Source organism: Macaca mulatta, chromosome 13 (assembly GCF_049350105.2).
Source record: "Macaca mulatta isolate MMU2019108-1 chromosome 13, T2T-MMU8v2.0, whole genome shotgun sequence".
NCBI lineage: Eukaryota > Metazoa > Chordata > Mammalia > Primates > Cercopithecidae > Macaca > Macaca mulatta.
The window spans coordinates 38,740,110-38,880,200 of NC_133418.1; the positions used below are offsets into that span (position 1 = coordinate 38,740,110).

The 140,091-nt window shown below is 47.7% G+C and overlaps 8 protein-coding genes across 24 annotated transcripts; 3 read left to right on the forward strand and 5 right to left on the reverse strand.

Moving 5' to 3' along the window:
- Positions 1–3,814: 3,814 nt before the first annotated feature.
- On the reverse strand, positions 3,815–52,147 carry USP39 (ubiquitin specific peptidase 39). 2 transcript variants are annotated; one of them, XM_015112745.3, is made up of 13 exons: positions 51,922–52,147; positions 35,745–35,814; positions 32,927–33,021; positions 30,371–30,507; positions 28,484–28,636; positions 22,944–23,169; positions 17,674–17,751; positions 16,356–16,423; positions 14,408–14,596; positions 12,224–12,366; positions 8,305–8,440; positions 5,068–5,154; positions 3,815–4,342 (listed from the first exon to the last, which is right to left on the reverse strand). In XM_015112745.3, exons 6-13 carry the CDS (start codon positions 23,083–23,085, stop codon positions 4,295–4,297), a joined length of 891 nt encoding a protein of 296 aa, XP_014968231.1. In that variant the 5' UTR covers positions 23,086–23,169; positions 28,484–28,636; positions 30,371–30,507; positions 32,927–33,021; positions 35,745–35,814; positions 51,922–52,147; the 3' UTR covers positions 3,815–4,294.
- C13H2orf68 (chromosome 13 C2orf68 homolog) lies at positions 42,986–48,707 on the forward strand. Of its 2 annotated transcripts, XR_013402373.1 has the most exons (5): positions 43,034–43,172; positions 43,261–43,379; positions 43,474–44,070; positions 45,771–45,922; positions 46,290–47,063. XR_013402373.1 is itself a non-coding variant. In NM_001193859.3 (4 exon segments), coding segments are annotated over 4 exon segments (501 nt in total). In that variant the 5' UTR covers positions 42,986–43,065; the 3' UTR covers positions 46,413–48,707.
- On the forward strand, positions 51,615–56,453 carry TMEM150A (transmembrane protein 150A). 5 transcript variants are annotated; one of them, XM_015112765.3, is made up of 8 exons: positions 51,615–52,000; positions 52,933–53,113; positions 53,518–53,565; positions 53,890–53,976; positions 54,580–54,647; positions 54,964–55,091; positions 55,296–55,473; positions 55,681–56,453. In XM_015112765.3, the coding sequence occupies exons 2-8, from the start codon at positions 53,049–53,051 to the stop codon at positions 55,920–55,922; spliced, it is 816 nt and encodes a 271-aa protein (XP_014968251.2). In that variant the 5' UTR covers positions 51,615–52,000; positions 52,933–53,048; the 3' UTR covers positions 55,923–56,453. The 5 variants fall into 5 exon arrangements, with proteins under 5 accessions (XP_014968251.2, XP_001088263.2, XP_001087786.2 ...); XM_001088263.5 differs by lacking the exon at positions 51,615–52,000 and adding an exon at positions 52,370–52,701; XM_001087786.5 differs by lacking the exon at positions 51,615–52,000 and adding an exon at positions 52,370–52,396.
- An 874-nt stretch (positions 56,454–57,327) lies between these two features.
- RNF181 (ring finger protein 181) lies at positions 57,328–59,213 on the reverse strand. 3 transcript variants are annotated; one of them, NM_001265914.1, is given in 5 exon segments: positions 57,328–57,555; positions 57,816–57,890; positions 58,063–58,172; positions 58,346–58,476; positions 59,093–59,213. In NM_001265914.1, coding segments are annotated over 5 exon segments (462 nt in total). In that variant the 5' UTR covers positions 59,179–59,213; the 3' UTR covers positions 57,328–57,495.
- Positions 59,214–60,732: 1,519 nt separating this feature from the next.
- VAMP5 (vesicle associated membrane protein 5) lies at positions 60,733–70,101 on the reverse strand. Of its 2 annotated transcripts, none has more exons than XM_077958283.1 (3): positions 70,028–70,081; positions 62,294–62,517; positions 60,733–61,190 (listed from the first exon to the last, which is right to left on the reverse strand). In XM_077958283.1, the coding sequence occupies exons 2-3, from the start codon at positions 62,375–62,377 to the stop codon at positions 60,981–60,983; spliced, it is 294 nt and encodes a 97-aa protein (XP_077814409.1). In that variant the 5' UTR covers positions 62,378–62,517; positions 70,028–70,081; the 3' UTR covers positions 60,733–60,980.
- Positions 70,102–72,504: 2,403 nt separating this feature from the next.
- On the reverse strand, positions 72,505–77,227 carry VAMP8 (vesicle associated membrane protein 8). Its single transcript, NM_001257789.1, is given in 3 exon segments — positions 72,505–72,943; positions 75,689–75,847; positions 77,209–77,227. Coding segments are annotated over 3 exon segments (303 nt in total). The 5' UTR covers positions 77,212–77,227; the 3' UTR covers positions 72,505–72,802.
- A 16,948-nt stretch (positions 77,228–94,175) lies between these two features.
- On the forward strand, positions 94,176–107,635 carry GGCX (gamma-glutamyl carboxylase). Of its 8 annotated transcripts, none has more exon segments than NM_001260723.1 (15): positions 94,176–94,319; positions 94,712–94,882; positions 96,644–96,802; positions 97,122–97,287; positions 100,100–100,178; positions 100,760–100,866; positions 102,346–102,509; positions 103,170–103,435; positions 103,586–103,717; positions 104,090–104,241; positions 104,676–104,845; positions 105,047–105,177; positions 105,576–105,723; positions 105,902–106,097; positions 106,527–106,831. In NM_001260723.1, coding segments are annotated over 15 exon segments (2,277 nt in total). In that variant the 5' UTR covers positions 94,176–94,276; the 3' UTR covers positions 106,720–106,831.
- A 4,834-nt stretch (positions 107,636–112,469) lies between these two features.
- MAT2A (methionine adenosyltransferase 2A) lies at positions 112,470–118,701 on the reverse strand. Its single transcript, NM_001195289.1, is given in 9 exon segments — positions 112,470–113,907; positions 114,545–114,678; positions 115,144–115,326; positions 115,518–115,736; positions 115,912–116,055; positions 116,139–116,251; positions 116,498–116,620; positions 116,715–116,792; positions 118,520–118,701. Coding segments are annotated over 9 exon segments (1,188 nt in total). The 5' UTR covers positions 118,611–118,701; the 3' UTR covers positions 112,470–113,804.
- Positions 118,702–140,091: the final 21,390 nt, after the last annotated feature.

Below are 140,091 nucleotides of genomic sequence, written 5' to 3' on the forward strand. Positions count from 1 at the left end.
GGCCAAGGCAGGCAGACCACTTGAGCTCACAAGTTTGAGGCCAGCCTGGGCAACATGGTGAAATACCATCTCTACAAAAAAATCAAAACAACTAGCCCAGTGTAGTGTAGTGGTGCAAGCCTGTGGGCCCAGCTACTCGGGAGGCTGAGGTGGGAGGATGGCTTGAGCCCAGGAGGCGGAGGTTGCAGTGAGCCAAGATCATGCCACTACACTCCAGCCTGGGTGACAGTGCCAGACCCTGTCTCAAAAAAAAAAAAAAAAACGGTAGAAACTTCCTGATAAATTAGGCTAGCAGCTGAGGATTTCACTTGCTATCCTAAGAGCCAATGAAGTGTCTTTAAGCATGAGATCAGAGTATGGGGGAGAAATGACTCAGGTTTGTGTTTTAAAAGATTACTCTGACTAAAGCATGGATAAACTGGGGGTAGGAGGCAAAAAAATGTAGAGAGACCTATTGAGACCACTGCAAACAGAAATTGGCAATAGCTTAGACTAAAATAAGAGTGGCAAAGGGCCTGTGCAGAAGTCTGATGGATCTTGGAGAATGACTGTGGACTATCGTAAACTTAATCAGAGTGACTCCAACCGAAGCTGCTGTCCCAGATGTATCCTTTTTTTTTTTTTTTTTTTTTTGAGATAGTGTCTTGCTCTGTCACCCAGAGCTCAAACTCAGCTCACTGCAGCCTTGACTCAAGTGATCCTCCTGTCTCCCACGTAGCTCGGACCACAGGTGCATGCCACCATGCCCGGCTAATTTTTCTTGTAGGGATGGGGTCTCACTTTGTTGCCCAGGCTCGTCTTGAACTCCTGGGTTCAAGCAATCCTCCTGCCTTGGCTTCCCAAGCTGCTGGGATTACATCTGTAAGCTACCACGCCCGGGGCCAGATGTAGCATCTTCATTGATAAAGAACAGCTCTTGGCACTTGGTATGTAGCTACTAAATTAGAATCAAATTGGTATTTCTCCATATCAATTTATAAGGATCACCAGAAGTCGTTTGCTTTTACCTGGCAGGGCCAACAGTATACCTTCCCAGTGTTACCTCAGGACTATGTCAGTTCTGCTCTCTAGCATAATACAGTTCACAGAGATCTTGATCATCTTGGCAATCCACAAAATATCACACTAGTCCACTACAGTGATGACACTACGCTGTTGGATCCAATGAGCAGAAAGTACCAAGCACTTTAAAGGCCTTAGTAAGACATAAATAAGAAGTTGGGAGTTAAACCCAAAAACAATTAATTCAGGGGCCTGCCACCTCAGGGACATTTCTGGGGAGTCAACAGTATAGTTATGTCAAAATATTCTCTTCGAAGTAAGACAGGTGGCTGTACCTCATACCACCTCACACACACACACACACACACACACACACACACGCACAATGTTTGATAGGTTTTTCTTGGCTTTTGGAGACAACATATACATTTGGACAGCACGGGCACCCAGTAGCTTCAGCTGGCACTCTCTCCTCCCTGGACAGTTTTGTAGCAGAGGCCTCCAGGGAGACACCTGTGAATGGCTTTTCCAAGCACACTACAAAGCAGATTTTTAATGAGGCTCAAAGAGCATACTTTTAGCAAGGTCTGGATCTCAGCTTTGGACACTGTCAGCCCCAGAGGTAGTGGCAGCTCTTTGTATCTGTTATTTCTACATTCTTTACTTGTTACTAACTAATCCCCTGTCAACTACAAACCCCTGTTGTAGTTAATAATTATTGAAATTAAACTTTCCCTGATTATAATACATGAATTTCTGTAACTGGATAGTATAATCTTCAAGATAGTGTAATCTTAAAAATAGTCAAGTTTAAAGGTAAACTCATGGCTGGGCACAGTGGCTCATGCCTGTAATCCCAACACTTTGGGAGGCCGGATCCCCTGAGGTCAGGAGTTCGAGACCAGCCTGACCAACATGGTGAAACCCCATCTCTACTAAAAGTACAAAAATCAGCCAGGTGTGGGGCACACACCTGTAGTTCCACCTACTTGGGAGGCTGTGGCAGGAGAATCACTCGAGCCCGGGAGGCAGAGGTCGGCAGTGAGTCAAGATCGCACCACTGCACTCCAGCCTGGGCAACAGAGTAAGACTCCGTCTCAAAAAAAAAAAAAAAAAGGGGGGGGGGGGGGACTCACAAGCTTAGCTTTTTTCTTTTTTGTAATGACAAGGTCTTGCTCTGTTGCCCAGGCTGGAGTGCAGTGGTGCAACCACGGTTCACTGCAGCCTCAAATCTTGCGCTCAAAGGATCTTCCTGCCTCAGCCTCCCAAGTAGGTGGAACTACAGGCACACACCACCATGCCCAGCTAACTTTTGTTGTTGTTAGAGATGGGGTATTACTATGTTGGCCAGGCTAGTCTTGAACTCCTGGTCACAAACAATTCTTCCACCTCAGCCTCCCAAAGTGCTAGGATTACAGGCAGAAGCCACACCTTGCAAGCTCAGTTCTGAACAATGTTAAGTTTGAGTTTACTTTAAAACACCCCAAAATAGGGCTGGGCACCATAACTCATGCCTGTAATCCCAACACTCTGGGAGGCTGAGGCAGGCAAATCACTTGAGGTCAGGAGTTCGAGACCAGTCTGGCCAACATGGTGAAACCCTATCTCTACTAAAAATTTTTTAAGAGTTGGCTGGACGTGGTAGCTCACATCTGTAATCCCAGCACTTTGGGAGGCAGACGGGGGTGGATCACGAGGTCAGGAGTTCGAGACTAGCCTGGCCAACATGATGAAACCCCATCTCTACTAAAAATACAAAAATTAGCTGGGCACGGTGGTGGGCGCCTGTGATCCCAGCTACTCAGGAAGCTGAGGCAGGAGAAACACTTGAACCCAGGAGGCAGAGGTTGCAGTGAGCTGAGATCGCGCCACTGCACTCTAGCCTGGGAGAAGGAGCAAGACGCCATCTCAAAAATAAAATAAAATAAAAATAAAAAGACAAAAATTAGCCAGAAATCACTTGAACCTGGGAGGTGGAGGTTGCAGTGAGCTGAGTGCCACTGCACTCCAGCCTGGGCAACAGAGTGAAGTTCAAGAGTTTAGAGAAATCTGGGATTAAGATGTGTTTATGAGTCATTCCATAAAAATGGTAAGTGAAGCCCTAGGCATAGCCAAAATGGCCTAGGGAAAAAGTAAACAGCAAGAAGACTGATGCTAGGACTGAATCTTGAGAAATCTCAACATGTAATAGCTGGATAAAAGAGATAAGCTTGCAAAGGAAATACTGGAGCTTCCAGAGAGGTAGAGGAAAGTGAGGACAGGGTTGTGTCCAGGTAAAGGGTGGCACCACAGGAATACACGGCTCCTGTCTCCCTTCAAGAGAACTTGCTGAGGCTGACTGGCTGCCTCCAGCTGCTTCCCACATCTTTGGACCTGCCACAGTGCTCATGCCAAGGTCACCCTTCTTCTAGGCTGCTAGAGCCCACTACAGAGCTGATGAATTGTCTGACAGGGAATCTTTGCCCTGGGGCTCCACACTGGCCTGGTTGAGACCTTCTCAGAATTGCACTGTAGTGAGAAGAACTTCGTATTTCCTTTCTTTCCTCTTCCCTTACTCATTCCTGCACTGCAGCCGGAGACTGCCCACCTCTGGCCTTCTAGTTAAGCACAATAATAATGTATCCCCTTGACTCAAGCATTTTTCTACTTAGAAATAAATGCATCCTAACTGACACACCACCCACAAGCTGACAGGAAACGGCGAGCATGGTGTCTGCCAGATGTCAGACTGTAGGGTAGTTTGTGAAGATTAAAAAGGAAAATATTTTCCTCAGCTAACCACCAAATGAAAAGATATAAAACAAGAGGCTAGTTTAAAAACAGGAGAATATTTAATCCATCTAAAAATACACATCAGGAAATGAAGGAAACCATAGGAAAATCCTCCACCTCTAACAGACAAGAGTGAGGTTACTGGCTTTCTGCTTGCTCCAAGAATCCCAAGGCTTGATGTTTGGAAGAAATTATCTGTTCTTCAGCTACTCCCAGATACTCAGACATAAGTTACACACATCTGGAGAAGGGTTCTGCCCTGCTGAAGCTAGAAGGGAGCTCGATGCATGGGAGAAAGGAGCATTAATCTAGAAAAAAATGATCAAAGAACAGCTGGGTGACAGTGTGGGGCCATCCCAGGCAAGTGGGCTCCTGGTGCTCTGGTGTAGCCAGAATCCATACAAGCTGGGCTGGCCCAGGGAGGCCCCCAGTCAGCCTGTAGCTGAATAGCTACAGCTTCTGTGTTCTTATTTACCATCATCAGCCACAGCCCTCGGAAGCAAAGCCCTGGACGCCTCCTTCAAGCCCCCTGCTGGTTGGTTTCATCATTATCTCGCCTCTTCCAAATCTGTAAGAAATGAAAACACAAACTGAAGTCTAGGAGGCATTCAGTCAACAGATACTTGTCAAATACCTATTCTGTGCCAGGCCATGGATAACTCGTCATGCCATTTACAAACCTGCTATACTCCATCTGGAAATCTGCTACAGTGGCTACAGTCACTGAAGGGAAGAAACAGTTATCTCTAGGAGAGGTATCACTTTCTTCTTACAAAGCTATGGCTTTTGTCTCAATCTTCCTTCTTTTGCCAGGTACTAGGGCAGTTACATAAAGAGAAGACAGAGATGCTCTGTGCTCCACGGGTCAATCCAATGGAGAGGACAGACAGGCAAAGCAATATGGTCGGCACTAAAACAAAAGGCAAGCAGAAAGTGCTGTGGGGTCACAAAGAGAGCTCTGCCTGGGGCTCTTGAGGAGTACTTCACAGTCGACTTCTAGCCAGCCTCCCTTCCTCCTTGAAACTAGACCGCACACTTCTGCAAAACTAATCTAGCCATAATCACAACTTTCTTTGCTCACTCATACATTTTCTTATAACTATTTTCTGAAAATCTCTGCTTGACTTTCAGGGCCATATATTCTGGCCCCAACTCACTCCTAAGTACTTCCCAACAGGTACCTGGCCCTCCAACCAAGGTCCTAACTCTATCCCTCTTCCTGCCTTGGCCCACTCCTCTCACTGGCCCCATACCCCACCTATTTGTGGCTCACTAAGCCTGTGGCCAACCCACCTGAATGTAAGCCTCTGACAGTGTGATCATCTGGGGAAGGATGTCAGTCACCTGGAGGTCTTGTAATTCATACCATTTGCCTGTCCCCTGCAGAAAGTATGAAGAGCTGGGTTAGTCTGCTCTCTAAAACCAAAAGGGTGTAGAAGGAAATGATCATAGCCAAGGTTAGAAAAATTAGAATAATAGCCACTAGACATCATCCAGCAAGAATCATAAAGAAGAGAGTACATGGGCCGGGCGTGGTGGCTCACGCCTGTAATCTCAGCACTTTTGGAGGCCGATGCGGGTGGATCACAAGGGCAGGAGATCAAGACCATCCTGGCTAACACGATGAAACCCCATCTCTACTTAAAATACAAAAAATCAGCTGGACGTGGTGGCGGGCGCCTGTAGTCCCAGCTCCTCAAGAGGCTGAGGCAGGAGAATGGCGTGAACCTGGGAGGCGGAGCTTGCAGTGAGCCGAGATTGCACCACTATACTCCAGCCTGGGTGACAGAGCGAGACTCTGTCTCAAAAAAAAAAAAAAAAAAACAGAGGGTACATGACTTCTGTGGGCCTGATTCAATTAACAGGACTTTTGATGTGTCAATCATGGCAAACTCAATTTTTTAAAGTACAGTTTTTTTTGTTTGTTTGTTTGCTATTTGGTTTGTTTTTTTGAGACAGGGTCTCACTCTGTCATTCAGGCTGGAGTGCAGTGGTGTAACCACAGCTCACTGCAGCCTCGACCCTCTGGACTCAAGCAATCCTCCCGCCTCAGCCTCCCAGGTAGCTGGGACTACAGGTGTGTGCCACTACAACTGGCTAATTTTTTTTTTTAAATAGAGATGGGGTTCCACTGTGTTGCCCAGGCTAGCTCCTGGTCTCAAAAGATCCTCCCACCTCAGCCTCCTAAAGTGCTAGGATTATGGGAATAAGCCACTGTGCCTGGCCCCTTAAAGTACAATGGAGTCTGAAACACTTCTGTACATCTTTTTAAAAGGAATTTAGTGGACACTAAAGTGGAGAAAAGAGGAAGCCCTCTAATCATCACCTATGTCTCCTTCCTGCTCAGAAATGACAGACTAGACATTCGCACTTATGAGGTACACAGTGTCAACCACTGAGAGAACCTAAATATGGACATTCCTGGCTGGGTGCAGGGGCTCACGCCTGTAATCCCAGCATTTTGGGAGGCCGAGGCGGGCGGATCACTTGAGGTCAGGAGTTTGAGACCAGCCTGGCCAACATAGTAAAACCCCATCTCTACCAAAAATACAAAAATTAGCCAGGCGTGGTGGCAGGCGCCTGTAGGTCCCAGCTACTTGGGAGGCTGAGGCAGGAGAATCACTTGAACCCAGGAGGTGGAGGTTGCAGTGAGCCAAGATCATGCCACTGCACTCCAGCCTGAGTGACAGACGGAGACCCTGTCTTAAAAAAAAAAAAAAAAAAAAGCAACAGGTCATCAAGAAAAGGTGTCCTTGGTGGACACTGTCTATCACACTAACCTGATTCCTTTGGCCTAAGAAACCAGTGCTGCAAATACAGCAAAACATATCTCACTTCATGCTTCCACGAACAAGGGAAAAAGGTTTCTAGATTAAGGCAGAAGCACCTCTGGCCGCCCACCCTGCCTTATCCAACCAAAGTTCTAAGACATGCCAAAAACCACTATTGTAGAATATAAACATTCCAGATCCTCTGGATATTATAACAGTTGAGAAAATAGGAAACAAGGAAAGCTCAGGATCACATAAGCAAGTTCCCATTCCTGCTTCAAGGACGAGTTAAGACATGAGCTTTGAAGCAGAGTACTTGGGTTCAAATCCTAATTCTACTGACTTGAGGTCAATTACTGAAACTCGGAGCCTAGGTCTCCTCCTCTGTAAAAAAGATGATACTGACACCTGTCTTGGAATTGTGTTTTAATGAAAAAAAATGAGATTAATGTACATTAAGTAACTGGCGTACTGCCTAATCACAGTAAAGCACTTGATAAACAGAAGCTAGTTAAGATTAAACCCACAGTTCCAGAAGAGACTAATCAAATGAGAACAATTTATGCTAATAATCTATGTGATATCAAATATATCAAGTACATGTTTTATCTGTTTTCAGCTTGAAATAAATTCACAAAATTTTTAAGATGAAAGGGAGCCCCTAAACCAGTGCTTCGCAAATTTCTTTTTTTTTTTTTTTTTTTTTTTTTTTGAGACGGAGTCTCGTTCTGTCACCCCAGCTGGAGTGCAGTGGCACAAGCTCGGTTCACTGCAAGCTCCGCCTCCTGGGCTCATGCCATTCTCCTGCCTCAGCCTCCCGAGTAGCTGGGACTACAGGCGCCCGCCACCACGTCCGGCTGATTTTTTGTATTTTCAGTAGAGACGGGGTTTCACCATGTTAGCCAGGATGGTCTCGATCTCCTGACCTCGTGATCTGCTCGCCTCAGCCTCCAAAAGTGCTGGGATTACAGGTGTGAGCCACCGCGCCCAGCCACAAACTTTAATTTCTTACAAATCAGAGGGTCACGTTAAAATCCAGGTTCTGATTTAGTAGGTTTGAGGGGCCTGAGAGTCTGCATTTCTAACAAGCTGATTTCTTTTTTTTTTTTTTTTTTTTTTTTTTTTTTTTTTTGAGGCGGAGTCTCGCTCTGTCATCCAGGCTGGAGTCCAGTGGCGCGATCTCGGCTCACTGCAAGCTCCGCCTCCCGGGTTCACGCCATTCTCCTGCCTCAGCCTCCCCAGTAGCTGGGACTACAGGCGCCCGCCACCGCACCCGGCTAATTTTTTTGTATTAATTAGCAAAGGCAGGTGGATCACAAGGTCAGGAGTTCAAGACCAGCCTGGCCAAATGGTGAAACCCCATCTCCACTAAAAATACAAAAATTAGCCGGGTATGGTGACGGGCACCTGTAATCCCATAATCCCAGCTATTTGGGAGGCTACAGCAGAGAACTGCTTGAACCCAGGAGGCGGAGGTTGCAGTGAGCCAATATCACACCACTGCACTCCAGCCTGGGCTACAGAGCGAGACTGTCTCAAAAAAAAAAAAAAAAAAAAAGAAAAGCTCCCAAGGTGAGTCCAATGTGTAGCTAAAATTGAGAACCACTGCCTTAAACTAACTACTGACAGCACTATTACTTGCAAAATCCCAAAGCCAAGGCCAAGCAAGGACAAACTGAAGGGAGCTGCCCTCTGAGACGCCAAAGAAACACCTGTTTTTGCCACTCTGTGCCATGAGACTAGGTCAGCAGCCACTCACATGATGAAGCACATGGATCCGGTAGGAGCCCTCGGAGGGCTTGCCATCATGCACGATGTTGGCAATGAGGTCATAGGTGGTATTCTTGTGTACTGCTTGTACTTCTTCAGACAAGTATTCTCTGAGATCCACATTGCTGTTAATGGTGAAAATAAAGCCGGAATAATCAGACAAAGGCTGTGCAGCTAAGGAAGCTGTCCTACACAAACAGACCACAAAGGCTCTCGGTAGGCCTGCAGAGTCAAGAAGGTCCAGTTGTGTTGGAATTCACAAAATATGCCAAAATGAATGACAGGGTTACACAGCTTCCCACATGACTAAAAAAATAAATAAATAAATAAATGACAGGAAGTGGCTTATACCTATAATCCCAACACTTTGAGAGGTCAAGGTAGGAGGACTGCTTGAGCCCAGGAGTTCAAGACCAGCCTGGGCAATGTAGTGCGACCCCTACAAAAAAAAAAAAAAATCAGCCAGACATGGTGGTACATGCCTGTGGTCCTAGCTACTCAGGAGGCTGAGGTGAGAGGATCACTTGAGTCCAGGAGATTACGGCTAAAGTGAGCCAGGACCACACTATTGCACTCCAGCCATGGCGACAGTGAGACCCTGTCTCACAAAACCCCCAAAAAGAAGAACTTTCAAACAGTTAAAAAGGAAAACATATAGACAGTTAACAAGATTATTAAGAGACTATTTTAAACACATAATTTTAGGAAAATATATCATTTTGGAGCCTACAAATATTTATAAAAACTTAAACAATACAAAGTAAAATTAAAAAGATATTACATCATAAAAGTTGTTTGATGTGCTACAACTCATTACATGAAACAAAACCATGTTATTACTGAAGAGTTCACAAGAAACAGCTAATGGTGGTCACGTCCAGTTATAGATCTCCCTTTGAAGTCAGACTGTGAATCTACTAACTTTTCAAATTACAGAGTTTAAAATGTAAACCATGTGGTAATAAACAAACATACAACTTTGTTGTAATTATTATATGTAGCTTCCTATGTATTGGTGACAGCTATTTGTTTCTACAGACTGACAGTGTCCCATATATGATGCAGTCAGACTGCAATAAACATTTACCGTTAAGAAAATAGAGGCCAGGTGCAGTGGCTCATGCCTGTAATCCCAACACTTTGGGAGGCCAAGGCGGGCAGACTGCCTGAGCTTAGGAGTTCGAAACCAGCCTGGGCAACATGGTGAAACCCTGCCTCTACTAAAGTACAAAAAAAAAATTAGCTGGGTGTGGCGGCATGCACCTGTAGTCCCACCCACTCAGGAGGCTGAGGCAGGAGAATTGCTTGAACCTGGGAGGCAGAGGTTGCAGTGAAGCGAGATCACGCCACTGCACTCCAGCCTGGGCAATAGAGCGAGACTCCATCTCCAAAAAAAAAAAATGGGAGGTATGAGTCCTCAGTCCATGTGAGCTCTAGATAGCCAACCTGCCTTCCTGCTGCCAAAAACTGACTTCTCATTTTCTCTTCAGCTTGAAAAAAAGCTGACTAGACTTGTCTAAATGAGTATCAGAGAAGTCTTTTTTTTTTTTTTTTTGAGACAGAGTCTCACTCTGTCGCCCAGGCTGGAGTGCAATGGTGCTATCTCGGCTCACTGCAAGCGCCATCTCCTGGGTTCTCGCCATTCTCCTGCCTCAGCCACCCCAGTACCTGGGACTACAGGTGCCCACCACCACGCCTGGCTACTTTTTGTATTTTTAGTAGAGACGGGGTTTCACTGTGTTAGCCAGGATGGTCTCGATCTCCTGACTTCATGATCCACCCACCTCGGCCTCCCAAAGTGCTGGGATTACAGGCGTGAGCCACCCGCCCAGCCCGGAGAAGTCTTTATACTCAAGATTTCATGACTGAACCAAAACTGTCCATGTGGCAAAAGAGAAATACTACGTTTAATCATTTTGTTTTAGTAAACAGGAAAAGGAGCAAACTATTCATTTTTTTTTTTTTTTAGTAGAGACGAGATCTTGCTATATTGTCCAGGCTGGTCTCAAACTCTTGAGCTCAAGCAAACCTCCCACCTCGGCCTCCCAAAGTGGTGACATTACAGATGTGAGCCACTGCACCCAGCCTGAAAGAGCAAACTATACTCATCTCCCAGCCACAGCAACAGACCAGTTAAGAGAATGGCTAATTACCTGAAAGTGAAACTTTAAACCTGCCCTCAAAAATCTGTCTCCAAATAAGCAGAGGGTGCCTAATCACTGTAAGTCTGATAACTCTGACAAAAATAGGATGTGTTATGAATAAATCACAGGAGAAGACAGGTATGAAAAGGATCCTTTTCAAGAAGTATGGACGATGAAATGATCCAGAATCGTATTACTCGAAGTAATTACAGCACATAAAATATTTAAAAGTGCAAGTTTCCAAAATTAGTCACAATTTGATGTTCTCTAAAAGACTGCCTAGTTAAGAACCAAGTCTTCTCTTAACTTCTCTGAAGTAAGCTTTCTGAAGGACAAACTTTTATACTGGGCCTACTCTAGGCCCATAAAAGAAAACAATGGGACAAGGAAATTTCTGTGGCAACTGAGCAGGAAGTATCATTGATACACAGTCTTCCTCCCTCTGGAGCTGCCCTTGGAATCAAGACTGCCCCTACCTACCAGGAACAGACAGATGACTGGTAATTCACAAGAGGCTAGTGCTGAAATAAAACCCTGATGCACAGACTTTCAAAGAAAGCAGCTCTGCCATCCTACTCAAGGAGGCAGAGAACAAACCTCCATGTCTCCCTATTTAATTCAACTGTCTCACAAACAAGATGTTAGTGGAGAAAAGTGGGGGAAAAGAGAAAAGAGAAAATTCCCCTGTAATTCTCAACGGCAAATGTTCTCTCTCCTCACCCTCCATGGTTCTAAGAGTCCTAGCAATACTATAACAAGATGTTACACCTGGACAAACCCCGAGGGCTCAGGCCCATCTACTCCAAGCTGCTCATTTTATCTTTGAGAGAACATACCCAGAAAACATGCAAACTATGGGTCTGAGGGCCCACCACTAAGGCAGCCTAAAACTCGGGCCTCTTAATTTTAGATACTACCTTCTTAAACGCTACGTAGAATTTAAAACTGACACTACTTCTTTCTTTCTTTCTTTTTTTTTTGAGCACAGTCACACTCTATCACCCAGGCTGCAGGGCAGTGATACCATCTCACCTCACTGTAGCCTCAATCTCCAAGGTTCAAGTAATCCTCCTGCCTCAGCCCCTCAAGTAGCTGGGACTACAGGTGTGCACCACCACATCGGGCTGATTTTTTGTATTTTTTTTGTAGAGAAGGGGTTTTGCCATGTTGCCCAGGCTGGTCTTGAACTCCTGAGCTCAAGCGATCCATCTGCCTTGGCCTCCCAACGTGCTGGGATTACAGGTGAGCCACCATGACCGGCCCAACATCTTCTTAAGTGTGAAAAACCTTGTCTCTTGAGAACTGAAAACCAACAGTCTACCCCCAAAAGGATTTTGCAGAAGTTTTCTGAGTTAGAAGGAAGCAAATTAAAAGCATCTAGTACAACTCCAGTGTGCAAAAAGGTGTGATAGCCAGCAAATAGATGGGCAGACCCTCACTACTCAGGACATCTTCCAAACCAGGCAGAATTCTACTTGTCCTATTCTACTTGCATCATTTCTTCTTCTCTACGCAGGAGGACTATAATTTCCGGCCAGCAACAGGAGAGGAGATAAAACAGGGATTGCCTCCTAGTAAACATCCATCTTTTGTGGTCCCTGAAGTTAAGTGTATCCTTCCAATAAAAACTGTTATCTACTGTAGGTAGGCTCTGTTAATTGTAATCCCCAACTAAGACAGTCCAAAATTAATACTGGTAAAAACATAAGAGAAGAAATCCAGGTTCACTCCCCATGAGAGGAAGTGAAGCAGGGTGTTACTTACGTAATAGGGAAATTGACAATAGTTGGATTCTTCTCAACAAAGAAGTTGTTCTTAGTGAATCTCTTGATACAAAAGATTAGATATGGAGGTAGCTTGGTAAGCTGGAAGCGCTTCAGAAAGTTCTCCTTGTAAGTCTTATATTCCTAGAGAAAAAAAAGAAAATTATCAAATTAGTGCTGAAGTTCAGTAGGTATTAGAGCAGGGGCATGAGGTTTTCATTTTGGTTTTTGAAAATGTAATTTTGCCTCACACCGAAAGTTCACAAGACTCTTGGTCCCAGAAATTATGTATGAGGCTTAGGATGTGCAGTTTGGCTAAGGCTGACTTAAAAAAAAGGCCAGGCCTGGTGGCTCACGCCTGTAATCCTATCACTATAGGACGCCGAAGCAGGCGGATCACTTCAGCACAGAAGTTCCAGACGAGCCTTGACAACATGGTGAAACCCAATCTCTACTAAAAAAGAAAAAAAAGAAAAAAAAAAAAAAAGGCCGGGCGCGGTGGCTTACGCCTATAATCCCAGCACTTTGGGAGGCCAAGGCCGGTGGATCATGAGGCCAGGAGATCGAGACCATCCTGGCTAACATGGTGAAATCCTGTCTCTACTAAAAATACAAAAAATTAGCTGGGTGTGGTGGCGGGCGCCTATAGTCCCAGCAACTCGGGAGGCTGAGCCAGGAGAATGGCGTGAACCCGGGAGGCAGAGCTTGCAGTGAGCCGAGATCGCGTCACTGCACTCCAGCCTGGGCGACAGAGTGAGACTCTGTCTCAGAAAAAAAAAAAGAAAAGGAAAAAAAATATATATATATATATAAATATGTATGTAAAGAAAGCAAGCTAACCAGGCATGATGGTTCATGCCTATAATCCCAATATTTTGAGAGGCTGAGGCAGGCAGATCACTTGAGGCCAGGAGATCGAGACCAGCCTGGCCAACATGGTGAAACCCCATCTCTACTAAAAATACAAACATTAGCTGGGCATGGTGGCATGTACCTGTAGTCCCAGCTATTCAGGAGGCTGAGGCAGAAGAATTGCTTGAACCCGGTAGGCAGAGGTTGCAGTAGGCTGAGATCACACCACTGCACTCCAGACAAGGAAACAGAGTGAGACTCCATCTCAAAAAAAAAAAGTATGTCTCCCCACTTTTTGGAGTTTCTCCTCTCCTAAATGACCTTCCTTTCTCTATACTACCCAGAAGCAGGCAGAAAGCTGAAAAAAGGATATATGAGAAGTACAAGAGGGGGCACTGTGGTTGGGCACTGGTTCACATCTATAATCCCAACACTTTGGGAGGTCAAGGTGGGAAGATACCTTGAGGCCAGGAGTTAAAGACCAGCCTGGGCAACAGAGTGAGAGCTCTCTCTACAAAAAAACTTAGCTGGGCGTGGGGAAGCGTGTCTTTTTTTTCTTCACAAAATAAAAAATTGGCCAGGCACGATGGCTCTCACCTGTAATCCCAGCACTTTGGGAGGCCGAGGCGGGTAGATCATCTGAGGTCGGGAGTTCGAGACCAACCTGACCAACATGGAGAAACCCCATCTCTACTAAAAAGTCCCAGCTACTCAGGAGGCTAAGGTGAGAGGATCACTTGAGCCCAAGAGTTTGAAGTTGCAGTGAGCCATGATCATGCCACTGCACCCCAGCCTGGGTGACAGAGCAAGACCCTGTCTCAGAAAATAATAAAAAGATGGGCACTGTAAGTTAAGAGTTGGGGGTGACCAGCTAGAAATACCAAGGAGTCTGGGAGGCTCAATAAAGTCAATATACTTTAAAATAAATACATTACATACATGTGGTGATTCTTATGTATAAAATGAAAATGGGCCGGGCGTGGTGGCTCACGCCTATAATTCCAGCACTTTGGGAGGCGAGGCAGATGGATCACTTGAGGTCAAGAGTTCGAGACTAGCCTGGCCAACATGCTGAAATCTCATCTCTACTAAAAATACAAAAAAATTAGCTGGGCATGGTGGTGGATGTCTGTAATCCCAGTTACTCAGGAGGCTGAGGCAGGAGAATCACTTGAAACTGGAAGGTGGAGATTGCAGTGAGCTGAAATCACGCCACTGCACTCCAGCTTGGGCGACAAGAGCAAAACTGTCTTGAAAAAGAAAAAAAAAAGAAAATGAAAAAGTCGAGAGCGCAAAGATAAATATAGGCAGGGCAGGTGTGTTAATGGGCTACCTTCTCAGTGATGCCATTGAATTTGGCCAGGATGTTGAAGAGTGGCACTTGGGGAATGATGAGCTGCTCCTTCTCGTCCTTGTAGAGGGGGGCAGTAGGAAGGTCAAGTGTCAGGTACATAAAAGTGGACTCCACCATCGTCTCCTGGTACTCATCATTATGGAGCAACTGCTCTTTTTCTTCTGCTGGCTAGAAATGAATGAGAAGAAAAGAGAGGAAAGAAGTGTGAGTGGTATAAGAACAAACACAGAACCGGTGTTTTGCTACACTGACATTTCCTTCATCTCAAAGAACAAAGAGAGGTGCCTGAGAGATTGGGCAGTTGGCATGCACCACCTGGTTAGATTAACTTAAGAACCAACAGGTTTCCTTCTTTAAAGAGATTTTGCTTATATACCAGACTATCTAAAAAGCTCTGAGGCCAAGTGTGATGGCTCACGCCTGTAATCTCAACACTTTGGGAGACAAAGGTGAGAGGACTGCTTGAGTCCAAGACTTCGAGACCAGCCTGGGCAACACGGGGAGACTCTATCTCTACAAAAAATAAAAAACTGGCCGGGCACGACGGCTCTCATCTGTAATCCCAGCACTTTGGGAGGTAGAGGGAGGTAGATCACCTGAGGTCGGGAGTTCGAGACCAACCTGACCAACATGGAGAAACCCCATCTCTACTAAAAATACAAAATCAGCTAGGCGTGGTGGTGCATGCCTGTAATCCCAGCTACTTGGGAGGCTGAGGCAGGAGAATCACTTGAACTTGGGAGGCGGAGGTTGCAGTGAGCCAAGATCGTGCCATTGCACTCCAGCCTGGGCAACAAGAGTGAAACTCCGTCTCAATTAAATAAATAAATAAATAAATAAATAAATAAATAAAACTAAAATAAAAATTAAAAATTAGCCCAGTGTGCTGCTGTGCATCTATAGTCCCAGCTTCTGGGGAGGTTGAGGTGGTAGGATCACTTGAGCAGGGGAGGTTGAGGCTGCAGTGAACCATAATCACACCACTACACTCAGCCTGAGTGATAGAGTGAGATCTTGTCTCAAAAAGAAAAAAAAAAAAATCCATTAAAAAAAGAAAGAAAGTGGGCCAGGCACAGTGGCTCACGCCTGTAATCCCAGCACTTTGGGAGGCCGAGGCGGGTGGATCACCTAAGGTCAGGAGTTTGAGACCAGCCTGACCAACATGGTAAAACCTCGTCTCTACTAAAAATAGAAAAATTAGCCAGGTTTGGTGGCACATGCCTGTAATCCCAGCTACTTGGGAGGCTGAGGCAGGAGAATTGCTTGAACCCGGGAGGTGGAGGCTGCAGTGAGCTGAGATCATGACATTGCACTACAGACTGGGCAACAAGAGCAAAACTCCATCTCAAAAAAGAAAAGCTCTAAGACCATCTAAGAAGCTTAGCTGAGGGCCAGGCGCAGTGGCTCATGCCTGTAATCCCAACAGTTTGGGAGGCCAAGGCAGGCAGATCACCTGAGGTCAGGAGTTCCAGACCAGCCTAGACCAACATGGTGAAGCCCCATCACTACTAAAAACACAAAATTAGCTAGGCATGGTGGTAAGCGCCTGTATTCGCAGCTACTGAGGAGGCTAAGGCAAGAGAATCGTTTGAACCCAGAAAGTAGAAGTTGCAGTGAGTGGAGATGGCGCCACTGCACTCCAGCCTTGGCGAAAGAGGAAGACCGTCTCAGAAAAACAAAAAGAAAGCTTAGCTGAGCTTTCTGAAAAAACACAGCAGCACCACTTAGTTGGCCAGAACACTTCAACCAGCAAAGTACATCCAACCACTAACTCCCAAACTGAAAAGTGAGCCGCCACTAGGCAGGTGCTTTGTTGAACCTCTTCATGGGGCAAGCAGGCTTGTCAGTTCTCTAAGCATCTCTTCATCTCCCCTACGTCCCCTCAAGCAATATAAATCAGTCCAAGACCCAGGCTCAGCTAACTCACCAGATCAGGATGGGGAAGCTTTTTAGTGAAGATCCTCATGGACCCCTGGAAAACATCAGTCACAATAGCTGCACAAACAGGAAGCAAGAGACAAATTCCATGAGGATGGAAAACATGTCTAAAATACATTTCCAGCTTGTAAATTTCTGAAATAAACCAGCATCTTCCAACAAAAGACCCAGAGCTCTCACTAAACACAGAAGTTTCCTTTTGTACCATATACCACCAGGGTACCTTTATAATTATTTGTGTAAATAATTACTTTATTTCTCTTCCTTAAGACAACTTTTGATCCTCCATCACAGGGCCTGGTCCATAAAAGAAAAGGTAAATGTATTCAAAATGAAGGAATGATTTACAGAGCCCGGCAATACATGAATTACAAAAAAAATTCACAAGAGAAACAAGGAAAACCAAGGAACTTCCCATAACCATAAGCTACTTTCAAAGGGAGACAATGTCCAAACTGTAATGAAGAGGACAATGACAGACTAAGAGATGGGCCAGAACAGGATCAAAGCAACAAGAGAGAAAGCACAACCAAGTTCTAGAATCCTGCCAAAACGTAAGTTTGAGAGCTCACAGGGTTAACACAGGCTGAAGACACCTGGTAGAGAGGGCAGGGCCATCCAGTGGGAAGAGCAACAGGCCACAATCCCACATCAAGACACCATCACGCCTATAATCCCAGCACTTTGGGCAGATCACCTGAGGTCAGGAGTTTGAGACCAGCCTGGCCAACAAGGTGAAATCCCATCTCTACTAAAAATACAAAAATTAGCTGAGCGTGGTGGTAGGTACCTGTAATCCCAGCTACTCTTGGGAGGCTGAGGGAGGAGAACTGCTTGAACCTAGGAGATGGAGGCTACCATGAACTGAGACTGTGCCACTGCACTCCAGCCTAAGTGACAGAGCAAGACTCCGTCTCAAAAAATACATAAAATAAAATATCATTGTGACTATAACCATATTCTAGCAAAAACTATGCAGAGGGGCCTATTCAGAAAGAACATTTAGTTTATGTATAAAACAGATACCACCCTACCCCAGATAAAGAGTTAACAAAAGAATGGGAAGTTGCCTCAGCCCCACAAGTCGCTGGGACTACAGCCACCACACCTGGCTAACTTTTGTATTTTTGGTAGAGATGGGGTTTCACCATGTTGGCCAGGCCGGTCTCAAACTCCTGACCTCAGGTAATCCACCCACCTCGGCCTCTCAAAGAGGATTATAAGCATGAGCCATCTCGCCCAGACGCAAAGTTTTTTAAAAGGGAACAAAAGAGCTCCTTTTTTTTTTTTATCAGTAAATGACTTACTCTTCTTCTTCTTCTTTGTGCCCCCCAGAGCTGAGTGCAGAGCATTCAGAAACCAAGACAGAAAGTCGACTCCATCTCCTGGAAAAAAAGGAAGGATAGAAAACGTTGAAGCTAAGTGGCATTAGAGTTAACTTAAACCATGCACTGGTTGGCATTCCTGATTCTCCCCCTTCCTCTCTGGCCATGCCATCCCATCCCAACTCCTGTGCATCCTCCTCTATCTGATCATTAAATGCTGGCACTCCTCAAGGTCAAGCTCTAACTCTTCTGATCTTGACTCTCTCCATAGGCTATCTGATTCATACCAGGACTGTATTGTATCACTCAGGGATGACCAAAACAAATGAATATGACCTTTTAACATCCACTTCTCTCCAGAGTGAGCTCACACTTTCTTCTTCCCTTCTGTAGCTCACAAAGATTCCTATCTTGTAGGAAAGTGACTAGCATACAGACTGAAAAGGCATACAGAACAAGGGGTTCTGGAAACAAGCAGGTTGACAATATTCCATGAAAATGCTGTCTACAGAGCCTGCCACTCAGACATTTCTGGGATAATGGCTACTTTTTTTTTTTTGAGACAGAATCTTGCTCTGTTGCACAGGTTGGAGTGCAGTGGCATGATCTCAGCTCACTACAACCTCCCCTCCAGGGTTCAAGCGATTCTCCCACCTCAGCCTCCCAAGTAGCTGGGATTACAGGCACCTGCCACCAGGCCCAGCTAATTTTTGTATTTTTAGTAGAGATGGGGCTTCACCATGTTGGCCAGGCTGGTCTCAAACTCTTGACCTCAAGGGATCCTCCCACCTCAGCCTAATGTTTACTTTCTCATCAACTAAGATTTGCTTCTATTTAGTTCCTCTTTGCTCACCCAATTAAAATGTCAAAGACTATAGTATATCTTCCTCGATTTCATTTCCCTAAACCCAGAGACCCCTGACAACTCCATAGATGATTTTCTTTTTATTCCATACATAGAATGCTTTTACATGACAACAAACTACCACAGCAAGAAACACTTCACACATCTAAACGCTAGGCAAGTAATAACCTACTAGGTCTCAGAGATGGAGGAAATCATGTTTATGTGACATCGTAACTATCATAGCCAACAGTGGCTGTGATAGAAGAAACCAGACATATTCATTCTCAACTGATTTTTCTGCAACTCTACAACCCAATTATGCCATAACTTTCCAAACTGCCAAAAGGTGACAGGCCCCACTATCCACCTTCAGGCCAGAAGTCACCTGTGGAACACAGTGAATGCTGACATTGATCCATCCATTCATGGTCCACAAAAACATCATTCTCAGCAAAAATTGTTTCCTTTGTTGCAGCCTTAATATAAAACCCTGGGAGCTCAGAGAGTTGGTCCAGAAACAGAAATGTCCCTATAAACACAAGATAACCTAGCCACCTAGTTCCTGGGAATTAGATGGTCCTACAAAGCACACAAACAGGCTGTCAACTGTTTAGAAGGGTGAGGCACCCAGATTTTTTTTTCCCGACACAGGGTCTCGCTCTGTCGCCCAGGCTGGAGTGCAGTGACACAACCTCAGCTCACTGCAAGCTCTGCCTCCCAGGCCCAAGGAATCCTTCCACCTCAGTTTCCCAAGTAGCTGGGACTACAGGCGTGTGCCATCATGCCCAGCTAACTTTTCGATTTTTTGTCAAGAGGGAGTCTCCCTATGTTGCTCAGGCTGGTCTTGAACTCTTGGGCTCAAGCAATCCTCCCACTTTGGCCTCCCAAAGTACTGGGATTACAGGCATGAGCCAGGGTGCCTGGCCCCAGATTAAGATTTTATTGGCCATGTTGTAAACTACTAAACACCATCAATTGCCAAGCCCAAATAGCTTATAACTTCTGCTCGGCTGAGACTAAATCATAGGGCTTCTGATCAATATATATTATCCAATCCGAAGTGTATCTTATTTCCTACTAACCCTGAACCAAGTGCTCCATGGGCCCCATTCCTTATCACTTTTGATTCCTCCTATTTCTCCTTAACTAAGGAGAAATAGGCTTTTGAGAGACTCTTAAAAGCCACTACTCGACTTCCCCTCTAAGTCAATCCTCAGCCAGAATAATGTTTTTCTTTTTATTTTACAGATAGAGGTCTCACTCTGTTGCCCAGACTGGAGTACAGTGGAGCTAACATGGCTCACTACAGCCTCTACCTCCTAGGCTCGCGCGATCCTCCAACCTCAGCCTCTTAAGTAGCTGGAACTACAGGTACACACCACCATGCCTGGGTAATTTTTAAAAACTTGTTATAGATACAGGGTCTCACTATGTTGCGCATGATGGTCTCGAACTCCTGGGCTCAAGCGATCCACCCACCTCGACCTCCCAAAGTGCTGGGATTACAGGTGTGAATGACCATGCCCAGCTAGAATAATGTTTTTAAAACAAATTAAGTCTGATGTCACATCTTTGTTAAAAGCCTTCAATGAGGCCGGGCATAGTGGTTCACGCCTGTAATCCCAGTACTTTGGGAGGCCGAGGCAGGCGGATCACCTGAGGTAAGGAGTTCAACACCAGCCTGACCAACATAGTGAAACCCCGTCTCTACTAAAAATACCAAAAAATTAGCCAGGTATGGTGGCAGGTGCCTGTATTCCCAGCTACTCGAGAGGCTGAGGCAGGAGAATTGCTTGAACCCGGGAGACAGAAGCTGCAGTGAGCTGAGATCACACTACTGCACTCCAGGCTGGGCAACAGAGTGAGACTCCCTCTCCGGGAGAAAAAAAAAAAAAAAAGCCTTCAATGACTCCAGCTATTGTCAGGATATAATCCAAGCTCTTTATGGTGGCTTACAAACCAGGCCATCTGGTCCCTCCCTCAGGAGCTACACCTTGGCTCTCCATTGACCCCTGGAGTCCAAGGGTCCCGCTACTTGCAGTCTGTCTATGCCAGGCACTTTTCTCTTCTGCCCACCATGTCCTCTCTACCTGGAATGTTCACTCCCCATCCCAACCTGCCTCCACATCTACCTAAAACTCAGGGTCTCTTCCTCCACTCTGACCTCTTATCTACCTCCCACATGTTCAGTTGAGGGGGTCCTTACTCCATGCTCCCCTCCCATAGCACAGCACTTAACACCTGTAATTACCTTTTCCAAAAAAAGATAGTTGAGCCAGGCGCGGTGGCTCATGCCTGTAATCCCAGCACTTTGGGAGGCTGAGGCAGGCGGATCACGAGGTCAGGAGATTGAGACCAGCCTGGTTAACACCATGAAACCCCATCTCTACTAAAAATACAAAAAAATTAGCCAGGCATGGTGGCACATGCCTGTAGTCCCAGCTACTCAGGAGGCTAAGACAGGAGAATCACTTGATTCTGGGAGACAGAGGTTGCAGTGAGCCAAGATCGTGCCATTGCACTCCAGCCTAGGCAACAGAGCGAGACTCCGTCTCAAAAAAAAAAAAAAAAAAAGACAGTTGAAATTGCTTACTAATTTTTTTTTTTTTTTTTGAGACGGAGTCTAGCTCTGTCACCCAGGCTGGAGTACAGTGGCGCAATCTCAGCTCATTGCAAGCTCCGCCTCCTGGGTTCACGTTATTCTCCTGCCTCAGCATCCCAAGTAGCTGGGACTATAGGTGCCCGCCACCACGCCCGGCTAATTTTTCTATTTTTAGTAGAGACGGGGTTTCACCGTGTTAGCCAGGATGATCTCGATCTCCTGACCTTGTGATCTACCCGCCTCGGCCTCCCAAAGTGCTGGGATTACAGGCGTGAGCTACCGCGCCCAGCCTGCTTACTTATTTTTAAAGACAGGGTCTTCCTCCGTTACCCAGCTGGAGTGCAGTGGTGTGATCATAGCTCACTGTAGCCTTGAACTCCTGGGCTCACGCAACCTGCCTCAGCCTCCCAAGCAGCTCAGACCACAGGCTTGTGCCAGCACACTCAATCTTTCTACATAACTTTATTTCCCCACTAGACTGTGAGTTCTTCAAAGAGAAAAATCTTGTATTTTATCCCTGCTGCTCTAAAACCTAGCACCATGAGTGAATGTTGAACAAACTAATATGGATGCTAGACGATATGATATGAGATTCAGGTACAAAGTTACACTGTCCGCCTTACTCATAAGGCAATAACACATTGGGTCTGGAGAGATAAAAACAGTCAAAATAGTTCATCAGAGGCTGGGTGCAGTGGCTCACACCCATAATCCCAGCACTCTGGGAGGCCAAAGTGGGTGAATCACTTGAGGTCAGGAGTTCAAGACCAGCCTGGCCAACATGGTGAAACCCCCTCTCTACTAAAAATACAAAAATTAGCTTGGCACGTTGGCGGGCATCTGTAATCCCAACTACTTGGGAGGCTGAGGCAGGAGAATCCCTTGAACCCGGGAGGCAGAGGTTGCAGTGAGCACAGATCATAACACTGCACTCCAGCCTGGGCAATGGAGTAAGACTCGGTCTCAAAAAAAAAAAAAAAAAAAAATCATCAGAATACCCTAATGCGGGACATGAAAAAATGAGGATAGGTGACAGGTGTTTAATAAAAGCTAGTGTCTTTCCCAGTCTCCTGGTATTCCCCTAAGCCATACAGTTTAATTTACCAAATAAGACCGACTTTCTATTCAGCTACAATCTCCTGGGACTCTTAGCAGGGCAGACTGGTCAGAGGAGAATGAGGAACCTAACCACACAATCCACTGGACACTCCTGGCTACTCTCAAGATTCACTGCAGCTGGGTACAGTGGCTCACGCCTATAATCACAGCTACCTGAAGCTGAGGCAAGAGGATCCCTTCAGTCCAGAAGTTCAAGGCTGCAGTGAGCTACAAATCCCACCACTGTACTCCAGCCTAGTCAAAAGAGCAAGACTCTGTCTCTTAAAAAAAACAAAACAAAACAAAACAAAAAAAGGCCAGGCGCAGTGGCTCATGCCTGTAATCCCAGAACTTGGGAGGTCGAGTAGGGTGGATCACGAGGTCAGGAGTTCGAGATCAGCCTGGCCAACATAGTGAAACCCCGTCTCTGCTAAAAATACAAAAATAAGCCGGGCATGGTGGCACGTGCCTGTAGTCCCAGCTACTCGGGAGGCTGAGGTGGGAGAATCACTTGAACCCTGGAGGCGGAGGCTGCAGTGAGCCGAGACCATGCCATTGTACTCCAGTCTGGGTGACAAAGTGAGACTCCATCTCAAAAAAATAAAATAAAATTAATTAATTTAAAAAAAATTCACTGCCAAGTAGAAATAAATTTGTTCATCAAACTAGTTTTGTTGTCCTGAAACATAAATGACTTGTTCTTACCTTGTTTGGTGATCTGAAAAGTCTTCTTACTGCAAAGTACAACCGCCTGAAGCATCTCATGGGGAGACACATGTGCTTTGAAATTTCGAGGGTTCCAAAGCTTTCTCATCAGCTCTCCAAAACGCTGGACCAACAAGAACATGATATCCCCTGGAGGACGCTTAATGTTCTTATAATTGTCTTCTTCCAGAAAGTAGTTCCGGAGAGGAGGAACATTAGATAGAGCCTGAAAATCAAACACTCCGATTAACCCAAAGCCCCTTTGTAGGACCCCTTGAGCCAAGCTCTTCCAACTAAAGTTCTAACAGAATCTTGTGATGTGCCTGTGATGGCCTTAAAGAGCCAAAGTAAATCGACCCTTGGAGAATCCTACCCAGGCTCACATTACAGAAATATCATTAATATTGAGTTTCATATGACCTACAGTTCTACAGACACTTTGCTGATGTGGATACCACAAAGAAGGTTAAAACAAAACAAAAAAAAACCCACAGGTATTCAAATCTCTATCAACTTACTCAACAATTTCCTTTTGTTACTCTAATTATGCTGTGACAATACTTAAATTCATAGAGTAGAAAGGTAAAATCCAAATACCCTTTCCTTAATCATCCATTTTGGCTGAAGCACAAATAACTACCTAGGAAACACAGTTCTCCCATCTCTCAACTCCACACTAAAATAATATGAAAATTATCTTAAAATTTGATGTTTTCCCATAATAAAACCATATAATTGTACATAAAAGTAAATATAGGGAGCTGTGAGGACGCAAAGGAGTAAGAATGATACAACGACCTTTGGGGACTTGGGGGAAAGAGTGTGAGGAGGGGTGAGGGATAAAAGACTACACATCGGGTACAGTATACACTGCTCGTGCGATGAGTGACCAAAATCTCAGAAATCACCACTAAATAACTTATTCATGTAACCAAAAACCACCTGTTCCACAAAAACTTATTGAAATTTTTTTTTATTTTTGGAGACAGAGTCTTGCTCCATCCCCCAGGCTGGAGTGCAGCGGCATGATTTCAGCTCACTGCAACCTCTGCCTCCAGGCTTCAAGCAATTCTCATGCCTGAGCCACCGTGCCCAGCCAAAATTTTTTTTAAAAAGTAAATATACTGTTATGATGGAAAATGGTCGGCCAGGCGAGGTGGCTCATGCCTGTGATCCCAGCACTTTGGGAGGCCAAGGCGGGAGGATCACCTGAGGTCAGGAGTTCAAGACCAGCCTGGCCAACATGGTGAAACCCCCTCTCTACCAAAAATACAAAAATTAGCCAGGCGTGGTGGCAGGTGCCTGTAATCCCTGCTGCTCGGGAGGCTGAGGCAAGAGAAAATCACTTGAACCCAGGAGGCAGAAGTTGCAGTGAGCCAAAATGGCACCACTGCACTCCAGCCTGGACAACGACAGCAAAACTCCATCTCAAAAAAAAAAAAAAAAAAAAAGAAAAGAAAAAGAGAAAATGGTCAAAAGGTTTAGGACAATAAAAGCAAATTGGATCTCATTAAGCAGAAAGATAAAAATTAGCCATATTGGTTTCAGGAAGAAACACAGGCTCATTAGCCTGAGCTACAAAACTGGGAGGCAGGGTCTGGGTGTGGTGGTTCATGTCCACAATCCTAGCACTTTGGGAGGCCAAGGCGGGTGGATCATTTGAGGTCAGGAGTTTGAGACCTGCCAGGCCAACACGGTGAAACCCCGTCTCTACTAAAAATACAAAATTAGCTGGGCATGGTGGTGAGTGCCTGTAATTCCAGCCTCTCGGGAGGCTGAGGCAGGAGAATCACCCGGCGGGGGCAGAGGTTGCAGTAAGCCGAGATCGCTCCATTGCACTCCAGTCAGGGCAAAAAGAGCGAAATTCCATCTCAAAAAAGCAAAACAAAACTGGGAAGAGGAGGACCAAGCAGACCCTAAATAAAAATGCAGTATCCCCACAGATCCTTCCTGACCAGCACTGTGCTTACCATGAACACATTTCTTCCTTAAACAAGGTCATCTATTCAGGGAGTCAGCTAGAAGGGCTTCTGCTAAACGTAATAAACTCAGGCATCTCTAAGGAAGACAACTCAAAACACAGAGAGCACTGGCCGGGTGCAGTGGCTCATGCCTGTAATCCCAGCACTTTGGGAGGCTGAGGCGGGCAGATCACGAGGTCAGGAGATCAAGACCATCTTGGGTAACATGGTGAAACCCCGTCTCTACTGAAAATACAAAAAATTAGCCGGGCGTGGTGGCGGGCACCTGTAGTCCCAGCTACTCGGGAGGCTGAGGCAGGAGAACGGCATGAACCCAGGAGGCGGAGCTACTAGCAGTGAGCCAAGATCGCGCCACTGCACTCCAGCCTAGGCGACAGAGCGAGACTCCGTCTCAAAAAAAAAAACAACAACAAAAAGAACACAGAGAGCACTTTAACCGTAGAGGGGATTAGGAAAGCCCTGACAAGCTGAGCCCAGCTAAAGAAACAAGGACTTCCAACTTGTAGAATAATTACTTCAAAGAGAGATTTACTCTCAAAACAAGAGGATGCATAAAGTTTATCCTAATTCTCAGTTGTCTATCTTATAGAGAAATGTTGCACTCTGGCTTCAGCAACAATACAAATAATATTGGACATCCTCAGAGAAGAATTATCCACCCTCCAGATGGATGACCTGGTCCAGTCAACCCTATTTTAGCGGAAACATCATCACACAGGGTTTGTTCATCCATTTATTTTTATAAAGAGACGTTCCTACATGAACTAAAATTCATCAGAAAGCCAAGACTAACAGCTCTGACCAAATCCAAATTCTATCTGTCCATCCTATAAGTTTTCACTCAGCGGGGCATGGTGGTTTACACCTGTAATCCCAGTACTTTGGGAGGCCGAGGGGAGCGGATCACGAGATCAGGAGATCGAGACCATCCTGGCTAACATGATGAAACCCCATCTCTACTAAAAATGCAAAAAATTAGCCAGGCGTGGTGGCACATACCTGTAGTCCCGGCTACTTGGGAGGCTAAGGCAGGAGAATCGCCTGAACCTGGGAGGCAGAGGTTGCAATGAGCTGGGATTGCGCCACTGCATTCCAGCCTGGGAGACAGAGCAAGACTCCATCTCAAAAAAAATTAGTTTTCACGCAGCCATGAGAGGATTTAAAGGGAACATCTGATGAAAAGTCTCTCTCTACCTAAGAATTTGACCTTTCCACAGACTAGGCATGACACCAAGAGCAGACACCAAATGTAAAAACTACGCCTTTACAGTTTTTTGTCCAATTCTTCATGACAAAAATATCACTTAGAAAAATTTAAAGGCCAAATAAGTACTAGCAGAAAACATTTGCAACATATCCAACAGAAAAGGGCATAACTTCATTATATATTTCTTAAAGCTCAGTAAGATGAACCAATAGGAAAGGAGTCTATAAGGTGCAATAACTCAAGAAAAAAATATAAATAATCAACTTTAGAAGTGAAGCAAGTTTGGGTGCAGTGACTCACACCAGTAATGCCTGTACTTCTCAAAGTCCTCAAAATTCTCCAACAGCCTCGAATTCCTGGGCTGACAGGATCCTCCCACCTCAGCCTCCCAAACAGCTAGGACCACAGGCATGCATGCACCACCGTGCCCAGCTAATTTTTTTTTTTAAACAGAGACACGGTCTCGCTATGTTGCCAGGCTGGTTTCAAACTACTGGCCTCAAGGGACCCTGCCACTTTGGCCTCCCCAAGAGCTGGGATTAGAGGCATGAGCCACCGTACCCAGCCCCTCACAATTTATACATTTTTTCCCCAGTAAGCCTGTGTTTACAATTACAATTTTTTAATCACGTTCTTGGTGAAGTAGAATTATTGTTTTCTTATTATACTTACCAACATTTAAAAATTGGCCGGGCGTGGTGGCTCACACCTGTAATTCCAGCACTTTGGGAGGCTGAGGCAGGTGGATCATGAGGTCAGGAGTTCAAGACCAGCCTGGCCAAGATGGTGAAACCCTGTCTCTACTAGAACTACAAAAATCAGCCAGGCGCAGTGGCAGGCGCCTGTAATCCCAGTTACTCAGGGGGCTGAAGCAGGAGAATCGCCTGAACCCGGGCAGCAGAGGTTGCAGTGAGCTGAGATCCCGCCACTACACTCCAGCCTGGACAACAGACTGAGACTCCGTCTCAAAAAAAAAAAGAAAAGAAAAGAAAATAGGACAACTTTGGTTTTCTGTCTTTTCCATTTCAGGGTTATGAGCATATGGGCAAGAGAAAGTCATTGATCAGCCAGCATGACAAACATCTACACCATTTAAAAAAAAAAAAATGCATCTGGCATGTTTCTTACTTGACACTGCAAGGCAACACAAACTTGGTCCCGCATTCCCTGGAAGTTACAAAGGCCATGAGCCAGAGGCATGAAAAAGCCTCACCAGCCGGGCGCGGTGGCTCAAGCCTGTAATCCCAGCACTTTGGGAGGCCGAGACGGGCGGATCACGAGGTCGGGAGATCGAGACCATCCTGGCTAACACGGTGAAACCCCGTCTCTACTAAAAAGTACAAAAAACTAGCCAGGCGAGGTGGCGGGCGCCTGTAGTCCCAGCTACTCGGGAGGCTGAGGCAGGAAAATGGCATGAACCCAGGAGGCGGAGCTTGCAGTGAGCTGAGATCCGGCCACTGCACTCCAGCCTGGGCGACAGAGTGAGACTCCGTCTCAAAAAAAAAAAAAAAAAAAAAAAAGAAAAAGAAAAAGCCTCACCATTTGACAGCAGCCCAGTGAGCAAAGGAATGCTCTGCCTGTTGCAGAACAATTACTCAAGTAGAGTCCTTAGCAAGACTTGGTGTCTGAGGATCATCTGACTATACTCTATAAGAAGGCAGTAATTTCTTTTTTGAGATGGAGGAGTTTCGCTCCTGTTGCCCAGGTTGGAGTGCAATGGCATGATATCGGCTCACTGCAACTTCCACCTCCCAGGTTCAAGCGATTCTCCTGCCTCAGCCTCCCGAGTAGTTGGGATTACAGGCATGCACCACCACACCCAGCTAATTTTGTATTTTTAGTAGAGATGGGGTTTCTCCATGTTGGCCACGCTGGTCTCCAACTCCTGACCTCAGGTGATCCTCCCACTTTGGCCTCCCAAAGTGCTGTGATTACAGGTATGAGCCACCACGCCCGGCCAAAGGCAGTAATTCCTTGGCCAGCATACATACTATTTCCTGTCCCTCTCTTTTTTATTTTTTCTTGAAACAGAGTCTCACTCTGTTCCCCAGGCTGGAGTGCAGTGGCACGATCTCGGGTCACTATAACCTCTGCCTGCCGGATTCAAGTTGATTCTCCCACCTCAGCCTGCCGAATAGGTGGGATTACAGGCTTGCACAACCATACCTGGCTAATTTTTATAATTTTAGTAGAGACAGGGTTCCGCCATGTTGGCCAGGCTGGCTGGAACTCCTGACCTCAGGCAATCCGCCCGCCTTGGCCTCCCAAAGTGCTGGGATTACAGGGGTGAGCCACTGTGCCCAGCCTTCTGGGTGTCCTTCTCTTCCTCAGTGTTCCCGTCTTGATCTTACCTGAAGAACGGCGTTGGCATAGTCATTAGCCTTTATGTTATTCAGTCCCACAATACCCGGCAGGTAAGTGGTACCATCATATGCCCGGGACAATTTGGCTTGCTTGTCCAAGTTTGCAATTTGCTGCTTTGTGAAAGTGGGCTTCAACACATACTGCAAAGCAAAAGAAAATGCTAAGTTGTTTAAGAGCTGAGTTCACAAGAAATGTCTACAAACAACAGCAATTTCTACAAAAACAAAGAACACTTTGGCCATGAACATCCCACCACACACAGAAAAAGTCCCAATCAGTAGGTGTAAAGATTGAAGTAACACAGGGTAGATCCTCTCCCATGGCTAATCTACAAGGGGATCTCTGTGTCTAACCCAAAATCACTGAATCCCAGGTCTTTTCATAGACCTCAGATCTGGTCAACTCATGAAAACTGACTGCCAGAAACTATTAAGTTCCTAAAGGCAGTCTAAGTCTCAGATAGAACCTCCCGGGAGCAGCACATGTACCTAGCTTTGGAGCAGGAGAGTTTCCTCCATTCTGGGTGAGACTGAGGATCTCCACGAGTCCCTGGTACTGGAAGAGCAGGATCAGACTCTTCTCAGGCAGTTACCAGAGTCATTATGTCACAGACTGGACAGAGGTCATCCCAAACTCACTTTGAAACACTGAATTTAGCCCAGTTTCTCCCTCTATAAATACTGTCCATACTTTTTTTTTTAGACGGAGTTTCACTCTTGTTGCCCAGGCTGGAGTGCCATGGCACGATCTCGGTTCACTGCAACCTCCCACTCCCAGATTCAAGCAATTCTCCCACCTCAGCCTCCCAAGTAGCTGGGATTACAGGCATGTGTCACCATGCCAGGGTAATTTTGTATTTTTAGTAGAAATGGGGTCTCATCATGTTGGTCAGGCTGGTCTCAAACTCCTGACCTCAAATGACCCACCTGCCTCCGCCTCCCAAAGTGCTCAGATTACAGGCGTGAGCCTCCGCACCCAGCCTGTCCATAACTATTTTAATCTCAACTACTAATAATAGGCTTATAAAATTTTTACAAGTAGAAAAAGCAATATTTCAAAGACTAAATACCACCATTTCCTTAAAAATAAACAGAACATGACCAACCTGGGCAACACAGTGAGACCCCATCTCTACAAAAAATTTTAAAAATTTATCTGGCCATGATGGTAATGCCTATAGTCCTAGCTACTTGGGAGGCTGAGGTGGGAGGCTGAGGTAGGAGGATCACTTGAACCCATGAGGTCGAGGCTGCAGTGAGCTGTGATGGTGCCACCACACTCCAGCCTGGGCGACAGAGCGAGACTCCGTCTAAAAAACAAAAACAAAACAGAGCACTTGGCACCATGAATATGCCCCAAGTGCTGAAAAGGAAAATAATAATCAAAAACCCAACACTAATCAAAGCCCATGCTCAGCACAATGAGTGTCTCTTGGTACAGGCCACAAACTAGAGCCCAGAGATGAGACATCTGTGGCTGGATGCTCTGGTCCCATCATATGTTAAAAGCAGCCAGAAGCTGGTGTGCAGCTTGGTAAATATTGTCCTACACCAGGACCAATTCATATCCCTGCTTCAAAGTGTGGAAGAATAATTTCACAAAAACACTTTAAACCCCATCAGAATACACCCATATTTCTTCAGTCCTAGCCCTCAATGTTACAAGTAGAAATGACAGTTAAGTTATAGACTACAGGCTGCAATTATGAATTCTGACCTTACTCAGTTTCCCCAGTTCTTCCCAAAAGGGAAAGCAGCCTCTCGATGCCCAAAAGGACTGAGATTCTTCCCTGTCCTCAGATGGGGCAGTCCCCTGGGAGCCCTGGGATGGCTCATTAAAGAATGGACCCCAAACCAACCCTCTTAGACACACACCGTGATATCCTCCAATGAGGAATCGATGATCTCATAGTTGTCTGGAAGGCAGTAAAACTTGAGGGTATGGAGGTTGAGGAAAACATGGTGGCTAAATTGGACACTGTGAATGTAGGCGTGAGACTTCAAACCTCGGCCTATAGGGAAGGGTGAAAGGCTGTAATAGAAGGGCAGATACTAGAAGGCACAGATCAGGTTTGCTTTTCCTTTCATTATTTTCTACCGGAACATGTTAACATCCGCGAAAAACAAATATTATGTCATTCATAAAATGAATCCTCCGCATGAAGTTCTCTCATAAAAAAACTAGCAAGAAAGACTAGCACATTAGTTACTTCTTTCTCTAGATGGCATAAGACATTGACTGGGGAAACAAAGTTCACTATTTTTTGCAAATATTTGTAAAATACATATGATATATAAAATATAGATAATCTCTATATATATAACTATATATTCACATACATAGTTTCCTATATATATGAAACTAGAAACATCTATGCATGTGTGAGTGCATAAATACACATATACATAAATATATACATATCCTATGACAGTCCATCATCACTCAGTCCTGAATTTCCAAATGCCCATATTCAGGACAATGCTGTATCTATGTAACTTTTCTCATATTGCTACTCCTTTCTAGAATCTCTCTCCCCTAACCATTCAAACTCCTATGTCCTGCCAATTCAAGTCCCACCTCCACTCCTTCATGAACTCAACATCAACACTCCAGCTAACATTGATTTTTGCACATTTTAACTCCTACTGCACTTATTTTTACTCAGTGCCACGGTCCAGCAGTAATCTTTATGGTCTAACAGAACTCGCTCGTTGTTTCACATGTCAACCTTGACTCCTTAGAAGCTCCTAATAAGAGCAAAGAATATAGTTTTTATCTCTTTTTTTGAGACAGGGTTGCCGGGCGCGGTGGCTCACGCCTGTAATCCCAGCACTTTGGGAGGCCGAGGCGGGCGGATCACAAGGTCAGGAGATCGAGACCACGGTGAAACCCCGTCTCTACTAAAAATACAAAAAATTAGCCGGGCGCGATTGTGGGCGCCTGTAGTCCCAGCTACTCAGGAGGCTGAGGCAGGAGAATGGCGTGAACCCGGGAGGCGGAGCTTGCAGTGAGCCGAGATCGCGCCACTGCACTCCAGCCTGGGCGACAGAGCGAGACTCCGTCTCAAAAAAAAAAAAAAAAAAAAAAAAAAGAGACAGGGTCTTGCTATGTTAGCCAGGTGGATCTTGAACTCTTGGCTTTAAACAATTCTCCTCCTCAGCCTTCCAAAATGCTAGGATTACACGTGTAAGCCACTGTGCCCAGTTGTTTTTACCTCATTTGAATCCTCCACTATACTATGTACATGGCATCTGCTTGGTGTGAATGAGTTGAAATGATACATTTTCAGAAAAAAAAAAAAAAAAAAGGTATAAAAAAAGTCCTTTGAGCTAAAGGATACTTCAAAAAAAAAAAATTTGTAGCCTGGGTAACATAATAAGGCCTTGTCTCCACAAAAAAAAATAAAATAAAATATTTAGCCAGATAGCGGGGTGCAATGGCTCACATCTATAATCCCAGCACTTTGGGAGGTACAGGCAGGCACACTGCTTGAGCTCAGGAGTTTCAAGACTAGCCTGGGCAACAGAGTACAATCCCATCTTTTAAAAAAAATGTGGCTGTGTGCCGTGGCTCACGCCTGTAATCCAGCACTTTGGGAGGCCAAAAAGTGTGGATCACTTAAGGTCAGGAGTCCAAGACCAGCCTGGCCAATATGGTGAAACCCTGTCTCTACTAAAAAATACTAAAATTAGCCAGGTGTGGTGGTGCATGCCTGTAATCCCAGCTACTCGGGAGGCTGAGGCAGAAGAATCACTTGAACTTGGGAGTCAGAGGCTGCAGTGAGCCAAGATCACGTCACTGCACTGCAGCCTGGGTGACACAGTGAGATTCCATCTCTTAAAAAAAAAAAAAAATTAGGCTGGGGGCAGTGGCTCATGCCTGTAATCCCAGCACTTTGGGAGGCCAAGACGGGTGGATTACCTGAGGCCAGGAGTTCGAGACCAGCCTGGCCAACATGGTGAAACCCCATCTCTACTAAAAGTACAAAAATTAGCCAGTCATGGTGGTGGGTGCCTGTAATCTCAGCCACTCCAGAGGCTGAGGCAGGAAAATTGCTTGAACCCAGGAGGCGGAGGTTGCAGTGAGCCAACCTGGGCAACAAAGTGGGACTCTGTCTCAAAATGATTTTTAAAAATTAAAACTTAAAAAAATACATATATTAGAGATTCGAGAACCCAGAGTCTTTGAGATTGCAATCTTTCATATGACTAGCTCTTTCTCCCTTTCAGATATATCCAGGTTCTGATCAGTCAGAGAACCTCTTATTGGTTTTCTAAGAATATTTCAATTTCCTGGGAACAAATAGAAATTATTAGATATGATTCCTGAGAACAGTTTACTTTCTTTAAAAAAAAAAAAAAAAGTCCCTCTGGAGCAGAACTGCAGCTAGCTTGAAAAACTTAAGTTTATAATTCCTAACATTCATTTACCTTGAAAGTACTTGCCACACACCAGACAGGCGTAAGCATTGATGTGTGAGAGGGAGATAGAACACAGTTTCTCAAAGTCAAAGTCCAGCACACTCCTAAGGAAACAAAACAGAAAAAAATAAATAGGATGGACACATAGGAAGGCACTCAAATGAAGCAGTGTTGGCTCTATGACCCATGATACCAAACAACATCCTTCAGAAAACAGTTCCCAACCATATATACACCATGGGGGACACTGATGATTCCTCACCTCCACCCGCCATGCTCCAAAGCACTGTTGAGGTGTCTCCACCAGACACACAATACCCAGGAGTCTCTCTCTCATTACTGTTTGTAACCAGTTCAGGACTTTTCATTGCAGTCACTTTCTCTAGAGGGAAAGCTACAAGTCAGACTAAGGTTAACAGTACCCCAACAGCATTCTGGAGGTGGAGAGCACATAAAAAGGGTGAAAAAATCCTTGCATAAAAGAAAAACATATCACTTAAGCCCAGGAGTTTGTGGCTACAGTGAGCTCTGATCCACCACTGCACTCCAGACTGGGATACAGAGTGGGATCCTCTCCGAAAAACAAATAATTAATTTTTTAAAAATGTATTTTTATCCACAGAAACAAATGAAAAGCCTGAAGAATTTTAAAATACCTACACAAATAGACCTATTTATTCAAGTGCGAAGTGAGTACTGGGCAGTAAGGAACAAAAACCTTACCTCCACTGAATCCACAAAGAGATTTAGTCTCAAATAGTAACTCTTAATTAACTGATAATGATCCCAAAGAGCTATGGTATCTAATTTATTAGAGGCCAATAGACAAAGTGACTATTGACAAATTTAAAATACAGCTGTCCCTCAGTAGCCACACGACACTGGTTCTAGGACACCTTCAGATACCAAAATTCGGAATGTTCAAGCCCCTTACAGTTGGCCCTTTGTATCTTCAGGTTCCATATTCTGATATTGAGGCTAACTGTAATTCAATTAAATAAAATTTAAAATTCAGTTCTTCAATTGCAGGAGCCACTGAAGCCACAGGTAGCTCATGCCTACCATAATGAACAACCCTTATAACTTTTTTGGTGTTTTTTTTTTTGAGATAGGGTCTCACTTTGTCATCCAGGCTGAAGTGCAGTGGCACAATCTCAGCTCACTGCAGCCTCAACCTCCTAGGTTCAAGCAATCCTCCTGCTTCAGCCCCCCAAGAAGCTGGGACTACAGGAGTGCACCACCACACCTGGCTAATTTTTTGTGTTTTTTGTAGAGATGAAGTTTTGCCACGTTGCCCAGGATGCTCAAACTCCTGAGCTCAAGCAATCTGCCTGCCTCAGCCTCCCAAAGTGCTGGGAATACAGGCACGAGCCAGAGAACTCAGTCATAACTTTTTTTTGTTAAGTTTTTTTAAAAGATGGGTCTCGTTGGCCGGGCACGGTGGCTCACGCCTGTAAACCCAGCACTTTGGGAGGCCAAGGTGAGTGGATCACCTGAGATCAGGAGTTTAAGACCAGCCTGGCCAACATGAAGAAACTCCATCTTTTCTAAAAGAAAATACAAAAATTAGCTGGGCGTGGTGGCAGGCACCTGTAATCCCAGCTACTCAGGAAGCTGAGGCAGGAGAATCGCTTGACCCTGGAAGGCAAAGGTTGCAGTAAGCCAAGATCATGCCATTGCCCTCCAGCCTGGGGTACAAAAGTGAAACTCCGTCTCAAAAAAAAAAAAAAAAAAAAAAAAAAAGGTGGGTCTCATTATGTTGACCAGGCTGGTCTCAAATTTCTGGCCTCAAGTGATCCTCCTGCCTTGGCCTGCCAAAGGGCTGAGATTACAGGTGTGGGCCACCACACCCAGCTCTTACAAGAGTAATTATGTTATTGTAGAACATTCCCCTACAATATAGGTTGAAAAACATTCTACAGGCCGGGCGCGGTGGCTCACGCCTGTAATCCCAGCACTTTGGGAGGCCGAGGCGGGCGGATCACAAGGTCAGGAGATCGAGACCACGGTGAAACCCCGTCTCTACTAAAAATACAAAAAATTAGCCGGGCGTGGTTGTGGGCGCCTGTAGTCCCAGCTACTCGGGAAGCTGAGGCAGGAGAATGGCGTGAACCCGGGAGGCGGAGCTTGCAGTGAGCTGAGATTGCGCCACTGCACTCCAGCCTGGGCTGGGCGACAGAGCGAGACTCCGTCTCAAAAAAAAAAAAAAAAAAAAAAAAAAGAAAAACATTCTACAGGCCACCTGGGAATCAGAGAAAAGAATGCTATGATGAGGTAAACTACTTCATCTTTCAAACAAATTTCTGTGTTTTTTTCTGCTGAATCCCAGGCACCCAAAAGAGTATCCAGTACATACTAGATACTCCATAAATATTTCAATGTGCTACTGTTATTTTAGGATACTATGCATCCTATTATCCCAACATACAAATGCAAAATAAGCTAAAAGCTCTTTAACAACATGTGTTCTAGCACTTACAATCAAAGAATAAAGAGTAACATGGCAAGAAGCACAACTCTCTAGACAGGTTTAAATTTGGGGGGAAGGGGGAGGGATAGCATTAGGAGATACACCTAATGTAAACGACCAGTTAATGGGTGCAGCACGCCAACATGGCATATGTATACATATGTAACAAACCTGCACACTGTGCACATGTACCCTAGAACTTAAAAGTATAATAAAAAATAAATAAATAAATAAATAAATAAGCTAAAAAAAAAAAGAAGTAAAATTTGGGAAAGTGTTGTTCAATGTACAGTCAAAAAACTTTCTATATAGATTCCATTGTTCTTGTGCTATCCTCAGCATCTCTGTCCTACTGACCTATTAATGGTGTCCAGGTATGGGCAGTGGCGGCTCCTCCGGTCCTCAGAATCCACTCGGCCATTCTTTGCTGAAAGGAAAATCATCACAGGCTTTGAAAATGGGAAACCTATACTCAGTGCCAACTAGCAGTACGAAAAGAAACAGAAATGGGAAAAACTAATCAAGATGAGTTCCTATTGTTTGGGTGGCAACATCGAAAAACAAGTCCACTAGCCAGGCGTCGTGGCTCACACCTATAATCCCAGCACTTTGGGAAGCCAAGATGGGCGGATCACCTGAGGTCAGGAGTTTGAGACTAGCCTGGCCAACATGGTGAAACCCCATCTCTACTAAAAATACAAAAATTAGCCAGGCATGGTGGTGGGCGCCTGTAATCCCAGCTACTTGGGGGGTTGAGGCAGGAGAATCGCTTGAACCTGGGAGAAGGAGGTTGCAGGGGGCCGAGATCACGCCACTGCACTCCAGCCTGGGGACGAGCAAAACTCTGTCTCAAAAAAAAAGAAACGAAAAAAGTCCACTAATAGAACAAGCCACAAACTAGGAGAATACATTTGGTATACATAAAATCAACACAAGATCTGTTTGCATTTTACATAAAGAAATCCCATAAAGCATGAAAAATATGAAATGTCACAAGCACTAAAATAAACTACTTGTAATACAAATGTACTACTATATAGTTGTGTATTTGTTTTGTTTTGTTTTGTTTTTTGAGACAGAGTCTCACTCTGTCACCCAGGCTAGAGTGCAATGGCGCGATCTCGGCTCACGGCAACCTCCACCTCCCAGATTCAAGCAATTCTCCTGCCTCAGCCTCCCGAGTAGCTGGGACTACAGGTGCATGCCACCACATCCAGCTAATTTTCATGCTTTTAGAAGAGATGGGGTTTCAACATGTTGGCCAGGCTGGTCTCAAACTCCTGACCTCGTGATCCACCTGCCTCAGCCTCCCAAAGTGCTGGGATTACAGGTGTGAGCCACCGAGCCCGGTCACAAATGTACTACATAGTTTAAAGAGTGGCTGGGGTGGGTGGCTCATGCCTGTAATCCCAGCACTCTGGGAGGCAGATGCAGGCAGCTCACCTGAGGTCAGGAGTTCGAGGCCAGCCTGACTAATATAATGAAACTCCGTTTCTACTAAAAATACAAAAATTAGCCAGGTGTGGTGGCATGCGCCTGTAATCCCAGTTGCTTGGGAGGCTGAGACAGGAGAATCGCTTGAACCCGGGAGGCGGAGGTTGCAGTGAGCTGAAATCGTGCCATTGCACTCCAGCCTGGACAACAAGAGTGAAACTGTCTCAAAAAAAAAAAAGAAGAATGTACATGTGTATCTATAAATCTACCACTTGTCAAAAACTTAAGGGGGTCTCAGATCTTACCCTACTTGCAAGCTAACAAGTTAGCCTGTCACAGTTTTACGAATGCTGATGGAAGGCATGTCACTACCTGGCCTGAAATGAAGGGCAATTTATTACAGCAATGACAGTAGCCAGAATATAGCCTTGATATCAGTTTCCCAAGTGAATGTCTACAAGGCAAAGTGAGGAGAACCCATGCACACAGTGAGTTGCCTTACAGGAGAGTAACCCTGAGCTTAGAGAATCTGAATCATTAACCATTTTTTTAAACGAGGTCTCACTCTGTTGCCTATCCTAGTCTTGAACTCCACCTCATCCTATAGAGTAGCTGCAATTACAAGTGTGAGCCACCACACCCTGCTCCAAATCTTTTATAATGGATTGTGCCCTTGTCTCCTCCTTGTTTTGTAGGGAGACACCACTGCTATCTTCCAAGGCTGCCCACTACATGAACATCCTTAAGGAGAGTCTAGGAGCAAAGGCAGTCAGGCAATGATCGCAGTATGTGCACAAACTCAAGAGACTAATGGAGAATTGTCTCCAGACTTTATTCAGCTTAAAAAGCGCTACATAATTCATATTTTAGTGCAGGTGCCTATTGCTCAGGCATTCTGAATATCTTGATTACAGAAATTACAAGACCTTAGAGGTTTTGTAAAAACTGAAGGAAAGCCGTGCACAGTGGCTCACGCCTGTAATTCCAGCACTTTGGGAGGCCGAGGCGAGTGGAAAACTTGAGCCCAGGAGTTCGAGACCAGCCTAGGCAACATAACAAGACTTGCTTCTATTTTAAAACGAAAAAAAAAAAATTCTTTTTTAAAATGGAAGGAAGTAACACTTGTAAAATCAGCACTGAGCCCCCACATCAGGCATTCGATGAAGGGAAACTGCTATTGTTATGACTGTTATAGTTAGAAATACCATACGGTTGGCCGGGCACGGTGGCTCACGCCTGTAATCCCAGTACTTTGGGAGGCCGAGGCGGGAGGATCACGAGGTCAGGAGATCAAGACCATCCTGGCTAACACGGTGAAACCCCTTCTCTACTAAAAATAGAAAAAATTGGCCAGGCGTGGTGTCGGGCGCCTGTAATCCCAGCTATTTGGGAGGCTGAGGTAGCATAATCGTTCGAACCCGGGAGGCAGAGGTTGCAGGAGCCGAGATCGCGCCACTGCACTCCATCCTGGGTGACACAATGAGACTCCACCTCAAAAAAAAAAAAAAAAGAAAAGAAAAATAGAAAAATAAATAATATACGGTTGAGATGAATACTGTCTTCTTCAGAACAAGTCGAACAGCAGAACCATAAAGTCTGGTTCCCTCCTCTTCTCACACCCAAACCCCACCCCTGCCCCGCCAACCCCACCCCTCCCCCGCCAAAGCGGCGCAGGGACCTGGCGGAAGATTAGAGAGACAAGAAAAAAGAACGCGAAAAAAAGAGGCTCTCGCGCCTAGCCCGGCCCGGCCCCGCGCACCTCGCACCTCCCGCTCAGGCTCCGAGTCCTCATCGACCTCGCGCTCCCGCTTCACCCGCACAAACGGGACAACAGAAGCCTGGGCCTCGCGCACGCTCGCCGGCTCGACCTCTCGCTTCACGCGCACAGGGCTGCCCCGGGAGCTTGCCGCCTCAGGCTCCCGCTCCCGATCTCGCTCCCGCTTGACGCGACCGGAGCTGCCCCGCGACTCGGACTCTCGCTTCCCGCGGGTGGAACCGCGAGACTCCCGCTTAGACCTGCCGGACATAGCCACTATCGGCAGAGTCTTCCAGCGCAGGCGCCAGGCACGCTCGAGCGCGCGGCACACGGCCAATCAGGAGAGGGGCTGGTAGGGAGCACCGAACGCTCTACGAGTCGCCACTGGGGACAAATCACGCTGCAGGAAATTTGTGGGCGGTGCTGTTCCTGTAGCGGTTTCCCCGCCCCTGAGAACCTTCTGTGGGCCTACCGTCGTTTACAGTTTACTGACACAGGAACCTTTACTGGCGACAGTTTTCTGGATAAAAGTTGTCAGGCCGGGCGCGGTGGCTCACGCCTGTAATCCCAGCACTTTGGGAGGCCGAGGCGGGTGGATCACCTGAGGTCGGGAGTTCAAGACCAGCATGACCAACATGGAGAAACAACATCTCTACTAAAAATACAGAATTAGCCAGACGTTGTGGCGCATGCCTGTAATCCCAGCTACTTGGGAGGCTGAGGCAGGAGAATCGCTTGAACCCGGGAGGCGGAGGCGAAGGTTGCAGTGAGCCAAGATCGCGCCATTGCACTCCAGCCTAGGCAACAAGAGCGAAACTCCGTCTCAAAATGAAATAATAAAATAAAAGAAAAAGAAGCTGTCATTCGGCCCCAGATTTGTGCCTCGAAACCACCATCGCGAGGTCGTTTCCCACAGTCTCCGCGGCTTGGAGGCTGACAATCCTGCGCAGGAAAACTAGGCAACATTCCCAAATCATCCCCTTGACGGCCCTAATTCTACTGTTAGAGGGTTCTTGGTACCATGAAAACGCAAATGCCCGGTAGGAGCGGATTTACCATGAAGCTAATAAAGCTCTAACCTCAGGACCTGCCTTGAACTTGTTTGCTTGTTTGAACTGTTCCATTGAGGTATAATTGACATACAACAAACTACATGTTTAAAGTGTGGAATTTAGGCCAGGCGCTGTGGCTCACGCCTGTAATTCCAGCACTTTGGGAGGCAGAGGCGGGCGGATCACCTGAGTCAGGATTCGAGACCAGCCTGGTCAACATGGCGAAACCCCGTCTCTACTAAAAATACAGAAATTAGCTGCGGTGGCACGAGCCTGTTATCCCAGCTACTCAGGAGGCTGAGGCAGGAGAATCGCTTGAACCCGGGAGGTGGAAGTTGCAGTGAGCCGAGATCGCGCCATTGCACTCCAGCCTGGGAAACAAGAGTGAAACTCCGTCTTAGAATACAATACAACACAACACAACACAGCAATTTACTGAATTCTGACTTGAGGTATATGTCAGAGGCGTTGGAACCAGACCAACTCCACTGAAGGTTAGGAAAATGAGGCTGGGACTTGACAGGCTGCATTCCTAGGAAGTTAGATATTCCTAGCCTTTAGATGTCTCTGGTTAAGGGAACAGAGAGATAATGTTTACTAAACAGATCCAGACTTGGGAGTGTCCTAATATCCTAATAACTGGAGAATACAGGCATTCCTAATTTTGCTTTAAAGATAATATTGCTTCTTGCAAAATATAGTAATTAATAAAATTAATCCTTTATCACAAACCCTTGTAGCAGAGCACATCTCCCCATAATCTTTTTATCCTATATGTAAACAAGCATTGTAGCCAGGATGGACGCGTTCCTCCTCTTTCAGGAACGCCCTACTCTATGGAGTAGCTGTACTTTCATTACTTTATTTTGTGTGTGTGGTTTTTTTTTTTTTTTTTTTTTTTTTTTTGAGACGGAGTCTCGCTCTGTCGCCCAGGCTGGAGTGCAGTGGCGGGATCTCAGCTCACTGCAAGCTCCGCCTCCCGGATTTACGCCATTCTCCTGCCTCAGCCTCCCGAGTAGCTGGGACTACAGGCGCCCACCACCTCGCCCGGCTAGTTTTTTTTTTGTATTTTTTAGTAGAGATGGGGTTTCACCGTATTAGCCAGGATGGTCTCGATCTCCTGACCTCGTGATCCGCCCGTCTCGGCCTCCCAAAGTGCTGGGATTACAGGCTTGAGCCACCGCGCCCGGCCTTGGCTACTTTACTTTCTTAATAAACTTGCTTTTACTTTGCACTGCGGATTCACCCTGAATTCTTTCTTGCACGAGATCCAAGAACCCTCCGTTAGGGTCTGAATCCGGATCCTTTCCTGTAATATATACACCCATGAAGCCATCACCACAATCAAGAGAAGAGATCTGGGCCCAGCATGGTGGCTCACACCTATAATCCCAGCACTTTGGGAGGCCTGAGGCAGGAGGATCACTTGAGGTCAGGAGTTCAAGACTAGCCTTGGCAACATAGAGAGACCACATCTCCACAAAAAAAATTTAAAAATTAGCTGGGCATGGTGGTGTGCTATTCAGGAGGCTGAGGCAGGAGGATTATTTGGGCTTGAGAGGAGTAGTGATTGCGCACTACAATCCAACCTATGCGACAGAGATCCTGCCTCAAAAAAAAAAATTTTTTTTAAAGAATCTACCCAGCCCCAAAGATAACCTCTTCCTCCCAGAGAACCCCCACAAAAATCAACTGATCTCTCAGTCACTATAGATTAGTTTGCACTTCTTATATAAATGGAATCATACAGAGTCCCTGGCCTCTTTCACTGGGCATATTTACTTTATGATCCATCTATGTTGGTGAGCTACAGAGCTTCCCTTGGATTGCTCAGTAACACTCCATCATGTGGCTGGACCACCATTGGTCCCTGTTTTTTGGTGTGTGTGTGTGTGTGTGTGTGTCTGTGTGTGTGTCTGTGTGTCTGTGTGTTTGAGATGGAGGTTGGACTGCAGTGGCTCGATCTCAGCTCACTGCAACCTCCGCCTCCCAGGTTTAAGCGATTCTCCTGCCTCAGCCTCCCAAGTAGTTGGGATTACAGGCGCTGGCCATCAAGCCCAGCGAATTTTTTGTATTTTTAGTAGAGACGGGGTTTCGTCATGTTGGCCAGGCTAGTCTCAAACTCCTGACCTCGTGATCCGACCGCCTGGGCCTCTGAAAGTGCTGGGATTACAGGTGTGAGCCACCGCACCCGGCTCTTTCTTTCTTTCTTTTTAAATGTATTTTTTTTCTCGTAGAGAGGATGTCTCACTGTATTGCCCAGGCTGGTCTCAAATTTCTGGCTCCAGCGATACTCCCACTTTGGCATCCCAAAGTTTTGGAATTACAGGCATGAGCCACCACACCCAGCCGTTTGTCCCTGTCCTAATCATGAATTCCTGATTTTGACTTTTGTAAAAGGACTTGAGAATTTTACACGCTGTGACATGAACCCAGTGGTCAGAAAAAAATAGAAAAAAAAAAAAAAGGGCTGGGCGCAGTGGCTCATGCCTGCAATTCCAACACTTTGGGAGGCCGAGGCAGGCGGATCACCTGAGGTCCGGAGTTCGAGACCAGCCTGGCCAACATGGTGAAACCTCATCTCTACTAAAAATACAAAAATTAGCCGGGCCTGGAGGCACGTGCTACTCCGGAGGCTGAGGCAGGAGAATCGCTTGAATCCGGGAGGCGGAGGTTGCAGTGGGCTGAGATCGCGCCAATGCACTCCAGCCTGAGCAACAGAGTGAAGACTCCTTCTCAAAAAAAAAAAGAAAAAGAAAAAGAAGTAAACAAGAAAATAATACACCCGTAGGTCCCTCAAAAACCCTGGGTCATCCCGCGGGGACAGTTAAGCCGTTGGCGCCGAGGGTACGAGGCAAGCCAGGCCAGGAGAGCCTTCGCGGAGCCTGCGGCCTGGGCGCCGCTGTGTGCCCTGCCTGAGCATTTCAAGGCCTCACAATCTATTTGCGGTAGGTGCTCTAGGTGTTCCCATTTACTAATGAGGAAACTGAGGCGTAGTAGGGTTACATGGTAAGCCAAAGTCACGCAGATGGTGATGGATTGCACAGTATCCTATTACCAGAAAGAAAGACGGGAAAGCACCGCCGTAAGCATCGAGTTGTGTTAATAGATGATTTGCATTTTGCTGAATGTTCTGCTATCAGCTGTAAGCTGAAGTCCTTGCTTCCTATTGATGTGTTACGAAAAAACAAAAACGAAGCAAAACCAAAAGCCCTCTAGAAGTTCGGGCGGTGGAAGTCAAGCATACTCTACTCCACTCGACCCGACTAGACCCGAAAACTCCGCGCGCCGCATCGCTTGGCCAGGCAGGGCCTCCCAGACCGGAAGTCAGGATGCGGGGCCGGAAGCTGAGCGAGGGGCGGCGCGGGCCTGTGTGGGCGGGTGGCTGTAGTTGGGGCGGTCGAGGCGGCGGCGACTCTGCGCCCCCCGGCTCCGGATGGAGGCGGGGCCGCATCCCCGGCCGGGGCACTGCTGCAAGCCTGGCGGGCGGCTGGACATGAACCACGGCTTCGTGCACCATATCCGACGGAACCAGATCGCTCGGTACCGCCCCGCCCTGCGCTGTCGCCGCCACTCCTGGCCTGGCCTGGCCTGGCCCGACAGTCCCTGACTCCCGCTCGGCTCCCCGCAGGGACGACTATGACAAGAAGGTGAAGCAGGCGGCCAAGGAGAAGGTGAGGAGGCGGCACACGCCCGCGCCGACGCGGCCCCGCAAGCCAGACCTGCAGGTGTACCTGCCGCGACACCGAGGTGAGGCCGCCCGCCCCGCCTGTCTCCAGCCCGCGCGCTCTTCCTGCAACGCACTCCCCTTCTCTGTAGGGAAAAACCACTTCTTACTCCTAAGGTTCAGTTCACCTCGTCTCTTCCCGGAACCTCCACCTCAACGCTCCCAAATCTCTGCTGAATGTTTCTCCCCAAAAACTGGGAAGACTCACAAGACCCCAGTTAAGCATCGCTGTCACAGAGTATCCGGGAGCCAGCAAGACGTTTATCTGCCGGTTTGCCCCTTCGTGCTGTATTTTAGTAAGGTGCTCCGCTACCTAGCAAAGAGAAAGTCTGGCACAGCGATGAGCGACCAGCACGTAATTGTGGAATGAACCCAGTAAATGGCCTTTCCCCAGCTTCCCTGCTACCTAGAGATCACACTGGTTAACATATGACACTCAATTTTTACTAAGCATTATTACTTCTTTTTTTAAGTTTTTATTTTATTTTTGAGACTAGGTCTCTGTCGCCCAGGCTGGAGTGCAATGGTGCGATCTCGGCTCACTGCAGCCTTAGCCTCCCGAGTACCTGGGACCCCAGGCCTGTGCCACCACACCCAGTTAATTTTGGTATTTTTTGTAGAGAAGGGGTTTCCCTCACGTTGCCCAGGCTGATCTCGAACTCCTGAGCTCAGATGACCTGCCTGCATCGGCCTCCCAAAGTGGTGGGATTACAGGTGTGTGCCACCACACCCTACCTTTGTTAGGCATTATTTAAAGTGCTTTCAGATCTTACGTATATTAATTCATTGAGTCTGTTGTTTTTTTTTTTTCTTTGAGACAGAGTCTCACTCTGTCGCCCAGGCTGGAGTGCGGTGGTGCGATCTCCACTCACTGCAAGCTCTGCTTCCCGGGTTCACGCCATTCTCCTGCCTCAGCCTCCCGTGTAGCTGGGACTACAGGCGCCCACCACTGCGCCCGGCTAATTTTTGTATTTTTAGTAGAGACAGGGTTTCACCATGTTAGTCAGGATGGTCTCGATCTCCTGACCTCGTGATCTGCCAGTCTCGGCCTCCCAAAGTGCTGGGATTACACATGAGCCACCGCGCCCGGCCAATTCATTGAGTCTTTATACAACCTCATAAAAACACTTATATCTGTTTCACAGTCAGGAAATAGGCACAGAGAGGTTAAACAACTTGCCCAAGATCTCAGCTAGTAAATGGCAAAGCCTAGATTTGAACCCAGGCAGAGCTCTATCCACCCTTCTGTTTTCCAGTACTTTTTGCTAGACAAATGTGCATTGTGTACCTACTGTGTGACAGGACTGTGCTGGCCTCAGGGCAGGGATGCAAAGGTAAATAAGTTCTTGACTGGCAGCACACCAAACACTTACATTGGGCCGGGCACGGTGGTTCATGCCTGTAATCCTAGCAGTTTGGGATGCCGAGGTGGGCGGATCCCTTGAGGCCAGGAGTTTGAAATTAGCCTGGACAACATGGTGAAACCCCATCTCTACTAAAAATACAAACATTGGCCAGGCATGGTGGCAGGCAGCTGTAATCCCAGCTACTCAGGAGGCTGAGGAAGAAGAATCGCTTGAACCTAGGAAGCAGAGGTTGCAGTGAGCCGCGATTTAGCCACTGTACTCCAGCCTGGGCGACAGGGCAAGACTCATCTCAAAAAAAAAAACCCGGCCGGGCGCGGTGGCTCAAGCCTGTAATCCCAGCACTTTGGGAGGCCGAGATGGGCGGATCACGAGGTCAGGAGATCGAGACCATCCTGGCTAACACGGTGAAACCTCGTCTCTACTAAAAAAAAATACAAAAAACTAGCCGGGCGAGGTGGCGGGTGCCTGTAGTCCCAGCTACTCGGGAGGCTGAGGCAGGAGAATGGCGTGAACCCGGGAGGCGGAGCTTGCAGTGAGCTGAGATCCGGCCACTGCACTCCAGCCTGGGCGACAGAGCCAGACTCCGTCTCAAAAAAAAAAAAAAAAAAAAAAAAAAAAAAACCCACTTACACTAGACCCATAAGAAGATTGGGGCAGCTGGGCGCAGTGGCGCATGCCTGTAATCCCAGCACTTTGGGAGGCCAAGGTGGGCGGATCACCTGAGGTCAGGAGTTCCAGACCAGCCTGGCCAACATGGTGAAACCCCATCTCTACTAAAAATACAAAAATTAGCTGGACGTGGCAGCACTTGCCTGTAACCCTAGCCACTGGGGAGGCTGAGTCAAGAGAAGCGCTTGAACCCCGGAGCGGAGATTGCAGTGGGCCGGGATCGCACCACTGCACTCTAGCCTGGGTGACAGAGTGAGACTTCATCTCAAAAAAAGAAGACTGGGGCTTTCTTAACTGTATATTTTCCTGCAGCATCTCTATGGGCAGGGCCTTCAGCAGCATCCCCCTCTTCTTTCTTACTGTGGTTCATCCTTCCAGATGTCTCTGCCCACCCACTCAACCCAGACTATGAGGAGTCCGGTGAAAGCAGCAGTAGTGGAGGCTCTGAGCTGGAGCCTTCTGGCCATCAGCTCTTCTGCTTAGAATACGAGGCAGACAGTGGAGAGGTCACATCAGTTATCGTGTATCAGGTATGCCTGGTGGAAGCAGCTGCAGCCTGAAGGTCCTGGGCCATGGTAGTAATCACTGTCAGACCCTGAGCGCTGTTTTCCTCAGGACCCCCAGTGGGAAGTGTCTGCTCCATGTGTGAGCCTAGGCCTGGCGGGCAGTGCTTTTGAACACAACTCACTCCCATCTCACAGTGATTCTCAGTAGGGGAACACGGAGGGCTCTTGGCCCCCAGTGGAGAGTCACTATTACAGGGGACACCTGGGAAATGACAGGTGCTGGCAAAAAGCCTTGAGCTAAACGGAGTTCTGTGAGAGTGTTTAGGGACAGGGCAGGTCACCTTTCTGGAAGAAGCCAGGCCCTGAGCCTCCTGACTCTTCCTCCATGTAGGGCGATGACCCAGGAAAGGTGAGTGAGGAGGTGTCGGCACACACGCCTCTGGATCCACCCATGCGAGAAGCCCTCAAGTTGCGTATCCAGGAGGAGATTGCAAAGCGCCAGAGCCGACACTGACCATGCTGAAGGCGTTCTCTCCAGGCTGGATTCACTGCACTCGGAAGAATTCTGTCCAGGAAATTTAGTGTGGGGGTACCAGGACCAGTTTGTCTGATCTTGAGACCCCCAGAGCTGCTGCATCCATAGGGTGTTGCAGGACTATACCTGGCCTGCCTTGCAGTCATTCTTTCTTGTATGTTGACCCATTTACCCAGCCTGATATTCTGGAATTTTTTTTTTTTTTTTTTTTTTTTTGAGAATTTTGTGTGGCTAATGTGGTGTTCTAGAAGCAGAGACTCCAGGGAGAACCAGAATTTATGAAGCCTTGTGCTAACATGGTGCTTTCTCACCGAGGTCATATGCCTGGCTGCTGCTGTTCCACTCAGCTCCATAAACCATGTTTGTTATTTTATGGTTCTTCTGTGCTTTTGCTCATTTCCACCCATGTACTCATAGACCTTTTTTCAGCCCTTTTTCTTTGTTCCTTTCCCTCATCTTTTTGCCTCAGGTAGAATCCATCAGTTCTCCCCCTCCAACGTGACTGTGTACCTCCAGCTGCTCAGGACTTTGGAGGTGGGGAGGCCTAGGGATCTATCCTTCTAAAAAACTCTGCAAGTAATTCTGATACCAATAAAGTGGGAGACCTCCATTTTTGAGGCCTATTTGCAAGCATGTCTCCCTCCCTTTCCATGGCTTTTTCGTTTCTCGCATGTTCCACTGCTTTGCACTGTCTAGATAGCAAACCCAGGAAGATGTTGGTGCTAAACTGCAAAGATTTCTTACAGCAAAACCTGCCTTGGCCAGGGCTACAGAATTCCAACTTTCAGCTTCATTCCTAGCTGTGAACAGACTGTCCTCTGCTCAGACTAAAAGGGAATTATCAAAACAAGTGGGAACTCACTCTCAAGTTGTGACTTAACAGTTCTGAACATACCTACAAAGGGAAAGTCAATATTAGCAATAATTGCCTGATTGACAACACACCAGAGGGAATGAAATGAGACCTTCTTTCCTACCTCCCAGGAGTATATAACTCAGATCCTTAGCATAAAGATCCCCAGGAATACCACTGCTCTCATCCGGTGAACATTTTTTCTAAAGCAGGGTTAGGCTTACGTCTGAATTCCACAAGACATCCTCCCTCTCCAGTATGGAAGTTCCAAGGCACTTGTTTTCCAGCATATCAGCCTAACCTCAGTGCCCTGAAATGTGGCTTTAAGCCTTTGAGAACTGAGATTTCCTGAAACCATAGCCCCTTGCTCCAGGGGTTTCTCCACATCCGGGTGTTAAGACACCTGATGGCACTGTTGGTTTGTTCCCTATACCCCAGAAAATCTATCCTGCAAGGTAGCTACTTCAATCATGTCATTAAAATGTGGCAAGTCACAGCTCGCAATGCCAAAGGAATGCTGGGGCAGTAAGTCAGGTGGATAAGTGAGAAGGGCCTGGTAGTGAAAGCAGCCAGGGACCAGAATGCTCCAGACCTACAGAACTGGTCAAGGTTAAGTGCCTTAAACTTGCCAATCCTGGGCTCAGTTCTCCTTTTAAAGCAGAAAGGCTTTTTCCTCTTAGGCAACTGGGCTAGAAGTGCCTTTTGACTTCTAATGTTAACTACCCTCCAAAGTCTCCTGGGTCAAGGAGGCTCTCCCAAACTCCACCCTGTTCTTCCTGGTCAGAGAACCAGTCAGTCATTCTAGTCTTCCAGTCCTTAAACTGATCTGATGACTTAGAACATAGGATTTCACTGGAAGTCTTTGGCTTTTTAGTCTGGAAATACTTTTGAGGTCTGTCTTCTCAGCTGGATCACCTGTTTCCTGGTTTTATTACACAATTCAGAAGGCTAGAAGAGCAGTTTGGGGATTTGGCACCTGAAAATTTAGACCCCATTCTTGTTAAGTAAAGGAAGAGGTAGGGAGGCCGAGGTGGGCGGATCATGAAATCAGGAGATCCAGACCATCCTGGCTAACACAGAGAAACCCTGTCTCTACTAAAAGTACAAAAAATTAGCCAGGCATGGTGACATGTGCCTATAGTTCATCCCAGCTACTCGGGAGGCCGAGGCAAGAGAATCGCCTGAACCTGGAAGGCGGAGGTTGCAGTGAGCCGAGATCACACCACTGCGCTTCAGCCTGGGCAGCAAAGCGAGACTCCGTCTCAAAAAAAAAAAAAAAAGAAGAGGTAAAAGGCAAGGCAGCATTTAATAAATACCTATTGTATCCTTTTAAGTGTTTGTTGTGGTAATCCTCACAAAGACCCCTCTCACGTAGGGGACTGATGGAAATTCCTTGCTATTAAACTTTTTTTCTTGAGGAATTTTGCTTATCAAGTGCATATACACTATTAATATTTTCCACCCAAGAGAGCACTGTAAGCTAATTTATGCAGTGTGACTGTATTAAGCACTAAGCTTCCTTCAGAGCTGGCCTATCGGAGATGCTACTGCCCTTTCTCCAGGTGTGTCTGAAATGCCTGCCCAAGGATGGCCCTTAGCCAGTTAACAGCCTTATAGCCCATCCTCATTGCTTACTGCCACCCCTCAGCTGGAGTCCAAGGCAGTACTATCCAGCTTATTCACCAGACCTGCCTCCAGATATCTACTTCTTTCAAAAATTAGTGTTTCCCATGAAGGAACAAGTTCCAGAACATTTCCCACAGATGTCCCAAAGAACAGTGTCCGATGAGACTAAGTGGAACTTCCCAGCAGGCTGCTTTAGAATCCGCTCCTTTGACTAGATACAATGTAATTGGCTGTCTTTAAAAAAAAAAAAAAAAAAAACCACACAATCTGATAGGCGTATCTCATGCCCATTCAATATGGAATGTTCTTCACTCACTGAATTTAAGCCTGTATTTTAGGTTTTGTGGTTCCTGGGCCACAATGTGTGATGTCACTGATAGAAGGAAGCTGGGTTTGCAAGGGTTTTGGGCTGTGCAAGAGTAAACACTAGAGCTTGAGTTGTATCCAGCTGGCAAGCACGGAAGTCTTTGAAGAATGTAATGTAAGACGGGAAAAGAATGTAAAGCTTTTTGTACCAAATGAGAGTTGGAGCCCAGCCAACAAATGCTTTTCCCTTTTCTCTCTGGAAGGGACATTCCATCTCCATGATGCACTCTGAGGGTCACTGTCAACTAGAGATTGGCCCCATCCAGGTGAGAGGAACTTTGGGATGGGGAGTATCCAGTCTGCTGTGCATTTGACAGGATCTCTGAATGGCTAGGTAATGGATCCCCAGCAGGCTCACAAATTTAAATGAAGCCTTTGTGTGCACAAAGAGGAATAAGTACAGATTACTTTCCTACCGCTAGATTTTTGGGGAGAGTCACCATGGAATGTTGACAATTAAAATATTTTAAGCTCCCTTGCTGAATTCCTGTCCTGTCCATGAGGAATCAGATGGTCATACAGCCCATAGGCACCCACCCGCAATTTCCCTAGGAGTTGGAGTATGCTAGAATTGAAGACCTTCTGAGTAAAGGGCTTGTCTGCCTTCTCAGAGCCAGGAGAATTTGCACTGGTTGTGTTAAATGTATAAAAAGCTATATGTTCACCAGTTTACTCATTTCCAATGTGTAGATGAATAAAATGTAGTGCAAATTATTTGAAAATCCCAGAAGGAAGGTACTTTTCAAATGCAGTATTTTTTTCAACAAATAAACTTACTATTTTTACAGCACTGTTTTTGCCAAGAGTTGTGAAATCACTTGTGTACACAGGGAAGTGGAGGTTAAATACCTGCCCTAAAGTCATTCCACCACCAAGTCAGCACTGGAAATCTCATCTCTTGCTTTGCCACACTATTTTAAGAGCTGTCCCTGTTGGAACATAACAACTAGACAGACTCATGTAGCATTAGAGTTGGAAGGCCTTTTTAAAGACATCTGGTCCTACTTCGTACATGATACACAATTCCCCCTACCAACTACCTATGAAGAGCCCTTCTGTCATACGGAGCTCTATCCTGGGATAATTCTATTTTAGGAACTATTAGATTGTCATATTAAGCCAAAAGCTGCCTCATGTCCCGGATCTGGAGTACTATGCCTTGCCCCCACATCATGTTAGAACTTGAATAGTCCTCTCAGGACTTCATCTTGATTGGATAGGGACTCAAACCCAGCTCAAGAAGATACAGTGTTAAGAATTGCAAAGCTTCCAATTAGGGTTCACAGCCCCATTGGGCAGATAAGGTGCCTAGTCAATGGGAATGCAGTTGGGCAGGAAGATGGTTCCTGTCAATTAGCAAGGAAGCACACCTTGGTCCTGAGGCACAAAGCATAGCCAGCGGCAGGTGGCCTGGATTTTATCCCCCACTGGTTCATTCAGCCAGGTGTGCTTGTACAGTGATCACTACACAGCCATACTTCTTAGCCCTGTTTTAACTACTTGTCCTGATGTGATTAAGGAAAGGGCTCTCCTGCTGGGCACGGTTGTTCACATCTGTAATCCCAGCACTTTGAGAGGCCAAGCGAGCAGATCACCTGAGGTCAGGAGTTCGAGACCAGCCTGGCCAACATGGTGAAACCCCGTCTCTACTAAAAATACAAAACTATTAGCCAGGCGTGGTGGCAGGCACCTGTAATCCCAGCTACTCTGGAGGCTGAGGCACAGGACTCACTTGAACCCAGGAGGCAGAGGTAGCAGTGGGCAGAGGTAGCAATGAGCCGAGATTGCGCCATTGCATTCCAGCCTGGGCAACAAGTGAAACTCCGTCTGAAAAGAAAAAGGGCTCTCCAACAGGTTTTCTGCTTTCATTTCTACTTTCCACTGGGTCCAAGAAGGTTTATCCCTCTTCAAGTCATTGTGCGGTTTATTCTGCTCTACCTTTCTAAAGCACAGGGTCCTGTTGTTGCACATAGCTTTTGCCTCATCAGTGTTGCCAAACTTCAGCTCCCCACACCTGGCAGCCTGAGCCCGTGCACCATTCAGGTGATGATCTGCCCAAGTGTCATCTCACAAGGGCTCCAACAGATGCTGGGACCGCTTTCGAGACAGAATGCCAGGTACAATTCTGATATGTGAAAGTATTTCCACCCTTGCAATAATTTAAGAAACATCCAGGAATGCACTCATAGCCTGTAAGTTTTTGGTGAAGCTGGTCAGTAATTTTTCCCACACTATCCTGTTTCCTTTTCCCAGAATCCTCCGGGTCTCTCACCTTCCCCTCTTTGCTTACCAACACTGGCCATGTTAATCCTTACCTACTCTACACTGACACCTACATGTGTGGATGTCCTCTGGTCTCTGCCGCCTTATTTCAAATACGTGTTGATCAGTCGGGAAACACGTCTTGGGCACTGATTTCTGGCTAGTACGCTGTGTACTTGCACGCAGGAAAGCAAAAAGTATCTAATGAAAGCAGCCCTCCTCCGGAGTTTGCTGAGCCACAGGAACCATAAGCCAAATCCCAGGCGCTTGGATTTCTTTAGAAACAGCCAAGGCTTTGTGTCTGCTTCTCTGGACCCGCCGCAGCCCTGGCTAGAGGCAGGCATGGGGCGCCGAGTTGAGAAAGCTTCCTAGAGGACTCACCGTTGGCCGGTGCAGGCTGCAAACTATGCGCAGCGGCGGAGAGACGCTCCTCCAGCCATGTGCACGGCGACAATCCCAGGTAGAGCTGGAATGCAGGCTGCCCCGAGGTCCCCAATTGCTGGCGCTTCCCCCGCAGGAACCGGTTAAACCAAACCTCTAGGCATCTCGGTTTTAGAGCGGTCTTAACGCCACAGCCCTCCGCGCCCAGATCCTCCGAAGTTGGGACACCGCCCACGTTTCCCCCGTGACATGGGCGCGGGGGCTCGGGAGTTGTAGTCTTGGGCAGGGCGCGGGCGCCGAGGCCGGGGCTGCGCGGACTCCACGTCCCGGCGGGCGGCGCGGCGAGGCCTGGGGCCGCCAGGGGCGGGGCCGCTCGGCCCTTTAAACCTTTCAGGGCTGCTCCGAGGGCCGCAGCTAGAGTCGGCGCCACGAGGGGGCCGAGCAGGGTGCGGCGGCGGCGGGGCGTTCCGGGGAGGTGCGTAGTGGGCTCCTTGCCTTCCTCCGGGCTTCCAGGAATCACCTGGGGAGTCTCGCGTCCCGGGTCTGGGGGAGTAGCTGGCCGCAGGCTCCGGCCCCAGTCGGGGTCCCCGCGCCCAGGCGAGCGGGGGCCGGGCCGGGCTTTCGCGTGAACCTGCCCCTCGCCCAGGGCGCCGATGGTCAGGTGGTTGCCTGCGCGCCGCTGACTCGCCACCGCTCCACTGGGCCAGCACCCAGCCTCTCCTTGGCGTGGCCTCTTCGGTTGTCCAGCCCGTCTCCCAGCCCTGGTCCCTCAGAAGGAGGGTAACTCCCTTCCAGATGTTACGGTCCGCCTGCGTCTCTCAGCACGCCGGTGGCATTTGGGTTGACCGCGGAGGCCCCCAATGCCAGAGGGTGTCCACGTTATGCCTTGGGCTCAGCCCAAACTTTGGACGCTCAGAGACCCAACGGGAGCCCTGGATAAGGTGTTGACCCCTTTCCCCTCCCCCTTCCCGGCCAGTTACCCACTCCTGGACTTTGCTCTCTCTCCACCAGGCCAGGGCAGCTGATGGTTGTGGCAGAAACATCTCAAGGTAGCTGGTCCGCCCCCACTTCCCCATCTACCTCTTGTCCTCCCCCCCACACCACCACCACCCTGGCTCCCCTCCCTCATGACCGCCTGGATCCTCCTGCCTGTCAGCCTGTCAGCGTTCTCCATTACTGGCATATGGACTGTGTGAGTAAAGTGGGGTGCGGGGGCAACAGGAGCTTGATGATGCACACAAAGTCCCTTGTCCTGTTGTAGGCTTCAGGGTGGTACCCAGGGTCACTCTGGCTGTCTCAAAAGCCTGGCCTGGTGCCTGGGCACACAGCCCCTTGGGACAAGCTGGCAAAACTGCTGTCCAGCAGGGTGGCCCTGACAAATATACTTCTAGCCAGGGCAATCTCCAGGGGGCCTCTAGGTGGGGGACATGCTGCAGGTGCTGGTATGGCATCAAGCCTCAGGGACCCCAACTTGAGTCCCCAGGAACAATAATGAGGCTGAATGAGGCCAGAAATCAAGGTTGAAGAGAAGGGTCGTGGGGTGGGTTGATGGGGAGCTCAGGAAGGCTGGCCAGGGTGACAGTTCTGTTCCCACAGGTATGCCATGGCTGTGATGAACCACCATGTATGTCCCGTGGAGAACTGGTATGAAGGACTCTGCAGACAGCCTCGCTCTAAAGTTTCCTTCATCTCTGTCCCCTCTTGGGCCCGAGGGTGCCACGAGCCAGACTGCAACCCAGAGCCTCACTGCTCTTCTCTGAAATTGGTCCCCAGGCATGACTTCATGCCTACGCACCTCCCACCATCCCTTTGCCCCTCTGGTTACTGCTTCAGGCCAGCACTGGGGAGTGTGATCTTCTGTCCCTGTGGGGGAGGTCTGGGAGAGAGTCCTCTTTGAGGCCTGAGGCTATAGGCCAAGGGACTGGGGGCAGTCCCTTCCCCCAGTCTACTCCCTGTCCTGCCTGCCAGGTCCTACAACGAGTCCTGCCCTCCTGACCCTGCTGAGCAAGGGGGCCCCAAGACCTGCTGCACCCTGGACAATGTCCCCCTCATCAGGTAAGGCCTAGATATTGGGCAGGGGGAGATCCGAGGTCCTCCCAGACAGACCCTCAAGCAAAGAGCTGTCCTTGGGTCTCAGGAATAATAAGTATCCTAAGAGCCACTTCATAACAACACTACTTGCCAGTTACTATGGGGCAGGCACACTGCTGAGCGCTTTATATGCATTGTCTCTTTTCATCTTCCCAGGAGTGAGGCAGCTCTGGTTTTCACCATTTTATAGGTGAGAAAACAGGCTCAGTCTTACTCATCCAGGTTACACAGCTAATAAGTGGAGCCACCTGGATTTAAGCTCGAGCCCTCAGATTGCCCAGCCCGTGTTCTGGCTCAAGGATAGCCAAACCAGCTGCAGGGCTCAGCAAAGAGTGTCAGGGTTGCCTGAACACTCCTGGGCACTCCCTTCTCTCTCACACACGAGCTCTGCTTTGGGGGCCCAGCCTGGAACCAGTTGTTCATGAGGGACCCTGGCTTTTCACATAAATCAGTGGCCTGCCTGCTAAGGAGCAGGTGCAGGTAAATGAGGGGAGAGCCAGTGAGCCAGAATGGGGGCCCCCTGGGCCTCCTGCCGCCCTCTTACTTTGTCCTTCCCCCTCCTCGCAGCAAGTGCGGCTCCTATCCCCCAGAAAGCTGCCTCTTCAGCCTCATTGGCAACATGGGTGCTTTCATGGGTGAGTTGTACCCTTAGCCCTGACCCTGCCTGCCCAGCCCAGTGCCCCCAACACAGAAAGGCCCAGGAAGCCCTTCCTCTGTGCAGCCCTCCCCACCAAAGGCTGAGGCAATAGAAGCAACGTCTCTCCCCTTCCTTGAAGGCCAAAAGCTAACTCCCACACAGCCACCCTGCTGGCTGGAGCCTAAGGAAACCTAGTTCACCACCCGCCTGTCCATTCTGAGGGGCAGGAGCACCACAGGGTCTGGAGGAAGCTGACAGGCTCACTGGGCAGGGCCAAGGCTGGAGGAAGGCCTCAACTGTGTCTCCTCCCCCAGTGGCCCTGATCTGCCTCCTGCGCTACGGGCAGCTCCTGGAGCAGAGTAGGCACTCTTGGGTTAACACCACAGCGCTCATCTCAGGCTGCACCAACGCCGCGGGCCTCTTGGTGGTTGGCAACTTTCAGGTGCTTCCCCTTCTCCCCCGCAAACCTTGAACTTTACCTAACAAGACCTGGCTGCCTGTAGGGTGGCACCTCAAGGTTGGGGCTGGAAGGAGGGAATGAGAAAGGAGGGGGAGGAAGGAAGAGGGAGAGAGGAGATTCACTGAAGGAGGGGTGGAGGGGCGGGGCCAATGGCCACATCACCAACTGGCCCTTCTCTGGGCCCAGGTGGATCATGCCAGGTCTCTGCACTACGTTGGAGCTGGTGTGGCCTTCCCTGCGGGGCTGCTCTTTGTCTGCCTGCACTGTGCTCTCTCCTACCAAGGGGCCACCGCCCCACTGGACCTGGCTGTGGCCTATCTGCGAAGTGTGCTGGCTGTCATCGCCTTTATCACCCTGGTCCTCAGTATCCTTTCAGGATGGGGCAGCCGGGAACTCATCCTCTAGCTCAACCTTTCTCCCTCCCAAGAGGATGGGGGATGGCGGCCTAACACTGCCATGTGGGGGAGAGGCCTAACACCTCTCCCTTTGGAGAGGTGAGGCCTGAGACTGCAGAAGGGGTGTTGCCAGGTTTCCATACGTCCTACTGAACATTTCCTTAGCCCCATTTCAGGTGGAGTCTTCTTTGTCCATGAGAGTTCTCAGCTGCAACATGGGGCAGCCCTGTGTGAGTGGGTGTGTGTCATCGATATCCTCATTTTCTATGGCACCTTCAGCTATGAGTTTGGGGCAGTCTCCTCAGACACACTGGTGGCTGCATTGCAGCCTACCCCTGGCCGGGCCTGCAAGTCCTCCGGGAGCAGCAGCACCTCCACCCACCTCAACTGTGCCCCCGAGAGCATCGCTATGATCTAAGGTCTGGGGAGGGTGGCTGGCCCGGCCTCTGCAGCACCCCACCCCATATCTTCTTTGCATTTATTTTGTACCAAAAACAATTTTGAGAAAGTATTCTGTTGGGATACGGGCTTCGTCACTTCTGGAGAAGTGGCCATCCCATGTCCACCTGTGCCATAGAGGAGTGGGCCCTGCCAGCTGCCATAGCTGCATGACCTGCTTCCCCACCCCACAGTGTTGTTTTGTTTTTAAAGGTCACCTGTCCTCACTCACCCAGCCAGCCCTTCAGGTGCCTTCTACTCCCAGTGCCAAAGCCAGACCACTGGGGTTTCCTGCTGCAGGAATTGGGGGCTGGGAACAGCAGAGGGGATAGAAGTCTGGTGGAGGTGGAGTGGGCACGCCTTAGCCTACGGAAAGGCCCATTTCTGGGCCCACTGAGCTGCACTGGGATTCTTCACTCTGCCCCTCACTTCCGTTAGGGCAAATAACACAGCAGAACCACGTGGGTATTTTAGTACTTTTTTTTTTATATTAAAAGGATTCTAATTTGCATCTTTGTAGTCTGTTCTGGAGAGTCGGGGGGCCTGATCTGGTATGGCTTTCCATAAGCCAAGGAGGGCAAGCCCTTGCCCCCAGGAGAGTGCTGAGTGCACTCTGTTGCCAGAAACAAAGGATGCCAGGTGCCATCCAAATACCCCTTCAAAGGGCTTGAAACCTTTCTGGGCCTCTAAGCAATCTAAAGAACTGCCTTGGTCTGATCATCTCACCCATCCCCCCACTCAGAGTCTGCTTTGAACTTTGATTCCTTAGGAGGCATGGGGGGAAGGTGGGGGTGGTACAGAGAGCAACTTTAAAATATTAAACGTGGCTTTCTCAGTGGAGAGAAAGAAAATCTCTGGGATTACAAAGTTAACTAGACATTGCAGTAGGAGGAGGGTGCAGGCTAGTTTATCAGCTTTTTTTTTTTTTTTTTTTTTGAGAGACAGTTTTGCTCTTATTGCTCAGGCTGGAGTGCAATGGCATGATCTCAGCTCACTGTACCCTCTGCCTCCCAGGTTCAAGCAATTATCCTGCCTCAGCCTCCCAGGTAGCTGGGATTACAGGTGTGTGCCACCACGCCCAACTAATTTTTGTATTTTTAGTAGAAACAGGGTTTCACCATGTTAGCCAGGATGGTCTTGAACTCCTGACCTCGTGATCCACCTGCCTTGGCCTCCCAAACTGCTGAGATTATATGCGTGAGCCACTGCACCCAGCCTAGTTTATCAGCTTTAAGTAATTAATTGGGTACCAGACCCTGACACATTTTGCCTTCCAACCATGAACACATAGGCCCAAGCCCTGGCTGATGCAGTAATCCAGTTCTTTACCACTGCCATGAGTCCAGATGGGCCAGCAGGGAGGAAAACCACAGCCTGGTGCTTTCTGTGGTTTAGGATCACCTTCCCCAACAGAAGTAGAGACCTGATGGAGGATGCAGAGCCCCTGGCCAGGTCTGTGATCAATACAGCCTCAGGGTGGGTAAAGAAACCTTTAATGAGGATTCAAGGTTAGTAAGGAAGACGCAGAGGGCCAGCACTCAGCCCCAGCCTCCTCACGTGTACATGGCTCCATGGAGGTTCTCCAGTCGGTGTTGCTGCTGCTGTTTTCGAGCCTAAAGGAAAGAAGGCACTCTGGGCAGGGGCCCAAACTGAAGGCCTATGGGTGAGGGGATGGGAAGCTATCATGGGGCTGACTCTCTCTGGCATCTGCACTGCTGAGGCTCTTACCACAAATCAAAGTCACTAACAAGGCAGCCGGAGCCAGGGTTTCTGAGGCCTACCCAGTCCTGCTGAGGTGGGAAGTGATGGCAGCGGGGGGACAGGACTGAGGGGGAGTCCATTACGACCCCTCCACTTAACCATCAGCCCCTACCTTATCTCGTCTGTGCTCCTCATAAGTGTCGTCATCAGTGGGCAGCTCATGGCGGCATAAGGGACAGGAATTTGTCTGAGAAAAGTAGAGCAGTGTTCTAGCCTTGGTCTGATCTTCATAAGCTGATAACCACCCTCCCCTGTTCCCAACTGCCACTCTTCTTCAGTCCCCCAGCAGTCCATGAACAGAAAGCAGCTTGAGTACTGGGCCCAGGGCAGGGTGAGAGCTGGAAGAAGAGAAGCAGTACCTTGCTTAGCCAGGGCAGAATGCAGCTGGAATGGAAAAGGTGATGGCAAGGCATCTCAATGGCAGTCTCCTCCTCTTCAAATTCCAAAAGACACACGGGGCACTTGAGCTCTTTAGGAAGGAGCGCTGGTCAGGAGAGCTGCTACAGGCTGTGCCTCCCAAGCTCCCACTCCTGAAGGATACTTGCCCCCACCTGACCTGGAAAACTGAAGGACCCAGACCACAGTCTGGCTTGGGGAAGGGGTGGGTCTGGCCCAAATAGCAGAAAGAATTAGTGTCCTCACCAGCCTGAGAGCCTCTGATGACTGTCCTGGGGAGGTTCTCAACCACATTCTTGGCAGCTGGTGGAGGCAGGTGGTGGTCCCAATCTACTACCAACCCCAAGTCTTCAAAGTCCATCCTATTGAAAAGTGACCTGGGGAAGTCAGGTACAAATGTAAAGTCAGAACAAAGGAAAACTATGCTTTTTCTTTGACCCCCATAATCCACTGGACATTAATAAACACCCTGCCCAGCTAGTAGGAATAATAGCTACCCTTAGTAGTTAGTAGATGCTCACTAGATAAAAAGCACGATGGGAAAGTTTACAGCTGCTATCAGACCGCTCCAGCACGTAAAGTGTTTATTCCCATTTTACAAATGAGGCAACAGGCTCAGAGAAGTTACTCAGGCCACGCTGAATAACCTGGTAGAGCCAGATTCCAAGTCAGCAGTACCTACTATTCCTGATGAATATACCCACTCACAGCACACGGCCCCAACCCCGCCCCCATGCCTCAACTTCCGCTCCCACGCCCACCACTCTCCAGCTCCAATCTTTCCCGCAATCCCCTTGCCCAGGCCAGCCCAACGGACGGCCCAAATTATCGAGATGCTCATTCCCACACCCCTCAGTCTCGCCGCCCGGACTAACTCCAGATTACTCATCTGTCCTCCCCAGAATCCACTGCCCCTGGTAATCCGTCTTCTCCAGCCAGGCCCAGCCCAGAAACTTGCGGGCTGGACCCCATCCCCAAGCCCCGCGCACTCACCTTGCGAGCTCCAGCAGCATGTTGGTTCGCGTCTCCTGCTCGGGGTCAGACGGCTCGCAGTCGTGTTCATCGAAATAGGACGCCATGGCTGGCCAACCTCCTGACACAACCCTCGCACCCGGCTCGATAGTGGTCTAGCGGCGCTGCCCAATAAACTGAGGAGCTGAGAGAGGCTGGCCAATCAGAGTATCCGAGGGACGGGCATAGTGGCTCGTTAAACCTCACGGAAAGCGGAAGTACTAATTCGGCCCCCTCTCATTGGCTTGAATAAGTCAGGTGACCAGAGACCAACGCCAATGACGGAGATCCGGCTGGTGAGGAAACTTTTGTTTTGGAATCGGAGCCAACACTGAATTCCCTGGAATTTCTGGCGCGGTCGCGTCCAAATGTCTGGTCTGTTAGGGTCCTCAGTCTGCCCTGAGGCTCAGAGGGCTTCGACTGTGCAGATGCTAGAGGCCTCTGCGAGAAAAGGCGGCGCTGGCCCAGGAGTTCAGGTTCCTGCGAGCGTTGGGCCATGGCGCTTCCCGATGCGCTGTCCAGATCCCCGCCGGACACTTCTGCCCCGCGGCGCTCTAGTTGGTTCAAGAGTTTGCGTTTGATTCCTCCCCAACCCCCGAAAAAAAAAATTCCTGCACATTTCTTATGTGTTAGGCATAATAATAAAGGGTGGGGCAAGCCTCCCCAACCGAGAGAGAGAGGTCTCTCTGCCAGAGAACCTGGGGCCTCAACCAGCTCATGGGACTGTTACCTTCAGCCCATTGCTATCCCTAGCTTCTGTAAAACTAGTGGCTTGTACTAAGACCTTTTCATTCCTGGCTACATATGAATTCCCAGAGGAGAGAATGGGCGCGGAGGAGCTTTAGAAACACCCGTGTACGATACCTTCCAAGAATCTGATTTAACTGATCTGTGGTGGGGCCTGGGCAATGGCACTTGTATAAATTCTGCAGGTGAAGCAGGTTTAAGAACCACTGCACTCTTGGCCGGGCTTGGTGGCTCAAGCCTGTAATCCCAGCACTTTGGGAGGCTGAGACGGGCGGATCACGAGGTCAGGAGATCGAGACCATCCTGGCTAACATGGTCAAACCCCGTCTCTACTAAAAATACAAAAATAAAAATAAAAAAATTAGCCGGGCGTGGTGGCGGGCGCCTGTAATCCCAGCTACTTAGGAGGCTGAGGCAGGAGAACCCAGGAGGTAGAGGTTGAACCCAGGAGGTAGAGGTTGCAGTGAGTTGAGATCGTGCCATTGCACTCCAGCCTGGGCAACAGAGCAAAAACTCCATCTCAAAAAAAAAAAAAAAAAAATTGTTGAAGTGCTTTTTTCTTTGTCATCCCATCTACAGTCTCATTGGTCCTCTAAGCATCCCCAAGATGACAGAAAAATAATAGATTAAGATGACAGAAATATAATAGATTTCATTCTCAGAGAAACAGGCTCAGATGGGGAAGACTGGTTCAAGGGTCTGGTTTGGGGGCCATTGTATTCTTGCACCCACACTCCCGGTCTGTGTAGGGTTGGATCAAGTAGGGAAGGGAGAGGAAGGAGCCATCTCCCAGGGGTGGAGTCCTTTGGGTGATGGGCTTTCTAAGGAGCCCAAGGGGTAGAGAGATGAGATTAACCAAACTGGGGACCTTCACACACAGATACCAGCTTTTAATCAAACAGCAGCTTTTACTGAGCTCCAGGTAGGGCTGGCCCAGCATGGCCAGTACAGCAGGCTGCCCTCGAGGCTAGTCTGTGGCATGACAGGAAATGCAGGGGTGCACATGTTGGGGCTGCCCTTTGGCACTCACTGGGGTGGGTCAAGGGAGAGCAAACACCAAGGTCCTCTGGAGACCAGAACTGGCCAGTGCAGCCGTTTGGCTTCTGCTTCAGGACCAGCTGGGTCAGTCCCCAGGCCCTGAGGCAGTGCCTGCATCCTGGGTCCGTGGGGCACTACTGCTGTCACTGCTCTGAGGGAGAAAGACGGCCAGCAGCACAATCAGGATGATGAGCAGGCCACCGACCACCACCAGCCCCAAGCAGACCCGGCTACGGATGTTCTCCCAGCGCTTCTTCTGGGCCAGGGTCTTTGTAGTCTTGCTGAAGGTTGAGCTCTGCGGATACCCCCAGACACAAAGTGAGAGTTAGCTGGCACCCCCTTTGCCTGGGAGCCAGCTCCTCCCAGTCCCATCTCAGTAAGGCTTAGTCTCCTCCTGCATCCTCCCCATCTTGTCTGCTTTCTTTCTTGTTTTTTTTTTCTTTCTTTCTTTCTTTGTTTTTTGTTTTGTTTGAGATGGAGTCTCTCCCTGTCACCCAGGCTGGAGTACAGTGACACAATCTCAGCTCACAGGAGAATTCAAGAAATTCTCCTGTCTCAGCCTCCCTAGTAGCTGGGACTACAGGCACATACCACTGCACCCAGCTAATTTTTGTATTTTTAGTTGAGACAGGGTTTCACCATGTTGGCCAGGCTGGTCTTGAACTCCTGACCTCGTGATCCACCCGCCTCGGCCTCCCAAAGTGCTGGGATTACAGGCATGAGCCACCGTGCCCGGCCTTGTCTGATCTCTTTCTGTACCACCTGCCGTGGAACCCTCCCCACCTGACTCATCTCAAACACCAGTGTGGCCCCTTGACTCTCAGCCCTAGTGTCTCACCCTCTGTTAACAATGCCAGTACTCAGGCTGGACACAGTGGTTCATGCCTGTAATCCCAGCACTTTGGGAAGCCGAGGTGGGAGGATCTCTTGTATCTAGGACTTCAAGACCAGCCTGAGCAACATGGTGAGACCTCATCTCTACAAAAAAATCAAAAATCAGCCAGGCACCGCGGTGCATGCTTATAGTCCTAGCTCCTCAGGAGGCTGAGGCAGGAGGATCGCTTGAGCCTGGGAGGTAAAGGCTGCAGCAGATGTGATTGAGTCACTGTACTAGCCTGGGCAACAGAGTGAGACCCTGTCTCAAAGTAAAAAAGAAACAAAAAACAACGACAGTCTTCTACCTTTAGGAAGGTCCACAGCTTCAAACCAAGGCCGCCTTATTTTGTGGGGTCTATCTGTTGCATGTCTAGGCTATGGGTGCCTGAGGAAACCCAGAGGCCCCACACTGGCCCTGAGTAAGGCCTCAACCCCACCAATGACCTGGAGATCCTGAATACAGCCCGAAAGAGCCTTTCCCAATCCTCTCCCCTCCCCTCCATGCTCCCCCAGGCCTCACACCATATCCAGGAGTTGCTCTGAACGCTGCTCCAGTTCGGCCAGCTTCCCATCACGTTCCAGGACCTTGTCGAAGTTGTTAAGCATAATTTCCGTCACCTCGTTTGCCTGCCGCTGGCACCGCTCCAACTCTTTTCCTGCCTGGGCACCAAGCCCGAGGTCAGGGATGCATGAGGCTCCCACCTGACCCTCATCTGCCCCTGAGATCTAGAAGCCTCCTTCTCCCCCTGTAGGTGGGTACAGCATAAGAGTAACAGCATCCTTCGTGTAAGGGTGTGATGTGTGTGGAGTGAAGGGCTGGCCTTCGGGGTGAGTGCAGCATACCTTAGGTCTCACAGGCTCCTCCCCTTGCACATCAAGGCAGGGTGACCTAGGACCTAGGTCAGCCCTGGCTTCCAGCACCTCAGCTTCCTCTAAGCTGTCCCAAGGTGGGATCTTCCCAGGACCCCACCCTCCCACAAAGCCGATTCTTTTCTCACCTGCTCCAGAATGGCCTCTACCCAATAATGCACAGCTGCCCTAAGGTTTCCCACTGGCCTAAGAAGGCAGCAAAGAATGGGTAACCAAGCTACCTGGCTGGAACACACAGGGAGGAGACCTACCCTACAGGCTAGAAAGGTAATTTTGAAGCAGCACACATCATAGTCTTTGCCTAACCCCTCTCGCCCCAAACTGAGAAGCTCAAATCTCCCTCCTTGGGCCTCTGACTGGTCAGGCCAGTTCTGCCTCCTGGCCTGATCCTGCTCCCTGTATCACTGCCCCAACTTCCCTCTCTGCCTGGGAACGTCAGTGGTACCAGCCCCTGGCCTCCAGCCTTGCAGTCAGCTGGGGTCCTCACTGGGGTCCAACTTACAGAGATGAGACCAACTCTTAGATTTCCCAGCTTGGGCGGCAGCTTTGCCTCCCTTCCCAGCTCATTTCAGAGGACTGGGAAGGGAGGTCTTGGATCCAAGCTGGGGAAGGTTGAAACGACAGGGGAGAGAGAAAATCTGGGTCATGTGCAAGAAAGGCACTGGGCTTTGGGTGCACGTAACAGAGACCCCAAGCAGGAGGCCCTAGTATAAGCCAGAAGCCTAGGAGCAGGGACATTTCAGGGAGATGAATACCAGTGGATTAGCAAACCACAGAAACTCCTTCCTCTTAGCCTAGTTCCCCACAGCCCATCCCTGTTCCCTTCCCCTCCTTACAAGAAGGGCAAGCTTCGTTTTCTGCCAGCCCACGTTACCCATTGTCTACAACAGACATTTTGGCACTTGACTGAATTCCACTTAAAACCAGAAAACTTAAGTGTTAGAAGAGATCTGGTGGTCACAGAGAGCCACCTCCTACTCAGGCAAGAATCCTCCTTTAGGTTCCTTGCAGCTGCTTGGTACACAGCCTCCAAGAATTCCCAGTGTATGAGTCCTATCTCCCCAGCTGGACCACAAACTCCCAGAGGGAGGGCAGGGAGCAGTGCCCTGCCTTTGTCCACCACCATCCCACCAGGAGGCCAGCACAGTGCTGACCATTGCAAGCAAGGACTCAGTGAGTGGGCCAATTACGATACAGCCTAACCAAAAGCAACTCTTATTCTCAAGGGATGTTCTCCCAGCATGTTTTTCTAGCCCTGCATGAGTTTCGAGGGGCAGGCATTTGAAACCCAAATAGGTCAATATTTACCCACGAGCTAGAAAAGCAACCTGCTTCAAGAGAGGTCAGGCAAACCACTGTAGGGGAGGGTGCACTCATAGGCTGGAGGAAGCAGTAAGCAGGAAACACAGAGGAACAACGAAGAGAGCAGGGAAACTGCACTCTCACCTTTTCTTGAGTCAACCATCATCACTATTATTACTACTATAGCATTCAACAAGTCTCTGTCATTCAATCATTTGAACTTCCCCACATTCAAATACTCCAAGGCAGGCTGGGCACGGTGGCTCACGCCTGTAATCCCAGCACTTTAGGAGCCTGAGGCAGGCAGATCACTTGAGGCCAGGAGTTCGAGACCAGCCCAGCCAACATGGTGAAACCCTGTCTCTACTAAAAATACAAAAATTAGCCAGGCATGGTGGTGCGTGCCTGTAATCCCAGCTACTTGGGAGGCTGAGGTGGGAGAATCACTTGAACCTGGGTGGTGGAGGTTGCAGTGAGCCGAGATCACACCACTGCATTCCAGCCTGGGCAACAGAGCAAGACTCCGTCTCAGCAAACAAAACAAAACAAAGCAAAAAATAAAATTAAATAGTCCAAGGCCAGGCGCGGTGGCTCACACCTGTAATCCCAGCACTTTGGGAGGCCGAGGCAGGCAGATCACGAGGTCAGGAGATCGAGACCATCCTGGCTAACATGGTGAAACCCAATCTCTACTAAAAAATACAAAAATTAGCTGGGCGTAGTGGCGGGCGCCTGTAGTCCCAGCTACTCGGGAGGCTGAGGCAGGAGAATGGCGTGAACCCGGGAAGCGGAGCTTGCAGTGAGCTGAGATTGCGCCACTGCACTCTAGCCTGGGCATCAGGGTGAGACTCCATCTCAAAAAATAAAAATAAAAAAATAAAAATAAAGAGTCCAAAGCAAAAACTTGAGAATGGATAAAGACTCGAAAATAAGAGTCACTGGTAGAGACAGGGAAAATACTGGATATTATCTTTTTTTATATATACATATTCTAAATGCTACAGCTGTTGTTACCTTATTCTTCAGCAAGGGGTGATATTGGGGTCACATTCTCCAGAGGGCTGGCTGTGCTTCCAGCTGTAATCTGGACCAGTCTCCCCCAGTGCAAAGCCAGGCCTGCCTGGAGCCAAGATGGACCCAGGCCTAAAAGAACACATTCACTCCAGGGAACACAGAGGCCTTAGACTCAAGTCTCGGGCCCTCTTTGGCCCCCACTCAACCAGAGGAAAAAGGACCCTGCCTATATCCACAGGTCTCTGCTAGCACGGTGAGAAATAAAGCTCCAGGGACCCTGGAAGGAGGTAAGCAAGAGGACAAGGGTCACACTGCCTTATGCCACACGGTAACTCAGCATAATGTCCGCAGACAGCAGATATGTGATAAACAGTTCCTGAATGAATTGTGCCTATATTTTTTTTTTTTTTTGAGACGGAGTCTTGCTCTGTCGCCCAGGCTGGAGTGCAGTGGCCAGATCTCAACTCACTGCAAGCTCCGCCTCCCGGGTTCCCACCATTCTCCTGCCTCAGCCTCCCAAGTAGCTGGGACTACAGGCGCCGCCACCGCGCCCGGCTAATTTTTTGTATTTTTAGTAGAGACGGGGTTTCACGGTGTTAGCCAGGATGGTCTCGATCTCCTGACCTTGTGATCCGCCTGCCTCGGCCTCCCAAAGTGCTGGGATTACAGGCGTGAGCCACCGCGCCCAGCCAATTGTGCCTATATTTTTAAAGATGGGGTCTTCCTATGTTGCCCAGGATGGTCTTGAACTCTTGGGCTCAAGCAGTCCTCCCACCTCAGCCTCCCAAAGTGCTGGGATTACAGGCATGAACCATCATGCCTGGCCTAACTGTGCCTATTCTTAAAGAGACCACTTTGCCCTGGGGAAAATACATATGTAATACAATTAGAGAAGAGGAAAGAGTTACACTGTGTGATACAGATAGTAAGTGTCGGAGCTGCCACAGAGAGGGTGCCATTGCGGGGGTTGACCCCTTGAAGGATGGCATGGAGCTGGGACATTCTGGCACTGAGAGAGAGGGATACACTCTGACAGTGAGGACCAGGCAGAGGATGGGCGGGACAGGGTGGGGCTACAGAAGGCAGAAAAGGTCAGGTAGAGAAGACCGGCTCCAAGTGAGTGATAAAACTTAAGAGCTAGTGTGGGTTTTTGAGTCAAGGGTGACAGTCAAGAAGTGCTTCAGGATAATTTCTCTATTGGTGGTAGACAGGCATGGATAGAAGTAAGAAACCGGCAGAGAGGCCAGCCAGAGGGGTGGAGAAGTACCATCAGCAAGGCTGTGAGGAGATGCCCACCAGGACAGAGAGAGGTGACGAGCAGAGCGTGGAGAAAGGAAGAAGGGTGATAGAGGCATTTCTGAGACCTGAGGCCAGAAGCCTGCAGGGCTTGGAATTTTGAGCCAGAGCAAGCGGGGAGCAGTTGTGTCATTGCCAGAGAGTGGCAGTTACACAGGAAATGTTCTTGACAGACTGTTGCCCCCTGTACAGAATAACCCCTCTATGACACTCAAACCTTTCAGGTTTTTCTGGGCTCAATCTCTTTGATTCCTGCTTTGAAAATGTAGTTCTCAAAACCACACCATCTGGGCCAGGCACGGTGGCTCATGCCTGTAATCCCTGGACTTTGGGAAGCCAAGGTGGGCGGATCACGCCTCTACCAAAAAATACAAAAAATAGCCGGGCAAAGTGGTGCCTGCCCGTAGTCCCAGCTACTCGGGAGGCTGAGGCAGGAGAATTGCTTGAACCTGGGAGGCAGAGGCTGCAGTGAGCCAAGATTGCACCACTGCACTCCAGCCTGGGCGAAGGAGTGAGACCCTGTCTCAAAAAAAACAAAGAAACAAAAACAAAAAACACCTCCCTATCCTAACTCTCCTTGTCTCCCTGTCTCCTGTCTAGTATCCAAGAAACTCTGTTCTAACTGTCGTCAGATAAATGGGCGCAAGTACTGGTATAACATCGCCTCCCTAAGTCAGCACTCAGCTCAGAGACTAGGAGTAGAGCTCTGCTTTGCACCCCTCTGTTGAAATCCTGCTTCTGCCACTCACTAGCTGAGTGACTGAGACTGAGGATATGACCTTTCTGACCTCCATTTCCTCTCCTGTAAAGTGCTGATAATAATGACTTCTCTTACAATGTTAGCTAAGGATTATGTGACATATTCATTTGTGATGTAAATCAAAAGCTTAGCACAACGCCTGGCACATACTAAATGCTCAATAAATAAGGGCTATTATTATTGATGTGGCCCACATTTCCCTAGCTCCGGTTTGTGTTTTTTTTTTTTTTTTTTTTAGCAGTCAGATCTCAAGAATTGTACAATATGGCCAGGCGTGGTGGCTCACGCCTGAAATCCCAGCACTTTGGGAGGCCGAGGCGGGCAGATCACAAGGTCAGGAGTCCGAGACCAGTCTGGCCAATATGGTGAAACCCCGTCTCTACTAAAAATACAAAAATTAGCCAGGCGTGGTGGCAGGCACCCGTAATCCCAGCTACTTGGGAGGCTGAGGCAGGAGAATCACTTGAACTTGGGAGGCAGAGGTTGCAGTGAGCTAGATTGTGCCGCTGCACTCCAGCCTGGATGCAGAGCGAGGCTCTATCTCAAAAAAAAAAAAAAAAAATTGTGTAATACATGTGGTCAATAAAACCTCTTCGTTTTACAAAATGCACAGCCAAGCAAGCTCTTCCCTGTGGCAAACTTGTACACATAGTACACATAATTGTTTCTAACCCGTAGCTCAGAACTTTACATGGGCCTTTGGTAACCAGCATCTAGTTTATTTTCATCTGGCACTGCAGGCTGTTGAGGTTTTACATCTTGAGCAAGAATAACAGCCACCATTCAATGGGCACATACTCTGAGCTAAGCACTATGCTGCTTGCTGTTCATTTGCTCTGCCTCATTTAATCTTCACCCAACAACCCATTGAAGACCATATTATTAACCCAGTTATTTTGTTTGCTTGTTTGTTTTTGTTTTGAGACACAGTCTTAATTCTGTCACCCAGGCTGGAGTGCAATGGCATAATCTCAGCTCACTGCAACCTCCACCTCCCGGGTTCAAGTGAGTCTCCTGTCTCAGCCTCCCGAGTAGTTGGGACTACAGGCACGTGCCACCACACCCGGCTATTTTTTTATATTTTTAGTAGAGACAGGGTTTCACCATCCTTGCCAGGCTGGTCTTGAACTCTCGACCTTGTGATCTGCCCGCCTTGGCCTCCCAAAGTGCTGGGATTACAGGTGTGAGCCACTGCGCCTGGCCTTTTCCCAGTTTTATAGGAAACTTTGGCTCAGAGGTGTTAAATCACCTGTATAAGATCACAGAGCCAGTAAGTAGATCTGGGAGTTGAACCAACACAGACTCCAGGCATCACATTCATAACCGGTGTGCTAAATTAGATACAGGTACAAGGAGGTCAAACACTTTAGCTGACTGGCTAAAGAACCACCAAACCTTTTGATGCTACCAACTTAATTTGTGTGCATATGAGGGAGGCCCGTGGCTCAACACACACATTCTTTGGAGAGAGGATCATCTACAAGATTAATGAATTCAGGTAATTACTCATTCTATTTCCATCTTTCCTATCCTACTTTGTTCCTGCTCTGTCCCCTATACTTGTCACCATGCTGGCATGAAGGACATGCCCAAGAAATCCTTGTTGGTTGAATGAGTCATAGAGAATAAAAGAAAAGTAAAAGGAAGAAGGACCAGGGAGGGAAAGGGGATGGGTGGAAGGAAGGGAAAGAGCTAGGGTGAGAAAGGGGCAATAGTGAAAGAAGAAACAGGAAGAGGCTAGGAGATGGATGGGTATAGGAGCGACCTCCCCAGGCTCTCCTCCACAGACTGCCTCAAATGTACCCGTGAGAATCCCCAGGTTTCCCAGTACCCTTGTCCCCCAATAAATTATCCTGCCTTCACCTTTCACTTCAGGAGCTTCTCCCCAAGAGCTAAGGGCCGACTGAAGCCCACCCCTACCCCTGCCTGACCCCTTGCCCTGCACACCCTGAAGTGGGCTCTGGGCTCTGCCCTATTCTCAGAGCCTTCCCCAGCTTCCCGGCATGGCCTCAGAGCTCAGTGCTACCTTCCTGCCCCACTTCCTCTTCCTGCCTCCAAATTCCCTGGAGATGAAGCCATCCAGGCATTGACCCCTAGCCAGGCCACATCCATCACACCTCTGTCAGTTTCTCCAAGGCAAAATCTTAAAGCACCAAGCCTACTTCCTGCCCAGTCCATCTTCCCAGGAGCCCTAGGGAAAGGGGGAAACTGGCACCAGCTGTTCCTGACATCTTCGCCTTGGAGATGGCAAGTGAGGACAGAGGCCAGGATATGCAGCAGGAGTGGGGGGTGACTCAACTCAGGAATGTGTCACTAGGTAGAGGTTAGCAGGGAGTCAGGCCTGTGCCACACTCTGATAACTTCAGTGGAACTTTCAGAGTAAACATCTCCCTTTCTCTTTCTCTAGGGGAGGAGTTAGGCCTCCAACACCCTGCCATGGGGCTGGAATGGCCTCTGCCACCCCATCTGCTCAAGTTTCCAACTCCTGAGCCAGGCTTGGCTCCTCACAGCTGCGGAAAGGGCTGACGAGGTCATTACATTTCCTACCACTTCTTAGCAGTGGGTTCTGAGTGCCAGGCGGGTCTCTGCCATTGTGTCTCCTTTAACCTCGCAAGGACCCAACAAGGCAGGTATTACTGACCCCACTTCACAGATACGGAAAAGGAGGCTCAGGGAGGTTAAGTGACTCGCCCCGGGTCACAGAGCTGGGATCCCAGCCCGGAGTCCTCCAAAGTCGGTGCTCCTAACCGCTTCGCTTCAGGAGAATGGGGAGCCCGGGCCCCGCTCGCTCTGCGCGGTGCAGCCAGGACGGGGCTCAAGCATTTCCCTCCCAGGCAGCCCGCGGGGAGTGGAGGGTCCGCCCCATCCTGCTCCGGCCGTGGTCACCGCCTCGGGTCTGACCCGCATGGGCCCTAGGTTACGCCCCGGCCCGTGGACTTCGGACTCCTTTCTCCCACCCTCGCCACTCGCCCTCTGCCCGTCGCAGGGCTGGCCGGCCCCGCCCGGGCCCTCACCATCGCCGCTGCCGCCGACGCCTCGCCCGCTCCCGGCTTCTCTGCCGGCTGAGTGGCCGCAGTGCCAGCGGTCCCGGAGGAAGCGCAGGGGCGGGGCAGGGCGGGCCGCCGAGAGAGGGCGGGGGGCGCGCCTTCCGCGAGTGGCGACCGAAACTGAGTCAAATCGAAAGCGATGGGCCACAGCGACCCGGGTCCGTAGAGTCGCCTCCTCCCGGGCCCCAGGAGCCTGAATTCGGGTGACACCTCAGCTGGGTGAACGGGCACACCTCGGGGCCGGATCTGTGGAATGGGCACAGTGGAGTGAGCCCTGGAGTCTCCTAGGTCGGGTTTAGCTGAAGAGGCATCATTCATTCACTCAACAAACACCCTATGAGTGTCACGGTCAGGCACCACGCTAGGTCCTGGAGACACCATGAACAAGCCAGGTAGGGTCTTTGTCACCTTGGTGAGTGCATCTCACCCAGAATCAAAAACAGGCCCCCCCAAAGTTTTGAAACTAAAGACAAGTGGTGGTTACACAACATTCTGAATACATGTTTCTGATTTGTACACTTTAAAATAATAAACTGTATGTTATGTGACTTTCGCCTCTATTCAAAAAGAAAGCAGCCCCACATGGGCAAAGTACTAGCTCTAGCCTTTCTGTATGTCTCTCCTCACCATGAGGGCAAGTGCAGCTCTGTGCTGGCATGCACCTGCCATGCACCTGCTCCTCAGTCAGAAGATGGGGGAGGGTGGTGTGTCTGCTACCACTTCAGAGCCTTCCTGAGCCGAATCTACCCATCCTCTCCTCTCACTGCTGCAGAGAAACCACCAGCTACCTGTTCTCCACTACTCCAAGCTGCCTCAGACATCTTAAAATAAGGTCCCTCTTTTTTTTTTTTTTTAAGAGAGAGAGAGAGACAGGGTCTCACTATGTTGACCAGGCTGGTCTCGAACTCCTGGCCTCAAGCAGTTCTTCTGCCTCAGGCTTCCAAAGTGTTGGGATTACAAGTGTGAGCCACTGGGCCTAGTCCCTCAAATAAGGTATCTCTTGACCAACAGAGTTGAAAGTTTCCCTCTCTGGGGCTAAGCCTCTGTGAATACAGAAGTCCCAGACCAAGAGGGTTTCACAGACCCTCACCCCCCACCTTGGACAGCCTGGGTCCCAAGGCAGAAGCTTCACTTCAGTTCCTTACACCTTGAATCCAGGAGAGAAAGGATTAATATATGTAGCAAAGACTACCCCAAGGCCGGGCACGGTGGCTCCCACTTGTAATTCCAGCACTTTGGGAGGCCAAGGCAGTAGGATTGCTTGAACCCAGGAGTTTGAGACCAGCCTGGGCAACATAGTGAGACCATGTCTCTACTAAAAATACAAAAATTAGCCAGGTGTGGTAGCACACACCTGTGGTCCCAGCTACAAGGGAGGCTGAAGCAGGAAGATCTCTAAAGCCCAGGAGGTGGAGGTTACAGTAAGCCATGATCACACCACTGCACTCCAACCTGGGCAACAGAGTAAGATCCTATCCCTGAAAAAATAAAAATAAAAATCTCATAAGGGTCTTTTCTGACCTTTCCTCCTCCCTGCTTCAGAGCCTGATTCTTCCAGAGCCTGACTTGCCAATCTAGTCCCAAATCCTGACTCTCAACCCTTCCCCTTCCTCCTGACAACAGGTTGTTTCCAATGCTGGAAAACCTGTAGAGGAAACAGGAACAGAGATAGCAAGAACCCTCCCTGCAAACCAAGGCAGACTGGGCACTGGAAAAAGTAACAGTGATAGTGGAACCTGGTAGGGAGGAGGGGGGCCTGAAGACAGAAAGGCTCATTGTGCACGGAGGGGAAGGAGGGCCATTGGCCCTGTCCTGTGACACTGACTGACTATGCCCAGCCATGGGATGCGGAGGAGAGATGCTTGCCCCCTTGGGATAACTAAGACCCAGAGGCCTTGCTAAGTCCCAGAAGACAAGGACAGAGAAAAGACAAATAGAACATGAACATACAAAGCACAAGGAAAGGAACAGCAGTCCATTTCCTCCACCCCTCGGCTCTAGACTACACGGTCGTTGAAGAGAGATGGCTCTGGTGGAAGAGGCAGGAGGCCTTCAAGCAGCTCTTAAACACCCTGTCCGGGTAGGCTTCATGCCTCAGCTAACAATTCCAGAAGAACAGTACTACAGGGCCATGGCAGGACCCAATGGGAACACTTAAAAATCTTGCGTACCACCCCAAAATGCTATGAAGGTTTTGAATTTTCCATATGCCAAGACTCCCAGAAAATTCTTGTTCTTGAGACCTGTGACAATGAATGGAACCGGGAGGAATAAAGAAAGACATCTTTCTTCTCCAAACATACACTCTTTGCCCTTCAAACCACTTGGACCTCAAACGAGAGAATTTCAGCCAGAAGGTATCCTTGGGAAGAAAAGAAATAGAAAAGCCAAAGGCAAAATGGGAAGAGAGAAAGTGACTCACACATATAGGGATACTGAAAGGTCTTTATTGCCCACTGGCCACCAGCAGTTTCCCAGCCACATGCTGGGCCCTCTAGGTCTCTCCAGCCCACTCTAAGGACCCATGAAATGCATCCGCAGTCCAGCTCTCTTTTTTCTCTCCTTCTGGGGGACCAAGTTACCCTCTGGGGCATACAACACGGCAGGAGGGCCTCGGGAAGAGGGGTAGGAGGACCGAGCAGCATTCTCTGTAGAGGAGGACAGGAAAGGAGACCCTCTTGGCACCCATTTACAGAGGGTTGTCCCTGAAGAGAAGGGCAGGTGGGAGAGGTTCCCTATTACTTAAGAGAAGGCACCAGTGGCAAAGAGCACAATGAAGAGAATGATGATAAAAACAATCACGCAGATAAGGACAATCATCTTCACATTCTTCCACCAGAATTTCCGAGCCACCTTCTGCGATGTCGTCTTGAAGTGCTCAGACTGTTGAGGAAAAGGCAGAGTGAGTGACCCAGTGGCTCCTCCCACTGGAACAAGAGTATAAGTACAAGTACAACCCACAGGCCAAACTTTCTTGTTTTTGTTTTTTTGAGATGGAGTCTTGCTCTGTTGCCCAGGCAGTGGTTCGATCTTGGCTCAGTGCAGCCTCCACCTCCTGGGTTCAAGTGATTCTCCTGCCTCAGCCTCCTGACTAGCTGGGATTACAGGTGCCCACCACCACACCCAGCTAACTTTTGTATTTTTAGTAGAGATGAGATTTCACATGTTGGCCAGGCTGGTCTTGAACTCCTGACCTCAAGTAATCCGCCCTCCTGGGGTGGGATTACAGGTGTGAGCCACTGTGCCCGGCCTACAAGCCAGACATCTGTTTGTTTGTTTGTTTGTTTTCTTGAGACAGAGTTTCACTCTGCTGCCCAGGCTGGAATGCAGTGGCGCAATCTCAGTTCACTGCAACCTCCACCTTCCGGGTTCAAGCGATTCTCCTGCCTCAGCCTCCTGAGTAGCTGGGATTACAGGCGTGCACCACCATGTCCAGCTAATTTTTGTATCTTTAGTAGAGATGGGGTTTCACCATGTTGGCCAGGCTGATCTTGAACTCTTGACCTCAGGTGATCCACCTGCTTTGGCCTCCCAAAGTGCTGGGATTACAGGCATGAGCCACGGCGCCTGGCCTTGTTTGTTGGTTTTTTGAGACAGGGTCTCGCTCTGTCACCCAGTGCAGGCTGGAGTGCAGTGGCACAATCTTGGCTTACTGTAGCCTCCATCTCCAGGGCTCAAGCAATCCTCCCACTTCAGCCTCCCTAGTGCTGGGACTATAGGCACATGCCACCATGCCCAGCTCAAGCCATACATCTTAATAGTGACACTGTAAGCTGAGGTAGCAAACTGCTAAATAAAATATGCTTTGGCCAGGCACAGTGGCTCACACCTATAATCCCAGCACTTTGGGAGGCTGAGGCAGATGGATCTCCTGAGGTCAGGAGTTCATGACCAGCCTGGCCAACATTGTGAAACCCCCTCTCTACTAAAAATACAAAAAAATTAGCCAGGCATAGTGGTGGGCGCTTGTAATCCCAGCTACTTGGGAGGCTGAAGCAGGAGGATCACTTGAACCTGGGAGGTGGAGGTTGCAGTGAGCCAAGATCACACCAATGCACTCCAGCCTGGGCAACAGAGTGAGACTCCATCTCAAAAAAAAAAAAAAAAAAAAATTGCTCTATCTTGCCTACCTTGACAAATGTACCTTCCTAAAAATCTGGAAGGCCAGGTTGAAATTTAGAATTCTCAGGATCCTAGGAGGTCTCCACCTAGATATGACTAGGGGTCCCCTTTCTCTTCTTACCCCTGCACTGTCATGCACACTGAGGGGTCCTTGACACCTGCTTACACCCAGGGGTACAACACTGGCAGCACAATCTGCCCTCCCAATCTGCCCTTGGGAGGGCAGATCCTGGGACTGAGGGATGCAGGCTCCAGGTGGGCACATCTCCCAGCTACAGGACTCCTTGCCCCATCGGGACTGCTGAGGCTGGAGGAGGGACCAGGACAGTACAGAGGGTTGGAAGTAAGGGAACTCCTCCTCCTCCATGCACTCTTCCCCATGCCCAGCAATTCGAGTTATAGACACTAAATTTCCTAGTGCTTGTCCAGGCATGGTGACTCAAGTCTGTAATCCCAGCACTTTGAGAGGCCAAGGTGGGTGGATCACCTGAGGTCAGGAGTTCGAGACCAGCCTGGCCAACATGGCAAAACTTCGTCTCTACTGAAAATACAAAAATTAGCCAGGTGTGGTGGTGCACACTGTAATCCCAGCTACTCAGGAGGCTGAGGCAAGAGAATCATTTGAACCCAGGAGGCGAAGGTTGAAGTGAGCCGAGATTGCACCACTCTAGCCTGGGCAACAGAGTGAGGCTCTATTAAAAAAAAAAAAAAAATTCCCGGGGCCATGCTCCCCAAATTAAGCTACAATTAAGCTACAGAAACAGGCAATGAGCCCCAGGGAGACAAGGGAGCAATACCCAAGAGCCAAGAGTTCACACAGGACTAAGAAAGCCAGAGCCAGCTTCCCAGCTGGACACAAAACCTGAGGCTCCAGACTTTGCTCAACTTTGGAGTTACTTCCTCCCTGAAACAGCTGGCCGCAGCCCCTGGCTGGAGAGAGAGAAGAATGAAGTCTAGCAAGATGTGTGGGAGATATTATTTTAGCCTTCATCTAGCAGGGGACCCTGGGATCAAAGCATTTCTCTGCTCTTTCCTCCTTCTTTTTAAAGCCAACTCAGCAAGATGCCAGCAATTTCCCACCCCTTGTCTAATAGCTCCTAGAGAAGGCTAGAGGCCACGGTGGGGGGGTTTCCTCAAAGCCAATACTTCTGCCCTGGGAAGGTCAGATCCAAATGATTGTCATGGGCAGGCTTCAAAGGGAAAACAAGTTTCCCGGGAGAGAAGCCTGAGAATGCATGGGCTGACTGAGCTATCAGTCTCAGAATATGCCTCTATGGGTGAGCTGCCACCTCAAGCCCCAGTCATGGGATCCATTCCCTGGGATCCATAACAATCTGTGGAGCAGAGCAGATTCAGAAGTGGAGACTCAGCTCACATCAGCTCCCAAACCAGGTGAAAGGCAACAGAAATGTTACACTTCTGACCCTCCTGTTCATTTTGCCCCACCAAAAAGAAATTCCCTCCCTTCCTCTTTTCCTCCAGCCTCCAGTGGGCTCCCTGTCTCACTGTGGCTTCCAGATCCTCTGTCTTGTTGCGGAGATGTTCCAAGTTTTCCCCTCGGGCCAGGATCCGCTCCACATTCTGGGTCATAATATTCTTAACTCCCTCCACCTCACTCTGCAGGTTCCGCACGCGATCATTTCCTCCACCTTCACTGGCTTCCTCCTGCACAGCAACACGGGGTTAATTAGACCAAGTGGTGGGGGAACTGGAGACTTGGCCTCAGAGGCCTGGGGAGGGTAAGGCCTCAGGCAGACTTCAGCTTTTTGTAAAATGCTTGAAATGTTTACAAAGAGAATGTTTTCATGTATTACTTGTGTAATCAAAAATAAATGCATTTGTAAGCCTCAGAAGGTAAGACGTGATGCTAAAGAGACTAGATCAAACTTCTTTCGGGATTGTTAGGACCCCTGACAAGGAAAAGCAGCGCATCACTAAATCCCTCCCCGCTGCTTCCTTGCTCCCTAGAGAAGGCCGTAGAATACAGCAGAGCCAGCATCTCACAATGTTCCCTTTCCAGGGCAGAGCCCACCACTATTTACAATTCCCGGAGCCACCCCCCTTTCCTGATTTCTCGGGATCCTCATTGAAAGTGTCTGTGCTGGCCAGCAAAACACCCTCACCCAGCCTCACCCATCTGCCCCTCTAAATACCTGCTGGAGCATGGCCCTGGCCGCAATGCCATTGCTGCTGTGACCCAGAACAACAGGCAACCAAGTACCCCAGAAGGCGCCCACAGCCGTTGAGCCACACACTTCTGCTTTCCCTACCACTGGGCACCACGCGCAGGCACCAAGCAACCACCTGCTTATGCAGACATTAAATAAAAATACCCGCCTGGGTGTTGGGGGAAATGGAGGACTAGTCCTCCCTGGCTGATGTCTCATCTCAGAGGCTTCATGACAAGGTTTTTGAACAAGGAGAGAAAAATATTATTAAGCTCCTCCCTCCTTGACCTCCAAAAACAGGCCAGTGGCATGGGTCAGAACTAGCTTATCACAGAGAACCAACTTCTGGTTATCTTATAAACCCTTAGTTCTCTTCTTCATGTTAATGGAGAAAGGACACCCAAAGGACTCAGTGGACACACAAATCCTTTGTGTTTCTGTGTAGGGATAAAGTGAAAGGCCAGAGAGGAGAGCTCCTGCCGCTGGGCTGGAATCTGAACTGGAAACTGCCCAGGCACTGCCTGGTGGTGTCACAACACCCGCCTCGGGCTCCCTGGAGGAGGAAGGCACAACAACACTTTGCCTGGAATTCGGAGCCCCCATTGGCACTGGCACGGAAGCCCAGCTCCCCACCAGCACAGAGGTCAGGGGAGGGAGGAAGAAGGAATAGAAACACCTGCTAGGACGGTTCAGAGCTATTTGCAGCCAAGTTGTCAAAGAGGAGAGGCCACAGGCAGCACTGGCCCAGCCCTCTAACTTTGCCGCCAACTCTCCTCCCCCCACACAGCCAACCCCCAGTCCCGAGCCCCTTCTGGCTCCTCTTTAAATCAGCCCTTTCCTAGTTTCCAGTTCGCTCACCATGTCTCAGAGCAGCCCAGGCCGATCAGCAGGTGAATTCGCCTAGTCGGCTTCCTCCCAGGGTGGCCGTCAGCTCACTTCCTGCTTGCTCCAGCTTTCAGCCTGCCCCCGCCCACCTCGCATCTCGAGTCGCTCCAGCCACACCTAACTCAGGTTTCCCCAGGTAGGCGGGCACTCTTCACTGTCCACCCAGTGGCTTCCCAAACAAGAGCTTAAGCTTAGAGTAATAGGGCTCTCAGATGTTAAAGGTCTTCTAACTTTTCAGGAATTAGAAAAGAAAGATCAAGCAGCCCTCCAAGGTTTCCTGAGGCTGGACCTCCTGATCTAAAAAGGGCAGCCATCTCTCTCTCTCTCTTTTTTTTTTTTTTTTAAATAGAGATGAGGTCTCACCATGTTGCCCAGGCTGGTCTCAAACTCCTGGGCTCAGACAATCCTTCCACCTCAACCTCCCAAAGTCCTAGGAGCCATGACGCCCCACCAGCCATCTCCTTTTAATGTCTTGAATATCTGACTCCAGTTTCTAGAGACAGAGATCAACCATGCCAGGCCTGGCTCACAGGGAAACAAAATGCAGTTATGAAAATTTCTTGCTGGATAACACTTGTTCTCAGGTCCCTCAGTGACAGAAAGCACTAAAACCCCTGAAGTCTGGAATACTGTGATCCTGGGCTCTGATTCAGAAAGCTCTGGGTTACTAGTTACAGGCCCCTGAGTGAACCTTTTCACCTCTGTGGAGTTTGCAGGTGCTGATGCTTAGCTCAGACAGTGCTGGTAAGAAGCAAAAAGAGGCTGGGCATGGTAGCTCACGCCTGTAATCCCAGTACTTTGGGAGGCCAAGGCAGGCAGATCACTTGAGGTCAGGAGTTCGAGACCAGCCTGGCCAACATGGCAAAACCCCGTCTCTACTAAAAATACAAAATAATTAGCCAGGCATGGTGGCAGGTGCCTGTAATCCCAGCTACTCAGGAGGCTGAGGCGGGAGAATCGCTTGAACCTGGGAGACAGAGATTGCAGTGAGCTAAGACTATGCCATTGCACTCCAGCCTGGGCAACAAGAGCAAGACTCTGTCTCAAAAAAAAAAAAAAAGATAGCGTGTGCAGTGCACTGCCACTAGCACAGTGTCTGTAATGAGGGCTCACCAAACCCCTCCTTCCCTTCCAGAGTTCAGCAATTCTGCATTTCCCTTCAGGGACCACCACAGAGGTAATTGATCCCAGTCAGTGATCAGTGATCAGAAGACTGCCCTGGTATACCAGAGCAGGGGCCCAAGGCAAAGGACTTTTCCACTAACCTGGCTCCAGGCCGGAGCAAATCTGTTCTTCCTTGACAGTGTTTATCAAGACAGAAGAACAATAACAGGGACATTCAGAAGGGAACGAACATTCTTGACCCATTCCAGAAGATATCAGTTCCAAGGAGGAAATGTCAACTTTTCCAACAAATACTTTTTTTGTTTGTTTATTTTGTTTTGTTTTCTTGAGATGGTCTCCTGTCACCCAGGCTAGAGTCCAGTGGCATGATCGTAGCACACTGCAGCCTTGAACTCTGGGGCTACAGCGATCATCCTGCCTCAGCCTCCCCAGTAACTGAAACTACAGGTGCAAACCACCATGTCTGGCTAATTTATTTTAAAACTTTTCGTAGACATGGGGGTCTTACCATGTTGCCCAGGCTGGTCTCAAACTCCTGTTCTCAAGTAATCCTCCCTCCTCGGCTTCCCAAAGTGATGGGATCATAGGTGTGAGCCACCACATCCAGACACAAAACTTTTTTTTTTTTTTTTTTGAGACGCTTCTCTCTTGTCACCCAGGCTGGAGTGCAATGGCGCTATCTCGGCTCACTGCAGCCTCTGCCTCCCAGGTTCAAGTGATTCTCCTGCTTCAGCCTCCCTAGTAGCTGGGACCACAGGTGCATGCCACCAGGCATGGCTAATTTTTTTTTGTATTTTTAGTAGAGACAGGGTCTTACCATGTTAGCCAGGGTGGTCTCGAACACCTGACCTCGGGTGATCTACCTGCCTCGGCCTCCCAAAGTGCTGGGATTACAGGCGTGAGCCACCCGCCCAGCCACAAATACCTTTTTAAAGGCTTTAAATAAACTTCGGACACCTGTAGCTTTTTTGTTGTTGTTGTTTTTAGAGGCAGGGTCCCACTCTGCCATCCAGGTTAGAGTGCAGTACAGTGTGTTCAAGCTCACTGCAGTCTTGAACTCGTGGGCTCAAGCAATCTTCCCACCTCACCCTCCCCAGTCAGCTGGGACTACAGGCAAGGGCCACCATGTCCAGCTAATTTTTTTTTTTTTTGGAGACAGTGTCTTGTTGTGTTGCCCAAACTGGTCTTAAACTCCAAACCTCAAGCGATTCTCCCACCTCAACCTCCCAAAGTGCTGGGATTATAGGCATAAACCACCACGCTCAGCAAATATTATATATAAGCCCGGGCAACATATCAAGACCCTGTCTCTATAAAAAAAATAAAACTGCTGGACGCAGTGGCTCACGCCTGTAATCCCAGCACATTGGGATGCTGAGGCAGTGGATCACCTGAGGTCAGGAGTTCGAGACCAGCCTGATCAACATGTCAAAACCCCATCTCTACTAAAAATACAAAATTTGCCGGGCATGGTGGCGCATGCCTATAATCCCAGCTACTCAGGAGGCTGAGGCAGGAGAATTGCTTGAACCCTGGAAGCGGAGGTTGCAGTGAGCCGAGATTGCACCCTTGCAATTCAGCCTGGGTGACAGAGTGAGACTCTGTCTCAAACAATAATAATAATAATAATGATGTAAAAAATAAAAATAAATAAAGTAAAATAAAAAAATAAAATTGGCTGGGCGTGGTGGCTCTCACCTGTAATCCCAGCACTTTGGGAGGCCAAGACGGGCAGATCACCTGAGGTCGGGAGTTCAAGACCAGCCCGACCAACATGGAGAAACCCTGTCTCTACTAAAAATACAAAATTAGCCAGGCATGGTGGCGCATGCCTGTAATCCTAGCTACTCGGAGGCTGAGGAAGGAGAATTGCTTGAACCCAGGAGGCAGAGGTTGCGGTGAGCCAAGATCGCACCATTGCACTCCAGCCTGGGCAACAAGAGTGAGACTCTGTCTCAAAATAAATAAATAAATAAATAAATAAATAAATAATAAAATAAAATTAGCCAGGCATGGTGGTGCATGTCCATAGTCCTAGCTGCTTGGAGAGCTAGCACAGACGGATCACTTGAGCCCAGGGGTGTGAGACAGCAGTGAGCTATGATAGTGCCACTGCACTCCAGCCTGGGTGACAGAGCTAGACCCTGTCACTAAAAATGATAATAATAATAATTTTATATATTGATTATGTAGTGCAATAATGTTTGGCTATATTGAGTTAAATAAAGATTAATACAATTAATTTCGGCCAGGGATGGTGGCTCACGCCTGTAATCCCAGCACTTTGGGAGGCTGAGTTGGGCCGATCATGAGGTCAGGAGATCAAGACCAGCCTGGCCAACATGGTGAAACCTCGTCTCTACTAAAAATACAAAAATTAGCTGGACGTGATGGTGATTGCCTGTAATCCCAGCTACTAGGGAGGCTGAGGCAACGGAATCACTTGAACCTGGGAAGCGGAGGTTGCAGTGAGCCAAGATTGCACCACTGCACTCCAACCTGGGTGACAATCATAGTTCACTGTAGCTGGTTTCAAGCAATCCTCCTGCCTCAGCCTCCCAAAGTGTGGGTATTTCAGGCATGAGCCACTGCACCCAGCCCTGTTTCTCTTACTTTTAAAATTTGGCCAGTAGAAAAATGTAAATTGTGTGATTAGTAAAAAACGTTAAAATACATATTGTAATGTGGCTTATTGCTGGGCATGGTGGCTGATCCATACCTTAATATTTACATGACCTGGGACAAACTCGCATAACAACTGTAAGCCTCAGTTACCTCATCATCTGTGCTTAGCACTCAAAAAACTCAGCAGACCAGGTGCGGTGGCTCACACCTGTAATCCCAGCACTTTGGGAGGGTGAGGTGAGAGGATTGCTTGAGCCTGGGATTTCAGGACCAGCCTGAGCAACATAGTGAGACCCTGTCTTTTTCTTGTTGCTTTTTCTTTTTTTGAGAAGGAGTTTCACTCTTGTTGCCCAAGCTGGAGTGTAGTGATGCAGTCTCAGCTCACTGCAACCTCCGCCTCCTGGGTTCAAGTGATTCTTCTGCCTCAGCCTCCCAAGTAGCTGGGATTACAGGCCTGTGCCACTACGCTCAGCTAATTTTTATATTTTCAGTAGAGATAGGGTTTCACCATGTTGGGCAGGCTGGTCTCGAGCTCCTCACCTCAAGTGATCTGACCACCTCAGCCTTCCAAAGTGCTGGGATTACAGGCGTAAGCCACCACCCCAGCCTCAAACATTATATATATATTTTATATATATATATTATATATATATAAACATTATATATATATATATATTTTTTTTTTTTTTCTGTAAAGTGACTTTGTAAGGAAAAACTGCTGAACTGCTAGGTCGTAGGAGTTGTAGCCCAAGAAGCAATGGACCAAATCCTGGTTTATTCTCAGTCGTGCCTCTCATATATACCTCCTCCTTTCCATGCCAGCCCCTTCCTCCCAGTTAATGCCAGCACGATCTCTTCCCTGGACAGTTCCAATTCCTTCTAAACTCACCTTTCTTTTCTCATCTACTCCTCTGTAACTGATTGCTATCTTCCCAAAACAGGTATTTAAGTATGCTCCACCCTGCCTCCAGGATAAAGCCCCAATTTCCTAGCAATTCCCTGTGTGATCAAAAGACTAGGGTGACATCTGACCTCCTACTCTTCTACACTACTACCCCTGGCTGTGCAGTTTCAGGCAAGTCATTTCATTTGCAAAATGGGATTAAGAATAGGCTGGGTGCGGTGGTTCATGCCTGTAATCCCAGTACTTTGGGAGGCTGAGGCTGGCAGATCTCTTGAGACCGAGAGTTAGAGACCAGCCTGGCCAATACTGCAAAACCCCGTCTCTACTGAAAATGTAAAGATTGGCTAGGCATGGTGACACACACCTGTAGTCCCAGCTACTTTGGGAGGCTGAGGTGGGAGGATTGCTTGAGCCTTGGAGGTGGAGGCTGCAGTGAGCTGAGATCGTGCCCTACTGCACTCCAATCTGGGTCACAGAGCCAGGGCCAGACCCCATCTCAAAACAAAAAAAAAAAAAAAAAAAAAAAGGTGGGGCACAGTGGCCCACACCTGTAATCCCAGCACTTTGGGAGGCCAAGGCAGGTGGATCATCTGAGGTCAGGAGTTCAAGACCAGCCTAGCCAACATGGTGAAACCTTGTCTCTACTTAATACAAAAAATTAGCTGGACGTGGTGGCACATTCCTCTAGTCCCAGCTACTTAGGAGGCTGAGGCAGGAGAATTGCTTGAACTGGGGAGGCGAAGGTTGCAGTGAGCCGAGATTGCGCCATTGCACTCCAGCCTGGGCAACAAGAGCAAAACCCCGTCTCAAAAAAACAAAAAAGAAAAAGAAAGAAAAAGAAAAAGGAGACTAATGGAGAAAACTGAATGAGAAACTAAGAGAAAGGGACTATTACCACCTGAAAAGGGAACCAAGCAAACTTTCAGGTACCTAACCCTTGGCATATACCCTAGTCTTCTGATTTATGCCTCAGTTGGGCAGTTTACTCCTATATCTCAGAGGAAAAAGGCTGGAGAACAAGGAAAAGGTACATTCAGGAGACTCAACCGAACCTGCTTCCTGAAGGATCATGAAGTTCTCACCACTGCCAAGGTTTATTTCTGTTTCCAAACCTTTTCTCTGTAGCCTGTTACACTGCTGGCCATCCCACCTGTCTCCTAATGTGCCCTTTTACTCTCTGAATGTGCCCCTAGAACCCAGAGATTCTGCCCTTGGCCATCTTTCTTTCTTTCTTTCTTTCTTTCCTTCCTTCCTTCCTTCCTTCCTTCCTTCCTTCCTTCCTTCCTTCCTTCCTTTCTCTTTCTTCCTTCCTTCCTTCCTTTCTTCCTTTTTTTCCTTTTTCCTTTTCCTTTCCTTCCTCTCCTTCCTTCCTTCCTTTCTTTCGACGGAGTCTCGCTCTGTCACCCAGGCTGGAGTGCAGTGGCACTATCTCGGCTCACTGCCACCTCCGCCTCCCAGGTTCAAGTGATTCTCCTGCCTCAGCCTCCTGAATAGCTGGGACTACAGGCACGTGCTACCACACCCGACTAATTTTTTGTATTTTTAGTAGAGACAGGGTTTCACTGTGTTAGCCAGGTTGGTCTTGATCTCCTGACCCCATGATCCGCCCGCCTCGGACTCCCAAAGTGCTGTGATTACAGGCCCGAGCCACTGTGCCCGGCCCCTTGGTCATCTTCCGACTTCTGAAGAGAACCAGCTCCGTTTTAGAGCAGTGTTTCTCAGAGGGGTGATTTTGCCTTTCAGGTGTCATTTCACAATGTCTGGAGACATTTTGGGTTGTCACAGCTGCGGGTAGGGGTGCTACTAGTGTCTGGTGGGTTGAGGCCAAGGATGTTGCTAAAATATCCTACAATGCAAAGGACACCCTCTCACAAGAAAGAATCTGGACCAAAATGGCAATTGTTTTGAGGCGGAGAAAACCCTGGTCTCCCTATAGAGAAGTGCAGTGCCTCTACGGCTTCAATAGCCATTTGTGGACAATCCCCAAATTTATTATGTCTAGCCTGGGCCTCTCCCTCAACTACCAATGCTGCTTCTCCAATGCCCTGGACAGTTCACAGACATGTCCAACACCCAAACCAAACCCTTTATCTTTTCTCCACATTCCTCCTCCTGAGTGGGATCCCATTCTACCTGTTTTTCTTTTTTTTTTTTTTTTTTTTTTGAGATGGAGTCTGGCTCTGTCGCCCGGGCTGGAGTGCAGTGGCCGGATCTCAGCTCACTGCAAGCTCCGCCCCCCGGGTTTACGCCATTCTCCTGCCTCAGCCTCCCGAGTAGCTGGGACTACAGGCACCCGCCGCCTCGCCCGGCTAGTTTTTTGTATTTTTTTAGTAGAGACGGGGTTTCACCGTGTTCGCCAGGATGGTCTCGATCTCCTGACCTCGTGATCCGCCCGTCTCGGCCTCCCAAAGTGCTGGGATTACAGGCTTGAGCCACTGCGCCCGGCCTCTACCTGTTTTTCAAGCTAGGAACCACAAAGTATGCTCCACATGCAAGGTCATCACCAAGCCTTAGTTCATACTTTATTTATTTATTTATTTATTTATTTATTTATTTATTTATTTACAAGGGCACAAAAATCAGGCAGTTGGTTCATTCTTGGTCATGCCTCTCATATCCACCACCTCCTTGGTCCACCAGCTCCTGCCTCCTGGTTAATGCCAGCAGCATGATCTCCTCCCTGGACAATTCCAATCCCCTCTAAATTCACCTTTCTTTTCCCATCTATTCCTCTGTGGTTGATTGCTATCTTCCAGAAACACATATTGTATGCTCCATCCTGCCTCCAGGATAAAGCCCAGACTTCTTAGAATGGCATTCCAAGACTGTTCTCAACCTGCTTTTCTAAACTTCTCTCCCATTGGATTCACCTCCCAGCCCTCCAGTCAACCAAATTACATGTCCTTTCTCAAACATCGTACACCATCCCCCTTCTATATCTTTGCCTAAAGCCTTCACTCATCACTGCTTATGACAATTCTATTCACATTTAAGACATAGCTTCCATGAAGCTTTAGAGATTTCCCCACTGAAGCTAACTTGTTCCTGTTCTGATCTCCATCACATTTTATTTCTTTCAAAGAATCTTTCACACACTTTGTCATACATATTTGACCCCCTTCAACACTTTAAGTCCTATAAACGCAGGCAGGGACTGAGTCCTCACTTTGGTACCCTTTGTAGTATATGACATATGTCCTATACATGTAGGCAACTCACTAAAGTTTTCAGATATTGAACTGAGAAGTCTGAAAGAAAGCTTCTTTCTCCACAGTGCAGAGAAAGATGATTTTTGTTGGAAAGCATTTATTGAGAAATTTCTTTCCTAAACTTTGGCCTATTTTATGGATAAATGAATGCTAAATATCACAAATCTTTGTATATTGGTCCTGAAAGGAAAAACTGGAGGTACTGAGTTAGCAAGCTCATTTATTAGCTGTATTTTTCTTTTTTCTATACCTTTTTTTTTTTGAGATAGAGTCTCACTCTGTCACCAGGCTGGAGTGCAGTGGTGCAATCTCAGCTCGCTGCAACCTCTGCCTCCCAGGTTCAAGTAATTCTCTGCCTCAGCCTCCCAAGTAGCTGGGATTACAGGCGCCCGATGCCGCGCCTGGCTAATTTTTGTATTTTTAGTAGAGACGGGGTTTCAACATCTTGGCCAGGCTGATCTTGAACTCCTGACCTCCTGATCCACCCGCCTCGGCCTCCCTAAATGCTGGGATTACAGGTGTGAGCCACCGCGCCCGGCTATTAGCTGTATGTTTCCTACACAGAATACTCTCGTTCACCCAAGAGTATTAAGAACTTTTGATTTCCAGCTGGGTGAGGTGGCTCATGCCTGTAATCACATCACTTTGAGAGGCCAAGGCAGGAGGATGTCTTGAGAGCAGGAGTTCCAGATGAGTCTGGTCAACATAATGAGACCCTGTCTCTACAAAATATTTTTTATTTTATTATTTTATTTTATTTTATTTTATTTTTTGATTTTATTTTTGAGACAGAGTCTCGTTCTGTCGCCAGACTGGACTGCAGTGGCGTGATCTCAGCTCACTGCAAACTCTGCCTCCAGGGTTTAAGCGATTCTTCGGCCTCAGCCTCCAGAGTAGCTGGAACTACAGGCACCTGCCACCATGCCCAGCTAAATTTTTTATTTTTTTTAGCAGAGACAGGGTTTCATTATGTTGGCCAGGATGGTCTTGATCTCTTGACCTCATAATCTGTCCGCCTCGACCTTCCAAAGTGCTGGGATTGCAGGCATGGACCACCGCACCCGGCCGATTTTATTTTTATTTTATTTTATCTTATTTTAGAAATGGAGTCTCACTCTGTCACCCAGGCTCGAGTGCAGTGGCACGATCTCAGCTCAATGCAACCTCCACCTCCTGGGTTTAAGCAGTTCTCCTGCCTCAGCCTCCCAAGTAACTGGAATTACAGGCATGCACAACCATGCCTGGCTAATTTTTGTATTTTTAGTAGAGATGGGGTTTTGCCATGTTTGGCCAGGCTGGTCTTGAACTCCTGACCTCAGATGATCCACCTGCCTTGGCCTCCCGAAGTGCTGGGATTACAGGTGTGAGCCACCGGGGCTGGCCAAAATATTTTTTAAATTAAAAAAATTTTTGAAAAGAACGTGATTTCCCTCTCTCCTTTCAAAACTGCACTCATCCTTCAAAGCCCAAGTGAGACCTGAAGACCCTGTCTCAAAAAAAAGCTTTCCTGATTTCTCTAGTGTAATTCATTTCTTCCTCAATGCTCCCATAGCACTCATTTAACAGTATTTATGACTTTCTACATTCTATTACTGTTATTACTATCCTATTATTTTAAAATTATTTTATTATTATCATCTGTTTCCTTACCCTTTAACTCCTAGAGGACAGAGGCTACAATTTAGTCATTTTTCCCTCTCTGTAACTTGTTCAGTCCTTAGCACATAGCAGACCATAAATGCTGAACTTAATGGAAGCATTAATACTGAGTAGTCCTAGAAGAGTTGATACAAATTTCCTAAGCCAAACTGAATTCGTTTGGGCCAGTATTTGATAGTGGATTAAGAAATCCATCTCAGACTGGGAGCAACGGCTCATGCCTATAATCCCAGCACTTTGGGAGGCCAAGGTGGAAGGATCACTTGTGTTCAAGAGTTTGAGACCAGCTTGGGCAACATAGTGAGACATTGTCTCTCCAAAATATAAGAAATTAGCCGGGTATGGGGGTGCACGCCTAGTCCCAGCTCCTCAGGAGGCTGAGGCAAGGCGATCACTTGAACCCAGGATGTCGTGTGCAGTGAGCTGTGATCATGCCACTCAGCCTGGGTGACAGAGTGAGAACCTGTCTCAAAAAAAAAAAAAAAAAAAAAAGCCAGGTGTGGTGGCAGGTGCCTATAGTCTCAGCTACTTGGGAGGTTGGGGCAGGAGGATCACTAGAGCCCAGGAGTTCTGGCCTATAGTGTGCTATGCCCATCGGGCATCTGCACTAAACTCAACATTATTATGGTGACCTCCCGGGAGCAAGGAACCACCAGGTTGCCTAAGGAGGGGTGAACCGGCCCATGTGGGAAACAGAGCAGGTCAAAACTCCCATGATGATCAGTAGTGGGATTGCACCTGTGAATAGCCACTGTACTCCAGCCTGGGCAACATAGTGAGACCCTGTCTCTAGAAAGAAAGATGGGTCCAGGCATGGTGGCTCACGCCTGTAATCCCAACACTTTGGGCAGCCAAGGCGGGTGGATCACTTGAAGTCAGCAGTTTGAGACCAGCCTGGTCAATATGGTGAAACCCCTTCTCTACTAAAAATACAAAAATTAGTCAGGCATGGTGGCAGGCATCTGTAATCCCAGCTACTTAGGAGGCTGAGGCAGGAGAATCGCTTGAACCCGGGAGGCAGAGGTTGCAGTGAGCTCAGATCGTGCCGCTGCACTCCAGCCTGGGCAACAGAGTGAGACTTGGTCTCAAAAAAAAACAAAAAACAAAAAACAAAAAACAGTGACTTGAGCTGCCTTGCCTGTTAGGATAACCTACAAGTGAGCTATATCCTCAACAGCAGGAACACAGTTTGCCTGGTGATTCCTCCTGCTATAAATCCATCTGGTATCAATAGCCCCTTTTATGTGTCTACCTCTGCCATTCTTTTCCTTTAGGACAATAGTTCTCGGTGTGTGGTCTAGGAACTCCTGGGAGCTTTGAAGACAAAATTACCGAGGTATTTGCCTTTTTAACGGCTGCCATTTGTACTGATGATGCAAAAGCAATGGTGGGTAAAAGTGCTAGCAACTAAGCAGAAATGAAGACGATGGCATCAAATTATAGTAGTAGCCATTGTATTCCTCAATGCCATGCACTTGCAATTTTTTTTTTTTTTTTTTTGAGACGGAGTCTCGCTCTGTCGCCCAGGCTGGAGTGCAGTGGCGCGATCTCGGCTCACTGCAAGCTCCGCCTCCCGGGTTCACGCCATTCTCCTGCCTCAGCCTCCCGAGTAGCTGGGACTACAGGCGCCCACAACCGCACCCGGCTAATTTTTTGTATTTTTAGTAGAGACGGGGTTTCACCGTGGTCTCGATCTCCTGACCTTGTGATCCGCCCGCCTTGGCCTCCCAAAGTGCTGGGATTACAGGCGTGAGCCACCGCGCCCGGCTGCACTTGCAATTTTTAAAAGTGCCACTTTCTATTAAGAATGTCCTTGATGAAGCCAGGCATAGTGGCTCACACCTGTAATCCCAGCACTTTGGGAGGCTGAGGCAGGTGGATCGCCTGAGGTCAGGAGTTCAAGACCAGCCTGGCCAACATGGTAAAACCTTGTCTCTACTAAAAATACAAAGATTAGCTGGGCGTGGTGGGTGCGTGCCTGTAATCCCAGCTACTTGGGAGGCTGAGGCAGGAGAATCGCTTGAACCAGGGTTGGAGGTTGCAGTGAGCCAAGATCATGCCACTGCACTCCAGCCTGGTGACATAGTAAGACTCAGTCTCAAAAAAAAAAAAAAAAAAAAAAAAGAAAAGAAAATCCTTGATGACTTGATGAAGCAGTACAAATTATTAATTGTATTAAATCTTGACCCTACAGTACATGTCTTTTTAATATTTTGTGTGAAGAAATGGGAAATATGCATATAGCACTTCTGCATACAATAGTTGTCTCATGGTTTGTCAAGAAAAAGCACTCGTGCAATTGAACTAACCTTTGGCCTGGTGCAGTGGCTCACGCCCATAATCCAAACACTTTGGGAGGCCAGGGCAGGAGGACTGCTTGAGATCAGGAGTTTGAGACCAGCCTGGGCAACATGGAGAAACCAGATTTGTACAAAAAATTAACTAGGGATGGACACCACACCCGGCCAGTTTTTTGTACTTTTTTGTAGAGATGGGGTTTCACCATGTCATCCAGGCTGGTCTCAAACTCCTGACCTCAAGCGATCCTCCCACCTTGGCCTCCCAGAGTTTTGGGATTATGGGTGTGAGCCACTGTGCCCAGCCCCTCTGCCTATTTTTATTTGGGTTGTCTTTTTCATTGTTGAGTTGCAGGAGTTCTTTACATATTCTGGATACTAGACCCTCATTAGACATGATTTTAAAATATTTCTCTCATTGTTTTCACTTTCAAGTATCCCTTTGATGCACACACCCAAAAAAGCAGACAGTGTCCAACTGCATTCTTTGATGAAGAAGAATACAAGCAGTAAGTCAATTACAGCCTATTTTCTTCTTTTCTTTCTTTCTCTTTCCCTCTCTCTCTCTTTCTTTCTTTGAGACAGGGTCTTGCTCCATTGTCCAGGCTGGAGTGCAGTGGCACAGTGGCAGCTCACTGTGGCCTCAACCTCCCGAGCTCAAGCAGTTCTCCCACCTCAGCCTCCCAAGTAGCTGGGACTCCAGGCGTGCACCACTGCACCTGGCTACTTCTTGTATTTTTTGTAATTTTTTGTAGAGATGGGGTGTCACCATGTTGCACAGGCTGGTCTCGAACTCCTGAGCTCAAGTAATCCTCCCTCCTCAGCCTCCCAAAGTGCTGGGATTACAGGTGTGAGCCACTGTGCCTAGCCTATGGTTGTTTTTAAATTAACAGACTAGGCCGGGTGAGGTGGCTCACACCTGTAATCCTAGCACTTTGGGAGGCCGAGGTGGGCGGATCAGGGCGAGGTGGCTCACACCTGTAATTCCAGCACTTGGCCGGGCGCCGTGGCTCAAGCCTGTAATCCCAGCACTTTGGGAGGCCGAGACGGGCGGATCACGAGGTCAGGAGATCGAGACCATCCTGGCTAACACGGTGAAACCCCATCTCTACTAAAAAATACAAAAAACTAGCCGGGCGAAGTGGCGGGCGCCTGTGGTCCCAGCTACTCGGGAGGCTGAGGCAGGAGAATGGCGTAAACCCGGGAGGCGGAGCTTGCAGTGAGCTGAGATCCGGCCACTGCACTCCAGCCTGGGCGACAGAGCCAGACTCAGTCTCAAAAAAAAAAAAAAAAAAAAGTAATTCCAGCACTTTGGGAGGCTGAGGTGGGTGGATCACGAGGTCAAGAGCTCAAGACCGTCCTGGCCAACATGGTGAAACCCTGTCTTTACTAAAAATACAAAAATTAGATGGGCGTGGTGGTGTGCACCTGTAGTCCCAGCTACTCAGGAAGCTGGAGAATCACTTGAATGTGGGAAGCGGAGGTTGCAGTGAGCCAAGATTGTGCCACTGCACTCCAGCCTGGTGACAGAGCGAGACTCCATCTCAAAATTAATTAATTAATTAATTAAGTAAGTAATCAACTGACAGACTATTTTGGAGGGACAATTTTAGGCTTACAGAAAAATTGAGCAGAAAGTACAGAGAATTCCAGGCTGGGAGCAATGGCTCACGCCTTTAATCCCAGCACTTTCAGAGGCCAAAGAGGAAGGAACACTTGAGCTCAGGAGTTTGAGACCAGGCTGGGCAACATGGTGAAACCCCATCTCTACAAAAAATAAAAAAAATTAACCAGGCGCAGTGATGCACGCCTGTAATCCATCTACTTGGGAGGCTGAGGTGGGAGGATCACTTGAGCCCAGAAGGTCAAGGCTGCAGTGAGTCAAGATTGCGACACTGCCCTTCCAGCCTAGGCAACAGAGGGAGACTGTCTCAAAACAAAACAAAACAAAAAAAAAAAAAGAAGAAGAAGAAAGTACAGAGAGTTCCCATATCCCCCTTCAGGCTCCCATTTCTCCTATTATTAACCTTTTGCATTAGTGTGGTATATTTGTTACAACTGATGAGCCAGTATTGGTATACTATTAACATAGTCCAGCCAGGCGCAGTGGCTCATGCTTGTAATCCCAGCACTTTGGGAGGCCGAGGCGGGTGGATCACCTGAAGTCAGAAGTTCAAGACCAGCCTGGCCAACATAGTGAAAAGCCGTCTTCACTAAAAATACAAAAAATTAGCTGGGCGTGAAGGTGGGTGCCTGTAATCCCAGCTACTCAGGAGGCTGAGGCAGGAGAATCGCTTTAAACTGGGAGGCAGAGGTTGCAGTGAGCCGAGACATTGCACTCCAGCCTGGGCAACAAGAGGGAAACTCTGTCTCAAAAAAAAAAAAAAAAAAAAAAAAGTCCATATTGATACATTATAATTAACAAAGTCCATAAGTTACATTAGGCTTTACTCTTTGCATTGTACATTCTATGGGTTTCCACACATGTGACATGTATCCACCATGACACCATTACAACATCATACAAAATAGTTTCACTTCTGTAAAATTCCTCTGTGCTCCACCTACCATTCCTTCCTCCCCCCAACTCCACCTCCCTGGCAGTCACTGATCTTTTTATTGTCTCCATAGTTTAGCCTTTTCAGAATATCATACAGTTGGGGCCAAACGCAGTGCCTCATGCCTGTAATCCCAGCACTTTGGAAGGCTGAAGCACGAGGATTGCTTGAGACCAGGAGTTTAAGACCATCTTGGGCAACATAGCAAGACCTTGACTCAAAAAAATACATATATATGTTATATATGTATATGACATATACATGTATATATGTATATATACAATACATACATATATACATATACATATACATACATATACATGTATGTCATATACATATGTATGTATGTCATATAGATGGAATCATAGTTTGTAGTCTTTCCACATTGATTTCTTTTTTTTTTTTGAGACGGAGTCTCGCTCTTTTGCCCAGGCCGGACCGTAGTGGCACAATCTCAGCTCACTGCAAGCTCCACCTCCTGGGTTCACGCCATTCTCCTGCCTCAGGCTCCTGAGTAGCTGGGACTACAGGTGCCTGCCACCGCGCCCTGCTAATTTTTTTATATTTTCAGTAGAGACAGGGTTTCACCGTATTAGCCAGGATGGTCTCGATCTCCTGACCTCGTGATCCGTCCGCCTCAGCCCCCCAAAGTGCTGGGATTACAGGCGTGAGCCACCGCGCCCGGCCCCACATTGATTTCTTTCACTTAGCAATATGAATTTAAGGTTCCTCCATGTTTTTTAATGGCTTGATAGCTTTTTTTTTTTTTTTTCCTTGAGATGGATCCCGTTATGTTGCCCCGGCTGGTCTCAAACTCCTGAACTGAGTGGTTGTCTTGCCTCAGCCTCCAGAAAAGCTGGGAATAGCTGAGACTACAGAAACATGGCATTTTTTCCCCTTTGTAGTACAAGCTAGAAAGCTTTTTTTTTTTTTTTTTTTTTTTGAGACAGAGTATTGCCCTTTCACCCTGGCTGGAGTATAGTGGCGCAATCTGGGCTCACTGCAACCTCTGTCTCCCGGGTTCAAGCGATTCTCCTGCCTCAGCCTCCCGAGTAGCTGGGACTACAGGCACCTGCCACCATGCCCGGCTAATTTTTTGTATTTTTAGTAGAGACGGGGTTTCACCGTGTTACCCAGGATGGTCTCAATCTCCCGACCTCGTGATCCACCTGCCTCGTCCTCCCAAAAAATTTCTAATACGGCAAATATTAAAAGATATAATCCACGCAAACAAAGCTTTTAGGATCTTCTATAATTTCTAACACTGTAAATGGTTCCCAAGACCCAACAGTTTGAGAACCACTTCTCTGGGATGTCTTATTCTTTTCCTGATGGCTAATCCCAGTGGAGAGATTTAGGTATTACAATTCTGTTCCAGACTCGCCTGAGAACCTTCTCTGATGGGCCACACTCTACTTACTGCCCTTGCTCTGTATCCCCTCTTCGGTTATGTTGTTCCTGTTTCCCCGGCTGCTTTTTATTTTCCTTCTTTCTTTTCTTCCCGCCTTTTCTTTCCTTTCTCTTTCTTTTTCGCTTTTTGTTTATTTTTTGAGACGGAGTCTCACTCTGTCGCCCAGGCTGGAATGCAGTGGTGCAATCTTGGCTCACTGCAACCTCCGCCTCCTGGGTTCAAGTGATTCTCCTGCTTCAGCCTCCCGAGTAGCTGAGATTACAGGCGCGCGCCACCATGCCCGGATAACTTTCATATTTTTAGTAGAGACGGGGTTTCACCATGTTGGCCAGGCTGGTCTCGAACTCCTGACCTCATGATCTGCCCGCTTCGGCCTCTCAAACTGCTGGGATTACAGGCGTGAGCTGCTGCACCTGTGTGTTTTTTTTTTGTTTGTTTGTTTGTTTTTTGTTTTTTTTTTTTTTTAGACAGGGTCTCACTCTGTCGCCCAGGCTGGAGTGCAGTGGTGCGATCACAGCTCGCTGCAGCTTCGAACTCCTGGGCTCAAGCGAACCTCCCACCTCAGCCTCCCGAGTAGCTGAAACCACAGGAGCGCGCGACACACACAAAGTTTTTTTTTCAGTGGTTTTTCTGTTTATGTTGTTGCCTTTTTGTTGTTGTTGTTGTTCTTTATGGATCCTCCCGCCTTGGCCTTCCAAACTGCTGGGATTACCTACTGCTTTGAAACCTCGGTTCTTTGCAGGTCCTGGAAAACAAAGTGAAGGGGTCTTGCAATAGCTCAAAACCGGGGCAGCCCTTCCAGGTGCATCCTCAATTGGGCGTCAATCTCTGACAAAAAGTTTGCCCTTTGCGCCCGATCCCTCACACCAGAGAGCACTGCACGGACGGAGCGACGGAGAGGACTAATGGTGTCGGGGAGGACCCAAGGAGGTTGGGGAACTCAGACTCTTTTCAGTGTTTAAAAAGAAGACGCCTCTCGGAAGGCATAAGATGCCAGTCTAGCAGTGCGCCTGGAGCCCAACTGCACTAGGGGGTATCTTTGCCCCGCCCCAAGGCTCCTCGTTCCACCCCCTGCCGCCAAGCAAGGAATCCGGCGCCGCCGGTCGGGGGTAGTATTTACGATAGTGCTGGCTCTTTGCGGCCGGCCGCACAGCTGCTGACGCGTCGGGAGGCGGAGCCTAGGGCAGCAAATTTTCCTGGCGGCTTCTGTTCAGAAGCGGCTGCTGTGACCCACCTTCCTCCTCCACGGAGCAATGGCGGTGTCTGTCCGGTCCGCGCGGACTTCGCCCAGCTTAGGTAGGCTTAGGATCCCGGCCTCCGGCGGAGAGTTCCGAGGAGCACTGGTCTCAGAGGGGCGGGGGAGGGAGGACGCCTGGTGAGGGGGGGGGCCTCCGTGGGGAAGGGGGCGTGGCGTGCTGTGAGACATTTGCAGCCTGCGGCTTCTGGACGATGATGATATTCGGGAACACTTTGCTGTTAGGGGGCTGTAGTCTGAGGGGTTTTAGGACACTGGGGTATCTTGGAGAAGGGGCTGCACTGCAGGGATGTTTCCTACAGTCAGATCATTGAGGCAACCTTATTGAGCCAACCCGGGTGGGCGGAAGCTCTGGGCCGTTGGTGCTGTGATTTCTGTGATTTGAGGTGGAGCCCACCCCCGCGCACACATTTTCTCCAATTATTGGTTGCAGATAAAGTACAGAAAGACAAGGCTGAACTGATCTCAGGGCCCAGGCAGGGCAGCCGAATGGGGAAACTCTTGGGTTTTGAGTGGACAGATTTGTCCAGCTGGCGGAGGCTGGTGACCTTGCTGAATCGACCAACGGACCCTGCAAGCCTGGCTGTCTTTCGTTTTCTTTTTGGTGAGTCTAGTTTATGGGTGGGAGCAGTTTGGTTGGGAGTGGGAGAATGACAATCGTCAATTTTTTTGGTTGCAAGTAGACTTAGCTCCCTTTTCCTCAGAGCTGAAGATATTGGTATAAAAGAAGAGGTCTTCTCGAAGTTTAGGATTAAACCTACTTTGCCTCCTCCAGTTAGGATTTACTTGGTGGTCAGAAATGCTTTTTTTCTTATTTCTTTTTCTTAGACGGACTTTCGTTCTTGTTGCCCATTCTGGAGTGCCATGGTGAGATCTTGGCTCACTGTAACCTCCGCCACCCGGGTTCAAGCGATTCTCCTGCCTCAGCCTCCCAAGTAGCTGGGATTACAGGCGCCCACCACACCCGGCTAATTTTTTATTTTATTTTATTTTTGTATTTTTAGTAGAGACAGGGTTTCACCATGTTGGCCAGGCTGGTCTCAAACTCCTGACCTCAGGTGATCCACCCGCATCAGCCTCCCAAAGTGCTGGGATTAAAGGCATGAGCCACCGAGCCCAGCTAGAAATGCTTTGATCTGAGGCTATATGATATTTAGAGGCCAGGCAGCAGTGACCCATTTTGCTTGTGGCATGAGGTTGCCCAGAGGACTCAGAGAAACAGAGCAGGGGGTCACCGGGGCCATACATTTTGGCTGTGACTCTCTAATCGAGAGCTTCTTAACTGAGGCGGCAGCGTGGTGTGCTTGGAATGGTTTACAGATGTGCGGAGATATTAGTCCCCTTAGCCCAGTAGTTCTCAACTGGAGGCAGTTTTGCTCTTTGGGAGACGTTTGGCAATGTTTAGAGACATTTTTAGTTGTCACAACTTGGGGGAGGAAGAATAGGTGACTGCTGGCATCTGTATAGAGGTTAGGGATGCTCCTAAATGTCCTGTAGTGCGTTGGACAATCCCTCTCAATAAATAATTAACCAGCACAAAATGTGACTAGTCCTGAGGTTGAGAAACCCTGCCTTATCTCAAGCTGGCTTCCTGATCTGAGTAGCCCCTTCTGTTTATTCCCAAGGTGTTGACGAAATGCAACAGTTTTCGGGGTGTGCCAGGAAGCAGAAAAGGTCGAGAAGAACTCCCAGAGCTCTTTTCTTTTCTTTTCTTTCTTTTTTTTTGAGATGGAGTTTCGATCTTGTTGCCCAGGCTGGAGTGCAATGGTGTGATCTTGGCTCACTGTAACCTCCGCCACCCAGGTTCAAGTGATTCTCCTGCTTCAGCCTCCTGAGTAGCTGGTATTACAGGCATGTGGCACCACGCCTGGCTGATTTTTTTGTATTTTTAGTAGAGACGGGGTTTCTCCATGTTGGTCAGGCTGGTCTCAAATTCCCAACCTCAAGTGATCTGCCCACCTCGGCCTCCTAAAGTGCTGGGATTACAGGCGTGAGCCACCATGCCCCGCCTCCCAGAGCACTTTCTGAAGCTCAGTAGGTTGGATCTTCATAGCTGTCAAGACCCTAACAGTTTTTATAGCATTTTGTGCATTTCCCTAATTTAATCCTCCCTGTAGTCCTGTGACACATTCCCCTTCTCACAAATGGGGAATTGGTTAACTGAGCTGCAGGGGCTGTTCTAGATGGCACAACTGATACAGTATTGTGCAGAGTAGGCACTCAATAATTAATACTGAATAAATGGCAGAGCCAAGGTTAGAAAAGAAGTCTGACCCTGGAGCTGCACACTCTCAACTGTGTTCCACTGTATTCTACTGCTTCCTTAGCTGAGGCCCAATGACCAACTCTCCTATTGCCTTCTTAGGGTTCTTGATGGTGCTAGACATTCCCCAGGAGCGGGGGCTCAGCTCCCTGGACCGAAAATACCTTGATGGGCTGGATGTCTGCCGCTTCCCCTTGCTGGATGCCCTACGCCCACTCCCACTTGACTGGATGTATCTTGTCTACACCATCATGTTTCTGGGTGAGGGGAACTGTGGGAGAGATGGAAATATTGACTGGCCTGCCAGAAACACAGAAATAGAAGCATGCTGGTGAATGGTCAAAGTCTTTGGCACCTTATTTCACTTCTGCTGTGATCAATTTCATGCTGTTGACCTGTGTGTCACCTGAGCTGTTGTCCCATAATTCTTTTTAAAATATTAAAATAGCATCTAATTTTCATTTAGTTTTACCTGATTATACAATGCTTGATTTTTCTTAATTCCAACCATATCCTGGCCCAGGGAAACTGGGCCTGTGGTGATCTCTTGACCTCTTAATCCTCTCCCTACAAATCCCAGGGGCACTGGGCATGATGCTGGGCCTGTGCTACCGGATAAGCTGTGTGTTATTCCTGCTGCCATACTGGTATGTGTTTCTCCTGGACAAGACATCATGGAACAACCACTCCTATCTGTATGGGTTGTTGGCCTTTCAGCTGACGTTCATGGATGCAAACCACTACTGGTATGAGTCTGGGGGGACAAAGGGGAGGGGTTGGCTGGGTCAGGATGGTTATCAGAGATAGGGGCCCAGTGAGGTTCTAGAATTTGCCCCTGTCAGGATATTTTCAGTCATGCTTTGCAAAATATGGTTCCAAGGTCACTTTGATCTGGGTGGATTTGGGAGGGGAAAGGGCCAACTAGTTGGAGCACTTGGGATGACAAAAAGCAAAATGTCTCCATCCCACCCCTTCATTCTTTCCGTATCTCCCCAGGTGCCTTGATTTATTCACCTCTTGTAACCCTCTTAGAGAGAAAAAGAGAATACTAAAGCCAGACATAGCTGTTTTCAGATACTTTAAGGGTGGTTATGTAGAAGAGGGAGCAGACTTTCTCTGTGTAAGCCCAGAAGGGCAGAGTTAGAGCCAAAAGTAGAAGTTGCTGTGAGGCAGAGTTCACGTCAGGAGAAGAGGGCCCACCAGGGCTGCTCAGCGTTGCTGTTCTGGGAGGAGGTAACCCTTCCCCATTTCTGGCTTAGGTGACTGTCTCCCAGGGGAGTTGGAGAAGGGATTTGGAGATGAGGTGGCAGGGCAGATGACCTTAAGGATTCTTTATATGTTGAGTGAGAAGCAATAAAATAGGTGTCAATAAAATGAGTTTGGGGGAAAAAATCTCAAACATTGAATTCATTAACAGTCATTAAGTTTTATTTATTTTTCTTTTTATTTATTTATTTTTAAATAGAGATGGGGTCTCGCTTTGTTGCCCAGGCTGGTCTTGAACTTCTGGGCTCAAGCAATCCTCCCACCTCGACCTCCCAAAGTGCTGGGATTACAGGCATGAGCCACTGCGCCCGGCCTATTTGTTAATACACACATACAAATACCCCTTTGGTAAAATTTGAAACTCATTCAGAATGGCCAGCTCTGATCTTAGAGAATTGAGGCAGTTTTGATAGAATATCTCTGAAAAGTTCTGTTGTGGGGGTATTTGTTGAAATGGCATCTCACTGTGTCACCCAGGCTAGAGTGCAGTGGCGTGCTCATAGCTCACTGCAGCCTCAACCTTCTTGGGTTCAGGTGATCCTTCCATCTCAGCCTCCAGAGTAGCTGGAACAACAGGTGTGTGCCACCACACTCAGCTAATTTATTTTATTTTATTTTATTTTTTTTGAGACAGAGTCTCACTTTGTCGCCCAGGCTGGAGTGCAGTGGCACCATCTCGGCTCACTGCAAGCTCCGCCTCCTGGGTTCACGCCATTCTCCTGCCTCAGCCTCCGAGTAGCTGGGACTACAGGCACGCACCACCACGCCCGGCTAATTTTTTGTATTTTTAGTGGAGACGGGGTTTCACCGTGTTAGCCAGGATGGTCTTGATCTCCTGACCTCGTGATCCGCCCGCCTCGGCCTCCCAAAGTGCTGGGATTACAGGCATGAGCCACCGCGCCTGGCCACACTCAGCTAATTTTTAAAATTTTTTGTAGAGACAGGATCTCACTGTGTTGCTCAGGCTAGTCAGAATTTCCATTTTTATGACTTTATGCATTTTGAAAAAATCACATATCATTTATTCAGGGTTTTCCACATGGCAGGCACTATACTAAATATTTAGAATTTTTCCTCATTGAAACCCTACAAGGTCGATGGTGCTATTCACATTTTGTTTTTTGGAGTCAGGGTCTTGCTCTGTCCCCGAGGCCAGAGTGCAGTGGTGCAGTCATAGTTCACTGCAACCTCAAACTCCTGGGCTCTAGCGATTCTCTCACTTTAGCTTCCCAAAATGTTGGTATTATAGGCATGAGCTACTGAGCCTGGCCTGTTCCCATTTTAAAGATAAAGAAGCTGAGTATTGGACAGTGAAGAATTTGCCTAAGGTCAGCTAGTGGTTAAGAAACGGCAGTAAGTCCAGGCGTTTTTGACTGCAGAGTCCAGTGCTCTTGACCACAGTGTAAGCTGCCTCTTTCCCAGCTTCTACTTCTTGAAAACATGCTTTGCTTCTGCTTCCCCAGAGTACATCTGGTGTTAGTAGCCTGGGTTTATCAGTTCTCTTCCAGAATACAAGCTTTTAGCAGGGACCCTCTTATACTGGATCCTGGCATCCAGGTCTATGAAACGTTAGTTTATATTGTGTGTTACTCTGCTGTTGAGTGTTTTGATTTTTTTTTTTTTTTTTTTAGACGGAGTCTCGCTCTGTCGCCCAGGCTGGAGTGCAGTGGCCGGATCTCAGCTCACTGCAAGCTCCGCCTCCCGGGTTTACGCCATTCTCCTGCCTCAGCCTCCCGAGTAGCTGGGACTACAGGCGCCCGCCACTTCGCCCGGCTAGCTTTTTGTATTTTATAGTAGAGACGGGGTTTCACCGTGTTAGCCAGGATGGTCTCGATCTCCTGATCTCGTGATCCGCCCGTCTCGGCCTCCCAAAGTGCTGGGATTACAGGCTTGAGCCACCGCGCCCGGCCTTGATTTTTTTTTTTTTAAAGATAATACAATGCATATTTATTTACACACACATAGCTTTTCAAACACTCCGAATTCCTTCCCTTTTTCAGTAATTTTCTAGTATTGTAGTCCTTTTTTCCTGATTTGATCCATTACAACAAACTCAACTGTGAGCTAACAAGAAATACTGAATTTTTGCTGTTATAACTTAGTAGCAATATTTCTTCTATGACTTGTATAATCACGTTAGAATTTGCTCATATAATTCTAAAAGGTCTCAGAATAACCAGGGAGGATATGGGAGATGTGCCCAGGATAGATAGGATTATCGTGTATAAAAGGAAAGATGGGATGGTAGCTGGATTAAGCAGCACCCCCCTATGTTTACCTCCCTCGGTATAGGTCCGTGGACGGTCTGTTGAATGCCCGTAGGAGGAATGCCCACGTGCCCCTCTGGAACTATGCAGTGCTGCGTGGCCAGGTACAGCATTTTAGGACAGAGGGAGGAGCTCCCTGACAGCCATGTGGTCAGCATGGCCATCCCACTGCCAGACTACAGTCTCCGCTGCCTCCCTGGATCTTCTGTTTTTACCCTTTGCTGGAAAACTAGGCTGGCTTCTCATTTTTTCCAATCCCTTAATCTCTGAATTCTCTCATTTGTCAAGGAAAGACTAGAGCTTTGTCCCTGCTAGATTGGAATCTTCATGACAAAGAGAAAGGATTCAGTCTGTGCTTTATGACTTCTTCCTTGGTGCCTGATACTGTCACTGGCATTGGTTGGATGTCAATAAATGCTGGTTGGATGAGTGAATTTCTGAGATGAATGAATAGAAGACGGGGTCTATTCTTCCTTGGGCCCTGGACTCAGATCAGTATTTGTTTTATTCATTTAAAAAATATGTAAGTAGATTATTTGGGTCAAGGACTATAATATTTGGGTCAAAGACTGTAACTCAGGAGCATGGATTAAAGTTGTCCTAACTATATGCTCCTTATTTTATTCTTGCCTATCTGTAGAAAAGACTCTTTTGGCTTGAACTTTGTGTTACATTTTATTTTCAGATTTTCATTGTGTACTTCATTGCGGGTGTGAAAAAGCTGGATGCAGACTGGGTTGAAGGCTATTCCATGGAATATTTGTCCCGGCACTGGCTCTTCAGTCCCTTCAAGTGAGTGGCAGTCAGGGTGGAGGCCTCTTGGAGGCATGGGGACAGAGCAGGTGACTCATCTCTCTCAGTAATGGCACCTGTTCCTACTTTGCCTGAATTTGCCACATGCCTTCCTTTGTCCACTCATCTCCCTATTCAGCGGAAGCAGAGTCAGTGGTATCAAAAGACTAAGCCCTAGCTGCTCTTGGGAGATATATGGTATAGATGGGCAAAAAGGAAAAGAAATTTAAAAAGGAAAGGAAAGAGCCAGAACTGGCTGACTTGGTGAGTGAGCCAGTGCCCTCAGCAACTGCCTTGGATGGTGTCTGTGTCCTTGCCTTGCCACTGTAGCCTCTCATCAGAGCCCTGCAGCTGATGTACTGAGAAGATGGGCACTCACTGTGTAGGCTCTGACAAAACCATTATTACCACTTCCACAAAACAAAGGGTCACCTCTGTAATTTCTATCTTCTTCCCATTTCTTCTTTCCTTTTGTTTTACTTTATTCTCTTTCTTCTTCCCTGTTATTTTCCAGTTCCTGGAGTTTGACTTCATTATTTTGTTAGCCAAGCATTTACCTTTTTTTTTTTTTTTTTTTTTTTTTTTTGTTGAGACAGAGTCTTGCTTTGTCGCCCAGCCTGGAGTGCAGTGGCCGGATCTCAGCTCACTGCAAGCTCCGCCTCCCGGGTTCACGCCATTCTCCTGCCTCAGCCTCCTGAGTAGCTGGGACTACAGGCGCCCGCCACCTCGCCCGGCTAGGTTTTTGTATTTTTTAGTAGAGACGGGATTTCACCGTGTTAGCCAGGATGGTCTCGATCTCCTGACCTTGTGATCCGCCCGTCTCGGCCTCCCAAAGTGCTGGGATTACAGGCTTGAGCCACCGCGCCCGGCCGCATTTACCTTTTAACGTTTCCTCTCACTCATGACCTCCGTGGGGAACCTGCCTTCCACAACACACACACATCTCAGTCAAATTTTGTCCTAGGAGATCTGCCCTTGCTTATTACAAAGGATATGTTAGAAAACATTGAACACCTAAAGCTGTGAAAATGTAGAGGGGGCTGGGCATGGTAGCTCATTCCTGTAATCCCGGCACTTTGGGATGCTGGGGTGGAAGGATTGCTTGAGCCCAGGAGTTCAAGACCAGCCTGAGCAACATAAGACCCTGTCTCTACAAAAAAAAATTAAAAAAACAGGCATGATGGCATGTGCCTGTGGTCCCAGCTACTTGGGAGGCTGAGGCAGGATTGCTTGAGCCCAGGAGTTTGAAGCTACAGTGTGCCATGATCATGCCACTGCCTTCCAGCCTAGGTGACAGAGTGAAAATTGGTTTGAACAACAACAACAAACAACCTAGAGGAGTGTCTTCATGGGTGGATTATGTACCTTAGGCATCTACCCAGCCACTGGAGTAGCCAAGGCACATTCGTGCTGTGAATGTGCTTTGACTGATGTGTTCTCCAGTGGGCTGGTGCTTGAACTTTCTCCATGTGTTTGCAGACTGTTGTTGTCCGAGGAGCTGACTAGCCTGCTGGTCGTGCACTGGGGTGGGCTGCTGCTTGACCTCTCAGCTGGTTTCCTGCTCTTTTTTGATGCCTCAAGATCCATTGGCCTCTTCTTTGTGTCCTACTTCCACTGCATGAATTCCCAGCTTTTCAGCATTGGTCAGTACCTGTAGCCTGGTAGGAAACAGGAACCATAGTTCTGCAGGAAGGGATGCTAATAGCCAGAGGCATTGTTTGGGAGTGGGAAAGGGTGGTGTGAGCAGTAGCTAAATTAAACCCAGGGCAGTCACTATGAAGTAGGCATAAATGGGGATAAGAGGATTGGGACTTCTGGGCTTAGTATGTTGTACAGTAAGGAATCTCCAGGAAGAACAAATACCTTACAGTTAAGAACTACTTTCCGGCTGGGCGTGGTGGGTCACGTTTGTAATCCTAGCACTTTGGGACGCCGAGGTGGGTGGATCACCTGAGGTCAGGAGTTCGAGACCGGCCTGGCCAACATGGTGAGACCCTGTCTCTACTAAAAGTACAAAACTTAGCTGAGCATGGTGGCGCATGCCTGTAATCCCAGCTGCTTGGGAGGCTGAGGCAAGAGAATCGCTTGAACCCAGGAGGCAGAGGTTGCAGTGAGCTGAGATCATGCCACTGCACTCCAGCCTGGGCAACAGAGCAAGAATCTGTCTCAAAAAAAAAAAAGAAAGAAAAAAGAACTGCTTTCCTTTTCAGTGAAACACCTGGGAGAAGTCTCCTAAGGGAACAGGGTTGAAGAGGCCCAACCAAACTCCTCCTGAAATTTATATTTTCTCCCTGCTTTCCTAGGTATGTTCTCCTACGTCATGCTGGCCAGCAGCCCTGTCTTCTGTTCCCCTGATTGGCCTCGGAAGCTGGTGTCCCACTGCCCCCAAAGGTTGCAAGAACTCTTGCCCCTCAAGGCAGCCCCTCAGCCCAGCGTTTCCTGTGTGTATAAGAGGAGCCAGGGCAAAGGTGGCCAGAAACCAGGTCTGCGCCATCAGCTGGGAGCTGCCTTTACTCTGCTCTACCTCCTGGAGCAGCTATTCCTGCCCTATTCTCATTTTCTCACCCAGGTTTGTAGGGGCTGTGGAGTGTACACTGGGCTTAGAAAGGGACGGATGACAACAGTTGGGAAAGAAGGGCTGGTTTTGCAGCCCCTTCTTGGTAGGGGATGGGGTCAGTGAGAAGCATTGAGCTGAATCCCCTCTGCGCTGCCTTCCCAGGGCTATAACAACTGGACAAATGGGCTGTACGGCTATTCCTGGGACATGATGGTGCACTCCCGCTCCCACCAGCACGTGAAGATCACCTACCGTGATGGCCGCACTGGCGAACTGGGCTATCTTAACCCTGGGGTGAGATGTCTGATGCTGACAATTTACTGTTCTTCAGAGCCCGCTTGTGCTTTGGGGTCTGGTTTTGTCTTACACACACCATAAAGCAAAACAAATTTGAGTCTGCTTTGCCTTTTCTCAAGAGCCAGATTGAACTATCTTTTGTGTGGGTTGAGATAGGGCAATGTCATTCATTTCCTTGAACTGAGATTAGATTTAGGAAAAGTAAGCACCACTAGCCCAGCAATGAAAAATTCATTCCCAAAGGCAAGTTCCGTTTTTTTCTAGCCAGAATGGGCAGCAGGCAGGGATCTCATTGTGCCATTGGCAGTGCATGACCTGTCTTGGAAGTTGATAATGATGAGGTGGGACTAATATGGGGGTTTGGGGCAGGTATTTACACAGAGCCGGCGATGGAAGGATCATGCAGACATGCTGAAGCAATATGCCACTTGCCTGAGCCGCCTGCTTCCCAAGTATAATGTCACTGAGCCCCAGATCTACTTTGATATTTGGGTCTCCATCAATGACCGCTTCCAGCAGAGGTGGGCAAGGGGAGCAGAGAGTGGGAAAAAAATGAAGCACAGTTCTTTTTACCAAGATGAACAGCCCTTGCTTCCTGGTATTTGTCTTGCTTAAAAGGCTGTCCTTCCTCTAGTGCATGTCCCCATTGATCTGGTTGTGGGCATAGCTGGTTGCTTCCAGCAGGGGGCACCATCATCCAGGAGAAAAGTGAGTTGACTTGTTCTTTTAAACACTGTTAACACAATGCCTTCTCAGGTAGCCGCTAACCCCGATTATTCCAGTGCTCCAGATCTCTTCTGCCTTCTCTCTCTGCCCTGGACTGGCAATAACATGCTGACATAGGCCATTTCTTCTACTTCTATTCCCTGTCCTTGGGAATGATGAAAGGGACAGAACTGGAAGTTCTGGTGGGTGGGTGGCTGTGATGTCCTTAGAACATGGTTTTCTTTCTAAGGATTTTTGACCCTCGTGTGGACATCGTGCAGGCCGCTTGGTCCCCCTTTCAGCGCACATCCTGGGTGCAACCACTCTTGATGGACCTGTCTCCCTGGAGGGCCAAGTTACAGGAAATCAAGAGCAGCCTGGACAACCACACTGAGGTGGTCTTCATTGCAGATTTCCCTGGTATGGAGGAAAGTGAGGAGAGGCTTTTCTGTCTTTCCTTCTGACTTCCTTGGCTAGGGACATTCCATGTGGTGGGAGGGGAGAGGGAATGTTTTTGAAACCTAAGGAGATGATGGTGGTAAAGGTGTGATGTCTCTGTTCTGGCTGGGAGTGAGTTCACTCTGCCATAGGGTGGGATGATGAACTCTGTTGGTCTGGCAGGACTGCACCTGGAAAATTTTGTGAGTGAAGACCTGGGCAACACTAGCATCCAGCTGCTGCAGGGGGAAGTGACTGTGGAGCTTGTGGCAGAACAGAAGAACCAGACTCTTCGAGAGGGAGAAAAAATGCAGGTATTTTGCTGGGATTAACAACAGCAGAAAGAGCTGAGCTCAGTGGCTCACACCAGTAATCCCAGCTTCTTAGGAGGCTGAAGTGGGAAGCCAGGAATTCAGTCAGCCTGAGCAACATAGTGAGACCCCTAACAATTTAAAAAACAATGGCAGAAAGCTTAGATGAGCAAGGTTCATTTATTATAGACTGAAAATATTTTACCATAGCAGTAATGCAGTGGATCTCAAAAAACAAGGGCCCCTCGGACTGTGAATAGCCTCATCCAGGATTCTAGAAGTCAGTTACTTTCAATTCCAAAACACAATTGAGTAGAAAGAAGCCAAGAGTCAGAGTAGGGAGGCCATAGGCTGGCTAGAGAAAAGCTGATGAAATTTATCCATTTCTTCTCCCTTGTCAGTTGCCTGCTGGTGAGTACCATAAGGTGTATACGACATCACCTAGCCCTTCCTGCTACATGTACATCTATGTCAACACTACAGAGCTTGCACTGGAGCAAGACCTGGCATATCTGCAAGAATTAAAGGAAAAGGTGGAGAATGGAAGTGGTGAGTGTATGAACATTTGGACTGAGATAGCCATAGCCCCTGGTTTCAAGAAGTCAGGGTTATGAATGATGTTCTAGCCATTCAAGAGTGAACTTGAAGTCTCTAGCTGGCAGAAGGGGAGTTCTAAGGGGAGAGAGTGATCCATCTCAGTGATTCCTTTTTTCTGTCTTCCGGGCAGAAACAGGGCCTCTACCCCCAGAGCTGCAGCCTCTGTTGGAAGGGGAAGTAAAAGGGGGCCCTGAGCCAACACCTCTGGTTCAGACCTTTCTCAGACGCCAGCAAAGGCTCCAGGCAATTGAACGCCGGCGAAATACTCCTTTCCACGAGCGATTCTTCCACTTCTTGTTGCGAAAGCTCTATGTCTTTCGCCGCAGGTAAGTTCACAACAGTATTTGTCATTGCCATCATATGTTGGCAAGCTTGGTAACTTTCCCCTGGGGAGGGTAACTCTAGAGACTCATACAGGAAAGGACAGTTTAGCGCTAGATATCTTTTTCTGCCATTCTTCTCCTTGATTTACTGGAAGAATAAGTGGCCTATATCTGATGGCCTCCTTTCTTGTTCTGCCTTAGCTTATCTCTAGCCTCTCTGTGGGCTGTTCCTACCCTATCCTGGAATCCTCTACGAGACTGTATAAAGAGTGGAGTACCCTTCCAGCTGGGAGATGGAGGGTCACTTGGGGCAAGATTCCCATATATGCCTGTGTGGGAAGAGCGAGGACCAGGTGCCTTCTAAGGGCTTTAGCTGAAATTCTTCTGGTGAAACAGGAGTTTGAACTTGGTCTGCTTTTTCCTGTTTTTCAGCTTCCTGATGACTTGTATCTCACTTCGAAATCTGATATTAGGCCGCCCTTCCCTGGAGCAGCTGGCCCAGGAGGTGACTTATGCAAACTTGAGACCCTTTGAGCCAGTTGGAGAACCGAGTCCTTCAAACATGGATTCTTCACATCCTAATCCTCCCGAGTCAAATCCTGATCCTGTCCACTCAGAGTTCTGAAGGGGGCCAGATGTTGGGTGCAGATGTAGAAGCAGCCAGTCACAGACCCATTCTATGCAATGGACATTTATTTGAAAAAAGTTCTCAAAAGTTTTTTGCATTTTTTTTTTTTGGTCTAAAGCTGTTTTTAACTCCAAGATTATAACTTAGAGGAACCAAGGAAATAAAGCAAATAAGATTTAACAATCCAAGATTGAGAGGCCAGGAGGAGGTTAGAAGCAATGTGAAACTGTCTTCCTAGGATAAGATGGTAAGAGTAAGGTTTAAAGTGACTTTTTGGGGCCTGGGTGCCATGGCTGATGCCCATAATCCCAGCATTTTGGGAGGCTGAGGCGGGCAGATCACTTAAGGCCAGGAGTTCGAGACCAGCCTGGCCAACATGGCAAAACCCCCATCTCTACTAAAAATACAAAAATTACCCGGATGTGGTGGCAGGTGCCTGTAATCCAACTACCCAGGAGATTGAGGCATGAGAGTCGCTTGGGCCTGGGAGGCGGAGGTTGCAGTGAGCTGAGGTCAAGCCACTGCACTCCAGCCTGGGCAACAGAGCAAGACTTCATCTCAAAATAAATAAATAAAGTGGCCCTTGGGGAAAAGCAATTTAATATACCACGATGAGTAGCTAACCATTCCCAAGTGTTTGCTATGTGCTACACACCGTGTGAGCAGTGTTACCTGCCTTACCACATTAGGCTGAGAAGTAAAATAATTTGCCCAAAGACATACAGCTAGTGAGGGATGGACTGATGGTTTGAACTTAACGTCTATTTGACTTAAGGTCCCGCACCCTGCCACTTGCAATTTTCAGCATCACTGATAATCTGAAATAATGTAGCTTAAAATGTGTTTTCTTAATTAAAAGTATAATTGGATGGTGGTCAGGTTGTAAATGCACATAAATTTATCTTCCTTGCAATTTTGGTTCCTTGTTTGTTCCTATTATCTATATACACCCAGTAAGTGTTTCACTAGCAAAACTCTGACTTATGAGAGCAGTCAGAATAGCAGCATCAAAGTTAAATAAGGAAATCTAGATGATTGCTAGATTTTCTCTAAAAATAAGCTTAGTATTTGGTATTATTCTAGCCTTTAGTGAGCAGAAGGGGAGGTAAAGTAAGAATTAACCAAATTTAGTAAGGGATTAGGGAATGCTTAGACATTTTGTACATTTGGGTGTACAAAGGTAACTCAGAAAGCTCTTCAGTTCAGTGAAAATTAAAAGGGTTGGCACTGAGCTAGGAAGCGAGAATGCAGGGTTATAAGAAAGGATCCTTGCTTTGGGAGCTCATGGACTTGTAGAGGGACTGGTAGTAAATTGGCAGTCTCAGTAACTTCTGTAAATAATTGCATCTCTTTTTGCAGGCTTCTCTTCTCATACTCTCCCCTACTCCTCCTTGGACAGTGTTCCCAGGGTTCTTTCCTAAGCCACTGCCTTTTCACTATACATACTTCAGATGATTGTGTCTACTCCAGGATTTCCAGTGATGCTAGGTTTCTTTCCTGTGCCCTAGACATATAGGTCTAAGTTCCACCTGGATATCCCACAGAGCTGTCAAGCTCAGTTCATCCTAAACAGAACTTACATTCACCCCCAACTCAGACTTGCTTATTCTTTTTTTTTTTTTTTTTTTTTTTTTTTTTGAGACGGAGTCTTGCTCTGTCACCCAGGCTGGAGTGCAGTGGCCGGATCTCAGCTCACTGCAAGCTCCGCCTCCCGGGTTTACGCCATTCTCCCGCCTCAGCCTCCGAGTAGCTGGGACTACAGGCGCCCGCCACCGCGCCCGGCTAGTTTTTTGTATTTTTAGTAGAGACGGGGTTTCACCGTGTTAGCCAGGATGGTCTCGATCTCCTGACCTCGTGATCCGCCCGCCTCGGCCTCCCAAAGTGCTGGGATTACAGGCTTGAGCCACCGCGCCCGGCTGCTTATTCTTTATTATTGAATGGCAGCTCTATACGTTAACCAAGCTGTTATCTCTAGGTCATCAGCCTTGACTCTTCCCTTTTCCTTGCATTTCTTACAATTGCCAGGTCCCATCAATTTTACCTCCTGGATACCTCTTGAATCTATTTTTTTTAAAGACAGGGTTTCACTCTATCACTCAGGCTGGAGTTCAGTGGCACGATCTTGGCTCACTGCAGCCTCCACCTTCTGGGTTTAAGCGATTCTCCCACTTCAGCCTCCCACGTAGCTGGGACTACAGGTGCCCACCACCACGCCCAACTAATTTTTGGTATTTTTAGTAGAGACGGAGTTTCCCACATTGGCCAGGCTGGTCTCAAACTCCTGACCTATCCACCTGCCGTGGCCTCCCAAAGTGCTGGGATTACAGGTATGAGCCACCGCACCCAGCCAGATCTGTTTTCATCACTACCTATATCTGTATTTTCAACTTTTGTATTAGCATTAGTTAGGGATAGACCGGACAAGGCCGACATGTTAGTTGTCAAGCAGATTGCCTCCCTCCCCCACCACTGAGGAGGCCAAGTGGGGTTTGGTGGAAAATCCCTAATTCATTCAAGGTATTGTATAGGCAAGCAATGGCTGTGGTGCAGGGTCCCCTGATTACTTTGAAGAATGCGTGGGAGGGACGCTGATTTTCAATCCTTTTGCAGATCTTTTCTCATAGTAACACGATAGAAGATACCTTGGCACTATGTCGTTTGCCAGCAAGTTTAGCTCTTTCCTTCTGTTTGCCAAACTCAGTGTACCTACTTGACTGGTAACAAAAGTCCCAAGAGTTATTTGGCAGAAGACACTTGGAAAAGTGTTTTTCTGAATATGGGCAAGGATGCTGCCTTTCCCAGACTGTTAGTATACCACCTCTCTGACCGATTTTTCCAAGGAAAATGTTGGGGGTAGGGTGAGGTGGAAAGAAAAAGTGGTCATGTAAATACTGGTAACAAAGTCTGTTCAGTGGGGTAGAGTTGGGTTGCAACTGTAGCCATTCTAAAAATGGGCTATTAATGTCCTTTTAGCCAAAAGACTTTAGTATACATCCTCCTCATTCTACCCTCAGGATTTGGATCTTTGCCCCTGATGGGTATCCATCCCCTTTGAAACTTTTTAGAAAGGCAGGTTATATACAGAATTTTCAACCTAAAGACATTCCCTTAAGTCATACTTCATGCTTTGATTCTTAACTATTTATAATCACCCTTATCATCCCCTGCTGTTATGCTTTCCCTCCTTCGCTTCTGTTATCTGTGGCCTAATGTTCACCCACCACCTTAACTACCTTTAGGATACTTTTCCCCTAGGCTGGACAGGACACTATCCCCTTAGTCCACAAGCTCCTTGAAGGTTGGGGAATCTTTGTTTACTTAGCAAATACTGAACATAACCTTAAAGCGGTTACTTTTGAAAACTTATGCTATCTACCAACTTAGAGGCACCTATCCATGCTCATTCCCCAAATGTAGCCAATATGGTTATCTGCAGTATATTTGGTATCTAAAAACTCCTTTAACTGCCAGACTTGTTCTGGAACATTTCAATTACATGCAAAATTCAGGTTCTCAAGTTGGAACAAGTCTAAGTGATATACCTGCATAGGTTTTAACCTTGCCCTCCCCCTACTTCCCAACAGATTTCTAAGTTTTTTGAGAAGAAGCCCTGCTCTGGCCTAGGCTGGGTGCAGTGGTGCCATCTCAGCTCACTGCAACCTCTGCCTCCTGGGTTCAAGCGATTCTCCTGCCTCAGCCTCCTGAGTAGCTGTGATTAAACGCACCTGCTACCACACCCAGCTAATTTTTGTATTTTTGGTAGAGACGGGGTTTCAGTTTGCCAGTCTGACCTCAGGTGATCCACCCCCATCAGCCTCCCAAAGCACGGGGATTACAGGCGTGAGCTACCATGCCCAGATTTCCAATAGACAGTCTCACTCTCTTGCCCAGGCTGGAGTGTGGTGGTGCGATTTTAGCTCACTGCAAGCCCCACCTCTCAGGTTCACGCCATTCTCCTACCTTAGCCTCCCATGAGTAGCTGGGACTACAGGTAGCCACCACCACGCCCAGCTAATTTTTTGTATTTTTAGTAGAGATGGGGTTTCACTGTTAGCCAGGATGGTCTCGTGATTTGCCCACCTTAGCCTCCCAAAGTGATGGGATTACAGGTGTGAGCCACAGTGCAGACTCGATTTCAAGTCTCCATGCAAACAGGCATAAGCAAGCATTCCTTGGCTCTACATTTGCGGAGTAAAAAGCTGGACTACCATTCAGATGCTGCTAGAAATGTATTCCAAGCATGTAGCTCCTAGGTTCAAGGCCAGTGTGGTCTATGGATTTTCTATACAACCCACCGTAAGTGAAATTTAAGCCTTTGGAAATTTATAGCATTTTTTTTTTTTTTTTGAGACAGAGTCTCGCTTTGTCGCCCAGACTGGAGTGCAGTGGCCGGATCTCAGCTCACTGCAAGCTCCGCCTCCCGGGTTCACGCCATTCTCCTGCCTCAGCCTCCCGAGTAGCTGGGACTACAGACGCCCGCCACCTCGCCCGGCTAGGTTTTTGTATTTTTTAGTAGAGACGGGGTTTCACCGTGTTAGCCAGGATGGTCTCCATCTCCTGACCTTGTGATCCGCCCGTCTCGGCCTCCCAAAGTGCTGGGATTACAGGCTTGAGCCACCGCGCCCAGCCCGCATTTTGTTTTAATTTCATCTGCATATGTATCTCTCCAAGATAAACTAGAAATCGTGTTTTAGAACTTCTCAAATGGGAACATTAAACTACAACCCGGCCGGGCGCGGTGGCTCAAGCCTGTAATCCTAGCACTTTGGGAGGCCGAGACGGGCGGATCACGAGGTCAGGAGATCGAGACCATCCTGGCTAACACGGTGAAACCCCATCTCTACTAAAAATACAAGAAAATTAGCCGGGCGAGGTGGCAGGCGCCTGTAGTCCCAGCTACTCGGGAGGCTGAGGCAGGAGAATGGCGTGAACCCGGGGGGTCGGAGCTTGCAGTGAGCCGAGATCGCGCCACTGCACTCCAGCCTGGGGCACAGAGCAAGACTCCGTCTCAAAAAAAAAAAAAAAAAAAAAAAAACTAAAACCCTTAAAAAGAAGCTCCTAATTAAAAAATGTATGCAGATTAATAGGCTTAAATTGCCAGGACTTGGACATTACCACTTCCAGGTTAATACTTTTAGTGGGTTTTATGCCTTCAGTAGTTTGAAGCTCTGGATCTTAGTTGAAAACTTAAAAATGGCATTGAATGGCTACTGCAATAAGGACACAAGAATTTTGGCCTAAGTAGACTAGGACCAAATCTTGCTTAGGCCTTTAAAATGCCTACAGTGGGTCTAGGGATTGAGGTTATTTTCCTCAATTATGGCTAATTATGGATTGCAATTGAGGGTTAGAGATACACATACAGTATTCTCAGGTCATATTCGTATGATAGCATTTTTCAAGAGCCAAAGTCTGTCACCCAGGCTAGAGCACAGTGGCTTGATAATGGTTCGCTACAGCTTCCAACTTCTATGTTCAAGTGATCCTCCTACCTCAGCCTTTCGAAGTGTTGGGATTACAGGCATGTACTACCATGCCTGGCCCCAAAGCACAGTAACAGAAATGAGTAACAGACACAGTTAAGGTAGAACCTAGCATTTTATTTAGATCTTCATTAAACTGTTGGAATTGAGAACCAGACATACGTAATAAACCTCCAAAAATAGATCCTGAAAGGCACTTTCTGCTTAGGGCAAGCAGTCATGGAATAAGCATGTAAACAAGCTGGCTTCTCTGTACCACACCAGCCAAGTCAGCTTTCTCCATGGCCAGCCGCACCAGCTCTGCCCTCCCTTCTGTTAACACCAGCCAGACCCCCTGTAGGTCTAACCCAAGGTTTTTCTGTAGGACACCTTGGCCTACCTGGGAATGCTGGAAACATGTTAAAGGAATCATGGTGTTGAGAGAAAAAAAAAAATCTTTTAAAAGCTGCCATCTGAGGTGATGGCTTCTCTGTACTTACGCCATACCCCAGAATACAATAAATAAGCAATTAGAAAACGTTCAAGTATGAAGGGATTTCCTCCTCCCCGCCAAAAGCACTGCTCTCTGAAGGAAGCTGGTTTCTCTGTAGCTACACCAGCTGTTCAGAAAGCTCATTGGACCTGGTTTTGAAAATAAAACAAAGTTAAAACCCTGGGAGGAGTTATTGTGCAGTGTGGAGTACTCAGGCTTTCTTATAAAGAAAAAAAAAAGTTATCTGGTACCAAAGTGTGCAACCTACAGACCCTCAGGTACTGCCCTGTGACTTCTCTGTATGACATCACAAGGCTGCCAAGTGCCTGTTTTTCTAGAACTAGGAGTTGGTGAGGTTTGGCTAGTGCTGAAACCATGCATAGGATTGGTTTACTAAATTAAAACCTTATTACGTACGTCCTCCAAAAGACAGCTGAAAGTGGAGAGATTTTGATTTGGTGCTGTTAGAGGTGGCAATTAAGAGCATAAGCACCAGGGAGATGGTTTAATGGTAACTGCCTTTTTTTGATGTCAGGCTAGAGCTCCAACTGGGAACTTGCGTTACATGCAAGATTGATTGGATAGGGAACACTCCCTGACAAAAGAGCTACATAATTAGAAGTGGATCAAGTTACAGGGAGGGTAAGGGGAAGGCTTCACATTCATAATAGAGCTCAAGACATTACAAATTCATGCTGACAGGGCTGTGGCATTGCCAGACAGGCTATAAGTGGAACTACAAGTACTTTACGTGCACATTACAAGGACATTTTCAGCATCTGGTGGGAAAGTCAATGCAATTATGACTTTGGAGCGTTGGGTGATAGGGCACAAAGATTCAATTTCAAAGCATTATTTACTACAGTGTTGTTTCTAGGCAGTTACATGGATCACCTATGCTCACTAAATTCATTATAATGGTGAACAAAACACCTAGGGACAGAATAGCAAGCCCAACTTACAGTCCCCCACAAAAGCTAAAATTCATGTCATTGACTAGAGTGACTGCAAGTGATCAGGAGCTGAAAGAGGACAGGAAAATTTAGGAAGGAGGGCCCTTTCCCTCAGAGCTTGAAGGCTTCTCTGTAGCCTACGCCAACAAGTCTGGGGAAAAAAGGCTAACACTTTCAATATTTAAGCTTTTTGGGCACTTCCCATGGGAAGCTGTCCCTACCAAAGTGGCCATAGGCTGCAGTCCTCTGATAAATTGGCTTCTTCAGATCCAGATCCCTGGAATATACAAGTCCGTAACTTAATATGTAGCAATAAATTAAAATAAAGCAAAACAATCAGCAAGACTCATTTTCAAGAGCTCTGGCAAATGAGTTCTCTGGGATATGCTAGGAAAAAAATTTGTGGCAAAAGTGTTACTTCCCTGGTGTCCAAACTCCTTGCACAGTCCTTATTAGTAACTATAGTTGTTTTTCCGTCCCTGGCTCAACAAATACGAAAACTTGTCATTATTCTGAGAAATTTCAATTGTCAAAAAGCTCATCTGAGATCAAAGAATACTTACCAAGGTCCCGCTGCCCACACCCTACCATGGTTTTTACAGTGTAACAAACCTTGAGCATCCCACTTTATCTCTATTTTCTTAACACCCTTAGGTAAGAAGAGCACAAAGCTCCCAAATACCAAATCTGGAAGATTCTCTAGAGTGGTTAGCCTAAGCCATGGAGCACCATAATTTTAAATTTCTCTAATAACTAAGTCTTCACTAAGGCAGCAGTTCAAAACTGTTCTAGGAATTAAAATATATTTCCATTTGAGGAGTCTTCCTTCACACCTTCACCTCCTCAGCTTTAAGTATACATACACACACCCACACCCTCAATACTTGACTAGCAATAGGCTTTACCATCTTTACCTGACAATGACCCCAGGGCGGAGATCAAAATTCTTCTTCACAATCTCTAATAGCTCTCTCTCACTCTTCTGAGAGGTACCATAATGGAAAATGGAGATAGATAATGGATGAGAAACTCCAATAGCATAAGAGACCTAAAAGAATTCAAATGTCATAAGAATCAGTGATTGAATGAAAAGACCCACAGACTTGTGTAATACATTGGTATAAAACAAGCACTTAAGTAGATTACTACCAAATACCCTCCCACTTACATGACCTTTTTTTTTTTTTTTTTTTTTTGAGACGGAGTCTTGCTCTGTCACCCAGGCTGGAGTGCGGTGGCCGGATCTCTGCTCACTGCAAGCTCCGCCTCCTGGGTTTACGCCATTCTCCTGCCTCAGCCTCCCCAGTAGCTGGGACTACAGGTGCCTGCCACCTCGCCCGGCTAGTTTTTTGGAGAGACGGGGTTTCACCGTGTTAGCCAGGATGGTCTCGATCTCCTGACCTTGTGATCCGCCCGTCTCGGCCTCCCAAAGTGCTGGGATTACAGGCTTGAGCCACCGCGCCCGGCCACTTACATGACTTTTAATCGTTGCAGTCATATAAAGAGTATATACCTGAACAAGAACCCTCCGGCACAGACCTCCTTTAACAAGGGATTTTGCCACCCAACGAGCAGCATAAGCAGCTGAACGGTCGACCTTGGTATAATCCTTTCCTGAAAAGGCACCTCCTCCATGAGCACCCCAACCGCCATAAGTGTCCACAATGATTTTCCGTCCAGTCAAACCAGCATCACCCTGAAATTACAGGATTTAAGTTACTTTATGCCTAGTGCTTTCCAAGTGGACACGGTTGCCTATTCTGAATTCACTCAGCAAATATCCTCCAATGATTCACATGTAGGTTTCAGAAAGCCTGAAAAAAATGTAGTGGCCAAAATTTTAAGTAACCATCAAAAATCTAGAAAAATGAAACGAAATGACATTACCTGAGGCCCACCAATAACAAATCTGCCACTTGGCTGTAGGTGGTAGATTGTATCCTCATCAAGGTATTTTGCAGGCACAACTGCTTTGATGACTTTCTCCTTTAGGGCATCCCTCATCTCATCAAGACAAACCTCTTCATCATGCTGAACAGATATAACAATTGTGTGGACTCTGATGGGAAGCACAGCACCTCGATCCTGCATATACTGCACAGTAACCTTGAAGGCAACACAGGTCATCAGAACAGTATACCAAACAATAGCTTTGCATTTGTTTCTCTACCTGAAGTTACAATACAGCAAAACAAATGCTTTTTCAGTTAGCTATTATCAAAATTATGAATCTTCTATGCTGATGTAATGAAGACAACCAAGCTTTATGATCATCACTTACTTGAGTTTTAGAATCAGGGCGTAACCAAGGCAAAGTGCCATTACGGCGCAGTTCTGCCAGTTTGGCATTTAGCTTGTGTGCCAAGACAATGGTTAAAGGCATACACTCCTCAGTTTCATCAGTGGCATAGCCAAACATTAGGCCCTAAAGAAGGAAAAGTCACCAATGTGATCAAGCTCCAGAATTTAATGTTAGAAGAGATTAAAACAGCCTCTACACCAAGATACCTGGTCTCCAGCACCAATATCTTCTTCATTTCTGTCAAGATGAACACCTTGAGCAATATCTGGTGACTGTTGCTCCAAGGCTACCAGCACATTACAAGTCTTGTAGTCGAACCCTATAAGCAAAAAACACATCTTGTTTAGGTCCTAGAAATACCTCCCGTTTACAGCAATTATCTGGAATTCTTAACACTGCTGAAGAAATCAGATAGCTAAACCATTAGACGTTTTAGAGAATGAACAGAATAGGGCTTAGTGTATAGTAAAATACAACTTGAGTTTAGGATTAGCAAGAACTGGAGTTTCTTCAAACCTCACTAGCTATTACCTAGAAAAAAATGAGCAAAATTATTAAAACACACCTTTGGAAGAATCATCGTATCCAATGTGTTTAACAGCTTCACGAACCACTTTCTGGTAGTCAACAGCAGCTCTGGATGTAATTTCCCCAGCAAGAAGGATCATTCCAGTTTTAGCAACAGTTTCTAATAAAAAGAGACATTCAACTCAAGCATCACTTCTATAAAAATAATTTTTATGCTATCTTTCCACCAGTTGATAAACCCATTCTGAACCTACCACAAGCTACTTTGGCATCAGGATCCTGTTGAAGGTGGGCATCAAGGACAGCATCACTGATCTGGTCACAAATCTTATCTGGAAAAGAGAAATTCCTGGCTCAATTTCTTTAACTTTAAACAAAGTTATCTATATATGCAAGCTCCCTCCCTGTAAAATCTTTGGAGGTTTTAAAGAAACATGCTTAATACATCTTAATTCATTGTATATACACTTTACCCCTAAAATTGAAAGTTTGCATTATAAATCTAACCAACCACCAGAAAAGTGAACTGTTAGTCTTATCTCCTTTAAAGAACAGAATTTGCCCTATATCATATTCACTTCCAAAACTGTACCAAACCCCTGTGCACCTGGGGTTCTAGTAGAACTGAGGCCACAGGCCAGTTTCCCTAATCTTAAGGAGCACCAATTATAATGAGCAACAAGAGAATTCAATTAAACAATTAAAGAAAAGGCATTTTGTGACTAAAATGGCAATTATCTGATTTTGTTATTAGGAGGCAGGAAACAAGAGCTCAACAGTGTAGAAAATCCTCAAACGTATTTTCTACAATTCTAGAAAATGCTCAAACGTATCCATGTCCAACTTCTCCCTGCTTTATCATCTACTGTTTAGGAGGAAGAAAAAAAAAAATCCCCCAATTCAAGTTCGTTTTTCTCAATTTTCTATAACCACCCAAAACAGAATCCAAACATAATGTGGAAGCCAGACTGCAGGCTTAAGACTTCAGTCTACTACTAACTGGGGTAACAGCTAACCTTCAGCACTCATCTAGATCCTGGGTTTGTCCTCTCAGATCACTAAGTTACTTAACGGGATTTCATCATGGGCACAGTAAACTGACCAGACCCTAAAGCCACCAGATAGCTACTGCGGTCATTCTAAGGGCAGAAACAGCCTAATTTAGTAGCCAAATAAACATCTTTACTAGCCGATGTGCTCAGGCTTAGATTTTCAGTTCCTGGAAATAGCGTTACTCCTCCTTCACGTGCCAATTGATCCCCATAATGGCGGTTAAGCGGACAAAGTCTGAAGTAAAACCCTGCCTAACGGCAGCACCGAAGAATTTAAAAGGGAACCCAAAGCAATGGCAGCTCCTAATTCATACTTCCCATCCTTTTCACAAGGGGTCCAAATAAGGACTGCCTTCTTCCACATGCGCTATATTTAGTCAGAGGCCATCACCTTGAAGGCAAGGCCATATCCGCCGAAGGGCATGTGCGTATTCTCCAGTGTGTGGTCAAGACCTAACCACTGAGGCAGTGGAGCCAGACGACGTCGCGAGGCATGGGCCCCCCACCCCTCAAACCGAGGGCCAGGAGGGCCGGGGAGGCCCACGGCTCCCCCTCGCCCAGATACCACATGCGGCAAACACGTGGTCGCCGCTGCAATGCGGGGCGCGCGCTCCCGCGGGCCGGACGCGAGCACGCGGGGCGGCTCGGGTCGCCCACTCCACGTTTGTCAGACGGCATGACCTGGAGGGGTTAACAGTGCCCTCCCTTCCCGGCTAGAACACGTTAGCGACCACAGCCCCCGCCCTTCTCGTTTTCTGGAACCTTCCGCATGCCGAGGCGCGCGACCGAATGGAAGGGGAGGAGTGGGAAGGGGAAAAGAGGAAAGGGAGGGGGAAGAGGAGCGGCGGCCACGCGCCAGGCCCTGGCGGCGCCAGGAGAAAAGCGCGCGGTCGCCGCTCTTCCCACCACCGGGCGGACGAGGACAACCCGCGCGGGACCCGCCGCCGGCCGGACATCGGCGCTGCCTTCCGCCCCGCCCCACGCTTCGCTTCAGGTCGTCCCCTCACCTGGGTGGCCTTCCCCCACCGACTCTGAGGTGAAGAGGAACGTGCCCTCCTCGATGAACGCCTCATGGAAGCCGTTGAGCTGTCCGTTCATGTTGGTGTCGGTGAGTGGAAGTGGCGTTGCGAAGGAGCAGCGGCGAGGCGGCAGCGGCTGCGAAATGCGCAAGCTGCGGACAGCGTCCTACTCGGAGCAGGCGGGCGGCGCGGAGCGAACGAAGCGGCGGGCGGCGCGGCCCGGTATTTATAGAGCACCGCCCGCGCGCGCCCGGCTCGGGCCCCGCCTCTCGGCGCCGCGCGCCAATGCACCACTTGCGCGGGGGTCGGGGGAGGAAGGGCAGCGCGCCCCGCGGAGCCCGGGCTGAACCACACTGCGCGGCCGCGGGAGGGACCGACGCAACCCGGCCCTCCAGAGACCGTTTAGTTATATTGAGCCGCTAGAGCTAGGGGAAAAATGCAGACGCGAGGAGACGGGGGGTTTTGCTCTTCCTTGTTTGATGTGGGAGAAAAAGCGACTGGGGCTTGCCGGACCCGCTCCCCTGTGCTGTGACATGGCACCTCCCTTCCGACCGTTGGCCGGGATAGCTTTCCCGGAGGTCGCGTCCCCCAGCGGAGGCGGCGGGAATCGCGGAGGTTTTGTGCTTCGGCTGGGGTCTTTCTGGCCGCCCCGCCTCTAGATGCCGGGTGGCAGGGAGCCGGTGGCGGTCGGCCATGTGAAGGTGGCCATCTTGGCTGGCCAGCGAGGGCTCCTCACGGTCTTCCTTCGGCGTCCCCGCCCGGCTTGCTGCCGGCCCCGGGAAATCTGAGGAGCGCCGGCCCACCTTCTAGTCATTTCCTGGTGAATGGCTCTGCTGAAGATGGCCAGAAAGCAGATTAATGAGGGTGCTGCCATCGATTTAAACAATCGCCCTCCTCCTCGCTCCCCTGCGCTCAACTTTCTGAGGGACCCTCGCCCCTCGCCCTTCGTGGACTTAAAGTGGAGGCAGCGCTCCAGCCTTTCTCCCCAGAGAGAAAGGAGGCCGCTCCCAAGGCCGTCCTTGCCCCGTGGCCTAACTGTGCCTTTGAAGGGGGAAAAAAAATCGATGTTTCAATCCTCTGTTCAGGAGAATATGGAACGAACATTTCTTTTTTGGTGGGTGGGGGCTATTAGTTCCCTTGAATGTGCTTAAGTACAACTCTCGACGGCGTGGAATGGGCTGTTTCATTAAGCTTTCACTTTAAAATGTCCACCTGCGTTTGTCCCAGTTTTGCCCAATAAAGGAATTATAGACAGGGAAAAAGAGCGAAACAAAAATTGAGCCAGCAAGGAGTAGGGAGTCCCGTTTGGAGGGAGCCCGCCTTGGGGGCGGGGGTCTCCGCAGCTTGTTCTGGGGCTGGGCCTCAGTGCAAGTCTGGTCAGGGGCTGGTGGCCCGGTGGCCAGGTGGCCCTGGGCGCAGCGCGTGACAAGAACGCCGGGTTTAATGAGGTTCTCAGAGAACGGCCTGCGCCTAGCATGGGATGCACTTTACGCTGGGGAGGTGAAGGAGACCCCTAGTAACAGTCTCCAGCTGCCTACTGCTGGAGGCAGTAGAACGAGGTGCATTCCCTAGAACAATCCTCTCCGCCGGTGAGGGAGGAAAGGTGGGATTTGCTAAAGGCTCAGCGGGAAACAAAGGAAGCACTTGAGCTGTGCTGGGAACACCGACAAAGAAGGTAAAGAAAGGGCTTATCACCATCCTCAGTGACCACATCCACGGTCGCTCAAAGCAGCCAGCAAGAAAAGGTTCGACCACAAAAGAGACAATAGATCATGATATTTTTATTCGTTGCTTTTTACTTTTCAAGCTAACCCTTCATGGGAAAGCAACTGTGTAAGACCATTAAATTTTTTTGTTTGTTATCTTTTTTTAAGCAGAATGCCAGTTAACTTACAATGAGCAATAAAATTGTCAACTGGAACAAAATGCGTGTGTAGGCTGGTCAGTGCATTATTTCCCAGCAGAAAAATCTATATGGGAAGCCAGAATATAATTAGAAGGTTATTTTATTAGGGAGTCAGAACAAGGGGTGTAAAGTCAATAAATCCTGATACCCCTGTGCTACCAACTCCACAGTGGGGCTAGGCCTGCCAAGGAGATGAGAACCAGCTGTACATAGTTGCTTACCTACTTCTCTCACTTGTGAATAGTGTGTAGGTGTAATACAGTAAGAGTAGGGGTTTGGAGTCAGACCTCTCTATGCCTCAGTATCCTCATTCTGTAAAATTGGAATATTAATAGTACATCATAGGATTGTTTCAAGGATTGAAATAGTGCAAGTAGAGTCTAGCACAGTATCTAGTACATAATTTGTTTTAATGTAAGCTGTAAAAATATTAGCTCTATTTCCTGTGATTTACTTTTCAGTGGCTTTCAATTGTTGTTAGGATACAGACTGAAATCTCTACGGACTCAAGGCCCCGGTGTGATTTGGCTGCTACTTCTGCAACCTGGTCTTGTGCCACACTCCCCTTTCTGTCTTCTACTTTAGATTTTTTTTTTTTTTAGTTAGTAGCAGTTAATTTTATTAATTGCATACTATCAAAACAAAGCAGGACACATTTTCATTCATTTTATATTATTCATATTGTCCCTTCCTCCCTTCCACAAATATTTACGAGCACATCTGTGAGTCAGACCCAGGAGCAAATGCTATGACAATCCTGGTCTCTGCCCACTCGGCGCTCTAAATGTCGGGAGATGCCTGGCTAACTCCCCACCCTTCTCACTCGAGCTCAGCTACCACTTCCTGGATGAAGCCTTCGTCTACACAGATTTGTCACAAAGTGTTTTCTTTCATGGCACTAAGTACAGTTTAAAATTATAGATTTGGTGATTATTTGATGAATGTCTCCAATTCCCAGTTAGGCTTGTAAGTTCCATGATAATGAGAAGGTAGGCTGTTTTGCTCAAGCTTTGTTACTGAATGCCTGGCACACACAAGGTGCTTAGAAATGTTCAAGAGGGAGAAACAAGAAAGGAAGGGAAGGAAATGAAAGGTGAATGAATATAAAGATGGCAGAAGGGTATCGGGTGCGGTGGCTCATGCCTGTAATCGCAGCACTTTGGGAGGCCGAGGCGGGCAGATCACGAGGTCAGGAGATCGAGACCATCCTGGCTAACACAGTGAAACCCCATCTCTACTGAAAATACAAAAAATTAGCCGGGCATGGTGGTGGGCACCTGTAGTCCCAGCTAATCAGGAGGCTGAGGCAGGAGAATGATGTGAACCCGGGAGGCGGAGCTTGCAGTGAGCCAAGATCGCTCCACTGCACTCCAGCCTGGGTGACAGAGCGAGACTCGTCTAAAAAACAACCAACCAACCAAACAAAAAAAAGATGGCAGAAAGAAGCAGAGAAATAAGAGACTCTGGCGATCATGTGAAATCGATGGAAAGAGGTCCTGCTTTGTTTTAGTTGTAAGCATTGTAATTAATAAAATTAAGACTTCTTTGTTAAGAGGAAAGCACATGGCCATCCTGTTCTGACAGGAATAAGATTTCTGATTTCATAGATGAGTGTCCTAAGGGTGAACTAAACCAGGAGAAATTATTGGTTTATTTCCTGTTTATCATTAATGAATTTGTTGAATGTGAAGTGTTGTAAAGCACATAGGAAAAATCTAATCACTGCCTAAAGGCTTCAGATTTCTCAAGCCAGAGAACATTAATGTAACAGTAGCCCTACAAAAAAGGCAAAGTTGAGACTGGATAAAAATGGTATTTGTAACTCAAACAGCAAATAAAATAACTCCTTATCAGCCTGTCAGTCAGGGAGAGAGTTCCAGAAAACATTTGCAGTGCAAGAAGCTGTTCATGTGGCAGAAGAAAAGAGGAAGGTGACAGTAGGGATAGCAAAGAGCAAGGGAAGCTGTGGAGATGTTGAGAAGGAGGCTCCTAGGCTATGTGTCTTAAGAGCACCTTCTGTGTGAAGACAGGCCAAGAAGAAAGAAATGTAGGTCACATGTCTTCAAATTTGTGCCAGTCCTTTAGAGGCAAAGCTTAGATGGCCTCAGAGGCAAGCTAGTTCTAGTGGGATCAGAAACAAGTCCTATGTGAACCCCCTCATTATTAGGCTTTTTGTATTTTGTTTTTATTTCTATGTTTTTCTCTTTTGATACTTAAATTTACAGTCCCAATAAAGAAGTCCTAAATGGAAGAATAGATACAGTACAGTGAGGAAGACACTGAAGGAAATTATAATATGATGACAATAGCTACACTTTATTGTGACAGGCACTGTTTAGTATCTACTCCTCACAACAGCTCTATTTCTCTTCCTGTTTTACAGATGAAGAAAGTGGCAGGTTATTCGTCCATGTCACACATCAAATCAGTAATGGAGCTAGGGACTTGAGCCTGGTCTGACCTCTAAATTCATGCCCCTTCTTATAGCCAAACAATAAATACTGCATACTCCCTGAGGTCATTAGTATTAACAATTTGGTTTATATCCTCCTATTCCTTTTTCTGTGAACACACACACGCACGCATCTTACTATTCAGAGAAACATGGATTTTTTTTTTTCTTAACAATTTTCATGACCATCTCTCTAGGATACTATGTAGAGCTGTAAATCATTTCCTTCTCTTTTACTGTGGGAAAATATACACAACATAAAGTAAGTAGGTAGCTCACCAAGGAGAAAATGCAAATTGCAATAAACATATGAAAAAAATGCTCAACCTCGTTGATAGATGTGATGTTAATATATGTGTGAATCTATATATGTTTTTATCCATGGTTCCTGGCTCCTAACTCCCATAGCTCTTGTTATACAGTCTTTTGTTACAATGTTGGGAGTGTTAGGAACAGGCCTCAGGAAACAGAATCTCTCTGACTCTTTCCTGCCTCTCTTTCACCGGCCCCAAGGCAGGACTTTAATCTTGCCCTGCCTTTCCGATGGTGGGCCATAACACCCTCATTCCAGAGATGGTCCTACCCTATACCCTGGGACAAGGAATGCTAAGGTCGTGAAGCTTCCATAAAAACCCAGGAGAACTGGGTTCAGAGAGCTTCTGGAGAGCTGAACAGCTGGAGGCTGACAGGAAAGTGATGTGAACCACAGTAATGTGAGCCACTCTAGCAAAAAAAAAAATTTTTTTTTTTGAGACAGAGTTTCGCTCTTCCACCCAGGCTGGAGTGAAGTGGTGCAATCTCAGCTCACTGCAGCCTCCACTCCCAAGTTCAAGTGATTCTGCTGCCTCAGCCTATGAGTAGCTGGGATTATAGGCGCCTGCCACCATGCCCAGCTAATTTTTATATTTTTAGTAGAGACCGGGTTTTGCCACATTGGCCAGGCTGGTCTCAAATTCCTGACCTCAGGTGATCTGCCCACCTCCACCTCCCAAAGTGCTGGGATTACAGGCATGAGCCACCGTGCCTGGCCCACTCTAGCAAATTAATCAGACCTAAAGAGGAGGTGGTGCCATGACTGTGTGTCTGTATGGATCTTCACCTTTACTCTAGGGGCAGAAGATACTTGGGAATGCTGTCATCTGCTCTCCTTTTTGGATTTTTAGTAGAGACGGGGTTTCACTGTGTTAGCCAGGCTGGTCTCGAACTTCTGATCTCAAGTGATCTGCCCGCCTCAGCCTCACAAAGTGCTGGGATTACAGGCATGAGCCACCATGCCTGGCCACAAGTGTATATTTTTTTGGTTCATAGAATAAATTCTGGGAATCTGCATGCCACAGAGTATCTCTGTGGGTGGGATTTATACTTTTCCTGTACTAACTCATGTTATTTGAAATTGTAAAAATTTGTAAGAATAATTTCTGCAAGTTAACCAAAAAAGATTAGCAGCAAATGTGAGTTATCTCTAGGGTGTGGAGTGTGGTGAATAAAGAGGCTACAGCAGCCAGGCGGCAGTGGTTCAGCCTAGTGAGCTCCCCCAGTGCAAGGAAAGAAGGCTTTTCTTTTTTTTTTTTAGACATGGTCTCTCTCTCTATGTAGTGTTGTAATCTTGGCTCACTGCAACCTCCTGGGCTCAAGCAATCCTCCTACCTCAGCTTCCCGGGTAGCTAGAACTACAGGCACATGCCACCATACCTGGCTAATTTGTATATCTTTTTTTGTAGATAGAGGGTTTCACCATATTGCTCAGGTTGGTCTCGAACAACGGAGCTCAGGCGATCTGCCTACATCAGCCTCCCAAAGTGCTGGGACTACAGGCATGAGCCATCATGCCTGGCCAAAGCAAGCATTTTCCATGGCACATCTTCTATGGGGAAGCTCCCAAATACCAGATAACCTGCCTCAGAGGTGCCATCACCACTGCAGAGCCCTCTGTGAAAAGAAGGACAGCCAACCCATGCTTCATTGTGTTGATTCTTCTGAAGTCATTTGTCACCTGATGGACCACTGAACTTTTTGTTTTTTAAATAAGCAAAATATACACAATGGACACCCCCACCCCCACACATATCATGGATACTGTCACAGTCCCAGCCTAAGCTTCGGTGTCCTGAGATACTCTATATCCAGGGGCAATACTGTCCTAGGCATTCCTTTAGTTTGAGAATCTTACTTGGAGATTGGACTACACTCATGGTGTCTGCAGTCTGGCTGGGCCTTGAGAACTACCTGTCATAAGTTACCTGATGGGTAGCCCTTGTGGGCATGGCCTGGCGTGTACAGACTCTGCACTCTCCCTGGAATCCTGCCCATGCCAGACCTATTGCTGCCACCAACACTGGCACTGCCAGGCTCTAACCCTCTCCCCTTGGCCTCCTGCCGTGATTTCTTTTTTTTTTTTTTTTTTTGAGACGGAGTCTTGCTCTGTAGCCCAGGCTGAAGTGCAGTGGCCGGATCTCAGCTCACTGCAAGCTCCGCTTCCCGGGTTCCTGCCATTCTCCTGCCTCAGCCTCCCGAGTAGCTGGGACTACAGGCGCCCGCCACCTCGCCCGGCTAGTTTTTTGTATTTTTTAGTAGAGACGGGGTTTCACCGTGTTAGCCAGGATAGTCTCGATCTCCAGACCTCGTGATCCACCCGTCTCGGCCTCCCAAAGTGCTGGGATTACAGGCTTGAGCCACCGCGCCCGGCCAGTGATTTCTTTCTATTTATTTATTTATTTTTTTTGAGACAGAGTCTCGCACTCTTGCCCAGGCTAGAATGCAGTGGCGCCATCTCGGCTCACTGCAAGTTCCGCCTCCCGGGTTCATGCCATTCTCCTGCCTCAGCCTCCCGAGCAGCTGGGACTACAGGAGCCCACCACCACACCCGGTTAATTTTTTGTATTTTTAGTAGAGATGGGTTTTCACTGTGTTAGCCAGGATGGTCTCGATCTCCTGACCTTGTGATCCGCCTGCCTCAGCCTCCCAAAGTGCTGGAATTACAGGCATGAGCCACCGCGCCCAGCGCCATGATTTTTTTTTTGAGATGGAGTCTCACTCTGTCACCTAGGCCAGAGTGCAGTGGTGCAATCTTGGCTCACTACAACCTCTGCCTCCTGGGTTCAAGTGATTCTCCTGCCTCAGCCTCCCGAGTAGCTGGATCCTACCACTATGCCAGGCTAATTTAGATGGGATTTCGCCGTGTTGGCCAGACAGGTCTTGAACTCCTAACTTCAGGTGATTGGCCCGCCTTGGCCTCCCAAAGTGCTAAGATTACAGGCGTGAGCTACTGCACCCGGCCCACGATCTTGGTTTCTTAGAAATGACACCAAAAACATAAGCAGCCAAAGAAAGATGAGCTAAATTGGACCTCATCAAAATTAAAAACTTCTTTGGTGTTAACGGACACTATCAAGAAAGCGAAAAGACAGCCCACAGAATGAGAGAAAATGATGACAAATCCTGAATCTAACAAGTGTTAACAAGGATGTGGAGAAATTGGAACACATGTACACTGGTGGTGGGAATGTAAACTGGTGCAGCCACATTGGAAAACAGTTCTGTAGTTTCTCAAAAAGTTAAACATAGTTACTATATGACCCAGCAAGCCCACTCCTAGGTATATACTCAAGAGAGCTGCAACACATGTTTACACAAAAACTTGTACACAAATGTTCATAGCAACTTTTCATTGTAGTCAAAAGGTAGAAGCAACCAAATGTACATCAGCTGATGAGTGGATAAATATGATGTGGTATATCCATATAATGGAATATTATTTGGCCATAAAAAGGAATAAAGTACTGATACATGCCACAACATGGATGAATCTTTTTTCTTTTTCTTTTTCTTTTTTTTCTGAGACAGAGTCTCCCTCTGTCACCCAGGCTGGAGTGCAGTGGCATGAACTTGGCTCACTGCAAAACTCCTCCTCCCGGGTTCAAGCAATTCTCCTGCCTCAGCCTCCCAAGTAGCTGGGATTACAGGTGCCTGCCATCATGCCTGGCTAGTTTTTTATATTTTTAGTAGATATGGAGTTTCACCAGACCGGTCTCGAACTCCTGACCGCCTTGCCTCCCAAAGTGCTGGGATTATAGGCGTGAGCCACCATGCCCGGCCAACATAGATGGATCTTGAAGACATTATGCTAAGTGAAAAAAATCAGTGACAAAAACCTTACAATGTGTAGTTTCACGTATATGAAATGTCTGGGCTGGGTGCAGTAGCTCATCTTGTCATCCCAGAACTTTGGGAGGCCAAGATAGAAGGATCACTTGAGCTCAGGAGTTTGAGTCCAGCCTGGGCAACATGGTGAAACCCCATCTCTACAAAAAATACACAAATTAGCCAGACGTGGTTGGCACACGCCTGTAGTCCCAGCTACTAGGGAGGCTGAGGTGGGAGGATCACCTGAGCCTGGGAGGTTGAGGCTGCAGTGAGCTGTGATTGTGCCACAGCACTCCAGCCTGGTCGACAGAGTGAGACCCTGTTTCAAAAAAAAAAAAAAAAAAGCCAGTATAGGAAAATCAAATCCATAGAAACAAAAAGTAGATTTGTGGTGGCCAGGGGCTGGTGGAAGAAGGGAATGGAGAGTAACTGCTAATGAGTATGGAGTTTCTTTTTGGGGAGATAAAGATGTTCTGGAATTACATAGTGGTAATGGTTACAAAACACTATGAATATACTAAACATCACTGACATACATCAAAAAGGTGAGTTTTATGGTATGTGAATTATATCTCAATTACAAAAATTATCTTTTTATGTTTGGAAAAATAAGAGAAAAAGACCTATACTGCCAGTTCTTTAGCAAAACTGCTGTTAACATCCCTTTTGGGTTTTTAAAATGTATAATTTAAATATATTTGTATGTAAATAGTGTAAATGTATTAGTTTCATCAAATGTTAAATCATTGTATTATTAGCATTTTTCTGTCATCACCCTGTCTTTATATTTGTAATCATTAAGCACTCCATGATAATAAATTCAAAGGATTTTCTGAGCAATTCCTGAGTGTTGTACATACAGGCTGTTTGAAGTTAGTTTTCCATTACTTAACACTGTAAATGAACTTCTTGTGCATAGAAGTTTTTTTTATATTTGGAATTCTTTCTTTAGGAAAGATTTCCCAAAGTAGAATAATAGGTCAGAGTAGAAGTACTGGGTCAAAGCTTACTGATTTGTGCCGCTGCAGTTATTTCCCAAAGAGACAAATGGCTCTGGGCCTGGTCAGTTCCCTTGCCACCTGTTCCTGATGTTATGCACCAAATGGGAGAAGGGAGAAGATGGTGACTGCTCTAAGTTTTTTTTTTTTTTTTTTTTTTTGAGACAGAGTCTCGCTCTGTCGCCCAGGCTGGAGTGCAGTGGTGCGATCTCGGCTCACTGCAAGCTCCGCCTTCAAGGTTCACGCCATTCTTCTGCCTCAGCCTCCTGCGTAGCTGGGACTACAGGCACGTGCCATCACGCCTGGCCAATTTTTTGTATATTTAGTAGAGACGGGGTTTCACCGTGTTAGCCAGGATGATCTCGATCTCCGGACCTCGTGGTCCGCCTGCTTCAGCCTCCCAAAGTGCTGGTTTTACAGATGTGAGCCACCGCGCCCGGCCGACTGCTCCGACTTGAAAGCTCTGGATGATCAAGGAGTTTCTAGCAGTCAGGTGGTCAGCTAAGCACCAATGGACAGAAAGCACCAGGAGCGAGCAGTCCCTTACTTGAACATTTTAGGGCTGTTCAATCTTCTTTGATTGACTGAGGCTCCTACTTGGGAAAAGGTGAAATTCATGGAGTTCTATCACTCTATTAACTTCCCTAAGTCAATAGACAATGGTTCAGACACCTGGACTCATAAAGTAACCACCGTACAGGCAGAGGATGTGAACAGATTACAAGAAATACAAATAGTCAATAAGTATGTGAAAAGATATTCAACCTCGCTCATAGTCAAAGAAATGTAAAGCAGAATGAGTTTCCATTTTTCATCATATTAGAAAACAATAAAAATTGTGTAATGCCCAGTATTTACAAGATTATGGAGAATAGACACCCTCATACATTGTTGCTGGGAGTGTACAAATAGATTCAGGTCTTCTGGAGGGTAATTTAGCAATGTCTGTCAACATTTTGAGTGCAGGTACTGGTTGACTCAGCAATTCTACCACTAGGAATTTGCCTAGTGGTAATTGTGCTGGCAAAATTATGCCAAAATCATGTGCAAGGATGTTCACTGAAACATTGTAATAACAAAAAACTGGAAAGCACTTAGACATCCATCAGCAGGAGACTGGTTAAATATATCCATGTAATGGAAAAGTATGCAATCACTGAAATAGGAGGTAGGAGTATATATGCTGATAGGGAAAGTTCTTCTAAATATGTTATGCCAGAAAACAATATGCAAGGTAATATGATCTCATTTGTGTTAGATTAAAAAAGAGATATACAGGTATATGTAGACTTTTCAGGAAGGATTCAAAACAAGTGGTGGTAGCATTTGGAGAGTGGCACTGGGGACTGGAGGGAGAGGGTAAATTTTGCTTTTTATTTGGCACTTTTCTATATTATTTGAATTTTCTATACTAGGTGAATGTAAGTCTAATTTTAAAAAGCGTATTTTTGGCTGGGTGCGGTGGCTCACACCTGTAATCCCAGCACTTTGGAAGGCCGAGGTGGGCGGATCACGAGGTCAGGAGATCGAGATCAACGTGGCTAACACGGTGAAACTCCGTCTCTACTAAAAATACAAAAAAATTAGCCGAGCATGGTGGCGGGCGCCTGTAGTCCCAGCTACTCAGGAGGCTGAGGCAGGAGAATGGCATGAACCCAGGAGCGGAGCTTGCAGTGAGCCCAGATAGCGCCACTGCACTTCAGCCTGGGCGACAGAGTGAGACTCCGTCTCAAAAAAAAAAAAAAATAAATAATAATAATAAAAAATAAATAAAAAGAAAAAAAGAAAATGATGAGTTGAGGAACATGCTGCATGTGAACACATTGAGCAGATCTATGGATCTAGTGCTCCAAGAATTCTGGGTTGAAGATGGACGACGTAGATGAGACGTGGAGCAGTTTGCTTTTGAAGACACAGCAAAATCAGAGAAAGTGGCAGTTGAAACTCAATATAAGGAAATTGTGTAGACCAAATGAGTGGGACCCTAGAGATCACCTTACCCTTAAGGGTTGGGTGGAAGAAGAGGAACCCGGCAGTAAGGCTGAGAAGGAGTGATCAGAGCCGGGAGAGGAAAACCAGGAGGGAGTGGGGTCACAGATGACTGTTCTGTGCTCCCGGCTGGACACCATGGCTGGTTTTTTAGGCCACTTCTCACCAGTGCCAATTCTCCTGCTCTTGCCACATCTGCCCACTAAAACCCCACCTCTGGATTTTCTGCTTCTGTTCCTGAAAAAGGCCACTCAGCCAATAAGAATAACTCCACTCCAAATTCCTCCAAATTCACGATTTACACCTCCATGCCAACCGTCAGTTTTTTTCCTTAAACTTCTCCTTGGTGGGCTCTGGCTCTCATTCATCAATTATTCTACATGATTAGAATATCATTTAGATGCTTCACTTCTCCTCTCTCACTTCCACTCTGATCTTTGTGGCCAATCTCCTCTTCCTACTTCAAGGACCAAACAAGGCCCTCAGGGGTGAGTGCCTCTAACATCTTATCTTTCCCCCCATCAACATGCCTGAAACCATACTCATCTTCTTTTTCAAGCAGTGTATTCAGCCTCTGAGGATGAAGTTCAGCTCCTGTTTTGCTCTAGTGTCTCTTCAGGAGGCCCCCATGACCCTATCGCATCTCTGAGCCTGAGATACTTGTTCCTCCTTTTCTGTATTGCTAATAACACACATCATGTATTTCCCTGTTACAGCATTTGCCATGCTGAACTAAAATTATCTCACTGTCTCCTTCAATAAGCTAGATACCATGCATGATGGCTTTTTCATCCTTAATTTTTTCTTATTGATATACAGCATCCATGCAGGAAAAGGTACATATTGGGAAGTGTATAGATCACAGAATTTCCACAAACTAGCACACCTCATACAACTAGCATCCAGATGGAGAAGAAACCAAGCATGGCAGCACCCCAGAGCTCTCTTTGAACTCTTTTACCACCCCCCTTCTTTTTTTTTTTTTGAGACGGAGTCTCACTCTGTCAACCAGGCTGGAGTGCAGTGGTGTGACCTTGGCTCACCACAACCTCCACCTCCTGGGTTCAAATAATTTTCCTGCTTCAGCCTCCCACATAGCTGGGATCACGGGCGCCCACCACCATGCCTGGCTAATTTTTGTATTTTTAGTAGAGACGAGGTTTTACCACGTTGGCCAGGCTAGTTTTGGCCGCAGGTGATCCACCCACCTCAGCCTCCCAAAGTGCTAGGATTACAGGCGTGAGCCACTGTGCCCAGCCTACACTTTTTATCTGCTTCTCCAGGAAGATCAGATTAGTTAAACTAATCTAATTAATAGATTAGTTTTTGCTGTTTTTATAATTTTAAAAAATGGACCAAAAATAGTATATTTTTTTGTGTCTGGCTTTTTTATCAACATCGTATCTGCTAGATTTATCCATATTGTTGCATGCAGTTATAAGCAGTTTATGACCACTGCCATATATTTTTTAATTTTTATTTATTTATTTAGAGACAGAGTTTCACTCTGTCACCCAGGCTGGAGTGCAGTGGCATAATCACAGCCTTGACCTGGGCTCAAGCGATCCTCCCACTTCAGTCTTCCAAGTAGCTGAGACTACAGGTGTGTGCCACCATGCCCAGCTAATTTTTGTATTTTTCTGTAGAGACGGGGGTCTCGCCATGTTGCCTTGGCTGGTCTTGAACGCCTGGGCTCAAGCAATTCGCCTGCCTGAGCCTTCCAAACTGTTGGGATTACAGGCATGAGCCACCGCGCTCAGCCAAGAATGACTTTTTAAATGGTTAGACTTGAACATGAACTTTCTGGTGAAACTATGATCACATACATCATGACTGCAGACAGAAGGGGCAGGTAGGGCTCCCTGGCCTACTCCCCTCCCAGTGGAACTGCCTTTTTTACTGAAAGCAGCCACCTGTAACCTCTGTGGACCCCTTCATGGTAGGCAAATTACAAAGCGTTTCTGTCAGGAGCTTCCTTCTAGTTCTCTCTCTTCACTCTGGGACCCTCCCCTCTCCACCCCAGGATGTCTGTCCAGCATTGCTCTCTCCTTCCAATGTCTCAATACCTTGCCTGCTTGGAACATGACTAGTGGGGGAAAGGGTAGCCACAGCAGATCTGACCCCCCAGGTAGCCAAGGGTCCTTTTAGATTATCCTAAAGTTTGTGTTTTGTTTGTGTTTAGACAGAAACTGTGAGGTAGGAGCAATGACATTTGCAAAGTGCACTGTAGGGGAGAAAATGTAGGAGAAATCCTTCTCTAGATCTATCTGTCCAAGTTGTAACTTTAGATCTCAGAAAGATGAAAAGCCCAGACAAATGAATCTGGGTTGCTGAATGCAGAAAAAGGTGTTTGTTGGGAGAAGCAAAGAGCTGCCGACCTTGCAGGGTACACTGTGCTGCTGGCCCTGGCACAAGATGCTTTATCGCTCCATCGGCGCCTGAGGCCTAAGCTTGGCAGCTGCAGAATCACAAAAAAGGCCATGGCTGAGCTTAGCCTAGCAGGCTGTGGAGTGCTGGGCCTGATGCCTCCCCATCCCTCTGCCCTGCCTCTCACTGTCTCTGCTCCATTTCCTGCCTCAGAACCCTGCTCTCTCCCTCTTGTCTCTTTTGGTTCCTCTATTTATGTATTTATTTTTTTGGAAGGAGCTAGGGGGAATCTAAGGTTTAAGGAGCTGCACAGCTTATGGGCAGATCCCGGAAGCCTGGCTTTCCTCCACTCCAGCAGCCAAAATTCATGTCTTTTCTTTCTTTTCCTGTGCTGGACAGAGTCAAACGCACACTAACAGTGTTAACATGATAAATATCAGCAGTCCTGACCTTTCTCTCTGGATCCTGGAGGCTCGCTGACTCCGCTGACTCCCAAGCTCTGACTTGCTTGTGCTTAAAGTGGATTAGCACTTAACCGTTTGCTGCAGGGCTCCACACTGGGGTTTGATGGGAATCAAAATAGAGATTACCTTATTTGACTTAAAAAAAAAATTTTCCACTTGAAAGATAGAATTCCCCAGAGAAATCCACTGGAGCTTATACATATACAACTTTAAATTGGATTTTAAAAATAGTTTGCCAGCTGTTTGCTAGGTCGTGCTTTAGGTTCTTCTGCCTGGTTGATGTTGGGTCCTTTGGGAAACAAGGCCAAGAGGGGATTGAGGGGCTGCCAAGGCTGCAGGGTCCTGGATGCCTGTGGACTTTCCCAGGAGCCCTGGTAGCTGTTGCCAGGGCCTTTAGAAGCCTTCACATCCTGGCACCAAGGTCTGCCTCTTACCCAGAGAAAATGACCACAGAGCTCAAACCACCTCCCCCAGACCTCGCCTCATCCCTGCACTGCCCTTTTCAGCCAAGGTCCAAAAGAAAAGAAACGAAGGAGGACTATTCTCAGCTGGACGGATCTTTCACACTCTGTGTGACTAAATATTTATTTTAACTCCTTGTATGACCTTCAGGTGACCTTTCATCCATCCCCCTCTGCCTGGCCTTTCATCTATCTCCCTCCTCTACTGTTGCCTGACTGCTGTTCATCACTCAGGTCTCAGCCAGAGTGTCACCTTCTCAGGGAAGCATGAGGGGCAGCAGAGTGTGGTGGTCAGGAACACCAGTGTGTCAGACTTTGAATCTTGGCTCAGCACTTATAAGCTGTGTGACCTTATGGATGGTCACTCGACCCCTCTGTGCCTATCAATTTCCTCTTCTGTGAGATGGGGATCATGATAACACCTACCTCATTAGGATTGTTGCAAGGTGAGGACCCAGTGAATTCCTACGTGTTGTATGGAATATGTAAAATGCTTAGAACATGGCCTGCCATGCAACAGACATCTGCTCTTATTACTCTCTAAAGCAAGGGGTCCCCAATCCCCCACCCCAATACCAGTCTGTGCCCTGTTAGGAACCAGGCTGCACAGCAGGAGGCGAGCACAGGCCAGTAAGCAAAGCTTTATCTGTATTTACAGCCGCTCCCCATGGTTTGTGTTACCACCTGAACTCTGCTTTTTGTCAGCTCAGCAGCAGCACTGGATGCTCATAGGAGCTGGAACCCTACTGTGAACTGAGCACATGAGGGATCCAGGCTATGTGCTCCTTATGAGAATCTAATGCCTGATGATCTATCAGTGTCTCCCATCCTCCCCAGATGGGACCATCCAGTTGCAAGAAAATAAGCTCAGGGCTCCCACTGATTCTACATTATGGTGAGTTGTATATTATTTCATTACATGGTACAATGTAATAATAGAAATAAAGTGCATAGGCCGGGCGTGGTGGCTCATGCCTCACGCCTGTAATCCCAGCACTTTGGGAGGCCAAGGCAGGCGGATCACAAGGTCAAGAGATCGAGACCAGCCTGGCCAACATGGTAAAACCCTATCTCTACTAAAAATATAAAAATTAGCTGGGCGTGGTGGCTTGCGCCTGTAGTCCTAGCTACTCAGGAGACTGAGGCAGGAGAATCACTTGAACCCAGGAGGTGGAGATTACAGTGAGCCAAGATCACGGTGATCACTGCACTGTACTCCAGACTGGCGACAGCAAGAGTTCCTCTCAAAAAAGAAAGAAAGAAAGTGTACAATAAGTGTAATGTGCTTGAATCATCCACAAATCATCCCCCTTACCAACCTGTCTACGGAGAAATTATCTTCCACAAAACTGGTTCCTGGTGCCAAAAAGTTTAGGGGACCACTGCTTGCTCTAAAGTACGGATCCCAGTGGGGGTGGTGGCTCAGGTCTGTAATCCAAACACTTTGGGAGGCTGAGGTGGGATCACTTGAGTCCAGGAGTCTGAGACCAGCCTGGGCAATACAGCAAGACCCCATCTCTACAAAAAATGAAGTAAATAAATGAAGTACATGTCCTAAGGCCCAGTTGCCTGTGGCTGCCCTGTGTTCCTCCAGCTTCCAGTGCTTTTGCTGTGCAGCATCTGTCCTTGTTTATCTTTATTGTTTGGTTTATGAGATGCTGAAGAAGTATTTTTGACTACAATAACGAATGAATTTTTTTTTTTTTTTTTTGAGACAGAGTTTGGCTGGAGTGCCAGTGGCATGATCTCACTGCAACCTCAGTCTCCTGGGTTCACGGGATTCTCCTGTCTCCGCCTCCCAAGTAGCTGGGATTACAGATGCCTGCCACCATGCCCAGCTAATTTTTGCATTTTTTGTAGAGATGGGGTTTCACCATTTTGGCCATGCTGGTCTTGTGCTCCTGACCTCAGGCGATCTGCCTGCCTTGGCCTCCCAAAGTGGTGGGATTACAGGGGTGAGCCACTGTGCCTGGCCTAAATATTTTTAAAAATTGCTAGGCCGGGCATGGTGGCTCACGCCTGTAATCCTAGCACTTTGGGAGACCAAAGTGGGTGGATCACCTGAGGGCAGGAGTTTGAGACCAGCCTGGCCAACATGGTGAAAATCCATCTCTACTGAAAATGCAAAAGTTAGCTGGGCGTAGTGGTGCGCGCCTGTAGTTCCAGCTACTTGGGAGACTGAGGCAGGAGAATTGCTTGAACCTGGAAGGCGGAGGTTGCAGTGAGCTGAGATCGCGCCACTGCACTCCAGCCTAGGCGACAGAGTGAGACTCCGTCTCAAAAAAAAAAAAAAAAAAAAATTGCTAAAAGACAAACGTGATCCAGAAGACAGAGAAATTCAGGCACTTGGGTCATTTTTCTCCATCTATATTTGCTCTATATGTTAACTTGGCTTTTTTGTTTGTTTGTTTGACTGTTAAACAAAGAGAGAGTTGATGAATTTTGAGTTCTGGGATTAGGAGGATAACGTTTTGTAATTATATTTTTTCAGGAGACCTCTGCTACATCTAGTTTTTCAAAATTTAATTAAATGTTAAATGCTTGCAAAAGAATAGATCACATGAGCAGAGTGTAAAAAATGGACACCCTACTACCCATACCCAATTTAAGGTACAGATTACAACCAACACCATTAAAGCCCTTTTGCCTGCCCTTCTCCATCCCATCCCCCTCCTAAATTTTGTTTATAATTATCTTGCTTTTCTTCATAATTTCACCTCCAAAATATGCATCTGTAAACAATATGCTGTTTTTGCATGCTTTTGAACAGTGTATAAAATAAGTCAAACTGCAGATATTCTTCAGTTTGCTATTCTCACCTCTTCACATGATGTATGTGATATCTCTGCTGCAGCTGTAGCTGTCTCATATTCCGCCGTGTGACCCTTCTGCTGTTTTCTTCTCCATTCTCCTATCAATGGACATTTGGGTTGTTTGCCTTTTTTTTTTTTTTTTTGAGACGGGGTCTCGCTCTCATTCAGGCTGGAGTGCAGTGGCAGAATCATGACTCACTGCAACCTCTGCCTCCCAGGCTCAAGTGATCCTCCCACCTCAGCCTCCCAAGTAGCTGGGACCACAGGCGTGTGCCACCATGCCTGGCTAATTTTTTTTTTTTTTTTTCTAGACACAGGTTTCGCCATGTTGCCCAGGCTGGTCTCAAACTCCTGGACTCAAGTGATCCACCTACCTTGGCCTCCCAAAGTGCTGGGATTAGAGGTGTGAGCCACTATACTTGGCCTTGAGATTTTTTGCTAGTACTGGCAAGTGCTGCTATGTTTTTTTTTTGTTGTTGTTGTTTATTTGTTTGTTTGAGATGGAGTCTTGCTCTGTCGCCCAGGCTGGAGTGCAGTGGCACGATGTTGGCTCACTGTAACCTCCACCCTCCGGGTTCAAGTGATTCTCCTGCCTCAGCCTCCTGAGTAGCTGGGATTATAGGCACCCGCCACCATGCCCGGCTAATTTTTGTATTTTTTAATAGAGACTGGCCAGGCTGGTCTCAAACTCCTGACCTCGTGATCCACCCGCCTCGGCCTCCCAGAGTGCTGGGATTACAGGCGTGAGCCACCGCGCCTGGCCACGCAGATGCTGCTATGAACGTTTTTGTGTGTGACTGCTGGGGTCCATGGTCAAGAGTTTCTCTGGGGATATTTCTGGGTCCTAAAGTTTGCACATTGTCAACTTACCTTTATGATGTTTGATTGTTTTTCCGGGGGAGTTCTCCATCTTCCCATGTAGTCCCAAGCCTCAGGCCCTGCTGTATTCATCTTTGGGATCTATCAGACCTGTTGGAAAGGGACTTTGAGGCAGGGCCAGGGAGAAGCTTGTCAGCTTGTACCACAGTGGGAGCAAAAGGTGACAACTTGGCCTAGATGATTCGGCGGATCTCATCTTAGTGTTCTCTCCATCTTACAGGCACCACTCAGAGCCATACAGACAAGAGCAAACTCTGTTGACCCAAAGCCAAAACATCCCAGTGAAAACCAAACAGGTATCTGGAAACAAGCAGTGTTTTTGACTAATCCACTTACTTTCTTTTCAAGCTAATAAAAATTTTAATATTTCCTCAACTAAGTGAAATTGGAATTTAAATTAATTTCCTTATTATAGCTTGCCTTTAAAAATCATTGTTTTGGCTGGGCACAGTGGCTCATGCCTGTAATCTCAGCACTTTGGAAGGCCAAGGGAGGATCACTTGAACCCAGGAGCTTGAGACCGGCCTGGGCAACATAGTGAGACCCTCATCTTAATTTTTTAAAAAAGTCATTGTTAAGCTGGGCATGGTGGCTTGTGCCTGTAATCCTAGCTACTTGGGAGGCTGAGGCAGAAATTGCTGGGACCTGGGAGGTGGAGGTTGCAGTGAGCCAAGATTGCACCACTGCACTGCAGACTGGGAGACAGAGCAAGACTCCGTCTCAAAAAAAACAAAACAAAACAAAACAAAAAAAACCTCATTGTTTTAAAATTCAAAATTGTAGTAGACTTTCAATAAATATTAAACTTTTTTGAGCATTTTGTTACTTCAGTCTGTAGGATTGTTCAGGGATCTATTTGCCAAAGCCAAAAGTAGAAATCCTTTCTCCTATTTTTTCTACTCTACGCATTATCTTTATAATAATAATTTAAAAGAAGGATATGATAGTGAAAACCAATGAATGAACCCCTAAGGCCTTTCATGACTTTCTCCTGTAAACTGACCTATTTTGACACTGTCAGCTTGATAGGGTGTCCTGGCATAACTTTCCTGTCTAGGAAGGAGTTCAAAATTTATTGACCTCTCATACATCCTTTTGAGAAGGCACATTGATCCCTCAAGAAAATGATCCTCCAGAATTGTGATTGGTACAATTTGTAAGCAAAACCTCTTGTTAAAATCAGTAAGTTAGGCTGAGAGCGGTGGCTCATGCCTGTAATCCCAGTACTTTGGGAGGCCAAAGCAGATGGATCACTTGAGGCCAAGAGTTCAAGACCAGCCTGGCAACATGAAAAAACCCCATCTCTACTAGTACAAAAATTAACTGGGCGTGGCGGCCCATGTCTGTAATTCCAGCTACTCAGGAGGCTGAGGCACAAGAACTGCTTGAATCCAGGATATGGAGGTTGCAGTGAGCCAAGATCACACCACCGTACTCCAGCCTGGGTGACAGAGCAAGACTCTGTCTCAAAACAAAAACAAAAACAAAAAACCCAAAAAACAGTAACTTACAGAAATAAGCTAGTATTATGCAGAAACCTAGTTACACCTTGCCTAGGCTAAAATCTTAGTCACCTGTGGGTCACTGGGACATTCTTTTTCTCCTATCACATGCAGTCATAAAATCTTGCCAATTCATCTTTTCTGATGTTTCTCCTGCCCATTCCTTCATTGTTTTGGGGCCTTTTTTCACGTCATGCCTATACCAAAAGGGACTGAAACTTAAAGTTTCCCCATCTGAGTTCCTCTCCATTCTAACTCACCATTCCTGGATTAATCTTAAAAAAAAAAACTAGGCCGGGCGGGGTGGCTCACGCCTGTAATCCTAGCACTTTGGGAGGCTGAGGCAGGTGGATCACCTGAGGTCAGGAGTTCGAGACCAGCCTGGCCAACATGCCGAAACCCCGTCTCTACTAAAAATACAAAAATTAGCCAGGTGTGATGGTGTGCACCTGTAGTCCCTCTCAGCTACTCCGGAGGCTGAGGCAGGAGAATTGCTTAAACCTGGGAGCAGAGGTTGGCGTGAGCTGAGATTGCGCCACTCCACTCCAGCCTGGCTGACAGAGCAAGACTCTGTCTCAGAAAAAAATAAACAAATAAAAAATAAAAATTAAAACAATAGCAACAACAAAACCCACATCTAAAAACTGTTTTTCCCATGATACTTCGCTTCTTCTCCACTCCCAAACTCAATGGTTTCCATAGAAACCAGAACCTTTAGCCAATGCACGTAAATCTCTCCCCAAACTCCTTTGACTCCTATGGCCATCTCTGCAGAAGCTTGCACAAACACACCCCATTTGAAGCACAGTTTCAGGGCTCAGGACCCCTGAAGCTGGCCAGAGACCCTGGGTTCCAGGTGCCTTCTCTGTGACAAGGCTCTGCTTTCCCAGGTTATCACCCCGTCTCTGCATTCCCAGCCCCCCAACATGCCACATTCTTTAGATACATCCAGCCCATCTTGGCCTCTGCAGCTTCATTTCCTTTTGTTTCTTTTTTTTTTTTGAGACCGAGTCTCGCTCTGTCACCCAGGCTGAAGTGCAGTGGCTGGATCTCAGCTCACTGCAAGCTCCGCTTCCGAGGTTCACGCCATTCTCCTGCCTCAGCCTCCCGAGTAGCTGGGACTACAGGTGCCCGCCACCACGCCCAGCTAATTTTTTTTGTATTTTTAGAAGAGATGGGGTTTCACTGTGTTAGCCAGGATGGTCTTGATCTCCTGACCTCGTGATCTGCCTGCCTCGGCCTCCCAAAGTGCTGCGATTACAGGTGTGAGCCACTGCACCCAGCCACCTTTTTTTTTTTTTTTTTTTTTTTTTTTTGAGATGGAATCTCTCACTCTATTGCCCAGGCTGGAGTGCAGTCGCGGGATCTCGGGTCACTGCAACCTCCGCCTCCCGGATTCAAGCAATTCTTCTGCTGAAGCCTTCTGAGTAGCTGGGATTACAGGGACGCGCACACCCTGTTAATTTTTCTATTTTTAGAAAATATTTTTACAGTTTTACCATGTTGGCCAGGCTGGTCTTGAACTCCTGACCTCAGGTTATCTGCCCACCTCAGCCTCTCAAAGTGCTGGGATTACAGGCGTGAGC

Bases quoted from the DNA above. Each gene is read 5' to 3' on its own strand.
- VAMP5 (XM_077958283.1), bottom strand. From the start codon at position 62,377: ATGCTTAACAACTTCGACAAGGTCCTGGAACGTGATGGGAAGCTGGCC. The intron at 61,191-62,293 runs GTGTGAGGCCTG...GGGTATCCGCAG, and splicing joins CAGAGCAACTCCTGGATATG to AGCTCAACCTTCAGCAAGAC.
- USP39 (XM_015112745.3), bottom strand. From the start codon at position 23,085: ATGTTCTTGTTGGTCCAGCGTTTTGGAGAGCTGATGAGAAAGCTTTGG. The intron at 8,441-12,223 runs GTAAGTAACACC...CACCATTAACAG, and splicing joins ATTGTCAATTTCCCTATTAC to CAATGTGGATCTCAGAGAAT. The intron at 5,155-8,304 runs GTGAGTGGCTGC...TACTTTCTGCAG, and splicing joins GGATCCATGTGCTTCATCAT to GGGACAGGCAAATGGTATGA.
- GGCX (XM_015112742.3), top strand. From the start codon at position 94,277: ATGGCGGTGTCTGTCCGGTCCGCGCGGACTTCGCCCAGCTTAG. The intron at 100,179-100,759 runs GTACAGCATTTT...TTTTATTTTCAG, and splicing joins ATGCAGTGCTGCGTGGCCAG to ATTTTCATTGTGTACTTCAT. The intron at 103,718-104,089 runs GTGAGATGTCTG...GGTTTGGGGCAG, and splicing joins TGGGCTATCTTAACCCTGGG to GTATTTACACAGAGCCGGCG.
- TMEM150A (XM_015112765.3), top strand. From the start codon at position 53,049: ATGACCGCCTGGATCCTCCTGCCTGTCAGCCTGTCAGCGTTCTCCATT. The intron at 53,114-53,517 runs GTGAGTAAAGTG...CTGTTCCCACAG, and splicing joins ATTACTGGCATATGGACTGT to GTATGCCATGGCTGTGATGA. The intron at 53,977-54,579 runs GTAAGGCCTAGA...CCCTCCTCGCAG, and splicing joins GACAATGTCCCCCTCATCAG to CAAGTGCGGCTCCTATCCCC.
- RNF181 (XM_015112743.3), bottom strand. From the start codon at position 59,178: ATGGCGTCCTATTTCGATGAACACGACTGCGAGCCGTCTGACCCCGAG. The intron at 58,477-59,092 runs GTGAGTGCGCGG...TGACTTCCCCAG, and splicing joins ATGCTGCTGGAGCTCGCAAG to GTCACTTTTCAATAGGATGG. The intron at 57,556-57,815 runs GTAGGGGCTGAT...TCTTTCCTTTAG, and splicing joins AGGAGCACAGACGAGATAAG to GCTCGAAAACAGCAGCAGCA.